At 39.1% G+C, this 144,179-nt stretch overlaps 1 protein-coding gene and 1 pseudogene across 1 annotated transcript; one reads left to right on the top strand and one right to left on the bottom strand.

The window, feature by feature from the left end:
* The first annotated feature begins 36,461 nt into the window (after window positions 1-36,461).
* On the top strand, window positions 36,462-36,974 carry LOC149257516 (protein EXECUTER 2, chloroplastic-like). Its single transcript, XM_089378254.1, has one exon. It carries the CDS (start codon window positions 36,462-36,464, stop codon window positions 36,972-36,974), a length of 513 nt encoding a protein of 170 aa, XP_089234380.1.
* A 169-nt stretch (window positions 36,975-37,143) lies between these two features.
* Window positions 37,144-116,569, bottom strand: LOC149257515 (uncharacterized; annotated as a pseudogene).
* Between the last annotated feature and the right edge of the window lie 27,610 nt (window positions 116,570-144,179).

Below are 144,179 nucleotides of genomic sequence, written 5' to 3'. Positions count from 1 at the left end.
ATCAGAAGCATCGAAATCCATCGGAAATTCATCAGAAGCCATCAGGAAGCCATCAGAAGCCATCAGAAGCCATCCAATCCATTAAAGAAAAGCTATCAGAAGTCACAGGAGTGAGAAGCCATAGGAGCGACAAGCCAAGGAGGAGTAGATCCATGAAAAGACCGCATATTCCCAAGAGAAGGAGCTAAATGGAAGGACAACGATATCGGAGGAGAAAAGAGAAACATATCAGCAGAGAAATCATATAGGCGAAATCATATCGATGCCTTTTATGTGTTACCACTCAGAAACCCCAATCTCTGATCTTCAACTCCGACTCCTATCTTCGATTTGAATGGGACCTCTGATATCTGAATTGCTGATATGCAGACCCAATCAGTTTATCATAACATCTTTAATGTAAAATTGCATCTGCCCTTTGTTGACGTTTTTGAAATGAGACCTCCGAATAGATTCGTCGATCTTTGATTGCGATTAGTCTTTCGGACCCGATTGAGTTTATTGTAACGACTTCAATCATCAATGTAATATCGCATCTGTTGTATCGCAAGTTTTAAAGCCATTGCCACATTGAAATCTCCGAGTGCAATATGCATTGCGGACGCGATTGCTCCTTTACAACACACCTTAGTGTAATATCGCATCCACCATATCGCAAGTTTAAAGCCGTGTCACGTTGAAACCTCCAATTGAGATATATGTTGTGGACCCAATAGGACTATCAAAACAATATAATATAATATTGCATCCTTCAATGGTCAAAGCATGATGCAGACCCAATTGGAAGTATCAAAACGAGTTTAGTGGAATATCGCATTCGCTACGTCGGAAGTAGGGGCGATATGTGTTATAGGAATATCGATGATGTTGATATCGGAACTTAGAGCATGTGCACAACTTGAAAAACTTCGATATTCATGAAGTTGCGATATGCAGGATTAAAGCAATGATGTGGCATGTGGGACGTCCCGACATCCATTGTAATGTGGCTATAGCCTCTCCTATGTTGCTATGTGGTTTCCGCAAATAACAAGAGTGTGTTATATTTGGTTGAATATTAACAAAAGACCCATTCCGATATATTTTTAATGTGCCATCTCATGCACAACTCGGCCTCTCCTCCAATGTATGTATCTTTGTGTTATTTGTGAAACCTATATCTATACAACTCAAATACTAACTTCAAAGATTTATATCGGTGATCCATTACAGAGAAGTAGATATAGTTCACAACTCGTGAACTTGAAAGAACAAAGGAAAGGAAGCCAAAGGCCAAGCAGGAAAATAAATTTTTGATTGGGTTAATCTTTGGAAGGCTTGGACCTGTGATGAATTAATCTATAGAAGAAGTGCAGACCGCAACCTGAAGGACAAACCTGTGGAGGTCATCTAGTAGCTCAGTTCAGTTCTATACCACTGTCTCAGATTTGTGGAAAGATTAATTCTCGAATCGATATGACCTCAGATTTGTATGACCTCGGACCAGCAAAGTAAGGTTACATCTGTCATCATTTGAAGGGAGAAGAAGACAACACAACATTGAAGTGTTTGTGAGTTTTTCCTTGGAAGTAAGATATCGCAAACCTCTAAAGCAGTCACTCCTGAAGCAGTTACCGCGACATTGTGAACAAAGGCTCGAAACAAAGAATTGTTTGGTGCAGACATTGAGGCTTAGTGCAGCCTATTGAAGATATCTTGTTGAAAAGCTTTAGCAGATCTTGGAGACATCATTGGAGACCATGATGCATTATTGAAATCATCATGAGGTAACTTTGCAGATCTTGTTTGGGTAACATGAAGAGTTGTGGAGACTCCTTCATGTGAAGACAAGGTTGTCATTGATGAAGTGACGTGGAGATTAAGTGGAGGCAAAATACAGGTTGGAGCCTGGGAGATTGAAGATTGGTGTCTTCATCTAGGTTTGGAACCCTACACATTATAGTATTGAATTTGTTGTAAAGAAGATTGGATTCTTCATCATTGATTAATAAAAGTATTTATTCTTTTTGTTCATTCTTTATGTTCTAATTATAAGTGATCTAATTGGTAAATATAAACAATTGAAAATAAATACTGATTCACCCACTCTAAGTATTTCCATTAAATAATACATGAAAAAGCCTCTCAAGAGGGCCAACTGATCAATAAAGTGAGTCGTTGGGCCTTTGAGGAGGCCTAATGAAGTATAAGGGGTGCCATGATGTAGAAATGGACTCCCAACATAGTGGCAAGGGGTTGGCCCCTTGTTTTCCAAGCAAGAACTTGTGATGCCCTCAAGTGGATATGGGGGCACAAGAACATCCTCATGGGTCTCCAAGTTGATTGAAAATGCCTGTAGACCATCTGTAAGGTCTGGGATGGTGATGTAATCCCCCCCTCTGTAGCGGGAGACATCTTGTCAACCTTGGAACATCTGCCAAGTGTATGGTGCAAGTGTGGAGTCGGCTGAGCATGGTGAACCAGGTGCATCATCCTCATCCAAAATGGTGGAACAAGAACAATCAATGATCGGCGTTGGAGATCCATGAAGTAATATTTGCTATGGTGGAGGACCATGGCTCTCAACGATCACTCTATAGGTGTCAATGTATCCCTCTGGAGGACTAGGACCCCGTATAGGGAGACCAAGCCCCAAATGAAGACCCAACTACAATCCTACATAAGATTCAATGTGTACCCTTGCCCTCCAATACAACAATTCATTAGAATACTCAAGTAATAAAGCTTATAAGTCATGGGATCAATGGGGCACTTCATGGTGGCATGCCCTTCCATAGTGGGCTTTGGCATGTACAAGTGTCTCCAAGTTCAATAGGGGGTTAACCAAGGACCCTATTAGGTGGTTTCAACCTCTAAAGGGGGTGACATGTTCATGGTACATCCTTCAAGTGGTAGGTGGAAAATGATATAATAATGGAATGGAGTGGGGATTAGGGGAATCATCCAGATCACATGTCAAGGTTCATGGGTAGCTATAATAAGGGAAGCCCACACCTGGGTATGTGAGTGTAGGAGGGAGAAAATCATGGTACATGAGTTTCTTGACATTTTTTTTTCCACCCTTCATGTCTTTTTCTTTTATTGATTTTTCTTCATAATTGCTTGGGGCTCTAGGGGATGAGAGCATGATGTGTAATATGTAGTAGTGGGTACCCCCTTAAGGTGGGATAGTTCATCGCCCACCAGGGATTTGGACAATCATGGGTTCCTTAATGATAGAGAGGGGGCATATAGGCCCATAGGAACCAGGGTGATGTCCATGGATAAGGGGTAGGCTCATGTCTGGCTTTTTCCCATGTGCTAAAGTTGTATGTCCTAACATATTTTTCATTTTTTGTGATACATTTCCTATTGAGAGTAGCCAAATTATGCTTTTTCTTTTCTTTTAAGTTGCATCAACCTCTAGGGCATCGTTCCAAGTTCAACCCAAGGTGTGGACAAGGGGAGGGGGAGGCTATCGCTATGTGGACCCAGTGGACACATGTGGACCCGGAGGGGAAAATAGATGAATAGGCTAAGATGAGTGGAACGGGAGCGATGTATGTGGTATTGGGAAGCGGACCACATAACAAAAAATCAGGATTTCCCATGTAGTGCCAGCACTAAATCCAATGGTCAATAAAGGAGATTGCACTAGACTAGGATACAAGGGTAACCACGAAATCGGGCAGTGGAGACAAGAATACAAACCTAACCCACTCTTTTATCCAATCCCCCCACCAATCCATGCCCAAAAGTGTCCATGACAAGTAAGGAAAATTACTCAATTATACCAATGAAAAGTCATACCTTTGGGGTCGAGAGGCCCACCTTCAAACATACATTCATGACAAGTGGTCGAGGGACCACATGGCTAGCTCAGGTGGTGGAGATGATGGCACATTGAGCTATCTGGTGGTTGCAAGGGGTTGTTGGTTGTTGGCTGAGGACCATCTAGGAGAAAAAAATTCTCCTATATACACTACCCACAGGTGGTGGGTAACAAGCATGTTCTAAGATTGAGCATATTAAAGTAAATGGATAGAGTTTGAACATAATGGTGAATGCATGCCAAGCACCATTGAAATCGTTGAAGAGTTTATGTTGCTTGTACTATCGGTAACTCATTGATTATGGTTTGTTGTATTTCACCTCTAAGCTTATGATTATTTCAAGACTTGGTTATAGATCTAATTGCCCCATGGACTTGGTTGATGCATGAAAATGGATATAGTATGAGGCGTACATAATATTGGTGCTTAATTGAGAAGGTTGGATACTACAAAGTTGTTGAGTTGGTGCTAAGCTAGGAGATTGGAGTCTCCTGTGGGTTGGTGTCTACTAATTTAGTGAGATGGTGCTCAAGTGGGGATTGGTGAGAAGGTTGGATACTACAAATTTCTTGAGTTGGTGCTAAGCTAGGAGATTGGAGTCTCCTATGGGTTGGTGTCTACTAATTCAATGAGTTGGTGCTCAAGTGGGGATTGGTGTCCCTCATAGGTCGAGCCTACGAAAGTTTCGGTTGGAATTGATAAACTTGTTTGTACTCTTTATATTAAGAAAAGTTTTCTTTCAATTGTGAATCTTTTATGTTCATATGTTCTATTTCGAATGATTTATGTACTGTTTTGTTGATTAAAAATTGGTTAATAAATGAAACACTGATTCACCCCTCTCCCCTTCCCCTCTCAGTATTTCGAACAAATTGCAAATATATCATGTAAAGGGACTTTGTGTTTCTTAATGATGTGTCAATGTTGAAGTTTTAGATCCAATTGAGTTGAAAAGTGTCACTATAGTTGATCTATTGAAACTTTATGCTAATGGTTTTTATTAGGATTAATATAGTTGCTAAGATGCTTTTAGTTTGCTATTTGTAGGGTCAGAAATGTCACTTCCCTTACAAATGTTAATGTATAATGTTTAGCAATAAATATAGTATTAAACTACTACCTAAATTTTCGAAGTTCAAACTCTAAATATTGTAGTCAAATTGGCACATTTTGGCACATTATTCTTCATGCTACTTTCAAATTTTCTTTTTGAGCTATGAAAATTCTTATTATGTATGCTAGTGCATAGAGTATCTGCCAATAACATCTTCCAATATCTATGCAATGATTTCTCAACAGTTTGCAAAGATTATGGCATGCACTTGTCAGCACAAATACTCTTGCTAACCTGAGGAAACACACGACATCATGGACCACATCCAAAATGTTTAATGGATATTTATTTTTTAAAGAGACGGGTATTGGATATTATATTAATAAAGTTGGCATACGGCCCAAAACTGTTACAATTCTTCTTAGAATAAGAGCTACAAAAATTCCTTTAAGATTTGGGATTGAGCATGCAGGATCAACCCAAATCCTTACTTGAAAACTCCACAATACATAAAATTTGTTCCCATTCCAACTAAAAACTTTCCAAAAGACCCCTAAAATCCAAATGTATTTGCATCCCATCCTCAACTTAGTTTCATTTTAGCTTTGATTAACTTCACGTTATCCTTGGAGAGTTTCTTTTCATCTTTCTCCCAACTTGGAACTAACCCAATTTTTTTGGCGAATCTATATTGTCACTATTGTTTGATTGGTCTCTATTGGTAGTTTAATTCTTTCGATCCAATGAAGGCTCATCCACTTCTAATTGATCAACCCATGGAGGAGGTTTTTCGAAATTATTTTCTAGAGGAACAACCTCACAGGATATGGGCAAAGAGGCAATATTCTTTCCCTTTTCCATAATTGGATGCTCAACTACATAATTCTTTTTTCTAAGAAAATTCTTCAGAGAAGCACTTGGCGTACCAGATTTCGCTAAGTTGTTAGAAACCTCCACACCACTACCCTTCTTCACTTGATTTGCTGTTGAAAATCCCTTTTCTTTAGAAGAATCTATCATGATCTCTGAAGGTTTTTTATCCTTTTGCAGATTGACATCATTACAAGAAATTGGGGGAACAACCTCCTTATAAATTGTGTAGTGATCTGATTTGGCACCATCCCACCATCTTGGTTTTCGACTATTTTTCTTTGCTTTGTTTTGCCCAGCTTTGGGACAATTTTGAAGAGAATGCATGGTTTCATAACAAAATCTGTAGCGAAAATAAATATTTTCATAATCCAAATTTGCACCCATAAATAGTCAGGGCTTGTTAACTTGATTTCAACAGGAAATCCTTTGTTAAAATCCATTTCCACACAAATGTGGGCATATGTAGGCTTCAAGTAGTATTTAGTGTCATTACACTGATAATAGAATCTGCCTAAGGCATTACCAATTGTTGTCAAAGAAGAGAGATTCCACATATGCAATGGGAGGTTGGGGAGCCTTACCCAAACCAGAGCAGTAGAGATTGAAGCCGAAAGAGGGTGAAGGAGGGTAAGTAGGGTTGCAAATAAAGCCCTACAGTACCCTAGAACCACGGATCAGATTCAGAAATCTGCACCATGTCTTCAACTTTCTCAAAAACAACAACAAAGAATCCTCTTGCCAGAGGGTAGACATTCAAATCATTGGAGGTTAAGGGCTTCCAATGCTTAGAAATTCAAGAGTGGATATCAACAAGCCACGACCACAGGCCATTGAACCTACAAATCATGCTAGCTTTTGAGAAAAATTTTGATTCACTGAGAGCATCAACCCCTAATGGGACCTCAATCGAGGGAGCTTCATGAACAGTCAACCCAGAGAAAGAGGGACCAAAAGCAACTTTTGTAGATTTTTCCACGACACTCAAGGATCTGGTTTGTGTCTAAAATATCGAACACAAACACACTCAAATGCCACAACACTTCCACTTTGCACAATGGAATAACAACCGTCAGTGAATCAACTAGTGCACATGACAATTTTTAACTTTTTAAACCCTCTACTTGTTATATTACAATCTATAATACAACAGTCTTAGGGCTCCCGTACCAAGGATCATGGCCCTTACATACAACCTTGATATAAGGACACAACTAGGGCTTGGTGTCAACTGCTATGACCACCAATCTACCCTAAACAAAGTACACTTGACCTACTTGCTGATGTGGTGCCCCACAACCTTTCAATCCATGTACCTTGAACACATATGGTGGGTCCTCTTGCCTCCCAATCTATTGATCACTACACTTGCATCTTCAACTACCACTATCAATGATCACAACTCCTTTTGTGTCATTGAACTTTGGCTCACGGATCTGCCCACTAGCAGCCTTCTAGCTCCATTAAGAAGTCTACTCATTGGGTCTTCTAGATCTGCCCTCTTATCAACCATATGGCTCTTTCATCAGCTGAACTAGGGCTCCCATAAGTCTGCCTCCTAACAATCCATGGTTCCTTTCATGAACACTGTACTTGAGGTCTTCTAGCCACTGCATACTACATACAAGAATCACTGTTCACAACTTCGTTTGTGAACAAAACTCAACTGCCTTCACACAGTGTCTTAGCTGCTCCAAGATCACTGTCATAAGGCCTTCCAGATCTGCCCACTTGTTAACCTTCTTGCCACTTCAGAAAGCTGATCCTAGAGCATCCAAATCTGCCCTACCTCTGTGACACATCAATTGCTTTTGTCACTCTTCTTAGGGCATACAAATCTGCCCACACAAAGTCACTCCTTGACTAATCTAGGGCACATATAACTATTGTTCAACACTCTAGAACAAACCTCCAATAACCCTTCTTACCTTCACTATATGAGCCCTCACTTTCTGCCCATATGCTCACTTCATTGTTCATATACTGAGGCTAAATACAACCCACTAGAAGATCAAATCTAGTGCACATGTCCTTCTCTTCACATAGGGTCTTGGCATCTCCTTTTATGGATAGATTTATAGATCTCAGAGAAGATCCTTTGATGGCAATGCACCTTAGAAGTAGCCCTAAACTAGGCATCCAAATCAGTCCTCTAACAATTAAAACAACCTCCCTCTCACTGTACTTAGGTACCAAATTTTATTGTTGTTTCAAACCCTTGAACAACCTCTCCACTTAGCAAACTATCTCCATGACTTAACCCTTCTTCTAGAAACCCTTGTGCATACATAATTGTTCAACTTCCTCGTCTAAACACACTAGAAATCTTGGACAGTCATGCGGCCTCACCTTATAGGCCCGTCACATCTTGAACTAGGCCACACAAGCCTCTAACCTTCCTCCTTGTGTTCTCATGGATTTTGGCCCTCTTGACCGCATTTAGTATTAGCATCTAGGCCTCTTCCCTTGCAAACTAAGGCTTGTGGTTCCCTCTTGCAAATTTACAATTAACTAGGGCATTTGGCCCCTTCTCTTATAGGCAACAAGAGATCTGAGGTGCATCCTTACTCTCGCAAGTTTTTTAGGCCTTCCAACCCTCCTTTTCTCCATCAAATAAGCTTGTGACTCCCTCTCCATAGAACACTGAGGTGACTTGGTTGCTAGGGTTGAAGAATATCTCCATAAGAGTGAGCAATCTTGGATAGAAACCCTCCTCCTTTGTTGTCACTCTTCCTTGCGACTCCTTCATTGCCTTCTTGAGATATTGTGGCTCTTGGATCAAATCACAACCCTCTCTAGCAGCCCTACTTAGCCTTTTAACTCGACCTCCTCTTAGGGCTACATTTTTTTAGCCTCCACAATCAAATTATTTATCCCACTTGATTATCTCAGCTTGATGCTTAGGTCTCTTTAAATAACCTTTCCTTTGGTCCGTTAGGAACCCTCTAGATCTTAGGGTTTTAGTCATCTTGACCTTAGGAATAATAATAATGATTTCTTTTAGATCTTAAACCCCTTCTTGGGTTCAAGACCCCACCACTTGGGTACTTTGCCCACAAAACCTTTTGTGATCAAATTTCTCATAAAACCCAACTTCTAGGGTTGTGGAGTACCTCCCAAGCTACACAAATCAGAAAATTTAACTATATCACTAAAGGAAGGTGGAATCGTAGACTTGTTAACTCCCACAGAAGTGTTACCAGGACTAAATATTGTGAAAGTTTCAACTATTGCAGCAACTGGAAATTATTCTTCTAACTGAATATTATTATGTGCATTTTATTTGCTATTACGACAAACAATGAATAAAATCACAATTGTTATTTTCACCAAAAAAATAAAATGCACTGCAGAAATTGGAACTCAGAAAATAGAGCAAACACAATAAAGTGACATTGTTATTTTTGGAGAAAAGTCCCTAGAAAAACCGAATGTGGGAAAATCGATGCAGTAGATGAGGGTTTTATTATTATATGCAACAATGAAATTTGAGTACAATATCTGGATGCCAAACTGACAATCCTTAACAAAATAATCTGCCAAAAAATTAGTGAGACAATTTTTATCTCACCTGACACTCATCTCAACTCCGAAACTAGCTCAAACTAGTTGCTTGAACACCCTTGCGCCAGCCGCTGCTGCAGGCCAATTATTACTGTCTCTGGAACTGCTCTAATGTTGTCATTCTTCCCAAATCAGCCTTCAGAAATGATTCACTTGGCCTCTTGATGAAAATCCCAACCTCCAACAACTAAATCGATTTCCTCCCTGACTAAATCAAACTATCTCCTTGAGCCTTTGCACAACCTCCTGTGGAATAATCCGGCCTCCTCTGGCTGACTCTTCTGACACTGGAAAACTCCTTTAGAATCTCTTTTGTTGCTCCCTCTCATTTCTTCCTTCCTTCTGGTTCGATCTCTTCTTCCTTGCTTCAATTCTGCAGCTCGATAGCTCGATCAGCCAAGGAATTCATTCTCGTGATATGTCTTCCTCTCTACCCATATAGTTTCTCTTATAATCTCTAGTTGGTGAACCAACAACCATGATTAGATCTCCATCAATGGCTAAGGTCATCTCAAACTCAATCTGTGTTAGTTTCTAGAGCATTCTCACCTTTCCTTAATTAATTGCTATTAATTAACCAGCTTTCCTAAGTTAGACTTTGGAAAAATTTAAATGATGGTTAATTTATTTAATTAAGGAGTTTCACAAGCTTATCTCGCGAAACCTTTTATGGGTTCTAAATATCTCATGTTCTCAGCCTCTCTAACACAAGACTAGAACAACTATCCGATGCTACAAAAGCTAACATATACTGGTACCAAGTCAACCTTCGGGGAAGCTGAGGGTGAAATTCGAGAGGATGCAACACACTTGGAAGCAAGAGATATGGAAGTCAAATATGAACCCACCGCCAAGGGAGACAAGTACAACATGAATTCCAAGGACATACACCTGAAACTAGCCACTAAGGAAGCCATGGCTATAGGAGAGATAACCAAATAGGCCGGAATAGGGTAGGACGATTTATCTGCCACAGAGGACGCAAAAACTAGAATTGCAATTGAGAAAGAGTGGGGATTCAAAGTTACATTGAAGGAGACAACCATCTTAAAGCTCGGGAGCAGAGGCGGCCAGCTAGGGTTGAACCCTAGCCGTTGCAACAAAGAAGCCGCGTGTAGAGAACATCCTCCACCGAAGTTCCCAAAATAAGTGTTTTGATGTTTAACGGATATTATTACCACGAAAAGAATAATTTATTTTTTCCTTTTCTTCTTTTCTCCACATAATATGTTTTCCTAACAAAAACCACCAAGCACTTTCCTTCAGTATGAGGATGGTAGCCAGGGTAAATCGGATTTTGTAGAAGCTCAAAGCTTTGTCAACAATATACTCATTAAGAGCTCAAGATTTCCATTGCAGGAATTCAATGTGGGTAGAAGGGATAATGCTCCTCCTCTTAACTGCCTGGGCTAGACCCAATTGACTACCATAGAGAGAGTGCTAGTATGTCATCGGTCATCGAACACACTTTTGCCCCAAACTCTACTTGTGGAATAAGCTAAGGTAGTCTATCTTAGAAATATATTTGAATATTTTAAGCAAATAATGGAGTCTCTAAGATTTAATGATATGATTGCAAACATAGAGAAGAAGCATATAAATTGAGCAAACAAGCATGCTATCTATGCATAAAACAATTGTTGTTAACACTAATAGTAGTCATTGACCAAAGAATGGGAAAAACCTTAAAAATCATATTTAGGTTCGAGCTGAAATGTTTTTAAATGAAATATGCAATCTAGTTCATGTAGACTCACTGTTGTTGATTTCTCTTGTTAACTCGATTTCAAAGATATTCATTGTAAGCCTTCTCCTTGCTTTACTAAGTTGCAGAAAATCCCCACTGCTTATCTGCTTTCCATATATTTTTTAACCTGTGGTTTGGCCCAAGAGGATCTAGCCAAAGAGATGCTGTGTTGCTACTAGATTTGTTTGTAATTTTACTTTTTTGCTTTATCATCCTTTTTGTTTTGAGCAACATTTGCGGATATTGTTAGTTGCATTGAGTCAAGATATATCTATTCGCATGCTTACTAGATTTGTTATATGAATTCTATTTAAATTCACTTCATGACCAATGGCTTTGTGATATTGCAGGTGAATTGCCAACAATTTCATCCTCCTATATTGACAACTCAAACAAACAGCCACTGATGGACAAAAGTCTTGTAAATCCATCCAAGCTAGATGGATCTCCCCATGTAGCTGGAAATCATGTGATTTCTGCTAAACATCACTCTCATTTTCTTCGTGTCATGCAATATGTAAGTTGTAAATAATGTATTTTGTCTTTGAAAATAAAATTTTATCTTTATACATTATCACAAGTTATATATCCAGACCATAAAGAAGCATAGGATTAGAAACACTTTGTCACTAGCTAAAAAATTATTCCTTGTGAAATATGAAGTCGGAAGATAAATAAACACTTAATTTAAATGGTTGTTATTGCTAGTCTATGGAAATCGTCTTCTTTTCCATCTGTTAACTTCTCATTTAGTTTGCCTTCTATAGGATAAGGTTACTTTGATATCCTTGGCAAGTTGCTCTAATTCAGCTTCAATTTGTTTCTGAATTGCAGACAGAAGATGTCATTGCTGGTGTGGAAGCTTTTACAAAGTCAGAAATTGCATTTTCAGCTGCCATAGTCAATACGCCTGATGGAAATAAAGGTACAGACAAAATGTCTGAAGTTAAAAGAGTTATCGATTTCGGCTTTCAAGATATAGATAGATTGCTCCGACTTGTTCGAATTGCCAAGGAAGCAATAAATGATTAGATCGATATTGTAACACCAGCCCATGTGAATAAGGCTTTGGTTCTTTCAGTTGCTCAAGCAAGCTGGCCATAAGAATGACCAAATGGTAGCTATAGCCATCACCTCGGCCCAAATTATGACCATTTATTTCTCATGGAATGAATTATTCCAAATTGTAAAATATGTGCAATAATTAATGATCTGTAGGAAGCATTTCTTCTTATGTATTTCTTGAACAGTATAAATAGTGAAATCCAAGTTGACATAAATAAATCAGTTTAGGGTCGTGATTTCTTGACCTAGGAAATCTCAATGGAAATTCTCTTCAAGACAACAGGATATTCAAATATAAATTAGAATATAATGGCTAATGATGAGTTGCAATATTTTCATTAGGCATCTAGTGTATTCAATATAATTTAGAGGTAGTAGCTGGCAATACGTTATGGCTCCAATATGAAGGAAAGTGAATTGTAGCATTCTTGATAGGACTCAAGGATGCTCAAATATAAATTATGTGTTCAAATCTAACAATGAGTTACAACTTAAACATGAAGGTAGGTGAATTGAACTATAGCCATAAGTACAAATCCAGATTTCTAAACATATCTTTTTGTTTCAAAAGAAATTGAGAACAAGCTTGAAGCATGATTCTTTTTGGTTCATGAAAGATGTTGTTTTTGAAGTTTATGATAGTAATGACTATTACTCACCAAAAGTGGGTGACCCCATAGGATAAATTTTCTCCTAGATTTGTGTTTCGCTGGTAGCCAATAGTGTTTGACAACAACCAGTGTAGCCAACATATTGTGCCATTTGATCTCCACTCCCTCTGCTAGTCATATGTCCCTCCGCTTATCTATTGAGAGCATATGTTTGAAGGTGGGCCATCCAATCCTAATGTTATGTTTTTCAATGTGCAATCGCGTGCTTATGCTTGTTTTTCCTCAGGCACTTTGGGCATGGATTATTGGGTTGACTTGGAAGGAGGAAGGGTTTTCAACGTAGTTTTGTTCTCTCATTATAAATGGGGGATTACTCCACAATCCTAGTCCCATGGGATCTCCCCTATTGGCTTATATCTCTAGGAAAAGAACTACTTGGGAAACCCTGATTTTGGCAACACAGTCTCGTTTTCCTATTTTACATCTGGTGACCTCCTCTATTTGCGTTGTGATGTGGGTGCTCCCACATTCTCTCTAGCATCATGCATCAATCTGTCAGTCTCTTTGGTGTGCTTCCTTCCATCTCTGGAAGTATTTGCATGAGCGGGTTCTCCACTCTCTACTCGTTTGCATGTGGTTGCTCCACATCATCATGAGGTTCCTCCTTTGGAGATAAAAGCTTCTCATCTGCATGTAACTGAAGCTCCCTCTCAAGGGAACATCTCATGGCCTTCTCTTCATCGAACTTCACATTTCTACGAACCACTATCATCCTGTTGGATGGAAAATACACCCGATAATTGTGAGGCATATCAGTTTACCCCACAAATATGCCCAACTCAGCCATTGGCTCTAGATTTTTACGTGCATCCTTAGTAACATGATAGTACGCTGATGAACCAAAGATCCTGCCACATCTGGTTTCTTACCTGAAAAATCTTCTTCTGGTGTACTCATCCTGAGAATTTGATGAGGGCTTCTATTCTGCAAATAGACAATTGTGTTGCATGCTTCAACGCATAAGTGCAACAGTAGGTCCTGATCATGTAACATCGCCTATGAAACTCCCACAATACTTTTGTTCTTCCTTTCAACCACCCCATTCTGTTATGGGTTATGAGGTGCTATTAACTCCCGTCGAATGCCTTTTGATGCACAAAAGTTCTTGAATTCATTTGACACATATTCTCCATTGTTATCACTTCTGAGAGCTTTAACTTTCCTGCCAGTATCTTTCTCGACAAGTGCTTTAAATTCACAAAATTTAGCGAACATCTGATATTTCTTTTGCATGAAGAAAATCCAACACTTACGAGAAAAATCATCAACAAATATTACATAATACCTGTGCTTAGTTGTGGATGTTGTCGAGAACAGTCCACACACATCTTAGTGAACTCTATCAAGGATTGCTTGCGCTCGATTGTCTTTATCATGAAAGGAATATTTGGTGTACTTCCCCAATGTACACCCTTTGCATGTGTCTCTCTTCTCTAGTGTACCCTTGGGAAGTCCTATAGAAATTCACCATATGATATTCAAATATCGATGGTGCAAGTGACCCAATCTTCTATGCCACAACTCATTGATGTCTTGGCTTTGCACCTTCTTCTTTTTTGTGCTCAAAGAAGCGCAATATTCTACATCCAATTTGTAGAGCTTCTTCACCTGAACCCCAATCCACTTCACCTATCCTGAGGCTATATGACAAAGGAAATCCTTTCCCTTGCTAAATTTCGCATCGTAGCCACGATCCTCTAACATGGAAAATAAAACCAAATTATTCTTCCAACACAGAACATACATGACATCTTTTAATGTGAGAGGAGAACCAAACTCCCTCTGAAAGGTAACAGTATAGATATCGGTCGCACTATACCTCCCATCATTTCCGGTGTCGATGTGCATATGGATGTCCTTCTCCTCCAAGTCATTGAATAACTCTTTGTTGTCAGTCATATGAAATGAGGCTCTACTATCCTGGTACCACACACTACCCATCACCGATGTCACCATGCAAGCGATGAGGTTGAAATCCAGCTCGAATTGTGAAGAAAGAGCTTCACCTTCCACTCCTCCTGAGGGCTTCTTACTGGCCTTCTTGTGCGGACACTTTGTGGCATAGTGTCCCAGCTCGTGATAGTGAAAACATTTAATCTTCAACATGTCCTTCTTCTTGCCACCTTAACTAGAATTTGATTTGGAATGGGATGACTTCCCCTTTCCTTTCTTCGCCTTTCCAGCTAAGGCACAATTCTCCATCTGTGGTGTTCCGCCAAATCTCTTCTTGTACCAAGTTAGACCACATTCTCTCCCACTCTGGTAGCTTCTCCCTCCCATTAATTGAGTCCTAGTAGCTATGCTAGCTTTTGGGAAGGCCTAGAAGTGCTAGGCTCACCAGATCGTCTTCAACAATTATAACACCGACACTTCCAAGATCATCCTAACATTGGGTGAAATTTTCAAGTACTTCGGTATTGTGTCACCCTTCTCAATCTTGATATTTTTGAGCTTGTCCTTCAATGCCAACTTCCTATGGTCATTTTTGTTTTGAAATAGGTATGTCAAGGCCTTCCACATTGCAAATGGATTTTCCTTACCATGGAGGTTTGAGAAAATATGATATCAAACTCCTTCTAGGATAATCCTTCTCTCTTTTGCCACACACTTTCTCCACTCTTTTAGATCCTAAACATCAGTTGGCTTAGGAATATCTTTGTCTATGAATTCCTTAAGCATGTTGTCTTCTAACACTGCCTCCATCCTTTCCTTCCAAGCAATATAGTTCAAACTATCCTAAAGGACATATTTGAGCCTCAATCCATAGAATGACATCCTGCTGGCTCTAAAGTATGATACTACAAATTCAATTTTTCCTGCAAAATACAAACTCGTATTATCCTCTTCCATAGTGATTTCAACTCTCATATCATTTAGAAATTCCTTGTAGATTCAAATTGCAGATAGTAATATGCTAAAACAATTGACTTGAATCTACTCTACTCATCATTAGAAACAATAAACGATGGATGAAATCACGAAGCATAAAAGGAAAGAATTCAATCACACATAATACAATAATTTTATGGGGAAAGCCAAAGATAATAACCCTTGCTATTTGTATATTACATTAATAAGAAAATATGAGAATATTACAATGCTTTGCTCAAGCCTGAGCAACCTCTGCACTATCTCTATCTATCTCACTGCTTCCCAGACAAACTCAAGCTAATACTTAGCCAATTTTGTTGCCTGCCAAGCTCCTATTTCTTTGCGCACTTTCTTAGGGAATTAGGCCATATTTGATTGGGAAATTCCATAAATATGAATTACACAATCATCATAGGCCTTCCTCTTATTGCATGCACCACCTGTACAATTCAGATGATTATACAACTGATAATACATTGTCCTTGAACTCTAATCTCAACTGGGTCTTTCTCTGATCTGACATGCATGAGTTAATTATGAGTGAATCTTCAGTTTACTGGTTGATCACTGCAGGTTACACCCCACTACTGGATCTCCCACTAATTTCTCCATCAGTTGGAACTAGTTTAACTGAATTTAACTCAGTTAAATTGAATTAAATAATTACAACTCAAAATAAACTCAACCATGGCTCCTAAAAAGTAGGAGACACTCAAAATGAATCTAGTTAGACCCTCAACTTGAATTAACTGAGCCAACTAAGTCAAATTAACTTAGTTAGCTATTTCAAGCTATCATGAAATATGGAATTACAATTTATTTCCTAATTTTATTCAAGGACATAATAAATTAGGATTTTCTTGTTGCATTTTCAACACTTGATGGTGAGGACGTGCATTGGATCTTATATGAAATTGGAAGGTGGTCTCCTCATGGGTTGGGAAACTTAACCAAAGCCCAAGCCCACCAGAGTATCATATTGACATTTGTAAGGGATGCATTGAGAGCCATGAGACTCCATCATGTGTGTTAGCATCATTTCATGCCATGGGCACCCTCAACACCTTCAACAGTTTGTTCATTGCCCCACATTATTCGCAAGATCATGCACTTAGATCAGCATGACCCAACGGAATTAGCATGATTATTGAAGTTGATCCAAGGCCCAAAGGAGGTTTGTCTCACCCTTGAGAAATGGGAGGGCAGGCACCATCATCAGAGCCCTCACTTGGAGCATTGTACAAGCTATTCTTTCATTTAGAGACCCATAAGACCAGCGAATGTGCCCCAAACCCACTTTGGGACCCCACATGATGACTTACACGGAAAATTAGGGGTCATCCCCTAATTCATCTTTATTTGATTCCTCTCTCTCATCATGGTGTTAGAAAACTAGAAAGGAAGAATATTTTTTTATGTTGATAACTACTTGTGATATTATTATGTTCTTATTAAATTTCTTATGTTCTTCTTATATATTTGTTTCATCCCTATAACATGGTCAGACTTCAGAGACTTACTAGCAGAGGATGACATCAAAACCCTCACCTATGATGTTAGTCCTTTTGTCAGTGAGGAGGAGGCAAAAACAAGAAAAAGAAGATACAGAGCTAGATGGGGATGAGATGGATGAAGAAGAAACTAATACAGAGGAACATGATGAAAGAGAACACAAGGAGGATGATGTTGAAACAAAGGAAGAAACTGATGGAGATGAGAAGGAATAGCAAAAGGAAGAAGATAAGAAAAACAGAGAGGAAAACTGCAGGAAAAGGAAAACCAACTAGCATATATGGCCAACCTCTCCTTGGAGGACATCCAGTGTAGGATGCCAGCTAAATCCTATGCTCTTTACCTCATAGAACAATGGCTGCAATTTCAGATTAAAATACTAGCGCAAAGGGGCACCATGCTGTTTAGTCAATTTAGTGTTCCTAAATTGATGTCATTAATTGTCAACCCGGGCTCGTAAGATGATGAAGTGAAGGTGTACTATATGTACTTAAGCAACCTCTTAGAGCTTTTTGTCGTTTGGGTGTTGTTTGTGGTTAATTTATCTTCCTAAGATGGAGTGGTGATTTTATAAACAGATGAGTGGTAGTGTGTGTAAGGTGAATTCTAGATGAGTGAGGGTGTGTGATCAATGGTTTCTAACTACTTGCTGAAAAGGAAAAGCTTGAAAGAAATAAATAAATTGAAATGAGCTGAAAGCAAAGAACCACTTTCTAATGGCATTAGACACCATTCATGCTGCTGCAAATAAAAGGTAAGAAAATCACTTTAAAAACCAATGATAATGTTTATCTCTTCCTAACTCTCTGCTTCTAACACATAGTACTGTGTAAAACACGATTAGGAAGTAGCTAGAGATGAGTTTAAAAAGTGATCAAAAATGAGAAAAATCTACTTTAAAGACTAGTTATAATGTTCAGCTCTTTCTAACTCTCTGCTTCTATCATATGGTACTATGTAAAGCACGATTAGAAAGTAGTTAAAGATTAGTCTAAAAAGTACTCAAAGCCAACTGTAATTTATCAGTATTCTGATCTCTAAAAGATAAACAATTTGTGATAAAGAGACCATTCATATGTTAGCAGACAACTTTGAGAAATTAAACTAAAAATCAGCTATGAAAATAAAGTAAAGGCAGCAACTTTGAATCTGTCAACTGAAAATACCATCAGTTATAAAGCAAATACATAAACACAAAAACAATCCCGGGTTAAAAACCTGCAAAAGAACAATACTGATCAGCTTAAAATAAAGGCTGGAAATGAAATAACATGAAAGTGAATCAAGCTATACATGTTTCAAAAAAAAGGAAATGCTGAATGGAAAATAAGGAAATGCTGAACATAAAATACTATACAAGGGCAGTCATGAACAGGGGCCCTCCATTCATACAACCCAAAGAAGACTCAAGGAATTGAAAACGTCAGAACAGCACTGCTTTTATTACTCCATGTGCAGAAAACTACAATCAAGAGTGCTAGAACAGTACTATCAAAACAGAGTCTTGAAGTGCACTAAAATTATAACAGGTTCATAAAATACAGCAACTAAAAGTAACATTAAGCGTATGCAAATGCTAGTTTTTATAGGCATCTAAACGATTGCCTAATGCGTAAAGCTAGAAACTGAAAATTAACTAATCTGTCATGCGTAATAAAGGTTCAGCAACACGTCATAAGCCTCGTGGATGAGCTGGAGGTTCTGGTCGTTATGGGAATTGAATCCAGAGTTGGATTATGTCTTCCACAACCTGCGTAACACGGACAAATCACCAGTTGCATTGACGTGACCCAACAGCTTACGCAACACCGTTTAAGCTGCCTTTGTTGACCGTGGCTTGACCCTCGTTGACCGGAGGTGTAGATGATGTGGCTGACCGAACTAACAGCACAGGAACCTCGAGCACCTTTATCCCTACATGCCCATGTGGCTCGTTTTGCAAAATGACACGTGGAACCTTGAGATTAACAAAAAGGCTGCAGAATCATCAGATGGCTGCGGAATCGCTGAATGGCTGCGGAATTGCCAGACAGCTGCGGAATCTCTGAAAATATGTCAAAATCTAAACAAAACAATCACACATTAGCAAAGTTCACTTAATCATGCTTAAAGACATTAAATGTAATGATCTGGGTTGGTTTGCAAGGAAAATGAGGCAAAAGAGAGAGATGAGTGAGGGAAAATTGTAGGTAATGATGGGTAATCAAGTGCAAAGTAGAGGCTCTACATACCCCCACTACGAGGGCATTGCATGTCCTCATGCAATCAAAAACATTGTTCAGTCCATCCGCTGAGATGCCTCTGCTAAGACATCCAACCTTCTCTTCTTTCTCTGTGTGGCCACATTGACTCTTGGTCTTTTCATCAAACATCTGAATTTTAGATTGATCAAAGCTCTGTTTAACTTCCTGCATCTCTTCTTGAGCTTTTTGTTTTCCTTTTGCCACAGGCCCATATGAAGCATGGTGTTATCTTGGACCATCTTGCCCACATTGCTCTGTACCTTCAGTTTTTCATTTTCTTGTTTGATGTGGCGATTTAGTACCTCCAGCTCAAATATTTCTTGCTTCAGTGATTGCACTTGCTGTTCCAAAGGTTGAACAGTGCTTGGACCAGCAGCTGCTTGTTCTAACGTCTCCAGGTAATTATAAACTTTTTGCTGATCTGGGTCAACCTCTGGTGACTTCTTTGGAGTAGGCTCATATTCAAATTCGGATCCATGTTCATATTCAGGTTCATGCTCAAAAGGACTTTCCTCATGTGGAGGACTGGTCTCAACATACTCAGCGTGTGGAGAGCTTTTCTCAAAGTCAGATTTTGTAGCAACCTTTTCAGGTGTGCTCAAATCAATGATGGGTGACTTTTTACCCTTTGTGGCCCCCACTTTGTCTTGTATCCTTCTGCTCCTTCTCACGGTGGTGATGCTCTGTTTTTCTTTTTGTGCTTTTTGCTTTTGTTTTTCCACCTTCTTGGAAAGGGCAGTTTCATGGAGTTGGGCCAACCTTTGTGCTAAGGGCTGAGTGTCTTCCTCACTAGAATTCTCAGGAGTGAGGTAGGATTCTTGAGCTATGGATTTTCCTTTATATTTCTTTTGTTTCTTCCTACTCTCTTTTCTCTTTTGAGCAACTTCTTGGGCAAGTTCTGAAAGGGTTTCTGTGATGATTCCTTGGGCTGTTTGACCAATGTCCACAGCAGGCTCAGGGTCAATTTCATGTTCAGAATGATGTACATCAGTTTCTTCTTCAATCTGTTCTTGGACAGTTTCCTCTTGGACAACAGTTTCAGGGGTAGCCTCTTTTCTTTTTCTTCTACTTTTTCTAGGCACAGAGGTTTCTCCTGCTTCTTCAAAATGGTTTCTCACAAGAAATCTCTCCCAAGTATCTCTTTTTGCTTTCAACTGTTCTTCAACTAGCATCTTAACAAGACCATGATGATACAGATGTGATTCAATGTTTCTTGGGTTCCTTTGGACAATTGAACACATTTTTCTAAGACTTGAGAGTAGAAAATATGGAAGGTTAATATCTTCTCTTAAGAAATGCATCATGAATTTGGCATGGTAAACATATAAAACTCCAAACCTTCCCTCACAAGTAAAGAATTTTTGCACTAATAAAAGTAAATTTGTCCATTCTTCCTTGACATAAGTAACAAGAATCCCTTTTGTAAAAATGCTGGTATCCATACCTGGATTCTTTAAGATTTGCTTCCACTGTTGGTCTTGTACTGATCTGTTTTTAAACCATCTTTCTCCAGTTTGTGGGAGTGAAGTGGCCTGTGCTATACTGCTCTCAGTGACTGTAAACTTTAGGTCCCCTATCTCCACTTGATTGTCTGTCTCTGAAGGAACGTGCAAAGACCTTCGTAACCTCTTTGTGGTAACCTCTGAATTTCTGGATGCATTGGAGCCAGTTTGCTTTCTGCAAAGCCTCTTTAACTTGAGGATATCCCTCCAGAAATTTTGAACCCTCGGGTTCTACTCTTAAGAGTTTACCCATTGGCTCTACGGCTCTGTTCTAAGACTTTTGGAAAAAAAGGTTACACGGCTTCAACAGTGGCCTTAACACAGTGAATTTACGGCTCTAATGTAACAGCCGTAACATACGTTCACTGATAATCAGAATTAGCAGAGAGGAAGAAGTAAAACAGAGTATGGCTAAGGTAGCAGCGTAGTGAGCACAACGGAATAAGGGAACTGTGGAAATGAAACAGCGTGAATGGAATGATACGAGCGTAGGAGGGTTATGAAATGATGGGTAGAAACGGTTAGGTCCTTAGGCTTCGGTCATAGGTTTACACTTGGCTGCGGGATTATGACTTAGAGAGACGTAGTACAGTAGTCTACGTCACTCAGGTACGAAAACCTTAATGGAAGAGCAGCCGCAATTGAGTTTCAAAATCGTGATGAACATGACCGATAAGTGTGGGGGATACGTGGATTTTTGGTCGCATGATGGGAAAGACTGGTAATCATTACATTAAATGGCAAAAACATAACCCCGGAAACTTTGCAAAATGAGATAACCGTAAGTTTAGGATTTAGATCATACCTCAGATCCGCGCTTGGATTGCCTTTGATCATTTTCCACTAACCCTTCATTGTTTTATTGTTGTTGCATGACTCTTTTCCACTTATTGTTGATGACTTCTGAACTGTAAATTTCTTTTCAAACAGACTGTGTTTTTTTATGCAGGTGCAGAGAGCTGCGGAATGGCTAAATGACTGCAGAATTGCCAGACAGCTGCGGAAACTGCAGTGGTACTCTCCGGCTGCACAAAACAACTTTAGTTCTCTAAAAAAATAACTTTATTGATGGAATGAAATGTAATGAATGGATGGATGGATGGAAAGAAATGAGGTGGAGTGAAAGTGATTAAATGAATGATATGGTGGATGAAATGGTTGTAATGATGAAATGGGATGGAAGAGAGAGATATTTTTTTTTTTTTTGGAAAACATAAGGTGTCAGGTGACCCTGATTTTCACCTCAGGTTTTCTGTATAAGACTGTCAATCAGAGATTGGTTTTCAGGCTTATACATTTAAAAAAAAAAAAAAAAAAAAAAAAAAAAAAAAAAAAAAAAAAACCAAAGATTAGGCTGATGGAGGAGAAGAATCCTTCTCCACCAACCTGATTGCAGAATCTTCTTTAAACAACTTGACAAACTCTTCTTTTGAGAATGGTTTTTGGTATATTTTCAAGCGATGGCCATTCACAATAAGAGGAGTATGAAATTCATCAATAGTTTTCACTCGAACTGCTCCATTGCTAAAGACTTCATCAATCTCATATGGCCCAAGCCAATGAGTTTGAAACTTTCCTTTGAAGTCTTTGAACTTTGAATCAAACAATAGAGCCCAATCTCCTTTCTGAAACTTTCTTTCTTTGATATGACGATCATTCCATTTAGATCTTTGGTGCTGAACTAGATCGGTCCTTAGAATTGCATCTTATCTTATTTCATCTAGCTCATTTAGCTGGTCCATTCTGTGTCTTTGGGCTTCTGAGAGGCTCATTCCCAATTGGACTGCCATCTTGAAGGTCTTGATTTGGAACTCAATGGGGAGCAGGACTTCCTTCCCATAAACAATTTCATAGGGAGAATGTCCTGTTGTGTTCTTCCATGTAGTTCTATAGGCCCATAAGGCTTCAGGGAGCCTTTCCGCCCAATCTCTTCTATGAAGATGAACAGTCTTGGTGATAATGCCTTCAAGAACTTTATTGGTAGATTCCACTTGGCCATTGGATTGCGGATGGTAGGGAGTGGATGTTCTGTGCTTGATCTTATATTCCTCCATCAGCTTCTCCATCAATTTAGATGTAAACTGGCTGCCCTGATCTGTTACAATTTCCCTTGGGACACCAAAACGAGTGAAAATATCCTCAAAAAGAAATTGAACAACTGAATTTTCAGTGGCAGAAGGCAATGCTTTCGCTTCTACCCACTTAGTAACATAATCAGTACAAACTAGTATATACTTCTTTTGCTTTGATGGAAGATTAATTGGTCCAATGAAATCTAGAGCCCATTTCTCAAAGGGTTCGATGCATACCTGAGGCTGTAGTGGCATTTCATTTGAAGGAGTTGGTTTCCCAACTCTTTGGCAGCTGTCACACCTTCTAACATACTGCTTTGCATCTTTAAAGAGAGAAGGCCAATAATATCCTAGAGAAAGGATTTTATAGGCTGTTCTCTTGTCAGCAAAGTGCCCGCTGCATGGTTCATCATGACATGCCTTAAGGATGTTAGGCATTTCATCTTCCCGAACACACCTTCTGATTATACAATTTGGCCCTGTTTTGAACAATTCATTAGAAATCCAAGAAAAATGTGAACTCTCCTGAATGATTTTCCTTTTCTCATTAGGAAATAAGTGTAGAGGAAGCTTCCCTGTAACTAGATAATTAGCCATATCTGCATACCAAGGAGTCTTGGTAGTCACTGCAAACAAGTATTCATCTGGAAACTTATCTTCTACTGGAGAACCTTCATTAGTGTTTTGGATTCTAGACAAGAAATCAGCTACTGCGTTTTGTTTTCCAGGTCTATCTAACACAGTAATGTTGAATTCTTGTAAGAGTAAAAGCCATCTTGTAACTCTACCATTAGTGACAGGTTTGTTCATTAAATATCTTATGGCAGAGTGATCAGTATGGACAAAGGTTTCATAGCCGGTTATGTAGTGTCTAAACTTGTTGATTGCATGTACCACAGCTAAGAACTCTTTTTCTGTAACAGTATAATTTAACTCAGTGGGAGTCAAATTCTTACTTGTGTAATAAATGGCATAAGAGATCAAATCCTTTTGTCCCAAAACAGCTCCTAGAGCTGTATCTGAAGCATCAGTAGAAATGTGGAAAGGGAGTTTCCAATTTGGCCCCCTTAAGATGGGTGCTTCAGATATTCTAGTCTTTAAAGCTTCAAAGGCAGATTGACACTCGGGATCCCATTTGAACTCACAGTCCTTGGTAAGAAATTTGAAAAGAGGGGATGCTATCTTAGTGAAGTTTTCAATAAATCTTCTGTAATACCCAGTAAACCCAAGAAAACTTCTAACATCCTTCTGGCAATTTGGAATAGGTAACTTAGAGATGACTTCAACTTTGGATCTATCAACCTTAATCCCATCTCCTGAAATATGATGTCCTAAAACAATCCCTTCAGTAAACATCATAAAACACTTTTCATGACTTAAAGAAAGATTTGTTTCCTTACATCTTACCAGTACTTTTTCCAAATTTTCCAAAGCTTCTTCAAATGTATTACCATAAACTGTGAAATCGTCCATGTATACCTCTACACAATCATGAATCAGATCTGAAAAGATTCCTAGTACAGCCCTTTGAAATGTAGCAGGTGCATTGCACAATCCAAAAGGGAGTACTCGGTAGGCAAAAGTTCCCCAAGGACAAGTGAATGTGGTTTTGTCTTGATCTTCAGGTGCTACCTGAATTTGATTATACCCACTAAAACCATCCAAGAATGAGAAGTACTTTTTACCTACTAAAGTGTCTAGTACCTGATCAATAAAAGGTAGAGGGAAATGATCCTTTAAGGTTGCCTTGTTCAATTCTCGATAATCAATGCAAACTCTCCATTTACCATTCTTTTTGGGTACTATAACCAAGGGAGAAACCCATTGGCTATCTGAAATGGGGTAAATGAAGTTTACCTTGAGCAATTTCTGGAGTTCTTCTTTCACGATTTCCCTAAGGTTTGGATTCATCCTTCTTTGTGGTTGCCTAATAGGTCTGTTGTTTTCTTCAATATAAATGTGATGAATACAAGTCTTAGGATCGATTCCTTTCATGTCAGTGTATTCCCATGCAAAGGCAGTGGAATGTTTTTGCAACAGTTTGGTTAATTCTTCTTGTTGTGGTCTTCCCAAGTTTTTGTTAATGTTCAATGTTTTTCCTGGAAGGATTTCAACTGTAGAACTACCAAACTCTTCCATTGAGAAGAGAGACATCTGTCTAGAGGAGAGATATTCAATGTCTGCATCTAACTAAAACTGTGTAGAGTCATATTCTAAAGGTATTTCAAAATTTTCTAATGTATTTAGAATTTGACTATCCTCACTGATTTCAGAGATGGTTAGAACAGGTTGAATAGTATCCTCATCATCAACCCACTCATCTTCTCCTATTTCTGTTATTGCCTTTGCTGGAGGATACAAGTTGAATTTCTTGGTGGAATTACCATCTGATATATACATGTCCCCAGACCTACAACTTATGAAAGCATCAGCTGTGGCCAGCCAAGGTCTTCCTAAAATAAGAGGATGTCCTCCTAGATTGTTCTTGGGAGTTAAAATCATAAAATCAACTGGATATTCCCAAGAATCTAGGGAGACTGGAATATCTTCCAATACACCATCAGGTTTAATGATTGATCTATCTGCAAGTTGCAGTAAAGTAGGTGTAAAGAGAAGGTTAGGAAGCTTTAACTGATCCATGGTCTGTCTACTCATGATGTTGATCGCGGCTCCTAAGTCAATCAAAGTATTTGGGATTTCAACCCCATTAATATGAGTTTTGACAATAGGGCTACCGGGATCCACATATTTTTGCATGGTAATCTTACCCATCATAATGTCTGCAATTTTTCCAACTAGATGTATCCTTTTTGTATCTCTGGTTCTCTTTCCTGTTTTCTTCAAACTCAACTCCTTTATTGTCTTCGCTAGAATGGGAATTTATTTAATGGCTTGTAACAAGGGGATCTTGATACAGACATTCTTCAATTCATCTAGGAAACTATAGTCAGGCACCCATATTTGCTTTTCCACTCCTTTGTCAATTTGTAATCTTTCAGGAAAAGGAGGTGTAGCTAAAGGTGTAGGTTGCTCAACTATGGGAGTTGTAGAGGTTGATTCTTTTTCTTTTTCTTTTTGGATATTTTGGTTTTGAAGTGATACTTCAGAACCCTTATTGACTTTGAGAGATTCTTCCTCAGAAATGCTTGGTTGTTGAACACTTGTAGAAGGTTGATCTAAGATTCTACCTGATCTGAGTTGTACTTCATTGAGAGGAACAACCATATAGGTAGGGAATGGTTGACCTTCCATCATGTAAGCATTTTGAGGGTTCGTATTATTTGGATTTGGTAATGGCTGAGAGGGAAGTTGATTTGATTTCTGCTGGGATTGAAGCGATAATTGAGAATTTTGATTTTGTGGAGGAGGTTGTTGTTGTTGAGGGTATGGCAATGATAGTTGTTGACCTTGATTTGGAAGTTGTGGAGCTTGCTGATTCTGAAATGATGGAGGATATTGATAGAATTGAGCAAATCTCCCATAAGGATTTTGCATGCTTTGCATCCATGCTTGAAAAGCATTTTGAGGTTGAGGCCAAGGTTGTTGCCAAGGATTCCAATTTGGTTGGGATTGAGAATTCATAGAGTTGTTAAACCCTTGATTCTGTTGTCCCTGCCAAGGTCTCCTTGCAATAAAATAGAGAGATTCAAGTGTATCTGGATCCTCTTGAAAGACTGCTTTGAGGCCAGGAATTGAAGGACAATCCTTGGTCTCATGAGTTTCTGAGCAAATTACACATGTTTCTACAACGTGTGCATCTAAGGGACATTCCCTTAAAGCATGTTTCTTTCTGCATTTCGGGCAAAAGATAGCCAAAGCCTCAGCTTCTGCTTTTTGTTTATTGTGAATCTTAAGGGTATCAAGTTGTTCACTAAGACTCCCTAAGATGTCAGTTTTAAATTCATCAAGCATACTGCCGATTTCAGCCCTACTCACTGATCCTGTTGCAGATTTATTTGCCCTAAGGAGAGAAGGATCTCTAGGCCCTTTTTGAGTTTTTGATTTGCCCCTTGAGAGATGGATACAGAGTTCTGCTATATCATTGAGTGAAAGTTGAGAAATATCCCCTTTCCCCATCATGTTTAAGATGTCTATCCATTCATCCCTAATGGCTTTTAATAAGAGGGCTTTTAAGGTCTCTTCATCCAAGGTACTCATTTTTGCTCTTTTCAAGTTATATTGAAATCTTTCAAGTAAATCTTCTAAGCTCTCATCTTCTCTTTGTATCATTTTAAAAACCTCGTCCTTATGATTAGTAGGCATACAATAGTCCAAATACCTATCCAAAAATGTCTGTTTCATTTCATCCCAAGTCCTAATGGATTGAGTGAGTAGCCCCATGAACCATTTCAAGGCTTGATCCTTCAGTGTTGAAGGGAACAATTTGAGTTTCTGGGAGTCATCCAGGTAGTCATAAGTTCGACACACCACTTCAAACTCAAATAAGAATGTTTCAAGGTCCTCAGTCCTTAACCCATGGAAGTTAGGGAGGACAGATGGTGATATGTTTTTCATAGTGGCTCGGGAATCCTCATTAACAATGGGAAACCCAAATGAATTATCCCCATCTCTATTTCCTCCTCCAAGGGGACCTCTTCCTCCATTATTGTTATTGTTGTTTCCTCCTCCTCCTCTACCTCTACCTCTACCCCTACCACCTCCTTCTTCCTCTGCCATGATGATTCTCCTAGGGATTTCAAAATCTTCTGGTTCCTCTACAAAAGGTGAATGAGAAGAGATTTCTCCTTCTTCTTCAGATGATTCCACTTCCTCAATTACAATTGGTCTTTCTGTAGGAGAAAGAGAAGAGTCTCTTCCTGGTTCAAATTCAATAGAAGGTGTAGGAGAGTCAACTCTTGGCTCTTGAATTCCAGGAATTCTAGGACTAGGAGTGTTGGTTGGAGATAAGGGAGGTGTCTCTTGTCTATCCCTTGAAGCAGATGGACTTGTAAAAATTGAACTTCGAGCTCTAGCTAAAAACCTTCCTCTAGAATCTCTAGCTCTATGCATGTCATTTTTTATTATTTTTCTTCAAGTCAAGTTAATAGTTCTTTTTCTGATCTTCCAGTTCACTCTAGGTGCAAGAAGAGAGCATACTCAAGAAACTACCAAATCAATAACTTTCTCTTTTCTGATCCTCCAGATCACCTTACAGTGCAAGAGGAGAGCATACTTTGATAGGTTATCAACTTCTTTCCTTGAAATTTTTATGGTTTTTTTTTCTAAGAATATGGCTACTTAATTTCACTTCCCCGGCAACGGCACCAAAATGTTTAGTCAATTTAGTGTTCCTAAATTGATGTCATTAATTGTCAACCCGGGGCTCGTAAGCTGATGAAGTGAAGGTGTACTATATGTACTTAAGCAACCTCTTAGAGCTTTTTGTCGTTTGGGGTGTTGTTTGTGGTTAATTTATCTTCCTAAGATGGAGTGGTGATTTTATAAACAGATGAGTGGTAGTATGTGTAAGGTGAATTCTAGATGAGTGAGGGTGTGTGATCAGTGGTTTCTAACTACTTGCTGAAAAGGAAAAGCTTGAAAGAAATAAATAAATTGAAATGAGCTGAAAGCAAAGAACCACTTTCTAATGGCATTAGACACCATTCATGCTACTGCAAATAAAAGGTAAGAAAATCACTTTAAAAACCAATGAGAATGTTTATCTCTTCCTAACTCTCTGCTTCTAACACATAGTACTGTGTAAAACACGATTAGGAAGTAGCTAGAGATGAGTTTAAAAAGTGATCAAAAATGAGAAAAATCTACTTTAAAGACTAGTTATAATGTTCAGCTCTTTCTAACTCTCTGCTTCTATCATATGGTACTATGTAAAGCACGATTAGAAAGTAGTTAAAGATTAGTCTAAAAAGTACTCAAAGCCAGCTGTAATTTATCAGTATTCTGATCTCTAAAAGATAAACAATTTGTGATAAAGAGACCATTCATATGTTAGCAGACAACTTTGAGAAATTAAACTAAAAATCAGCTATGAAAATAAAGTAAAGGCAGCAACTTTGAATCTGTCAACTGAAAATACCATCAGTTATAAAGCAAATACATAAACACAAAAACAATCCCGGGTTAAAAACCTGCAAAAGAACAATACTGATCAGCTTAAAATAAAGGCTGGAAATGAAATAACATGAAAGTGAATCAAGCTGTACATGTTTCAAAAAAAAGGAAATGCTGAATGGAAAATAAGGAAATGCTGAACATAAAATACTATACAAGGGCAGTCATGAACAGGGGCCCTCCATTCATACAACCCAAAGAAGACTCAAGGAATTGAAAACGTCAGAACAACACTGCTTCTATTACTCCATGTGCAGAAAATTACAGTCAAGAGTGCTAGAACAGTACTATCAAAACAGAGTCTTGAAATGCACTAAAATTATAACAGGTTCATAAAATACAACAACTAAAAGTAACATTAAGCGTATGCAAACGCTAGTTTTTATAGGCATCTAAACGATTGCCTAATGCATAAAGCTAGAAACTGAAAATTAACTAATCTGTCATGCGTAATAAAGGTTCAGCAACACGTCATAAGCCTCGTGGATGAGCTGGAGGTTCTGGTCGTTATGGGAATTGAATCCAGAGTTGGATTATGTCTTCCACAACCTGCGTAACACGGAAAAATCACCAGTTGCATTGACGTGACCCAACAGCTTACGCAACACCGTTTAAGCTGCCTTTGTTGACCGTGGCTTGACCCTCGTTGACCGGAGGTGTAGATGATGTGGCTGACCGAACTAACAGCAAAGGAACCTCGAGCACCTTTATCCCTACATGCCCATGTGGCTCGTTTTGCAAAATGACACGTGGTACCTTGAGATTAACAAAAAGGCTGCGGAATCATCAGATGGCTGCGGAATCGCTGAATGGCCGCGGAATTGCCAGACAGCTGCGGAATCTCTGAAAATATGTCAAAATCTAAACAAAACAGTCACACATTAGCAAATTTCACTTAATCATGCTTAAAGACATTAAATGTAATGATCTGGGTTGGTTTGCAAGGAAAATGAGGCAAAAGAGAGAGATGAGTGAGGGAAAACTGTAGGTAATGATGGATAATCAAGTGCAAAGTAGAGGCTCTACACATGCCATTTTAGGACTACAGGCAGTTTATTGATCTTTGTGATCAAAGTGCACTAGAGGATAGGGCCAAAATGGCTGAGTTTTACTTGCACAACATGGCCCTCACATACATGAATATTTGGGATCCTAATGCAGAGCTAGGAGATCTGCAATTAATGGCTTTGGCATCATCGATGAACCATGAGAAGTCAAGGGTTGCAGAGATGAAAATAATATTGGCCAGAGAGAAAAATGAACCTCTTTTCATCAGGGTTGAACAATCAAATCCCATGGCCCTAATGAACACCCATAATCTAATTGCAAACGACCCTCAGCTGGAACCTAGATATCTTGCTGCCCAAGAGCAAGCAATTTCACATTTTGAGGATATGTTTAGGCTGCTAAGAGATGATAATATACATGCCTACTAAAGGAGATGGAAAACATTGCCACACAGCTTGAAGATTAGAGAATATCACTCCCCTCAAAGGTTGAGAGAGGCACTCAACATGACACCTATGTATAAGAAATCAATGCAAAGGTTGAAGGACAATGGGATAGGCCTAAAACTCAGTCCACCACTACTCCTAGGGATGCTAGAAGGGATAAAAGAAGAAGAGGAAAAGGGGCAGTGGGAAGAAGTAGAAAGGAAAGAAGACTTCTATAAACAAGAAGAAGAGACGACAGCATAAGCATGGGATGTGAGAGAGGCTACCAGAGCCATGAATAACATTGACATTGACTAAGTTGCTCAGAGGATGAGCAACACTTTCAGTAGGGGGTGATGATGAGCCTCATCATTGGGTGATTATATGGGCCTTAATTGGCCTTAATTCACCTCCTAGCTTAGTCAAACCAACTATTCTCACAACGTATTACATACTTTTGATTATATTTTGTTTATGAGATGAGTTAGAGTTGGATATGTTGCTTTGTGGTCTAATGTGCATGTAGTGCAGGACTAAAAGATAAAAGCAAGGAAAAATGTAGGTATAAAGGATAAAAGCAAGGAACTATGGCAAAGACCTTGGTAAAACTCAAATGGGACAAGGGAGGTAATTATAGGAGGTAAATCCTCCTCATTTACTACCCCTACAATCGAATATTCCTCCATCATCTTGGAGTGCAAACAACCATCACTTTGAGGACTAGGAGACAACCGAGCAAGTGAAAGGGACCTAAACCAGTTTTTCTTGAGTTGGAGGCCAAGCCTCCCTAATGGGAAGGAAGTCATTAGAGATTTCGGATGTATAAGTAGAGAGGCTTAGGACCTCAGTGGGATTTAGACTTTCATTGTAAAACTACTTTAATTTTGAGTTGCAAGAGACTTGTGACAGTTGTTCTGTAATCCATGGTTTTCATAATGAGAATGAGTTATGTTTTAAGCCAACACTAAGTTAACTCAGAGGGCTGAAGTGCTTGGGTTAGGGCCCGACCCGAGCAACCAAAGCTCCTCTTTACTGTACATATATGCTAGCATAGATTTATGGTTTTGTTCACTTGCTTAAGTAGTTTCATGGTTTTCTGTTTATTTGCTTAAGTAGATTCATGGTTTTTTGTTTTATTTTCTTAAGTAGCTTCATTTTCATTACAAAAGTATAGCGTAGATTATTCATGGTTTTTCTGTTCATTTGCTTCAGTAGCTGCATTTACTATAGTTTACTTCCATTTGTGCCTTCTTTCAGTTTACAGGTTAGCTAGGAGAAAATATCACCATAAGGTTGTGCGCAGGTGTCTCGGCCTCATCTCCTCCCTCTGGGACCATGACTTGAGGAAGAGACCCTTCAACAACCCCAAAAACACAGGTTTCTGGTTCTCGCATGAGCTATGGAGTTTGTTGTTTGATGCAGTTATTTGTTCACCCTCACTGGTTTTTCTGTCATTTTCCTTTGAAACCTCCTTCAACACGTTCTTCATGCATCGCTTCCTCGTTGTACGATCCACAACAAACCTTCACAATCACCGTCCGATTCATTATTTTCTCCAACTGCTACCTCGCATGAAGTCTTCCACTTACTTTATGCGCTTTAATCTCCACTGTCAATAAGTCTCTTGATCTGATAGCTATCGCGTCACCTCAACACTTTATGCGCTTTAAACCCCCACCGCCGATCTGCCTTGCCTAATTTGACGACTATCGAGTCACCTGATTGGCAACTAGTTTGGCCGATCTCCACCATTGATCAGCCATGCCTGATCCAACAGTTATCGCGCAATATCGCGCAAATTATTGCATGACCGTTATCTACCCGAGAGCACGCAAGAAAAGTGGTTTTCTCGTGCTACGTGTCGTGTAGTAAGGCTAATCGCGTGAAATTTCAGAATTCCGCTTATGACCTTGAGGGCACGCGAGAAACTACTTACCACCTTAGAAACCCACTCCATCATTTCCGCATGTTTCTTTTTCCTACGATATGATCTTCGTCGTCCATCCTCTGGTTAATCTTGTCCGTCCATCTCTTGACTTAATCTGCATGATAAGATCTCAATCATTCATCGCTTCGTTACCCTGTTCGTCCATCTCTTGACTTAACCTCCGCGATAAGACCTCAGCCGTTCATCCTATGTGTTCACCCTATTCATCCATCTAGTCACTTAAGCCTTCGCGATAAGATCTCCGTCGTTCATCTGCTTCATTACCCTGTCCGCCCATCTCTTCACTTAATCCCTCGCGATATGATCTCCGCCGTTCATCTACTTCATTAACCTTGTTCATCCATTTATTCTCTTAAGCCCCCATGATAAGATCTCCACTTTCCATCTTTTTCTCGTTGATCGATCTAATGGTCCCTACGCGCTACTGCATCCTTACGTCCTCCTTTCATTAATTTCGACCTCCGATTGCTCTTTCGCTTGAAAATCGATTTGGCTTAGGTTTCTTTGCTTACACCTTAGTATAGTTTAATGCTCTTTACCTATACAACTTAGGTAGCAGCATTAGGTTAGTGATTGTTTTAGAAATTCTGCTTAGCATAGCTGTTTAAATTGGTTAATTAGACTATGGTATGGTTTAGAATTACATGTTGTTCTCTTCATTATTGCAGTAGAGTAACTCTCTCTTAGAATAGGTTTGCTCTTCTTCCATCAAAGAATTAAGCTTCTTCTGAACCTATAGAAGTCTGGCTCATGGGGGCTTCACTCACTGAACCTCTAACGTAGCACATGCGTTCGTGGCATACTAAACAATACCCTTAATTTGACTACATATTGGAAAATACCTCTAAAAATCACATTATTTAACCCCCTACCAATATAAATCCAATACACCTTCCCAATTTAAAAAACCCCTATTTTCACTAAATATTGTATGTATCCATTTTTTTGTTCACATTTTTTATACCCTTTTATTTTTATATCCTTTGTATAGTGACATGATTCCTCTCTTATGACCCCACATGCATTCTACAATGCACCTTTCTTCTTTTGATATACATTGTAAATGCATATTAGTTCTCCCACAATGCAATTACTTAACCCACACTCAAGCACATCTAATTATGATTTGCGGCATTTAATGGTCTAAGACACACAAAGATCAACTATGTTTTAGGAAGATTGATTATGTGCATGTATATAAAATAACATATAAATTGATCTATATGATGATGAAAAACCAATTGATGAATCTTCATGAATAGGTTTGTACCAAATAAGGTGCTCAAGCACAAGTCTAGACCCTCTAGATGCAAGAAAACTATATACAACGAAGGTTGGGGCCCAAGATCTCAAAACAAGGGTGCAATCCCAACCTAGACATGCTTAGAGGAAGAAGATGGACAAGTCCCAACACATGCGCTCTTAAGGGAATAACACGAAAGCAAGAAATCACCTTTTGATTCACCGTCATCTCACCAATGAGATTTGGGCTATCACTCATAGACTATATAAAATGCAACAATGGATTGGAGATAACACATAGGAATTAAATGAATGGACTACAACTAGAACATAAGACAATATTTTGGTTCTAGAGGTGATCTGCTCCATTTGGATAGCTCAAAACAATGATGTATTCCAAATTAAACCTCCAAACGCCTACAAAATTTTCTACATGTTGAAGGCAAGCATTACCTTATCATGCACCTCACTAAAGACAAGGCTTCATTGCACTCTCATACCTTTGAAATACAATTCTAAAATTTCTAGAGGATATTTTAATTAACCAATTTTAAGGTCACAACCAAGCTAGAGACGACATTGGTGTATGAGACCCCCTTACTTGTGCGACAAGGGACCCACCTCTGCACAGTGATTTGACCGCTAAGTCAATGAAGGTATACATACTCTACCCCCTCTGGTTTTGAACCTCTGACCTCTTACGAGGAAACACATGCTTTTAACCATTAGGCACACTCAGGCTAGATATAATGGATTTCTCCTTAAGGTTTATTTTAAATAAGGAGTGATTACATTGGAACTAACATCATATAGGAAATAGAAATGACCCTAGAAACAATATTAAGAACTAATATCACTTCCTTGAAATAGAAATGACCCTGGAATTTCTATAATCAGAGAATCACTTGAAAATTTAAGCTAAACAATATTAAAGTAGTGTCTTGAACACCAAGAACCAAGATCCTTATCACCTTATAATGAAGCAACCTATGCAAGATCAAATTTACAAAAATGACCCGCCAGAGAACATCCATGTAGACAATTATGCTAGAGAAAACATCTATAATTCCAAAATTAGTTGAAAAGCATGATATGGGACTTTCGAATTCAAAAACCAGTTGAGAAGCATGGGATTAAACTTCCAAGATTTTATATAACAATTACATGAATAGAGGTGCTCACAAGACGGGCTTAAATATCCAAGGAGGAAATGATAGGAGAAAAGCTTTGCCAAAAATTGAAAATGATCCTTTCACTATTCTTTCCCAAGGGATTAAGCCAGTTGTTTATATAAACACTTCAATTAATATTAGTGTATAACACTTTGATTAATATTGTCTTCTCAGTGTCAAGATTAGAATAAAGAACAACCATTTTTTCTATATACAACCATGATTACAAATATCCCAAAGCTTCTATGGAAAACTTGCAGACCAGAGGTTATAAAAGGCCAACAAGGTTTGAGGACTTCTAAAAGCACAAGTGTAGGAATTTGCTTATTACCTTGGAAGCTCAAGTTGGGTAGGACCAGTAGGACTCACATCACCTTCCATGACATATATTATAGAATCTTCAAAGCTAAACCAGTTGTCCCTGATTTTGCTACATGAAATTGTTAAACTACTGACATGTCCAAAGATAATTTTGCAGCAGCGATCGATTCTAAAAACACAAATTATTTATCAGAATAATGATCATTTTACCAATATGTCACAATAAGTTTCAATAAATAGCTATGGCAGAATCAATTGAAGAGAAGGCACACAATTTTCTTTCGAACCTCTGAAATTACTCTGAGACAACATAAATATGCAGCATTTGATCAAACTTTGTTGTATCTAATACAAACAGAAGTTTGAAAAAAAATTCCATGCTAAAACGGTTTTGATCAACTCTAGTCTAACTTAGTTGCCTATAAAATGCAAGATTTAGTCCAACTTAGTTGCCTCTAATTCAAGCAGAAGTTGAAAACATAATTCTGAGCTAATAGATTCTGACAACTCTAATTTATTTCGTTGTAGTTGTAAAATAGACCCCTATAGCCTTCCCACTCATTGTTTTAGTCTTTGGAAACCTACACAAGGCACCCTACAACCCACGGTTTTGCTACAGCAAGAGCTCCAAACTTTGTTCAAGGGTTAACACCCTTTTCTCCACCTGCGCTAGTCTCTGTGCACCTGCAACTTGAAGAGAAGGCCCTACAATAGGCCTCTCGTCCTTCAAATAGTCCTCCATGCAATGTTGCACCTGTGGCCCTGAAACCTTACCTCAGACCTGTTATCACATATAGATTTTTGTTAAAAATTATTTATATGGGAAAAAAAAATTGGTGTTTAAGGTTGCACTTGCTCTCAAGATTTTATACAGGATTATTATTATGATGGTTTGCAAATCTCCAATTATCTCCCAAGTCTACTAGTTCTCGGCCACACTCCAAATCACAACATAGATCATCAAAGAAACCACTGCTTCTTTCTACCTCTCATGGTTTAGTTTATCCTGTTAACTGCAACCCAATCAAACTCTTACGTTGGGTGGGATCTGTTGTTTCCACAATTCTTGGCTTCTAAACCAGATTCGAGGTGTTGCAAATAAATTATATGGTGAAAGGAAGATTTCATCCGTATTCAGAGGAAATAGGAGGCTAAATCCACTCATTACACATTATTGAGAAATATTCCACTTCTTCAAATTGGGCTAATTCCGTTTCAGGGAACTATTCATGCACTTCAGATCCTATATTGGTGCCATCACATGATCATTGTACTCTAGGTTTACAAGGAATGATTAAACATGACATTGGATGGTGGGTTGGTTTGGCAGAGGGTGCAAATGATCCATATGGCAGAACCGTCCATATTGATTCTCAACATGAGAGATTTGTTGCCAAGGGTTACAATGCAAGGCATCTGGCTGCAGGAGCTCCAGGCATTCCTTTGTTTGAAATTTTCGTAACAAAAGATAGTGATCAGAAATACAAGGAGCAGATGGTCTACTTCACATCTACTTGTAGCGGAATGGACAATCTACAGATGCTTCCTTTTCAGTATCACCTAAAGCTACTGAAGACTCAGATACTGACACAAAAAAATTATGATGCAGATGTGGGAGATGAGGGATTGAGATGGGTTCTTAAATATCTTAAGGCTGGGATGCCTAGCCTAAAATTCAAGGTGTTGAAAGTTGTGACTCTAGAACAGAAAAACACAAATATAACCTCAGGGGTTTTTGAGCAGTTAATCCAGGATGTCAATAAAGAGAAGGATGATGAAACTTTGAATGAGATGACTTGGTAAAGAGAAGGGTTTTCAAATTAGTGAGAGTGGTTTGGGAAACCATTTATTTTTCAATTATATAGAATTGAGACAGATTCTAAGAGATTTTAGTTCGAATGGTTTGGTTAACAATTTGTTTTCTAATTATATAAAATTAAAGTTTCAATTTTTTGTAACTGTCCATTACTGATATTTATTTTAACTGTATGTTAATGATATTTATGGAATAATTGTTCCTAATGTAATAGTTGCAGCTGATAACGATTCTCCATCAATCTACATCACTATTAAAAAAGGGAAAAAGACTAGCTGTTTTACCTCCCGAGTAGCCAAGAAAGACTGATACAAAACACCTGTATTTCCAATGCATTCGAAGCTATAATCCACACCTCCTTGTGTCTTCTCTGCTATTACCTGACATAAATATAACTTTCTCCTTATCGTGAACCAAAGATAAATCTGTGAACATTTTATTAAGCAAAAAAGCATTTAACTTACCTCTTGAATGGGCTTTTCATGGTCTTTTGGATTAATGCATTCAGTCACACCCAAGTATTTCACTGCATTAGAAATGAAGTTAATAAATGAGTTTATACTTAATTCCCTCGTCTCAGTTATGATGATATTCATTTTAGTTGGTTCTACATAATTAGGACTCAGAAAATATATGGTTGTTTGATCTTCATAGGAGAATCCATTTTACCTTTGATGAACTTGCTTGAATTTGTGTCAATACCGATTATCTTGGAGGCACCTCTCATTCTTGCACCCGCTGTGACCTATAGAGTTCCCATGAAAACATGATGAGTACACTTTAGAGAATATCATGAAATCTGAAATTGTTTGTAGAGAATATCACATAAAATTGAACTAGTGTCAAGACAATATTACTAACAGCAAGGCCAATGGTACCGAGGCCAAAATTGCCACAGTTGATCCACTTTGGAAGTTAGCTGTGTTGAAAACAGCTCCAACACCTGAAAAGTCAAAAGAGATATCGCTCATTCTAATTGTAAGTTGAATATTGTAGCTCCAATATTGAGGCTTAGATGCATAAAAAAAGTCACAACAAATATACCAGTGGCTATTCCACAACCAAACAAGCATGCTTTTTCTAGTGAAGCCTCTGGATTGATTTCGGCAATGCAAGCATAGTCAACAACTGTGTATTCGCTAAACCTAGAAGTGGACATGAAATGGTAAATGGGCAATCCCTTGATTGAGAAACACGTCTTTCCATCGTTTCTCATCACTTTTCTTGTGAGATCGATTTTGAATTTATCACACAGATTAGTCTTCTTAGATTTACATAACACACAATCTCCACACTCCCCTGTGAACAAGGGAATTACATGGTCTCCAACCTTAATATCTATCACGCCTTCTCCCACACTCTCTACTATCCTGCAATCATAAATTGTATGCTCTTATTTCGTAATTTGTTCGAAAAACATATAATCAGACTCATATTAACTATAACTAACAAAGGTTTACCCAGCACCCTCGTGTCCAAGTATGCGAGGAAAAGTTTGCATGTTTTCATCCTGCAGACATACATAAGCCATTTGAAGTAAAACAATTATGGCCAGCAATGAGTACCACTAAAAAGCATAATGGTGGCCAGAGTGCAGGCATTAAAGACAAACGCTCAAAACCTGATACAATCTCCTCTAATTTTGGCAGAATCCCTTCTTCTTTCTCGGGTGGAGTATCAGTAATGTATTACTAGACTGAATGTTTTATAAATTTCCCCTTGGCAGCTGCTATAATCAAATCCTTTACATTAATAGCCCAAACCTTCGTTATCGGGCACAATTTCATAACAGAGGGGCTCTATACACTATCGACATTGTCTTTACAATAGAAATGGAACAATACACATAAAACCACTATTGGCGCTGTTTAAAATGGCAAACATGCGAAAGCGCATAAAATACACTATCGGAGCATCACTTCCCGGTAGTCACAACAGACCGGGCTTAACACCTCCATGGCATTTTCCCCAATGCGATAATATATAATGATGTGATATAGTTCTGCGATCCAATGGTTGCGGTTAATCGCGATCCGACAGTCAACTATTCGTCTGATCAATAAATTTGCTCGGAGGTTCCCCGTTGTAGATCTAACCCCCAACTGATTCGACGACCAAAAGTGATTTCGGGCACACAAACTGCACGACCCTTAACCAAATTTCGGACCCGATGGTAATTATAAATTGCCAATATAATAAAGTTTGGGTCCGACCTCTCACTTAACACGTTCACTTTTTCAACCCGAAATCCACCAGATGACAAGGCCAAGAGATCTACGGCTTGTGGGATTCAATTAGCGCACAAGTTAGTTAATGAAATCAACAGTGTAGGATGACTGTGGTATGTCGCTTGATTTCAGAATTTAATGCTTTCAACCATCCGTAGCTATAAATATAGCGACAAAGACTTAAACAATCACAGTGAAAATAATTTACCAAACCGAACATGAATTTAAAGTACCTTTAACAATTCAAACCAAGCCAAGAATCGATGAAAAGCAAAGGATTACAGAGAATCTCACACCTCCGGGATTGACCAATTTACAATGGGAATACATAAAGCTTAAGTTTTTGCAATATTTATTCATATAAGGCCAGACAAGCCAAATCAATTCCAATTAGTCCAAAGATCCAGTCGGTCCAAATCCGTTTTACATCCTTCGAAACTTACATAAATACAACTCCACTCTAACTATAAGATCCTTAAACAATGGATCAAATCTGAGAAATATTCTCCTCTAGAATCTCAACTAAATCAAACTATTCTAATTAATTACAAAATCATTCAATTGCTAATTTCTAGCTCACAATCCTATCTAGAAAGCTGTAAATTGATGGCTAAAGGATCCCACTCCTTTGCTTGTAGATTTTTTTGTATTTTTGGAATAAGTTTGAATATTTTTTCCTCCAAACCTCATGCTCCTGCATCACATAACAAGCTCCACAACCTTCATGGAAAATATATAGCATAACAAGATTGAAACCACGTCACTGATTACTCCACCATTCCAGAATGTAATGTCAGTATGACAGAGGGATGTGCGAGTGATTCTGATACAGACTTCCATAGCCTGTGGAAGATCTACTTGAATTTCTTCAATAACGAGTGGTTTCTTAGCTTCCCATGCTACTACAGCTGCTTATTAGGTCACAATGCATCTCTTAATCTTGCTAATTCTGAACTGAAACCTCTAGAAATAGAATCGAACTACATAATTTTTGCACATGCAAAACCATACCTAGGCAAGTGATAACTTTGCCATGAGTACTTTTCTGAGGCAAGAGACAATCTTTGCCATTGCAACTTGTATCTAGTTTTTGAATCTGTTGGCTTAGATGGCTAACACTTTCTTCAGGCATAAGAGCATTGGAAGTACACTCCCAAAATGAAAATTAATTTCCTGGTCTGGATGATGCCCAATTTTTACCAAAATAAAATCCCACGAAAAGCCTTTGAAACCATCACAGAATAGTCTCTATTAGATACTCTGACGAGGAGAAAGAGGTCTAGTGTGACTCTTATTCCTTTTTGAGTGAGAAGTTCCATGATATGATGGCCTATTTAGCTATGTAAGTACATGTGTAGCCAACCTGTAGCAAGACCACAGTAAGACCAAAGAAATACTTACAAGCCCTCAAGCCTGTGTACAAATTTGTCATTTCATCCATGAAGTTCTTGGTGCTAACACCCATTACATTATCGTTGTAATAGGATGCTCTCCCTTGTTGTAATGGGATGCTCTGCCTTATCTTAAGGATACATACATAATTATGCTTGCAAGCCTTGGATGAGGACACATCCAATATTCCATGACTAACCTGCACTCCAACTCATGGCCCATCAACTACAATTTTCTAGGCTGCATGTGTTTGTATTTTGTCAGAGAAAAATACCTATATATACATGAGAGGTGAACATACATGTTGTCCTAAAATGGATTGGACTTGGATTTTCATCCCAATTTGAATACATACATAAATACACACATATGCATAGCTGATTTCATATTTTCAAGCTAACCCAAATATGGCCTATGGATGTCAATTCAGATTTCCAAGGTCTATTTTACTGAAGATAATTCATAATAATAATTCCTCATCCAAGCAAGTATAAACATTGAGGAGTTGGCCCATAAGCATATAAATGGTCATATATAAATTCTGCACTCCAAGACTCCAAATTAGAACAAAAACCTTCAAGATTCTCGTTAGATAGGGTATGAGGATTCCATAAGGTAGAGATCAAAGATTTCACTATTCCAGCCAATCCACAATACATTTCCATAGCTCTTTTGCCCAGATCTATGCTTAAATCAAGAATGAAGTCTAAGGAAGATTGATAGAATTCTTGGGTGAGCTTAAGGAGTAATGTAGCACTCCTGTAATGCTCAAGAGTCAAGTTTGACCCCTAGACCAAACTTACAGGAACATGAGTGCATTGGTGAACATTTTAGATTTCATTTTCAGATTTTCTATGAAGACTACTTATTTAGCCTTCTTATAAAACTCGAGGATTCCACATATGAAGCTTGTCATAAAGGTTGGGTCTCTAAACTCAAAGTGGCATCATCAAAAACATCTCCCATCAACCAATACACTCAACCATGACGCTAAAATCAATACTATAGAGTCATACCCAAGAGGTGGCATTCATTCAATGACCAAATATCAGGCAATTACAACTAATGTTCCACCTAGTTCCCAAGATTCAAGGGATAGGGGGATGTTAGGATATGTGTGTGTTATAAACATGATTCAAATTTAAATTCAATAACAAAATATATTAATTCACACATCATAAATGATTCAATAGTAGATACTAAAGTCTAAATATTAGACTAGTAAATTGAAATTACTCAAACTCAGAAATAGTAAAAGGTGATTAGTATAGGCTTGGTCTAAGGTCATTAGTATAAAAAATCAAGACTCAAAAGTTAAAAATGAAAATGATCAATGGAAAATGAACCAATGTTATCAGAATTGGACCAGTCATCAAACCAGTTGACCCCAAAACTAATAATCAGAGAAAAACCAAACCAAAATACCAGTGAACCAAAAATTACATAAATATTCATTTAAAAAAAAATGTAAATATTCATGTACATCAATATGAATCTAAACTGTTATACACAAATATTCAAAGTTTCTCATATATATAACAAGTAAAGGTGCATATAACCAAAATAACACTGACTGCAATCCATCATTGAACTAGAAATGCATCAACAAAGAGGTTGTAGATGGCCCCTATAGTCCAAAAGAAACCATGCTACAACAAACGCCCACATATCATCATGCTAGAATAAATTGAATCTATGAAACAACTCCATAGACCTAGAGCCAAGTCAGCTTGTTAAGCACTGGTCAGAAAAAGCTTTGTAAAAGCACTAGAGAAAACCTATGACTATTGTGAAAAACCTAATACCACTGTTAAGACACATTACAAAGCCTGGTGTTAGAATATTCATCTGTTATAGTTGAAAAGTACATATCATACAATTCAGAATCTACCATGCCCTCCTAAATTGAATCGAGCTTTTTCTTATCAATGTGCACTCTGGTAGAAGCTAGATCCTTCTTCTTGTGAAATGTTGATGCACCAACTCCTATAGCTTCTGTTGAAGTGACATTTATGCTTGGATCTTGAATATTATTCTCATATTTGTTTGGAATGGTAGAAGTGGAGTAGGAGAGGTCACGAGGGTATTTCTTTGGCCTTCATTTAAAGCAATAGACTCTGAAATTGCCACTTTACTCTTCAATTTGGGCTTCAAAGCATGAATGTTTGTATAGAGCCTGCAAAATAAACCCATATAAATATATTTTGTTTATAACATAAGAAAACTGTATCTCTTGTAACATAATCACATCGTATCCATAAATAAGATAAATTGATAAGTGGTTGAACACATACAAGAAGAATGTGTTACAGTCTAAGGGTTAGATTCCAATCCTTTTAGACAACAAAATACTGTAAAATACCTTTGCTAGCCATGGGCTTGTTGGGCTTTGCCACCCTATTTTCGATTCCAATTTTGGTTTGCTGAAAATACAAACACAAAGTATTCAGTAACTATTGAACAATCAAACCCCTCCAAAATTGATAAGGAAGCCATAACTGAGTGTGATCCTAACCTTAAACATAAATTCAAGAATTCTAAAATCTTACCAGCCATCTTGGAGATTCTGGGATAATGGAGAGACCAATAAGCAACAGAAAACTGGGAACTAGCTCTACATCACCTCCCATTGACAACCCGCCTCACTCAACAACGCATATTTTTTTCTTCTAGTTATGTTCCCGGGAGAGATCATAGGTATATTCTGTATAAAAATTTGTGAAAAGTGGCCACCAAGTGGCCTTATTTTCCTTTTTGGAGGTAATATGTCATGCTATAAATACTTTGCTATGTAATTTCCTTTTCCAAAACATGAAATAGAAACGTATGCATTCTTTCTTTGGAAAAATAAAATCAATTAAAATTTGCATACCATTCACCCTATCAAATTCTTGTCAATCCAAAAGTTGCAAAAAATCAGATACCATTCACCTTAAAATAGCCCTTGGATCATACGAACACATTGCAAGGCCCATCAAACACATGTATATCAATGTAGGTAAAAATAAGAAAGCAAAGTGCCATCACCCAAACAATCTACCAGAAGCACATATCTCAATAAAGTTGCAAATAATTTAAAAACAAACTACCATCACATGTCCAAAAGCCTTTACGGATAGTAATTAATGTTAATGTCGTTTAGTGAAAGCACTGAAAGGAAATGCCAAAAATATGATTGAGGACTCAATTGACAGTAATAACCAAATGTAATTTAACTGTTGTAGACCCCATGCAGATGGCCAAAACATAAATACTTCCAAAAAGACTCTGATGGCACATTTGAACTACAGACTTTGATTTATATGTCCAATTTAAAAAATAGGAAAGCCAACTACCACATAAACATACAAAATAAAATGCACTTCATGTGATAGACATTGATATGGTGTAAATTTGTTGACTTGAGTGAGCAAAAACCATCATGACTGAAGCTCGTGCCATCAGATCCTTGATATCCTTTCTAGCAAAAGAACGATTAATCTAAAAATTCAAGGAAAATGTTAACATTAGTGAGAAAAACCACATACTTATCCACAAAACATATTCATGAAAAAGGAACCACCTCTTCTTGTTTTTTATGATTAAATGGACCAACTTCAGAGGGACCAAGTTAATATTTGAATGAAACACAACTACAAAAGGATGACTGACTAGTGAAATAAACTTATAGAAAATTGCAGGTAGCAAAAAAGGTTTAGTTATCCCGAACCACGTCCCAAACATTCACCATTTGAACTATTCACTAGACCTAAAACCAAAAAGTACAAAATTAACATCAGATTCATACAAACAAATCAACAAAAATACAACCAATAATTATTTATAGATGATCCAACATATGGAAATACATAAGGAAAGAGAAAGTAGAATGTTTTGAAAATTTACCTTGTTCAAATTTTTCACAAAATCTGAAAAAACTTTGTAATGACATTTTTCTAATTTGTATGTATCATTCCTAGCATTGTATGATAAGTTTGCGATTGCTATAATAGATTCAAGTTGTACAAATGCATGATCTGTCAAATCATACTTATACATGCGTTTCCCCTTTATTATACTATAGCAACATAATTGAAGCTCGATGCCTTCTAATCTATCCAAAAGGTCAATTTAATTATGGTAATCAAACACCCTATTACCATCTTTCTTCCTTATTCTTTGAACCCTTCCAATGTACCACGTTCCACAAGAAACACCTTGTTTTGTACTTCGAGGAACACCTTTTCTTGTAGTATGTTCAGTGGGGGGAATTGAGTTGCTTTCAAACAACACCCCACAATCTGATCCAATTCCAAAGCCAATTGAAACACCCTTTTGTGGAGCCTTCCCATCTTGCTTAAAGTAGACCCCATTTCTCACTTTTTTCAACCTAACTTTTAATAATGTTGGATTTCCATTCAACTGACTAACCAAACATGCTTTAAAAATATCTTTACCATCAAGATCCACGATTGGCTTTATCGTTTTGCTTCCATTTTCATCAATGGAATCTAAAATTTCATCCAACTCGTGTTTCCACTCACTTTCCATTATTTTCAATTCACTTTCATTCTGTACCAATGATGATGAAGATTGGAATATAGAGTTGGAACAACTTAGTGGAGAAGCATCAACTACTTCATCCACAATTTGGAATGTTGGATAATTTTGTTCCTCTGTCCATGGTTTAACCCACAAATAAGATTGAGTGTAATTTTCTGGTTGCATTCCAAGAGTTGATAAAATGTCTTGTGCATCCTTCAATCCAATCTTAAGGGCTTCTACAATTTTAGCGTCTGTGGATATTGAATCATATTGCGACAATATATCAATGTTTTTTATTGTTTCTTGGTGCAATCTATTCCAAATTATTTCTTGCTTCTTATGAGATTTATTAAAATGAAGCCCTTGGGGATTTGATTCTTCTTCAACAACTCTATTAAGGGTTCCAACAACATGAAGCAAGTCAGTGAAATCATAGGCCCTCTCCACTCCAACCATCCCACCAACTTTACTAAAGAAGTTCTCACATACATCTGACCCAGTCAAGTGCAAAACACATGGAAAGTTAGAGTAATGATCTCAAAACAATCTCATCAACAAAACTGCAAAATGGCAAGAAATTTTCACATCTTGATATGCTTCTCTGCTGATGAAATTTATGTTGACATTAGTATGAGATTGTTTCTATACCCAACATAACCATAATGTGAAGAAATGATGAACTCGTGAAGCATTTCGCACCCTTTCCCAAAGGCTCAAACTATGAGACATAAAGATGTCAATGTAGTCAGCAACAATCATTAGATAAGTCTCTGTAGCTAGTGTCCTCTCTAACTTTCCACTTGGTGTACTTCTCAACTCTTTCAAACACCTCTGAACATGCCTTGAAGCAATGCATTGTGCGGATCCCCAATTTTGTCGATCCATCCTCCCTATATCTTCACCCTTAAGCTTGTGGTCATCCACTTTAAAACTGTGATAAACCATTCTGACATGACCAAAACTTATGTAATCATTTCCTAAAACCAATTCTTGTCAACCACTAAACAAATTATTCACTAGCTTTTTGTCGTTGTGGATGTAATCCTGGTCATGCAATCCTGTTACATTGCAACCATTATACAACCCGATTAGCCTCCACCCTTCCCAAGGAATTTGATATCGAAGAGCTGATGTTGAAGAATAATCCTTCAACATAAGTTTTCTTCTTTTGCTATCCCAATCTGAGGAATGACTAACAATAGGTCCCAAATTATTTTCGACCTTTTTCTTCCACATAGATTCTACCTTTTCCCATTGGTGATAAAAAAAATTGCATTGAACCTATTGCATGTTGGATGAACAACCACAACCAAACAAGGAAGCCTTTCATGTAAAGGGTTTGCAATAATAACACGTGCGTAATGGCCAATAACATTGTTCTTAAAAGAATCTATTATAATCTCATAGCCTACAACTTTGTCACCAACTCTCACCAAGAAATGTGAATGGCATTTATGTTCTTCTTTTGTACCACAAAACCCCACTAGTGTATCACTTTTTGCTACCCACCTAACATATTTTTTCACAATTGTTTCATCTTCAGTGAGCAACACAGGAATTGGGCCATCTATGCTATGCTTGGCTTTATAAGAAGCATAAACTTTTCCGACCGTCTCAAAAATATGCTCGTGCTCCCTTGGGATATATGCTAACTAGCCTTAAAGTCGTAGATATTGAAGGACCATCTAGATTCAAGCTAATAAAATATGTAATCGAGGGCCACCTCATAACTTGATCATCTCATAAAGGGATTTTGTGGATGTACTATACATTCTCCCTTCTTTTGCATGCATCAAGTTATGAAAAATATCCTTGACAAATTCCCAAACTGCATCTTTACCTTATAATTTTCCTTGCTTATGTGCCTCGCACACATCCTTGCAAATCCTAAAGACATCCTTCCTTTCTATTGATTTAAACAACATTTCCTTTAGGGATCTCATTCTAATAGAGAGTGTAGCAACCTTTGTCCTCTGCCACCAAAGAGATCGCATTGTTGATCTATGGTTAGCATTTGTAACCCTTGCAACATTCTTCAATTCATTGTGAGTTAAATAGTCGAGTCTTCTACCTTTTCCTGTATCTCATTCACTTATTTTATTGGTGCACATTGATTCACGATATAATCGCATCCTGAAGTCATCACATTCTGGAGCCAACTTACAAAATTTGCATGTTAATGAATAAAATGGTATCCCTATTTCAGAAGCCCTCTGGCAATGAATATGCCTATATGTACCATCAATACGACATTCAATACCCTCATAACATAACATGATCTTGGTATGCTTCTCTATGGCCCATAATTTTCCACCACTTTGATCATCCATTAGGACCTTTGTTTCCAACCATTCCCCATTTCTATCAATATAAGGATACAAATACCCCCAACATTGTAGTAACAAGGGAGATAATTGAGTTGTAATAAGATGACAACAAACAAATAAATTTTAAGTAAGATAAATAAAATAATATACAAATTCATATTCAAGTTTAGTCTAAGTTGTTAATTAACATACCTGAAGTAGAAGGATCTGCACTTGTAGAACCCCTATGAATTACTGATGGTAATAATGGGACCAAGAACCTAGTTAAAATTTGTTGGGACTTATCATTGGTAGGCTTTTTGGGTCTCCCAACTGTTCCACTCCTCAACCCAATATCCTCATATGAACCCTCATTTGTAGTAGTAACATTGTGCTTCTTTGATTTCATGTGTTCATTTAGAGAACTGATAATATTAGCACTTGTCGGCACTAAACAAAACCATTTATTGTATCGTGTACATTCCATTCTCACTTTTTTCATGTCCTTATAGTCTGTAAGTGTTGCTTCCACCACCTTGAACAAATTAGGCTCTTGTGTCTTGTTGATTGCTTGATCAATATGAAATTGATCTCCAACCATCATTGTCTATTGTACTTCGTTACATGAAGGAATTTCACTACCACTTGGCATTGATAGGTGTTGTTGATGGGCCCCTGTTTTCATATGATGGTTTTTGAAGTTGCATGTTGTTCATGCTGCCAAGGATACATCACCTATTCCATAATCAATGCCACAAATTTCACAATGGATCTTTATTTTAGATTCTCCCTTTTCTGAATATACTTTGAGAGTAATTTTCTCATTGACAAACTCTTCCATTAAACTTTTAAATTTTTTTCCCCAAGATTCCAATACACTAGGATCAACAAATATGGCTTGTTCCACTGACAAAGACATATTTTCAACTCTTGGTTGTTTATGCATAGGTCCCTCCACATTCACTTCAATGTTTTCAAAGATTGGTATTGTTTTCACTACATTTGAACATTGTTCTTCCACATCAAATGTGCCTAGTTTCCTCTTGATGCCTACAAGTGTTGTACAAACTTTCCATTTTTTCTCTTGCTTTGGATTTAAACCTGTTCCATCCCGGATAAAATCAAAAGGGTATCCAACGATTTCATCATCCACAGTTTCATCACGAATTTCAGCAAATGTACAACCTTTTCGACACTTGACCATGCTAATGATAGAATTTTCTTCACCGTAGCAATTTTATAAAACAACTCCATATTTTTTTGCACATAAATAAATGAAAAAGTAAGTAAAATTCCACAAGCATATTGGTTATTATAAAAAAAAGAGCAAAGAAGCAAAGTATGAAATTTCAATTCAAAGCTCCAAAAAACATGAAGAAATATTACTATTTGGATGAAACACTTTGATTCAAAATGTACTATCGGTGGATTCCTCAAATGGAACTGAAGCCATAAATAAAACCTATTACTAAAATAAATTTGCGAGTTGATTTATTGTTGCACTAGAACTCAGAAAAACATTGTACAACTATTTTTAATTCATAATATTAACATGATTTGTAACTAGAATTTCAAATGCTTTTCTAAAAATGCCTATTATTAAGTTAGATAGGCCAAACATTTGTGCATCTTGAAATTGTTTCAACCATGTAAATACTTGTTAAAATTGACAACTAGGGCCAAATTCCACTTTGGACAGCTCCTATGGGGAAATTATTGTAGCATTATTGCAGATCCTATGGAAACCAAGTCTTAGCCAGCCATGATGTTCAGAGAACTATTTGGAGGAATTTTAACTCCTATAGTGTACTGAACATTTTCGACATATTTCAGAATTTGTATCAAGAAAAAAGAATTTTTGAAAATTTGATGATATACTTTGGATTTATAAAATATTTCAAAATCAAAATTTGAAAAAGAGAATTTTTGAAAATTTGATGGTGTAATTGAAAGTTCTCAAATATTTTAGAATATGCACTTGCTAAGATAAATGCCTTCTCCAAAATTTAAAACTATATTTGGAGCGGTTGAAATTTCTTTGAAACAAGAAAAACCTGTGGTTAATTCCAGGTAACTAAAGGGAGCAGGAATTTGCTTTGCATCTTCTTGATAAAATTTCATGAAGGGAAGGGATAGAGGGGTGCTCTGCCATTTTCCTGAGTGGGTGGAGTATGTCCAACAATCCTGATTGTTGTCCACATCACCTGCGATCAACCATGGAATTTTGTTCCATTCCTCGTGGAGGGTGCCCAAATTCTAAATATATTCTACTGGTACACATGTCAACATCTATTCAATCAAATAGTCTGGAAACTCAAAAACTTGTGAGAGAGCCTCCACCATTTTCAAAGTTCAAAAGTTAAGGTGTATGAGATAAATGTGCTTGAAATTTTGTATTAAAGACATTCAATTGCTGCTTTGTTCTTGGACTCTACAAAACGTTTAATTTTTATAGAGTCCTTGAGATCATGCTGGATAAGAAAAGTGTCGGGCAGGCATAAATGGAAGGATAAGTCTTAAACGAATACAAAGATTCAAATATAATATGATATTATGTGACTTTTATTTTTTGAGTTTTATTTTTTAAGAGGCCTTTGGGATTCACAAAGACTATTCGAGTTCATTTATCACTTTTCATATTCCTTGCAGATGAATAATGCAAATTTTCCATAATGTTTAAATATTAGGTTTCATACCTTTTTTCTTTTAAGGTGTCTGAGAGTGAAAAACAGAGCTGAAACATGTAAGTAGATAGTATCCAATAGTTAAATACACTCTTGGAATAAGTATAAGTATATGACATATCAGAGTATTTAAAAACGATGTCACAATAAAATTTTAAACATAATTCAAGTCTAAATATTGAACTAAATATAATTAAATTGTGCTAGGAATTTCACCCTATAGCTAGAAACAGAGAACGAGGAATTAGAGGTTAACTCTGACCTATTGAAGGAATCAGAGTGGCGCAACGAAAGTGAGGATTAAAGACATATAATTGATCAGACTTCCTATAAATCTAAAGTATCAAAGAAATATTTAAAGAGCCAAGAGATAGGATTTATTAAATTCCAACAAATTATTTCTAGCAGTCATTACAGGTACCAGAATTCTAGCAAGGACAGAGACTTATCTTAGAAGTAAAGGCTTGGAGAGAGTTGTCAAGGGTTGAAAAGAGCCCTCATTTGACATCATATACTTAGGGTTTGAAATCAATGAATAATGAATGGGTTCTAAACTAATCATCATACATACGTTAAAAGTGCTCAGCGAGGCAAAATTTTTTACATTGATAAAATTATCTAAAAATAAAATAGATCACCCCAAAATTGCATTGTTGAAACACTTTCATTAGATCTTTTTATCACATAAATCCTCATTGTTTGTCATAAAGTCCTAAAGATCAAGAAAACTTTTCATGTAACTAAGAGGGAGACCACTATCACCTAACCCTCTCTCCTTTACACTTTAAGTTGCCTCTCCCCTGCTCAAGGGAGGCTTCCTTGGGATAAAATTGTTGAGATTTTAGGAAATGAGAGGAAAAGTGATATGAAGAGTAAATTCCAACCAAAGAGTTTTCAAAGAATTAAGAAAATAAAATAGGTGGAAGAATCAAAAGCTAATGTCTTTCTATTGGGTAGTGAAGTTTGCTACAATACCTTTCCTAGACAGTGCTAATGGTAATGGCTCATGCAAAGAGATCCCATAGATCTCCCAACATAGTCACCAACAAGAGATTGATTATATGCAATAGCTTCCCTTGAGATAGAGGAGGATGAAGTTGAATCATAAAGAGAGCCCGGTATATTCCTCTGCGGAAAAATAGACCTAATTAGGGGCAATATCCTAGACCCAGACAATGGTAGAGAAGGATGATGCAACTGTTGCTAAAAATGATGATTGTGACTAGAACTGAAGCTCAAAAAAACTTCTGCAGGAAAATAAAAAGAAACCCATTGTGATGTTCCTCCAGCCCAGGGTTCATAATGTTGGTGTTCAACAAAATGGCTACTACTCTCTCTCTCTCTGGGTGAGCATATTTCTCTTGGATGTTGAGTGTTGTTGTTTCAACTATTGGGACAATGTTATCTCCTTGGACCTATGTTGTGTAAATTCTCTGGCAACTGTGATTTTCTCTTGCTTATCTTTACATTCTCCCTTTGCTGGTGTCTGTGAGCAAAACCCAAGTTGGTGTGCCACTACCATCCCACAAAAACCAATAAAATTAGCATATATAAATCATACATACTAAACTATTTAGTAGCAAGGCAGAGAAACAAATGGAATACATAGAACCATACATGTCAAAGAAAAGATTTCCATTGTCGCCCAGGTCCCATACTCTTTCAACTTTATATTGACAATTTAGAAGATCTCATTTCAAAGTGATATAGGTGGTTTCCTTCTCTATGGGATTTCCAACTGGGATGTAAGATCACCTCACTTCTCTAGGTGCAATTATGGTTGAAGTTTCCATCCACAATTTATTAAAGGAATATCTTATACATCGCTCAAGGTAGTTGTAGGTTACACTATAAATATTTCACCTTTGTAATGAAATTTTCATGGAAGTATGAGAGATTATAGAATAGGAGTTTCATGTGATGAGTTTATACACATCTTAAGTTTCTGGGCATATTTTATTTCCGTGTATCATAGAATAATAGGTTGTCACACAAAAAACTTGTCCTCCTAGCTATAGCAAGGAGCTTCCACAGTTTGAGGGGAACTCTTTTTCTACTGCCCCACATGTCCTAGAATTTATGAAGCATATATGAGAATTGATGGAAAGACATGAAGATTCCATGATAAGGTTATTTATGCTTTCTTTAGGACAAAGGCATCCTGGCTAGTTGAAGCATTGTTGTAGCCCAAACAACATACATTCTCTCAAATATCTAGTTGAAATCTTCCTCAAGCATTGCCACCCAAGGTTCAGAAATTTTATGGTACATATCAAGAGTGTTATAGCTCCAAATCTCACTCTTGATGTTTGTGATGCTGCACTCATGGCCTAGGGCAACCCCTCCTTCCAGACCTAGTCCAAATACTTAAAAAACAGTGTCTTACTCCCTATACGCGACATTGCCCTGAGCTAAACACGTGTGTACGTGGGTCTGTGTATACCCAACTCGCGTATATGTCTTAAAACACTTAAAAAATTAAATCTCCTTAATTTTGGGCGGAGATCATGGGTTTTACCTGTTGATTACCTATTAGTACCCGTGGCCCAACTGTTCCCAATGAATTCCCAACTAAAAAACTACTTTGGGAGAAGTATAAAAAAGCTTCAATGCGAAGGCCTAAGGGAGGAGAGAGGAGAGAGAAAGATCACTCTGCTGAGATTATCCTTGACCAGGTCTGAAGATCCTTGTGCTTCCAACACTTCCCCCATTACAGGAAACCCTTGTTTCCTTGTGTTATGATGTCTTTCTACTGCTCGAGATATCTTGGAGTAAGTCATGGAAGGAGTTTGTTGAAGGCTTGAAACTGGACGAATCCAAAGGACGATTCCGCTTGGAGCCCGTGAAAGGAAGACTCAGGTGAAATCATTCCTTTTTGTACTTTAGTTATCTATAATAATAGAAACACTTGTCTTGTTTCTGATAAAAATCTTCTTCATGTTTATGATATCAAAGTTATGATTCACATATGAATGGTTGTTTTAATTGTATAACTAATTACCTTTCAATATGCTATGAAGATGATTTCTTTATGATGTTTGGTCAATATACTGCTGTGCTTTCTAGAATTGATTTTTTTGTAGGTTGAAGGACTAAAAGGAACTCCAAGAGGGTTTTGACCCTGCCTGGATCTTCCCAAAAAAAGGACCCCCAGGTGCACCTCTCTTCGTATAGTTTGTTTATATTAGCATCATGGCTGTGTGGAATGTGTGTTTTTCGTTGTAGATAACTTCCGATCTGCTAGGGTATCAACCCAAGACCCTAGGGGAATTTATCCCTTTACAGAATTGTTGACTCCACTAGGGATCTACATAGGTGGCTGCGGAGGGGAATCCTGTGGCACCTAAGGTCGACGTTGTATCACTCTCAACGGTACTACTGGAGGGCATCCTTGCAAAGCTTGGGGGCTTGCACCGGTGCAGGCTAGGAGGTCAGCGTAACTTCCTTTGTTACCTTCACCGGTAGGACTGGGTCGTCATTATCCCAGACTATCTTTGGAAGGCCCCTTACTTCACTTTCTTGTATTTTGGTGTCCGGTCCTCATCACCCGAAGCGGAAATAATTGAATGTTGTTTGACTAGCTGACATCTTTTAGGGACATTTTAGTGTGTGCTATGTGCTCTTAGTTGGCCTAGCTTTCATTTTTTCTTGAGTCTTTAATTAGATATTAATAAAAAATTCAAAGTGGCTGACCAAACACCTAGACGGTCTCGAAGACTTCGTGGTCTTTCACCACCAAGTTTAGAACCTTCTCCTGGAAGGTGCAGAGGTAATACTGCCAGCGGGTTTCATCCCATGGTAGCTGACACATCAGGGATTGATCCTCCTCTCGAGGACATTATTGTTCAGCATAGGCCCGGTACTTTCGCAGAACTAAAGAGGAACACGATAGTTCTCTTTCAATCAGAAGATAGCATAGAGGTAGAAGAACTCCCAGAGTCGTTAGCGGCTCCGAATTCTCCTATACCATCTAACTATCCATACGTGTTACAATACGTTGGGACTCTGACGCATAGACCGTCAAGTCCAGGTCATAGTACGCACTTACCATCGATGGCCACTACTGGAAGCATGGCTTCTACCACAAGTGCTACAACTATGCAGACTCCAACATCAGTACAAGGGGGAGGAACTATTTCCATCCCCTCTACATCTTTATTTGGGTATTTTGTTAGCACATCCTTAGTTGGGTCTACCTCCATTCCTTCCACGAGTGGAAATTCCCAAGCCAATGCTTTTAGTTCTGGATTCTTCTTGTTTGGCACCCATTCATAGGGTATTCCGTCAGTTCCATTTACTGCCTCCACATCCATGATGGGTGGGTCGGCTTCCTTTTAGGGTTTTCCTTTTGGAAGTGGTCATACACCACATTTGAACCCAACAATAGGATCTATGCCTTTTTCTTCTACAGGACAAAGCAGTAATCCTTTTCAAGGTTGGACTAACCCTGCGGTTAGTGGCATGGGAACTGGGAATCCATTTTTTTGCCAATAAGGGAATAGGCCGTACTCCACCATTAGTTCATTTCAAAGTATTCCTCCCTTAGCTTCTGCTTAGAATCCTTATCAAGGGTTATCGACTCCTTATAATTCTTTAGGGGGAGCTTCGCTGGTTATGGGGGTTTTTCGGCTGGAGTTGGTCAAACTCCGAGTTTTGCTGGATCAGAAGGTCTGCATTTTGGTTTAGCTGGTTCTACTGGTTACTTCGGGTAGTCTGGTGCCTTCCAAAATCTAGGCCAATCTTTTCAAAACTTTGGGAGCTCCGCCCAATCTGGGTGGAATTCCCAAGGTCCTCATAAGCTTCCTTTTCTGGCAACATATATTAGAAATATTTATTTATTCAAATATTTAATTAATTCATTTACTTATTTTAATGGAATAAATTATGAGAATAGGTTAAAATTAATATATATTTCTATTTTATTTTAAATTTATTTATATGGTAAAGGTAGGACTTAGTAAATAGGAATATTAATATTCATAAAATTTTTGATAAGGAAATAGTAAAAATTAAAACGGGCGTCAAAATTTATTTTAATTATTATACTAAGTTACCTAATTCTAGTTTATTTAGTCAATCGAATTGTTTTATATATTAGAAAATTTTTATTTATCCAATTATTTACTAATTTATTAATTCATTTACTTATTTTAATGGAATAAATTATGAGAATAGGTTAAAATTAATATATATTTCTATTTTCATTTTAAATTTATTAATATGGTAAAGGTAGAACATAGTAAATAGGAATATTAATATTCATAAATTTTTTGATAAGGAAATTAAAACGAGCATCAAATTTTATTATTATTATTATTATTATTATTATTATTATTATCTATCTATATATATATATATATATTAACAAGGAGGACAAGAACAGGACAATAGTAAAAAATTTTACCAAAACGGAGAACCCTAGGAGGAAGGAAAAGACAGCTATAAGGAGAAGGAACAGGGGAATAAGGGGACAAAACGACAAGACTAAGAAGAAAGGGCAGGGATCCAGCAAGATCTTCTAGCCATCATCTCTATTGAGATTGATAGGCCTTTTTTCAATTTCAATCACTTCCCTGAATTTACGGTGATGGAATTGGGAAACCTTGGTAATAACCTTGGCCTCCTCAATACAAACATGATGCTTGGTCTTTTCCACATGCTCTAATAACTCTAAAGACTTGGTTCTCCCATGTATTAGGTCAGTGGCATGTTCATTTAACCTTTGATGGATGGAGCGCCCAGTTTCCCCGATATAGGTGGTCCCACAAGAACAGGGGATCAAGTAGACACCCTTCATGTCCTTAGGGTCAATGGGATCTTTCACCGATCGGAGGGATTTATGAATGGCGTTGAGGGGCCTAAAGGTTGAGGGAATATTATACTTCTTAAGGATCTAAGCAATCTTGTCTATGGTTCCCTGGGCATAGGGAAGATGGACACCTAGTAGGCGTTCTCTAGGTTCTTTTCTAATAATAGAATTTTTAGAGGCCTTAAGGAAAGCCTTCTGACCTAGGCGATTACTATAGCCATTCTCCACGAAGACATTAAGGAGATAGGATTTTTCCTTATCGAATATTTTATTATCAGAAATCCTAAGTGCACGAGTAGCAAGGGTGTTAAGAACCCCCAATTTTTGAGCGGGGAAATGATGGGAATCAACATGAAGATATTGCTCAGTATGCATTTTCTTTTGGAACACTGAGTGGGAGAGGGAACCGTCATTATTCTTAGAACTCAGAATATCCAAGAAGGGGAGGTAGCCATTGACCTCTTTTTCCATGGTGAATTTAATGGCGGGGGATTGACAATTGAGGTGATGGAAGAAGAGATCCAACTCCTCTTGGCCATGGGACCAAATGACATTAGTGTCATCAACATAACTTTTCCAAAGCTTGGGTAGGAGACGGGCCGAGGCTAAAGCTTTGGCTTCGAAATCCTCCATAAAAAGATTGGAAACAATAGGGGAAAGGGGTGAGCCTATGGCAACACCACAGGTCTGTTCAAAGAACTGACCCTCAAAATAGAAGAAAGTGGAAGTGAGACAAATCTCAACCAAATGAGCGGTATCAAGTTCTGTAAGGCGATAGATTACTTCTAAGGCCTCCTTTATCGGGATACAAGTGTAAAGGGAGACCACATCGAATCTGACGAGGATATCTTTAGGGTTAAGCTTAATGTCTTTAAGCTCATTAATGAATGATGCAGAGTCTTTCACGAAGGACTCTGTATGGCCCACAAGGGGATTTAGCTTAAGGGCAAGGAACTTAGCTAGAAGGTAGGTTGGACCACCAATGGTGTTGACAATAGGTCTCAGGGGGCCCCTTCTTTGTGAATCTTTGGCAACCCATAGATTCTAGGAGTGATTGGACTACTCTCCATGAGTTTATGGTAAAGGGAATTCACAGAGCTACTGGATTTAATGGCAAGAGCTACTGCCTTAGAAATTTTCTTAAGAGGGCTCTTGGGAAACTTTTTATAACTACCACTGTTGTGAAGATGATCTAACATCTTCTTGTAGTAGTCATCCCTGTTAAGGATGACCGAAACTCCTCCTTTGTTAGCCTTCAGGACAACGATATCTTTGCTCTGGTTTATGGTTTTAAGGGAAAGGAATTCCTCATTACTGAAGTTTCTCCGGGGGGGCTTAGCATTTCTAAGGACGATAGCACAATCCTGTCTAATAGTGTCCTTGATATTATCAGGAAGATCTTTAATCCCATATTCCACGTCACAAATAATATCAGCCACTGGGATTTTTCTAGGGGCTAGGGAAAAATTTAAACCTTTGCTTAAAAGCCTAAAAACAGAGGGGGGAAAAGAGAAACTGGATAAGTTAACAACTTTATTGATAAAGTTATCAATAAAGTTGTTAACTTATCTAGTTTCTCTTTTTCCCCCTCTGTTTTTAGGCTTTTAAGCAAAGGTTTAGATTTTTCCCTAGCCCCTAGAAAAATCCCGGTGGATGGTATTATTTGTGACGTGGAATACGGGATTAAAGATCTTCCTGATAATATCAAGGACACTATTAGACAGGATTGTGCTATTATCAATAAAGTTGTTAACTTATCCAGTTTCTCTTTTCCCCCCTCTGTTTTTAGGCTTTTAAGCAAAGGTTTAGATTTTGCCCTAGCCCCTAGAAAAATCCCGGTGGATGATATTATTTGTGACGTGGAATACGGGATTAAAGATCTTCCTGATAATACTAAGGACACTATTAGACAGGATTATGCTGTCGTCCTTAGAAAGGCTAAGCCCCCCTGAAGGAACCTCAGTAATGAGGAATTCCTTGCCCTTAAAACCTTAAACCAGAACAGAGATATTGTTGTTCTGAAGGCTGACAAAGGAGGTGATCCGGATTTAAGCAGGAACGCAATAGATTACAGAGACAACCATAAATACAGAGATGCGATAACCATAAAAACAGAGATAACCATAAACATAGATATGCAACGGGAATAACACTTTACTTCATTAATGTAGAATACTGAAATATGCTTACAAACAGTAATGGAAACAACCCAGCTAGGGCGATGGTAGCTTATCTCTGAGAAGAGATGTGGTGGCTACATGCCTCTGAACTATCTTACAATGAGGCTCGAAGGCCTATTTATTGTTGAGAAACAGTGGAAAAACTCTTAACATTCCAAAACCTAACCCTAGAAGATGAAACGCCAAACTATGGGCCCCGTTTGGGGTAAGTTGGTACATCAACTTCTCGGGGTCGTAACTTGGGCATACGATCTCTGTTTGACACATACAATAACTCGTTAGAAAGATCTATCCGAGCACTACCATTGTTGGAACGGGCAACATTAGTCCATTCTATGGACCCATGTTGCCCCGGATTCCCCAAAAAACGTCGTTTAGGGCCTCAAAACGGCTCCGGAAGTTCAGGACCCGAAAAACTGCTAAAAATAGTAAGTTGTGCTACAATTAAGGAAACTGAAAATGCCGAGAAGAACAATGGTGGGGGTCCAGGTGGGCTTGGCAGGTGGCCTCCAAGATCCACCTGGATCATTCCTCCCCTTAGGAAGCAATGGTCCCCATTGCGTTGAGTTCCTCCATGAGATGAGGAAACTTTTGCAGAACTTGGTTCCTGGTGAACCACTTGCCCTGGTGAAGGAATTGGCCTGCTTTGACAACTCGATATAGTTGGATATTCTGTTGGCGAGTGTTCTTGATCTGTGTGTCCATGATCCGATCAGTTGCAGGCTGTTCCATGCAATCTGGGTTTAATTCTGTGGGTGTGAGCTGCTCTGCAATGTCGGATGTGTCTAGCAATGGTGGAAAGTATGGCCGAAGGCGATCCACATTGAACACTGGGTGTAGGCCAAGGAATGGGGGAATGCTGAGCTCAAATGAATTTTCCCCCACAGCCTTAGTAATGGTGTAAGGACCATATCAAAGTGGTCTCAGTTTCCGATAGGCTCCAGTAAGGCGTTCCTTTTGCAGATGCAACCAGACTTTGTCGCCCACCTGAAACTTGTGTGGCACCCGGTGTTGGTCATGTCGCTGCTTGTACTTGGCATTTGATTTCTCCAGAATTTCATGGACCTGCTGGTGAATATGTTGGATGTGCTCAATGAAGCTAGTTTCCTTATCTGTTTCGGACTGGACATGAGCTGAAGCTGTGTGAGTAGCTGCAAGTAGCAGGGCCACATCAATGGGGCATAGTGGTTGGAATCCCAAGCCCACCTGAAAAGGGCTGTGGCTAGTCGAGCTGTGAAGAGCTCGGTTGTAGCTGTGTTGAACATAGGGGAGGATCTCATCCAATGTGAGTGGATGCTTTGAGTTGTACATGCGCAGAATGTGTACAATCATTCGATTGACAACCTCGGTCTGGCCATCAGTTTGAGGATGGAAGGCTGTGGAGTTAGTGAGTTTGGTGTCCAACATTGACCAGAGACTGGACCAAAATGTACTGAGGAACCGACTGTCCCGATCTGAGATGATAGACTGTAGGATCCCAAATTGCACCCACACTCATTCAAAGAAGAGTTTAGCAGTGGCTTCTGCTGTGATATTCTTCTTGCAGGCCGCCATAATGGCCATCTTCGAGAACCTATCGACGACCACAAAAACACAATCATTTCCATGCTTGGTGGAAGGAAGCCCTGACATGTAATCCATGGAGATGGATTCCCAAGGTCGACTAGGGGTAGGTAACGGGGTATAGAGGCCTTGCTTCTTAATGGTTGGTTTGGCAATGGCACAGGCAGTACATGATCTGATGTAATTCCCGACATCCTGTCGAAGATTTGGCCAATAGAAATACTTTTGTAGTACTGCCACTGTTTTCTCAACCCCAAAATGTCCAACAACCCGACTGTAGGGTGCTTCCCAAATCATCTTAGCACGCTCACTTGAAGGAACACAAAGATGACCCAGGTGGCATAATAATGTACCTTGGAGGTGAAAATCTGGAACATGCTGACCCCCCAAGAGTGTCTGGTATGTGTGGCCAAATTCTCGGTCACTTTTGTAAAGAAGTGGCCAATCAGAAGTCTCGTGCCCACAAGAGTTGAGCACAGTGGTTAACGCCATGATTGGTGGTCGACTGAGGCAATCTGCAACATGATTGGTGCTGCCCTTCTTGTACTTGATGTTCAGATCGAACTGTTGCAGATATGTAGACCACTTCTGATGGTGATCATTCTGCAATTTCCTTTGTGTCTGTATGAACTGTAGGGGTCGGTGGTCTGTGTGGATGACTGTTTCCTTCCCCAAAATGTAATGCTTCCATTGTCGGCAGGCCTGCACAATGGAGTACATCTCTTTATCATAGGTTGGATACTTCCGGACTGTGCCTGAAAGTGTTTCACTGTGATATGCCACTGGATGCCCGTGTTGAGTAAGGACTGCCCCAATAGCATAGTCAGAGGCATCCGTCTCGACCTCAAATGGTTGTTGTAAATCTGGTAACGTGAGCACTGGTGCTGTGCAGAGGCGATCTTTCAATTCTATGAATGCCTTCTGTTGAGATTCAGACCAAAATAATTTCGCTTTCGCTCCTCCCTTGGTGACTTGACTCAAGGGCCAAGCGATATGAGAAAACCCCAACATGAACCTGCGATAGAAGTTGGCAAGGCCTAGAAAGCTGCGCAGCTCTGTCAGAGTGGTCGGGGCTGGCCAATCCCGAATGACTTGGATCTTGGCTGGATCCACATGCATCCCCTGTTCATCAATAATGTATCCAAGATACTGAACCTGGGTCATGCCAAAAGTGCATTTCTCCAAATTGGCACACAACTTGTGTTGTCGCAGTGTTTGAATAACCTGTCGAATGTGGTGGAGGTGCTCTTCCCAACTTTGGCTGAAGATCAGAATGTCATCCAAGTATACCACTACAAATGAGTTGGTGAATGGCCGCAAGATGTCATCCATTAGCCTCATGAAGGTTGCAAGAGCATTCGTCAATCCGAAAGGCATGACCAACCATTCGAAGAGGCCCTCCTTGGCTTTGAAGGCAGTCTTCCACACATCAGAGGGTTCGATCGGTACCTGGTGATATCCTGACTTCAGATCGATCTTGCTGAAGTACTTTGCCCCCTTTAGTTGGTCCAAGAGGTCATCAATCCGTGGGATCGGGTACCTATTACGAACAATGATCTTGTTCAATGCTCGATAGTCAATACAGAGTCTCCAAGTCCCATCCTTCTTCTGTACCAACACGATCGGGCTCCCACAAGGCGATGAGCTCGGACGGATTTGACCTTTCTGCAGCAACTCCTGAATCTGCCTCTTGATTTCATTGTTCTCTAGAACCGAACGCCGATAAATTGGTCCATTGGGTAGCGGTGCACCTGGGGTTAGATCGATGGAGTGCTTGACCTGACAGTGCAGAGGAACCCCTGCGGGGGAGGTGAAGATGTCCTCGTATTCCTTCACGACCTTATCCATCTGTAGTTGCCGTGCGGAGGGGTCCTGTCTGGAGGTCGTGGCCACCAGCTTCTTCTTTCCTTGAGGGCATATCATCAGGAAAACAAACTTCCCAGTCTTGGAAATGAGCTTACTACATTGTTTTGCAGTAATCAAGGAGATGGCGGTAGGCGGTGCTACCTCTGGTATCCTGTACAACTTATTCCCCAATGTAACAATAACAGCCCGGGGCCTTGATTCATACACAGCATGTCGCTTCCACAAGTATGGTTGTCCTATTAATACATCACAAAATTCAAGGGGAGCGATGTCACACAATACCTCATCCGTGAAGGGCTTGATGTTGTACGGAAGGCGACATTGTTGGCTCACGCGGAGATCCCGTCCTTGGTGAAGCCACCCGATGGTGTATGGTTGTGGGTGTGCTGTGGTCGGTAAGCCCAACCGCTTCACGACCTCCTCCGAAATGAGGTTCTTTTGGCTCCCTCTATCGACAATGAACTGTAGCGGGGAGCCCTTTACCCACATCTGGGAGTGGAAGAGACGCTCCTCCTCCTCTGGATCTTCGGGTTCACTTTTCTGGATCTTGGCGGTAGCAACAGTGGCATTGGGATCCGCGTCAATGATCTGCTTCCCTTTTTCATTCCCCTTGTCGAGTTCTGACTTAGAGTCAGAATAGGTATCTGATTCTGGACCCTTTAGCTCGGCCACCAGTGACTGCTTGGCCCGACACTCACTGGTGTTGTGAGTGGAGCTCTTATGGAACTCACACCATTTTCCCGTGTCCTTTTTCACCTTCGCGGTGCCGTTCTTTGTCTGCAGCTTTGGTGGGTTGTCTTGGGCTACCCCGCCTTGGCTTTGCCCTTTGTTCTGCGTTTTAGGGGCACCTTTCCCTTGCTTCAGAGTCACAGATCCAAAGTCTCGCTTCTTTTGTTTAAACTTCTGCTCGACCTTGACGGCATATCGGTATGCTGTGCCGAGCGAGGGGATGTTCAGGAATTGTATTTCTTCCTGAATGTACTTGTGCAGGCAGCCGCGGTATTTGAGTATCAAATGCTGCTCCGTATCCTTGATACCTAACTTTGTGCGAAGGTTATGGAAGAGATTGGTGAAATCCGGCACGCCTTGGTCCCTTCCCTGCCGCAGCGTGGTCCATTTTATGTATTCATCCTCATAGCTTCCGACAGGGTAGTACTGCTCCTTGATGGCATCACGGAATGAATCCCAAGTGGGTGCGGCTGAAAATAGTGAGCTGGTAGTTTCATCCTTCTGCTCGCAGTAGGTTTCCCACCAGTCCTTGACGTGGGGGGCTGCTTTGAGAAGAGCGAAAACAATCTTTTCTCGACTTGAAAATTCATGAACATAAAAATACCCTTCTAGCAGATTTAACGATTTATCTACCGCATCTGCGTCTATTTTACCCTCGAAGATGGGGATTTCAAAATTAACTTGTACCTTAAAGGGCGTGGGATTTCCAGAGTAGCTGCTAGAAGCTGAAGCGTCGCTTCTGGGTAGCCGTTGAAGGATCTGGGTGAAATTGTCCATCATCGCGTTCCGTTGTCGCTCGAGGGCTTCTTCAAGCAAGATTTTGATAGGATCTCCTGCCCCCTCGTCTTTCTTCTCGTCTGCCATGGGAGGCCGTCAGGATTTTCGAGGCTGGTCTTGTAGAGGTTCGACCAGTTCAAGCCCTAACTCCTTATATCCCGACCTCGTTGGGGACATGCAAAGAAAAACAGAGAAAAAGCAGACCGCTCTGATACCACTGATCCAGATTTAAGCAGGAACGCAATAGATTACAGAGACAACCATAAATACAGAGATGCGATAACCATAAAAACAAAGATAACCATAAACATAGATATGCAGCGGGAATAACACTTTACTTCATTAATGTAGAATACTGAAATATGCTTACAAACAGTAATGGAAACAACCCAGCTAGGGCGATGGTAGCTTATCTCTGAGAAGAGATGTGGTGGCTACATGCCTCTGAACTATCTTACAATGAGGCTCGAAGGCCTATTTATTGTTGAGAAATAGTGGAAAAACCCTTAACATTCCAAAACCTAACCCTAGAAGATGAAACGCCAAACTATGGGCCCCGTTTGGGGTAAGTTGGTACATCAACTTCCCGGGGTCGTAACTTTGGCATACGATCTCCGTTTGACGCATACAATACCTCGTTAGAAAGATCTATCCGAGCACTACCATTGTTGGAATGAGTAACATCGGTCCATTCCATGGACCCATGTTGCCCTCGGATTCCCCAAAAAACGTCGTTTAGGGCCTCAAAACGACTCCGAAAGTTCAGGACCTGAAAAACTGCTAAAAATAGTAAGTTGTGATACAATTAAGGAAACTGAAAATGCTGAGAAGAACAATGGTGGGGGTCCATGTGGGCTTGGCAGGTAGCCACCAAGATCCACCTGGATCAGGAGGAGATACAGTCATCCTTAACAGGGATGACTACTGCAAGAAGATGTTAGATCATCTTCACAACAGTGGCAGTTATAAAAAGTCGCCCAAGAACCCTCTTAAGAAAATTTCTAAGGTGGTAGCTCTTGCCATTAAATCCAGTAGCTCTGTGAATTCCCTTTACCATAAACTCGTGGAGAGTAGTCCAATCACTCCTAGAATCTATGGGTTGCCAAAGATTCACAAAGAAGGGGCCCCCCTGAGACCTATTGTCAACACCATTGTTGATCTAACCTACCTTCTATCTAAGTTCCTTTCCCTTAAGCTAAAGCCCCTTGTGGGCCGTACAGAGTCCTTCGTGAAAGACTCTGCATCATTCATTAATGAGCTTAAGGACATTAAGTTTGACCCTAAAGATATCCTCGTCAACTTCGATGTGGTCTCCCTTTACACTTGTATCCCGATAAAGGAGGCCTTAGAAGTAATCTATCGCCTTACAGATCTTGATACCGCTCATTTGGTTGAGATTTGTCTCAGTTCCACTTTCTTCTGTTTTGAGGGTGAGTTCTTTGAATAGACCTTTGGTGTTGCCATGGGCTCACCCCTTTCCCCTATTGTTGCCAATCTTTTTATGGAAGATTTCGAAGCCAAAGTTTTAGCCTCGGCTGGTCTCCTACCCAAGCTTTGGAAAACGTATGTTGAAGACACTAATGTCATTTGGTCCCATGGCCAAGAGGAGTTGGATCTCTTCTTCAATCACCTCAATTGTCAATCCTCGGCCATTAAATTCACCATGGAAAAAGAGGTAAATGGCTACCTCCCCTTCTTGGATATTCTGATTTCTAAGAATAATGACGGTTCCCTCTCCCACTCAGTGATATGAAAGAAAACACATATTGAGCAGTATCTTCTTGCTGATTTCCATCATTTCCCTGCTCAAAAATTGGGGGTTCTTAACACCCTTGCTACTCGTGACCTTAGGATTTCTGATAATAAAAGCTTCGATAAGGAAAAATCCCATCTCCTTAATGTCTTCGTGGAGAATGGCTATAGTAGGCGCCTAGGTCAGAAGGCTTTCCTTAAGGCCTCTAAAAATTCTGTTATTAGAAAAGAACCTAGAGAACGCCTACTAGGTGTCCACCTTCCCTATGTCCAGGGAACCATGGACAAGATTGCTTGGATCCTTAAGAAGTATAATATTCCCTCAACCTTTAGGCCCCTCAACACCATTCATAAATCCCTCCGATCGGTGAAAGATCCCATTGACCCTAAGGACATGAAGCATGTCTACTTGATCCCCTGTTCTTGTGGGACCCCCTATATTAGGGAAACTGGGCACTCCATCCATCAAAGGTTGAATGAACATGCAGTTGACCTAAGACATGGGAGAACCAAGTCTTCAGCATTAGCAGAGCATGCAGAAAAGACCAAGCATCATGTTTGTATTGAGGAGGCCAAGGTTATTACCAAGGTTGCCCAATTCCATCACCGTAAATTCAGGGAAGCGATTGAAATTGAAAATAGGCCTATCAATCTCAATAGAGATGATGGCTGGAAGATCAGTTGTTGTTGGATCCTTGCCCTTTCTTCTTAGTCTTGTCGTTTTGTCCCCTTATTCCCCTATTCCTTCTCCTTATATATGTCTTTTCCTTCCTCCTAGGGTTCTCCTTTTTGGTAAAATTTTTACTATTGTCCTATTCTTGTCCTCCTTGTTAATATATATATATATATATATATATATATATAATAATAATAATAATAATAATAATAATAATAAAATTTGATGCCCGTTTTAATTTCCTTATCAAAAATTTTATGAATATTAATATTCCTATTTACTATGTTCTACCTTTACCATATTAATAAATTTAAAATGAAAATAGCAATATATATTAATTTTAACCTATTCTCATAATTTATTCCATTAAAATAAGTAAATGAATTAATAAATTAGTAAATAATTGAATAAATAAAAATTTTCTAATATATAAAACAATTCCATTGACTAAATAAATTAGAATTAGGTAACTTAGTATAATAATTAAAATAAAATTTGACGCCGGTTTTAATTTTACTATTTCCTTATCAAAAAATTTATGAATATTAATATTCCTATTTACTAAGTCCTACCTTTACCATATAAATAAATTTAAAATAAAATAGAAATATATATTAATTTTAACCTATTCTCATAATTTATTCCATTAAAATAAGTAAATGAATTAATAAATGAATAAATATTTGAATAAATAAATATTTCTAATATATAAAGAAATTCCATTGACTAAATAAATTAGAATTAGGTAACTTATTATAATAATTAAAATAAAATAACTTAGCATCCTATGATATAAAAAACCCCCTTTTTCGTATATGAATGAGTTAAATTAATAATTTGTTAACCTAAGAGAAATATATTAATATGATAAATTACAAGTAGTTATTTATTCTATTATTTTTGACTTATTAATTTTCATCAATCTAGCCGTTTTGGATAGTCGTTGATGGTCAACCCTGTCAACCTATCCATTTGGATGATCTGCTCTCCCTATAGAATTGGAAGCTATGGTCTGACTCCTCAACTTGTCCTGACGATGAACCACACTAGTTGCCTTGAAACGCGTCGACAAAGGTTCTCTATATGTGATTTACTCGAAAATTCTTCTTAATAATTGTTATGGATCACAGAAGCCTCAATTCAACTAAAGGGAAGAGTTATCATTACTGCACCCTTGACTGATGAAGTGTTGTAGTTTCTTAAATGAATGATTTATTTATAAGCATTTCAACTTCTTGTCATTACATTTAGAGTTTGTTTCCAGCATGTAGTTACTTTTGCAAAAACACTATACTACTAGCATTACTCTTGACAAGGGACTGCCTCAGACTGAGTACACTCTCTGAGATAACAAATCGTACCTGGATTAATAATTAATGTAGGGTAAATAGAGGTGAAAAAGACCCTTTTTACTGCTCGACATTTTGGCGCCATTGCCGGGAAAGAGTGTATCCATTTGTTTTTTTCATAGTAGTGTAAGTACCTGCTAGGAAAGAATTGGGTTTTAAAAACAAAAGGTAAGAACCTGCGTACGAAGCATGTAACAACCCTGCTCCCCTGCCCACTTTCCTACAGATTTGTTGTTGTTTTGGGTAGAAATCAACATTTGATCTGTGTGCATGAATAAGTAGAAAAAGCCTGAAAAGAATCCTAAACCACTACCCAAGCCTGATAAAGCTAAGGGACCGTTGAGCCTTGGTCGATCGACCTTTATAGATGAAATCCTCAAAAAAAGTAGAATCTCAGCCTTCAGTAGGACCTAGAAAAGTTGCTTCTAGACAACCTACTAATTCCCTTCAGGCCACAGGATCACCATCTGTAGCCTTTGCTGAGGTGCATAGCCAAACTGAGGAGCAAGATTTTCAAGAAATTGAGAATTCTAGCCCAAAATCATTGCAAGAAGGGAAGTTTAGTAATCTCTGCGAAGGGAGAGGTGAAATAGGGGAAACAGAATAACCAATATCTCCTCTTGGAGTAATTCAGCCATTAAGCGGCCCAGATAAGGGAAGTGTTGCAAGAATCATTCAGAATGAAGTTGAAGAACCTCAAGAGCTAAAATCCCCCCAGACATTAGGAACTCTCATCATCCTAGACAAAGGAAGTGTTGTTAAGACCATTCCTGTTAAGGCCATCCCTGCTCCATCTACCCAACCTCGGAATACCCTCCTAGAAATCATGGAAGGTTATTGGCACATATTTGACCAAATGGTCCAGGACCAGCCAAACACCCAAACCTCCACAATGCAATATCCCATTGTAGATATTGCAGTTAATGCACCTATGAAGGAAATTCCTCTCCAGCATATCCCTACATTTCATGGCCTAACATCGGAAGACCCAGATGCATTTTTGTTTGAATTTGATGTGTTGTGCAGAGGATATGGCTATACCACCGACCCCCAAAAGCTGAAACGATTTCCCTCTACATTAAAAGGAGTTGCTTTACAATGGTTTATCGGGTTGGGTGGAGGTGTTATAAATGACTGGGATCAGATGAAAGGTGCTTTCCTAAAGACATATCAAGATTATTGTAGATCCAGAGAGTTAAAAGATGAAATATTTCAGATGGCAGCTAGACCTAATGAAACACTAGAAGAATATGTTGAACGTTTTCAATATAATCTTCAAAGATATCCTTATGCATCATTGCCCTTACCTGACAGTGTATTAAAAAAAACGTTAATTAAAGGTATGAAGGAACAATGGATTGAAACACTGAATATTATGGGAAAGGGAGACATCTATCCTGTCAAGAAGATTTTGCTAACATCATTGATTTATGTATTAGGAGCTCACGAGGAAGCACAAGGCTGAAACTGGTGGAACATGACAGGTTTACAAGGGACAAAAAGATTTCTGGAGAAGTAGTAACTTGCGTGGAAATTAGAAACTTATTAGAAAATTTCAAAATCGATATATTGGGGACTCTGATAACGTAGCTTGATATTATGCAAGCCAAACAGAAACAAGCAGAGGCAGAGCATAATCTAGCAATATTCTGTCCCAGATGTAGAAAAAAACACAGTCACAAAGAGTGCCCATTAGATGCGGTTCAATTTTGTGCCATTTGTGCAAAAGACCACTCTATAGAGAGCTATCCCTCACTTCCTGGTTTGAAAGTAGTATACAAAGAAGCGGAAGAAGAACCAAAACCAGCGTACCTACTTAACCAGTGTCGTCAATGGCAGCCATGACAATCAGGTATGTTCCCCGATCCAGCTTCTTCTTTCCAGCCTCCACAATATCATGCTCAAAAATATAATACAATGTGGCAAAATCAACCTCCCTTCTCAAATTGGTCACAACAACCATTTCCTTCATCATCACCATGGCCGAATCAAGCAAGCCAATATAATTGGCCAAATTTTCCCTACACCCCACCATATTGGCAAAATAATGCGTATCCAACACAATGGTCTCCTCCCACTTTGCAGAGTCAAGCCTGGAAGACAAACTGGCAAAGACCAATGAATTAGCCAGTAGGAACCATTCCACTCCCTCAACCTACACTACCAGCACTACAACAAAATCCCCAGTCCAATTTAAGACCGCAACTCCTAGCCCAACCCAACCCAAACCCAAATAACAGACCGGTACAATCTGTTCAAATAATTGAAACACTAGAGCTAGAAACCGATCTAAGGGAGTGCAATGACCTTCAATTAAGGTCTGGGCGCATTATAGAGACCGAGGGAGATAAAAATGTTCAAGTTGAAAATCAGTTACCCACAGAACAACCATTACAAGAAAAATATGTGGTCATAAAATAGACTCATGACCAAGCAACCACATCTCCTTCCCCATTCCCAGAATGATTAATTATACCGCATCCTATAGAACATCCTGACTTTGATATTTTGGGAGAACTTAAGAATTTGTACATAAAAATCCCACTCATCCAAGCCATCCAAGATATCCCAATATATGCAAAGACCATCAAAGAGCTATGTATAAAAAAACTGAGGAGAATAACAAATAACCCAATAGTCCAAGTAGTTGGCACCTTATCTGACCTGTTATCAGGAAGAGAAGCACCTGTCAAATATGAAGACCCAGGAAATCCAATAGTAACAGTGCAAATCAATGGGCAAAACTTTTTAAATGCCTTAGTAGATTTACAGGCTGCAATTAATATCTTAACAACCACTGGGCATTACATCAGTAGAACCAACTTCCACTTTATTAAAACTGGCTGACTGATTATTGGTTAGCCCGAAAGGCACACTACATGATATCATGGTATCCGTTGATTCCTGGGAATATCCTGCCGACTTTCTGATAATAAACACCAAAAACCAACTTGATGGACATCCGTTAATTTTAGACAGACCTTGGCTTGCAACCGTTGATGCTCACATTGGCTGCCGACAAGGCAGTATGACCATAACTAGAGGCAGTAATATCAAGAATCTAGCCCTATACCCTCCAGCCCAGCCAAGTGTAACAATAATGAAAACTAACGAACATCTTGTATCATACCTTCCTAAAAATATTAGATCCCCATTAACTATAGAAGATGCCCTCAATTTCAAAGATCAAACAGAGGATGATGTTATTAACAACTTTATTAACCAAGCTGAATCCAGATCCCACATACAATGTCACATGATAGAGGCAGAATTTGATAATGAACTAGAAGAAGATCCTCTTAAAGACACTCATGATCAAACAATACCTACTACCTATGTTTCAAATAGCAAAACTGTAGAGATTGAGCCAGGAAAAAATTTAAACATCAATAATAACCTAACTCCTGAACAAGAAGAGAAGCTAATCCAACTACTGAAAAAATACAAGGAAGCATTTGCATGGGATTATCCAGACATGAAGGGAATCGATCCCTAGTTATGTACACACCACATTTATACAGAAAAGGATGCAAGACCTGTTCGCCAACCCCAAAGAAGACTTAACCCTCATTTAAAAGACATTGTGAAAGCTGAACTACAAAAACTTTTAGATGTAAACTTTATTTATCCTATCTCCGATAGCAAATGGGTCTCTCCACTTGTAGTGGTGCCAAAGAAGAATGGAAAGTGGAGGATTTGTGTAGATTACAAAGAATTAAATAAAGCAACCCAGAAAGACCACTTTCCCCTTCCATTCATTGACCAGGTATTAGATACATTAGCAGGAAAGAAATTCTTTTCTTTCTTGGATGGCTTCAGTGGATACAATTAGATTCAGATTGCCCCTGAAGACCAAGACAAAACTACTTTTACCTATCCTTGGGGAACTTTTGCCTACAGAGTTTTACCCTTTGGCCTACGTAATGCCCCTGCCACATTTCAAAGGGCTATCCTTATCATCTTTTTAGATTTAATAAATGAAGGGCTCGAAGTATACATGGATGATTTCACACCATACAGAGATGATTTCGACCCAGCACTAGACACATTGGAAAAGGTGCTGCAACGATGCATTGCCACCAAGCTCTACCTGAGCCATGAAAAATGTTATATGATGATGACTGAAGGATTCATCCTAGGTCATTATATCTCAGCAGCTGGAATACAGGTAGATCCGACCAAAATTCAAATAATTTTGTTAATACCTACTCCTACCACACAGACAATGGTATGCAGTTTTCTTGGATTTTTTGGTTATTATAGGAGATTTATAGAACATTTTTCTCAAATAGCTATGCCTCTCTATGCACTGATAGGGAATGTTGATTTTGTTTGGACAGATAAATGTGACCATGCTTTTGAGGATCTGAAAAAGCTTGTGTCAATATCCCCAATGCTCAGAGGTCCAAACTGGGACCTGCCATTTCAAATTTCATCAGATGCTTCAAACACAGCTATTGGAGCAGTCCTTTGGCAGGAAGAAGAAAAAAAACCATATGCAATTTACAAAGAATTTTTAGTTGTAATACATGCTATAAATAAATTTAGGTATTATATCACTGGATATTCTATTGTTTTATATACAGATCACTCTGCCATAAAATATTTAGCAAATAAACCAATTACAAATGGTAGAGTAACGAGATGGTTGATTTTATTGCAGGAATTTGACATCACAATAAAAGATCGACTTGGGAAAGAAAATCCTGTAGCTGACTTTCTCTCACGAATGCCAAAGCCAGTGGACACAACAACAGTCGAAGATCAATTTCTAGATGAACATTTGTTCGCTGTTACTGTCAAAACACCCTGGTATGCTAATGTTGTGAATTATTTAGCAGTAGGAAAATTACCAAAACATCTAACCCCCAATGAATGAAAGCAGATTGTGCAGTGTAGTACCCGCTTTTCTTGGATTGTGGGCTACCTATTTCATACAGGGGCATATATGCACATCAGAAGATGCATCCGTGAAGATGAAATATTTGACATTCTAAAAGCCTATCACGACAGACCGTGTGTTGGATATTTCACAAATCAAAGAACTTGTCACAAAGTTCGACAAACAAGGTATTACTGGCCCACAATCTTCAAATATGCAAAGAAATTTGTTTAAGCTTGTGACAGTTTCCAAAGAGAAGGACGCCTTGGATAGTCAGATGAAATGCCCTTGAACCCACAACTATTCCTTGAACCATTCGAGCGTTGGGCACTCGATTTTGTTGGTCCAATCAACCCATCATCAAACCAAAAAACATATATTTTGGTAGCAATGGAATATGTGACCAAATGGGTTGAAGCAGAGGCACTTCCAAGAGCTACAAAGAATTTCGTAATTCATTTCCTATTCCAGATATTTGTGCGATATGGCCTCCTATGAGACATAATCATGGATGGGGGACCGCAATTTGCTGGTAATAAAATTGCTGCAACACTAAAAAACTATCATATTCATCATAAAATTACCACTCCATACCACCCACAGGAAAATGGCCAAGTAGAGAGCACGAATAAAGTAATAGAAGCAATACTAACAAAAACCATTATGTCACACGGATGCGATTGGGCTACAATATTGTCGGAAGCCTTGTGGGCATACAGAACAACATGGAGAAACACTACCGGTTATTCACCATATCAGTTAGTATTTGGAAAGGAACCCATCTTTCCAATAGAATTTGAAATACAAACCTTGAGAAAAACACAAGAATTCGATCTAGATTTAAACGAGGCCTAGATTAATAAACTACAACAAATCAACAAGCTAGATGAAATCAGACTCTCTGCTCTTCAACATACCACATTAATCCAACAACAAAGAGAAAAATGGCACGACGACCTCATCAAAAAGAAATTATTCCGCGAAGGAGATTGGGCACTCCTATACGATTCCAGGTTTCAGGATTTTCCGAGGAAATTTTAGACTCACTGGCTGGGACCATATGAAATCCAGAAGGTGCATGATAATGGCACCATTACTTTAACCACCATTGATATATCTGGACACACCTTTAAAGAAAATGGCCACCAAGTTCGATTGTACCGCAAACCACTTACTCGGGAATCCTTCTACCAGCAACTCCGGGAAGACTCTGACATGCAGATTCTAGCTGAGGAAAAGAACCCTTCCTCACCTTTGGTTCACTAAGTGATTTTATTGCTTTTAAATTTTTTACATAATTCTTTTGTTTTTCTTGTGTAAATTACTTTCTATACAGATTTCTACATTTCTGCAATTTTTGCATTTTGTTGTTCCTTTCGAAAGGAACAACATTTTCACCATTCCACTGTTCCTTTTCGAAGGAACATAGCTTCTACATTTTGTTGTTCCTTTCAGAAGGAACAACATTTTCACCACTTTGTTGTTCCTTTTCGAAGGAACAAGACTTTTGCATTTTGCTGTTCCTTTTGGAAGGAACAACATTTTCACCATGCTTCTGCATTTTGTTGTTCCTTTTGAAAGGAACAACATTTTCATTGCTTTGCTGTTCCTTTCCGAAGGAACAACACTTTTGCATTTTGTTGTTCCTCTCCGAAGGAACATCATTTCCACTATTTTGTTGTTCCTTTCCAAAGGAACAACACTTTTGAATTCTATTGTTCCTTTCCGAAGGAACACCATTTTTGCCTTTTTGTTGTTCCTTTCCGAAGGAACACTTTTACGTTTTCTTGTTCCTTTCCGAAGGAACAACACTTCTGCATTTTTGTTGTTCCTTTCTAAAGGAATAGCATATCCACATTTTTTATGCTCATTTTTGAAGGAACAACACTTTCATTTTTCTGTTGTTCCTTTCCGAAGGAACAACACTTTCGTTTTCTGCTATTCCTTTCCAAAGGAACAAAACTTTCGTTTTTATATTGTTCTTTCCCGAAGGAATAGCACTTTCGTTTTCTACTGTTCCTTCAGAAGAAACAACGCTTTCATTTTCTGCTGATCCTTTCCGAAGGAACAACACTTTCATTTTCTATTGTCCCTTTCCGAAGGAACAACACTTTCATTTTTTGTTGTTCCTTTCCGAAGGAACAACATTTTCACATTTTTTTGTTTGCACTTGCTTTCTTTATTGTTTTGATTAGGGAACAACTGTTGTTCCTCTCAAGGAACAACAGTTTCAAGCATGTTTTTTTCCTTTTTGCTTGCGGTTTTTGTGTGCAAATATTCTTTTTCTCTAACAACAGCTGTTCCATCTTGAGAACAACATTTTTGGAATGCATTTTTCTTCTTTTTTGTGTATATGTGTTTTACCATTTAGAGGATTTTTTGTGAGTAATGGTCATTTAAGGCAACAGCTATACATGTATGCAAGAACACAAAAACTAGAGGATACTGAAATCAACAAATCACATCAAAATCATCATCTTTAAAAGAAATTGCTTTGAATTGATAAGAGAAAAGAGGGGAGGACACAACTATTTATCACCTTGTTGTCATTATTTTACTAATACCAATATGATTGATTATTTTTATCATGATGGTTCTTTCTAAATCCCCATAATTCTCTTTGATCATTATTATTGAATAAGAATAAGGGCATATTTTTCTCTATTGAGATGTTTAGACTTCTTCCACCATCCCTACTCTTAAGGAGTGTTGAACCACCCTCTGTATATAAATAGGAAAAGTGCTATATAAAACAAAAGAAGGAAAAGAAAAAATGTTTATCTATATGATTACTAACATGATTTGCCAAATGAAGGATAGGGGTTCTCATGAAGAGCCAGCCTACCATGATCATAAGGAAGAAAAGTGAAGTGGCATTCCCACTATGGCCACCACACCAGGGATATATTCCAAGAGGCACATCAGAAAGATAAAAAGTCCTTGGAACAAGAGGTCTCATCATGAGCCGGCTTGCCCACCTTTCACTCTTTCCTGGTGAATGGCATTTTGATTCATATCGTTACCAAGCCAACACAATGGCCTCCATTTTGACATTGCATGGATCTTTCCTAGGCATACACAAAGGATTATGGTTCCAACGGTGAAATAAACAACTTTGTCAAGGTTATGGACACTTATGGGCAACAGAGCTTTGTTGATGGTATTGAATTCATATTTCTTATACACCAATAGTAACTATAAAACCCTTCTTCTTATATCTTTATAAGTGGTTCAAATGAGATTATGTATATAACCCTTTCGAACCTTTGATACATGAAAATCATTTACAAATCAATTATGACGGTAAAAGTTGATAATGACCACATAAGAACTTTTATTCACGTCAGCTGTCCTATCCTCCATTTCTCGCATCATATCATGACATTTCCATATTTATTAACGATTCTATCATACGCCTCGATTTCGGTAATCCGCTCATTTTTGTAAGCATGGCATATCTATATACGCTGTTCCTTTATTACTCTTTACTATGGCAGTTCAACATGCTGCTCCTTTATTTGATAGCTGAGGACGGCCTATCGCATTGCAAGGGGGCACAGGTGATCTCCATAATTCACTGGCATATGTGTCAGCTCATCATTCAGAAGAATTATGACTCGAGAATAGCAAGACTTAACAGTATTTTATTTCCCAATATGCATGGTTTGTTGTTCCGAAGCCATTTCCATGTTTTTCTCTGCAAAAATTAGCAGTAAGTTAGAAATTTGAACAACTTGTTGTTCCATCATCTTCTCTATGTTTTCTTAACAGTGAGCTAAAAATTTGAACAACCTGTTGTTCCATTGTCGTCTCTATGTTTTTAACAGTGTGCTAAGCATGAAAAAGATGGGAGGAAGATCAATTCGCAGTGATCCACATGTGTTGATTGTCTTTGATGTTGCACGAGAAATCCTAGCAAGGGCGGGATGGATAACTTATCTTAACCATCTACAACAATCCAATGAGACAGTGGCAATTGAGTTTCTGCAGAACTTGTAAGAACATCATTCCATGGTGAGAGGGAGATAGATAGCAGTCACTAATGACATAATTGCAGAAGTTTCGGGACTACCAACCACTACACCTGTGTGGACTCTGAAAAAGGTGAGACTGCGAGACGCCATGACCATCTTTCAGGATGAAGGGAAAAACCTTACTGTAAAAGGGAAAGGAGTTCTACCGACAACTTTGGGAGAGCCATGGGAAGAATTGGCGAGAATTATCCAAAGCTACATCACTTGTGATGGCAGGAAAGACGTGGTAAGACCACGCCATCTCAAACTTTTAGCCATGTTAAAGAAAAAATTTGTTGTGAATTTGCCTGCGTTTTTAAAATTTTTTATTACACGATGTTGCCCGAAGCATGAAGAAATCTTTCCATGTAGAGTCAGTAGTAACCCACCATGGGTTAATACGACTGATAGTTAGCTACAATCTTGCCCAACAGTAGAGCAGTTGGGAAGAACTGATTTTCACGATAGGCGGGGGACTGGCTTTTCCAACCCCAAAACGAAAACATATTGCCAGTACATCGAGCAGACCACTGAAACGAAGAAAATTTGTTAGATTGGAAAGGATCAGAGGAATGTTGGGAAATTCCCAGGAAAACATTAGTCAACCGGTGGAAATACATGATTCAGGAGATGAGAAACCCCCACAATTGGAAGGTGGGGAGAGCGAAAAAGAATTGGAGGAAAATGATGAAGGAGAACCAGAGGAGGAGACTGAGCAATCCGGTCAGGAAGAAGGAGAGGAAACAGAGCAACACAGCAGAATTCCACTACAAAACCCACTGCAAGAAGATGAACTGGCCCAAATTTTTGCCAATATGGGTGAATATGTCTAACCTCGTAGCCCACTCAACCCCCATACCAAAGAAGGACCGCAGGAGCACTTTGCTCACGATACAAGTGCATCTGAGGAACTATGTGATGAGGAGGAGGAAGAATAGGATCACTTTGTTCATGATGAGGGTGTATCTGGGGAGAAGGGTGACGAGGATGAGGGAGAGGAACAATTTGTTCCTAGTCAAAATACACCCGAAGAATTCCATGATGAAAAGGAGGTAGAAGAAGAAGCTGCCCAGGAGACAGCAAAACAAACTAGGGTTTCTACCCCTGAAAAACCTGACCAGCAAAACACTGAAGAAGCACCCCAAGAAGAAAATAAGTAAATTGGCCAAGACAAAGGTACAATACTTGAGGTACAAAGCCTAGGCTTGAGTAAATGAACGACTATTCCTCCCAAGAAAACAGAGGAAATTAAAAGATTGTGAAAGGAATAGTAGAGATTGCTTAACATAATTAAGCAACTTTGACAACAGATAAGATTCTTGAAAATGGGGAAGAAATCAAAAGAAACCTCTATGGTAAAGCGTGCAACCACCCAGGAAAAACCCCATAAGAAAAAGACCAAGAGGACTCAAGTCCAACCTATCATTTAGAATCGAAAGGAATAGCATCTGGCTATTGCACATGTAGAAGTACAAACAGATAATGTATCGGCTTGTGATAAGGAAATCCAGACAGAGGCACTATCCTCTAGCGAGAAGGAAACTCAGAACATAAAGACAAGATGTCGTAATAAGGAGATCCAAGTAGATCTCTAGCCCAAGATTATCATGTTGGATAATGACCCGAGGATAGTAAATCTGCAAAAATATTTGCAACAAGCCCAACAAACAATAGAGAAACTTACAAAGCAGACTGTTCCTCAAGAAAAATACGAGAAATTACAAAAGCAGCTGAAGAACATTAACGCATCAGAAAGCCAGGCCTTGGAATGATGTCGAAAGGCAAAAGAAAGAGTCAAAAAGGTAACCCATAGACTAGACATAGTCATCAAACAAATGGATACCTTATGTTCTCTATATACTGACGTTCTAGTGTGTAGGGCACTTGCCAGAAACTATGCTTTGTTGTTAATGGAAAGATATTTACAATTGAAAATTAAAGCTGTCAAGGTAGGAGTACCTATAGAGATAAAAACCATTGATGACTTCATAAATTGTTGTAAGCATTACGGGGTGAAAGTTCAATGATTGTTATGTGAATTTTATTTGCACAATCTTGTATTAGATGGAGAAACAAAGTAGACCCCTAGCCCTTTTGTGGGTGATGTCCAACTTCATGCATTTATTTCTTTTGGTGTTAATCAAATAAAGTGGCTTAAAGCCTACAATGTCTTTCAAAGACAGGAGAATGGATTAGATCTATGGGTGAGGGGTGAACCTAGAGACCCACTGCAACTATGGAAGAAACATAGGAGCCTAATGAGAACTCAAGGAGTGATCAAGGCATTGGGACCTATTCACACAGTAGTCATCTGGAAAGGGGTAGAATACTTCTTTACCATCAAAGACCTTGCCATAGCAGCAACCAAATTCCGATACCAGACTTCTAATCGGAATATCCAAAATAGAGAACTGTTCACTTATGAGAATTTTAAGCTAGCTGCTGACCGCTTGGGTATCTATGGTGACCTCATTTTGAGAGAAGGCCCTTCTTGTCTAGGCTGTAGGTTCCAAAGTCCAGTGATTTGGCATCATGCGCCAAGATATAGAGCCTTATATGAAATGCTTGAAGGTCAGACAGGGCATATTTTTGAATTCTTAGCTAGGCATCATGGTTGTTGACCACCTACTAAAAACCCTTCTCCAGCCTATTCCCTAACTGCCTTGCATGTCAATTACAATGTTTTCATGAGGGCATGAAAAAGGGTAAGCAGGGGGGTGTGTTGAGCATTAGAGAAGGTATGTAATTGCCACTTATTTCGTTATCTTTTCCTTTAATTCATAACTTATTTACATTATGAAATGGGCATATAGTGAAAGATTATGATAAAGTTTAGAAGAATTTGTGAGTAACATAATATGACTAATTACTACTTTTTCCTATGCAGAAAAGGAAGAAAGTGGAAGATCGCCATTCCAAAGGAAAAGACAAGACGAAATCAACTGTTGTCCCTTTGACAAGGAACCACATCCAAACGAGGCAATCCAGATCGGAGCACATAAGCCAGGAAAAGGTAGAGGAGATACCAAATCAGCGCAAGAGAACGAAGAGATAACTGAGAAATAACAATATGGAAAATCCCTCAAGATCCTTTGATCCTGAGGGATCGCTACCTTAAAGAATATTTGTACCTTTGGTATTTCCGCCCGGCTGCTATAAAGAGGGACAACGTTGCTAGCCCAAGGCAGTGGTTTATTGTTGTTTTATGAAATTCACTATTGTAACTTAAACTTTGATCGCCGACTATCTTTAAAGAGTGATTATTGTAACTCTGTTTTGATGATTAATACATAAACTCTGTTGGCGTTCCATCTTTGATTCTGGAGTAATCACAACAGTGCGTCCTTAGAGGCTAAGGGCCCGACCCTAGTGGATCACTTGCTTCCTATACCATTATTTTCCAATTCCAAGTCGTGTGTGGTTTGATTTCTCTTATTTACTTTGTTCAGTAATCTGTTGTTCCTTATTATTTCATGTATTGGCTATGTTATATTTCACACATATTTGAATAGTAAGGCTATCCTCTGCAACTGGAACGTTATGATGTTCATTCTGAATTTATATCACATTGTTGTTCCTTTATAGATTGATATTATTGTATAACATTGTTGTTCCTTACAGATTACCATTACTATTCGTTTATAGAGTAACAATGCTGTGTATTTATAAATCGGTACTATTGTCTATTTATCTACAGTTTACCTCCAAGTGTGATTGCTGTTCATTGGGATTGCTATTCCATGGTAACCGCAATTGATGTTTCTTCAGAACCGTGGTTAATATTTGTTATGCCGAAACTCAGATTACTGCTTCCTTCAGTATAGATGCACTGTGTGTAATATTCGATTTAGTTTGTTGTGCGTTTACATTTGATTCAGGTTGTTGTTCTATATTTCATAACTCACTTTAATTTGCTGTTCCATTTTCGGTTTGTTGTTCAAATCATTTCTGAGATAAAGATTGTTGCTTAATTCCTGTAGATTACAATTACTATAGGTTAAATCTTCGTTGTTCAATCTTTTTAAGTAGATTAGTTGTTGTTCCCTTTCCTGTTATTTGAATTATCATTTCAAGTAATTGCTTTGGTGTGAACAGAACGATCTGAAACTGTAGTGAACATTGACTATTGTTGTCCAGTTCCCAGATTGATGATCTTCTCCTTGATTGCTTTTCAATTGCATCAGTTTACAAAGGGAAGAGTTATCATTACTACACCCTTGACTGATGAAGTGTTGTAGTTTCTTAAATGAATGATTTAGTTACAAGCATTTCAACTTCTTGTCATTACATTTAGAGTTTGTTTCCAACATTTAGTTACTTTTGCAAAAGCACTATACTACTAGCATTACTCTTGACAAGTGACCGCCTTAGACTGAGTACACTCTTTGAGATAACAAATCGTACCTGGATTGATAATTAATGTAGGGTAAATAGAGGTGAAAAAGACCCTTTTTACTGCTCGAAAATGTGGACCATGGTTTTTGTAGCAATGTAATGTATTTAAGTACATGTAATGCTTTGTTGAAAATCATTAGTTCACATCATAGAGAGAACACAATTGATCGAGTCTTTTGTTTTGGGTCTTAAGGAAAGGATTTGCAGCTGAGTAAGTAGAGGCCTTGGAAGAGTCTACAGCTAAGTGCGCAGACCACCTACAGCTGGGTGCACAGGTCGAGAAGTTGTAAGTACTAAAAGATCTATCTTAATAAGAAGAAGAATTTTGGGTGAATTCTCTTGAAACTGTATCTGTTATTTGTGTTATATCTGTTTATGCGAAGTAATTGCAAATAATTGGTATGTTAGCGCAACTCTTATTGTTCGGTAATGTGTTTATATTAAAATGAATGTGACAAAGTCTGTAGTTAGAATACACTGTGTAGTAATGTTATGAATGTTAGAAGGGTGATTAAAGTATAGAAAATAAAAGTTAAGAGCCACTCTGCGCAGTCCCTCAAGGTTGCAGAAACCTAGTTCTGCAATCACCCATAGCCACCTCGGGTGATACTTCGACCATCTTGTGGGTCATTGCCGAAAGGGCCAGTGTCTGAGGGTTTTGTTGGTGCAAAGTATAAGCTGAACCTGGGTCAAGCCCAATCGAGCCAACAAATGGTTTTGTTGTTGGGACTTGGATCTATTTGAGGGATCTGGACGTCACATCCATCAAAGAAGTAAATATAATATTGGGTAGATCAGAAAGAATGAGAATTCACAATCAGGAAAACAAAAATCTGCAATTGTCAACTACATCCTGGTTGCAGAAGTATCTGTTTATATAACAGCACAAGATCTTCTTTGTGACATTTCTAATGAACTATATGAATGGGTATTAAAGTTGACCAAGCATAAGACTTGTTTAAAAAATAAGGAGCCTACCGCGTGGAGCCCTGAATTGATATAGCGACTCAATAATATTATCAACAGTATCTCAAGAGTAGTTGATTTTTGGATTTCTAGTATCTTGGGAGGATTTATTACTAGGTTTGCAATAGACATGACTATATATTACAGTGAGATGAGTGAATATTTTTCAAGGGTTCGTGAGGTAAGTACCTAAATTCATTGAAAATATGGATAAAAATTAATTTGTGTGAAAAGGGCGTACTACGAATGCAGTTAGATTAATGTTTGTACAAAGAGGGAATAAGTTTGAACTAGGACTGGGGTCTACATGAAGTCGAAAGAGATATAGAGTAGAGCACAAACCAAAGAAATTTATTAAGACTGTCTATAGTCTCTTGTTAGGTGGGTCTGAGAGTGAAGAAGAATGAAGTAACCCCGCAACCCCACGATATTCTCCCTCCCATCCTGAAGGTGCGTCGAAGTTAGGAGTTGAGAAAAATCAGGGCATCTTTGGGATTCCCCATCCATATACTCCCTTTGCCCCCATCCCCATCCCCATAATTCCCCTACGCCCCCTCCCACCAAGAAGAAAAATGTATGATGACATTAAGCTTCCTATCTTTAGAGGACTTGGATCAGATGATCCTGAGCAGTTCTGGCTTGTAGCTGATGTAGTATGGAAGGCAAGACAGATCATTGATGAAGATGTAAATAATACACAACTCATCAAGATGTGCATGAAGTAGTTTGTGACTATTCAGGACGCTTCATTGGATGATATTAAGAAATCACTAGTATCAAAATTCAAGAAGCCGAAATCAGAATAAAAGTGCATTACCGAGCTAAAGGAAATCAAGGTGGGAGTTGAATCAATGATTCAAGGTGTTAATGGGAAAGTAAGCTTTAACATATCCCCAAAACAACATAAATAATGGTTTATACTTGCATTTTTTCCACATATCAGGTTACCATTGATGTAGCAGAAGATAGTGACTCAAGCCAAAGCATTGGAGATTAATGCAATGAAGTTGGAAGCCTCGCTGATCAAATATACTCATGCAGGAGTACAAAAAATTCATAGTCAGCTAGAAAATTTGACCTTGGAACTACAAGATATAAAGAAAAGTAAATAAACCAGATCAAAAGCGTGGTGTACAAAATGCAAAGCAGAGGGCCATTATAAGGATCAATGCCCTGTGTTCAGAGATTACTTGGAAAGTGGAGCACCTAATCCAATAAACCTAGGATCAAGTTTATGGTGCAATATTCGTAGAATGAGAGGCCAACATCTCTTTGAAGATTTTTATTTATTACAGAAGTACGTGAAAACCCCAAAGTAGTTGTTTTGCAAATTTTGTAAATCAATAGGCCATGATGAGAGAAACTTTTGAGTTTATGACTTGATGTTAGAGAACATTGTTGATGCTTATAGACTGCAAGTTGAAGGAAATACAAACGAGGAGCTAGGCTAGAATGTTGGTCAAGGAGGCTTCCAAGGACAAGGAGGAGGAGGAGGAGTTGGTCGAGGATGCGGTTAGATTATATGTTATAATTGTGGATAGGAAAGACATTTCACAAGAGACTATCACAACCCTACTACAACCTGTAGCTACTATAAATCTTCTGATCATGTGATAGAAGAATGTTTCATCCTTATCGTAAATATGCAGGAGAAAAGGAACTAGAAGCCCATAGCAAATATTCAAATGATGACCGTTGAGCCAAGGGAGGATAAACCGCACCTCAAAATCATAATAAGCAGTGGAGTTGTGACGAGAGCCGATAAAGGTAAGAATAAATTACAAGAGACATGGTTAAGAAAGACTGCAAAAAAGACCCTTGGGTTCAGTATCCAAAAGGAAAAAGAAACGTTCATGGGAGTGAAGCAAAGCTTCATGGATTCTACGGCTTCAACGTCTAATGCACAACTGAAGTTAATGCCTAAAAAGGACTGCAACAAAGTGTCTACTTCGACGAAAGAATTAGATCCAAGTATTTTTAAGTTGTTTTTATAGACTTGCATGAAATTGTTGAGGAATCAAAGGGTTGTCGAAGGAATCTAGGAGTTGATAGACTCCTGCGCTGATAAATAGGTACCGAGAAGTGATCTATGTGCATTGAACAATTTACATCGACACAAGAATAGAATGGGGAAGGAAATGAGATAACTGCCCATAATAGGAAATATGATATGGATCAAGTAATCCTAGATTAAGGATCTAATGCCAATGTGTTACCTAAGGAAACTTGGGAGTTAATTGGAAGACTGAAGTTGCAATGGTCGTCGATATAGTTGATGATGTCTAAACAACATAATATCGTCCCTATGGGAAGGCTACCTAGCATCATATTAGACATTGGAGGAGTTTGAACTATTGCATACTTTGAAGTGATTGAAATTGTAGATGATAGCAACCCCTATCCAGCGTTGCTTGGATTGGATTGGGCATTTGATAATTTGGCGATAATCAATTGAAGAAGAGACAAATGATGTTCGAAAAAGACAATATGAGGGTCATTGTCCCTCTAGATGCCTCAGAAGGAGTGTGTTAGATAGAGCATGTCCGGAATGAGTATTGCGATAGAGATGTCGAAAAAATTTATCATATAAAAGCTGAGGAAGATTGGATTAATCCCACCACATATGGCAAGTTGGGCTGGGAACATGACATTTCTTGTACTTCAGATTCTGAGGAAGAACTGGAAAATTGGCAGAACAAGTTATATGAAGTCTCTACCACAAAATCACTTTGATGCATAACTTTCAAGGTATGTGATTTTCCTTATTATGATGGGATCGGAAATGTAATCTGTTTCTTGATGAATATGAAAGAGAAATATCAAAATAATAGAGGTTGCAAGATTTGGATGTATTCCTGAGGGCTACACCTGCCAGATTGTGTGGTACTCATAAAATAATTATAGCAGATTGGCAGCAATGTCAAATATTAATGTGGATTAGGTTTGGCTCAATCAACACAAAAATAGGAGTAATGTATGATGGTAAGGTTGATCCCTGGGAGCATATTCATCACTGCACTTCTGTTATGCAACCAACTCACAAAATAGAAGAAAAGATAGATCAAAAACTTCAAAATCAGCCTCCTCATAGGGGGCAACCTCCTTTACATTACACAAATGATAAATTCTTGGATGATACAAATGATAAAACCTCTTTTCTATATATAGGAGTCTAAGGGGTCACAATATAATCAAAGCCAACATAACAAAAATAATATAAAGGCACTACAATAACAATAATGGGCTTCTATGGGGCACAATAATAATAATATGGGGACAATATGGGCACAACAATAACAATAAGGGATACAATGATAATTGTAATCAAGGAATCACTAGTATCATAGGGACATAACATGCCCCTCTCCTTCAAAAAATTGTTTTCCTCAATGCTTGAGTAGTTATGGATACTTCTGTATAAAATTCTCATCCTCCCATGTGGAATCTTCAATGGGTAAGTTCTTCCACTTGATGAGATACTCCAAAATTGATCGATTTCGTAGCTGTCGAGTTCTTGTTTCTGTGACTACTTCCAATATGATTTTTCCTTCCTCATCAAATTTTGGAAATATTGTTTGAATTGGGAGCTTATCACCTATAACCTTATTTAAGCATGAAACACGGAAAATTGGGTGTACTTGGAAAGCTACACGAAGCTCCAATTTGTATGCCACAATACCAATATTTTGCAACACCTTGTACAGGCCATAATAATTTGGTGATAATTTATTATCCTTCTTAGCTATCTTGAGGGACAATTTTTTATATGGTTGTATCTGTTGGAAATAATATTGGGGGGGGGGGGTGAATCAGTATTATCAAATTCTTTTCAATATTCCCTCTAGATTTATAATTTAATTTGTTCTTCAGATGTTGAACATTAATTTGAATGTCAGTACCATATAATAATGAAAAGGAACAAGAAAAACAGACAGTCACACCAAAGAACACCAGATATAAAGTGGAAACCCAATGTGGGTGAAAACCACCTACTGCAACGTGTCTCTATCTTCTTTCAATTAGAAACTTCTTTTACAATGATTCTGTACTGGTGTAGTCCTTTACCAGTATGCAGGCTGCAACTTGCAGAGAGCTACAACCCTCTCTCGTTTTCTAGACTCTCTTGGAAGGGAGCTACAACCCCCTTAGCTCTTGTACTAGCTGAGCTACTAGTACGTAGGTTCTGACCTACTTCTTTTCTTCCAGGGACCACGTTTCATCAATTTTCAGACTGGATCCATGAACATCAAATAATCATCAAGTACATCTGAATCAATTAATCTCCTTTTACAATCAATTAATGAATCAACCAATAGCCTCTCAGAATGCAGTAATCAGACAAGCAATACCAGTAATCTAAACCCAGAACTCTGCAACAATAGACAAAAGGCAACCAACAAACATTTCAAGAAAATTCCGCAACTTCACCAATAGAAACCTGCGAGATATCCGCACTTCTGTTGAGTCTAGCCTGTGTAGCTCCGTACTTGCTCTGTCTGCTCGACAACGCACCTAATCTGTCTACTGGACTGCACACCTCCGCACCTGCGCCGTCTACCGGACTGCACACCTCCGCACCTACGCCGTCTACTGCACTGCGGACCTCCGCACCTATGCCGTCTACTGGATTGCGTACCTCCGTACCTGTGCCGTCTACTGCACTGCGGACCTCCGCACATGCGCCGTCTACTGGACTGCATACCTCTGCACCTAAGCCGTATCTCACCTGCGGATCTCTGGATATAAACACTTTATCATTCGTCAATTGTACCCCAGGCTATTAGATCCACAGATCTGATCATGCGCCAAAGAGATCACGACCCCTCAATTGATCAATCTTCTCATGCTCAGGTTTAATTTTATCTCATTAATCGATTACAAGTATTTCAGATCTTGTTCCACTTAAGATATTCAACACATGAGTACCTAGCTAAATGATCTCCTTTCCTTTTTACAGGCAAGACCTTACACAAACCATGGATCAAGACCATAGAAAGCCAATACAAGGGACCCAAAACCGGGGTTCAATATTTTAGAAGATATACCAGGGACCAAAACCATAGGATCAAACACGTCGAACTAAATACCATGGATCAATCATAAAAATTCCCACGTGCGTGCACTTCTCTGCATTGAAGTGAGTGAATTTAACGCCCGCACCTTTTGTTCGGAGAACCTGCGGGTATGCCCGCACTTCTTGTTCGGGGCACCTGCGGGTCCGCAGATTTTGTTAGGCTCACCTGCGGGTATGCCCGCACTTCTTGTTCGGGGCACCTGCGGGTCCGCAGATTTTGTTAGGCTCACCTGCGGGTATCTCATTTTCTATGATTTTGAGAGCCTGAACAGTGATTTGCCACTTGAATGAGTTGCCATCAAGGACAACACCTATGCCATAACGCCAATCATGAGTCATAATGCAAACAATCTCCCCCTTTGGACTTTATGGCAACCCCAAGATCCTCAAAGTCATTCTCCCCCTTTTTCATCAAGGGCAAAGTGTTATGCTCCCCCTGAGAACATGTTGAAAACTCCACTCTGCTAAACTGATTGTGCTCCCCCTGACTGTAGGCCAGATCTGCAAAAGAAATTTTCTTCAAGAAGAACCATAATCCACCATGCATCATAAATGACCTTCCTATCACCAGAAGACTCTATACATACATTCATCACCCAACCAAGTGGGGATCATCCTCCCAACCTAGTGGGGTTACATCAGAAATTTACATATGACAACCAAGTACATTATATCATTCATCCCAGAAATAGGCCGTTACATGACCTTGACAAAAGAAATATAAGACATAGAGACAAAATATTAGCAGCAATATTTAGATCAGATTCCATGTTCTCCTTCTGTACTTGCTCCTCCAAGATCTTCTACAATAATGCCAACAATGCATTATTAGAAGAATATATGCTCCCCCTGAACCTGCGCCATTTTGTCTTTGACCAATCCATAAACCAGCGAATGTACGCGTATACCCCATATGAAACTCGCGTACAACCAACAATCTCTGAAACAGACAAGATTCAACAACAGGATGATGCATCAACTACCCCCAGCTTTTGCCTGAGGTATTCAAAGGTCTCCCTGGGCAGCGGTTTGGTGAGTATATCAGCAACTTGTTCCTTAGAGGGAACATACTCCAATTTGACCTTTTGTTTTAACACTTGTTCCTGAAGAAAATGATATTTGATAGGTATATGCTTGGTCTTTGAGTGCATGACTGGTTTATTTGAAATACTGATTGCACTTGTATTATCACAGAAGATGGAGATAGGTGGAGTACAAGTGATTTGCATGTCTTGCAATGTTTGCATCATCCAAAGGAGTTGTGTGCAGTAAGATGCAGCAGCTACATATTCTGCTTCAGCTGTAGATAATGCAATAGAGCTTTGTTTCTTGTTGAACCAAGATACTAATCTAGGACCCATGAAGAATGCACCACCACTAGTGCTTTTCCTGTCATCCACGCTCCCTGCCCAATCCGCATCTGTGTATGCATGAAGTGTGAGGTCTGTACCATTAGGATACCATAAGCCATAGTTTTGAGTTCCTTGAAGATACTTGAAGATTCTCTTAACTGCCTGAAGATGAGTTTCCTTTGGATTTGCCTGAAACCTTCCAACTATTCCCACTGCATGCATAATGTATGGTCGGGTACCTGTCAGATAGAGCAAACTACCAATCATGGATCTATAGGTTGGTTGATGTACTGTTGCCGACTCATCATTTGCGCTGAGGCTGCATCCTGTCACCATAGGGGTACATACTGGTTTCGAATCCTCCATCCCATATTTCTTCAAGATCTGCTTGAGATGCTTGGTTTGTGATAGAAAAATACCATATTTGTTTTGTTGGACTTGCAAACCAAGGAAATATGTGAGCTCACCAAGCATGGACATTTCAAACTCCTTTTGCATCACCAAGGCAAACTTTTGACTCATGTCTTCTTCATTGCTGCCAAAGATGATATCATCTACATACACATCAAGTATTAGAAATTTTTCATTATCAACCTTTATATATAGATTGATGTCAGTTGATCCTTTTATAAAATCTTGTTGATGAAGATATTTATCCAACCGATAATACCACGCCCTAGGAGCCTATTTAAGACCATAGAGAGCCTTTTTGAGCTTGCATACAAGATTTGGATCATTTCCAAGGATGAACCCATCTAGTTGTTCAATGTACACTTCTTCATTCAAGTCTCCATTCAGAAAGGCAGATTTTACGTCCATCTGAAATACTTTGAACTTCTGAAAGCTAGAGAGAGCAAGGAGCATTCTTATAGCCTCAAGTCTAGCAACTGGTGCAAGGGTTTCTTCAAAGTCTATGCCCTCTTGTTGCGCATTTCCTTACAAACAAGTCTTGCCTTGTTTCTAACCACATCTCCATTTTCATTTAGTTTATTTTTGAAAATCCACTTTGTCCCTATGACATTCTTATCTTTTGGTCTAGGAACCAATTCCCAAGTGTTATTCCTTTCAATTTGTTCAATTTCTTCATCCATTTCCTTGACCCAGCATTCATATTTGCATGCCTCTCTTACATTTTGTGGTTCAGTGGAAGAAAGTAATGCCAAATAGCTTGAAGCTTCTGCAATTGTTCTTCTTGTTTGTATGCCTGCCTCCTTTTGCCCCAAAATTTGAGATTCTGGATGATTCTTTTGAACATACTTGGATGGAGTCTTTTATTCTATCCTTATCTATTCCTCTGGTGCCTCACGGGTTTCCTCTTCATCATGAATCTGATTTGATGTTGATGGATAGCCCTCATCATCTTCGAAGTCTTCAGATCTTACCTGTCTGGGAGTGTCTTTTTCATCCACCACTACATCAATGTTGTCGACAATTCTTCCAAGCCTTTTATTGTAACATTTGTATGCTTTTCTGTGAGGAGAATAACCAAGGAGAATGCCTTCATCTGCTCTAGGTTCAAACTTGCCAAGATTTTCATCATTAATTTTAATATAGCATTTGCTTCCAAAAATTTTGAAATTTTTTACCGAAGGAGTCTCACCATACCAGAGCTCATGAGGAGTTTGAGTGATGTTCACCTGAATATTTGTCTTGTTGAGAATAACAACTATAGCAAATGCGGCTTCACCCCAGAAGGTTGCGGGAGTTCCAAACTCATCAAGCATAGCACGAGCCATTTGTTGAACCGTTCTGTTCATCCTTTCCACTACTCCATTTTGCTGAGGAGTCCTAGTTGTAGAGAATTCCCTTCTTATTCCATGTTCTTCACAAAAGTCGAAAAATTCATTCGAGGTAAACTCCCCACCTCTATCAGACCTGAGGCATTTGATTTTGTGATCTGATTCATTCTCCACCAAGGCTTTGAATGATTTGAACTTTTCAAAGGCTTCGTCTTTGTGCTTCATAAGTCCTATCCAACACATCCTAGAAAATTCGTCAATGAATAATATGAAATATTCTTCTCCTCGAGGTGACCTTTTCCTAGATGGGCCACATACATCAGTATGGACAAGTTCAAGTGGCCTTCTAGCTGATCCTTCCTTCTCAGGGAAGTTAGTTTTGGTTTGCTTACCAAACTGACACGATTTGCAAATTGTATTGTCTGGAATTCTGATGTCTGGAAGACCACGAACTGCCTGGTATTTACATGCTTTCCTTATCTGTGAGAAGCTAAGATGCCCCAATCTTCTGTGCCATAACTAGTGTTCATCGTTCTTGCTTAGATAGCATTGATGTTGTCCTTCTTTGAATATGTATAAATTATTTGGAGTCCTTATGCCTTTGATCACTGTTTTTCCTGTATCAAGATCACGAACACTACATCCATTTGATCGAAATATTACCTCCATTCCTTGATCACACATCTGACTGACACTCAATAAATTATGCTTTAACCCATCAACATACATAACATTTCTAGCTTTTACCTTTTCTTTCAACTGAACAGAACCTTTACCTTTTATGAGCGCAAGGGTGTCATTTCCAAAAGAGACCTTCTTCTCCTTCTCTAAGGCACTATATGACTGGAGTTTTTCCTTATCACACGTCATGTGTTTCGAACAACCACTGTCAATGTACCATTGATTTTCTCTCCCTTCTACATATAAAGCTATACCACATCTCTCTGGTTGTGGTTCCTTCATTCTCCATGTTTTGACACTTGAGGCTTGCTCCTTCTGAGTTGTTTGCTGAAACCTGCTCCTGCATTCAGAATATTCATGACCGAAGTTGTTACAAATAGATCATTCTATTTCATTTTCAAGAGCAGAAAAGTTATTGTAGGTTCCTTTCATGATCCCAGTCATGTTCCTTTTCTTTTGAGCTTCTCTAGTCATGATTGTCTTATAGGCAACACATTGAGCTACTTTGTGGCCAAAGTTATGACAAGAGAAACATTGGCCATTGAAGAAACTCTTGTGATTATCAAATCTACCAGCCAAATGATTGTAGTTTCTATTGACATCCATTCTTGAGGCAAATTAAGAAGGTTTTACCTGAGGCTAGTTGTAGCTTCTATTTGTCCTTAAAGTAGATTGCCCCCGATTTACCTGATAGTCTTTGTTCATTCTTGAGGTAAACTGTCCCTGATTTACCTGATGATTTCTATTAGGCCTTTGCTCGATCCTCCTTGCTGCATCAAGATAACTTTTGGAGGTGGATGCTTGAGATGCTTCTTCCTTATATCCCAGACCTGTCTTGATTAGTGGAGAACGCTGCACATTGATAATCTCATCCAGAGTTTCAGATCCTTTAACAAAATTAAGATTAAGAGCTTTTGTTTTCTCAATCTCTTTTCTAAGACCAACAATTTCACATTCTAACGTTTCATGAAGTTTTTCTTTTTTCAGCCAGTTGGAATTGCAGAGTATCAATAATCATATTTTTCTCTTCTAAACAAATTTTGAGTTTAGAAATCTCTTCATACAGGCCTTCTTCATCTATAGCATCCATGAAATCATCATCTTCAAAAGCCATTAAGAGTCTATAATTGTTACCTTGTTCATCTTCGTCACTATTTGAAAGTCCATCATTGTCTTCATGAGTGTAATAAATTTTCTTATTTACATTCTGTTTCTTGTTCGATCTGACAGGTTCCTTACCTTTATCAAGCTTATCTTTATGAGGACACTTTGCAGCATAGTGACCGACTCTTCCACAAGCAAAGCATTTGAAGGGTAACTTACCTCTGAATCTTCTAGCACCTCGTTGAAGGTTCTTGACAAAATTTGATTCTTCTTCTTCTTTTGATAGATGTCCTGACTCATAGTAATCTCCTTTGCCTGAAGCCTTGAATGCAACTTCTCTCCTGTCTGATGGTCCTCCTTTCCTCATTTCGTAAGCAGATAGAATTCTGTGCAGCTGTGACATGGTAAGATTCCATAGATTCTCCTTTTCTTCTATTGCAGAAACTTTTGATTCAAACTTAGGGGATAAAGATCTTAGAACTTTTTCAACCACAACAACCTCTTTTATTTCTTCACCCAAGTTTTTCATACAATTAACAATCTCATCTACATGAAGGAAATAGTTAGCCACACTTTCATCATTGTGCATTTTGATATTTTCATACTGAATTCTGCTGGTTTGAAGTTTTGCTTGTTTTACCTGTTCATCTCCTTCATAGCTCAGAACAATCTTGTCCCATATTTATTTTGCGGATTTATACTGCATAACCTTGACGAATTCTGATTGAGATAGACATCCTAATATAGTATTGACAACCTTTGCATTTGTTTCATATTTCTTCTTACCAGCCGGATCTGTAGGTGTTGCTGAGGGAAAAGTGTACCCTGTATCTATGATATCCCAGACTTCTGTACCAAGAGATTGAAGATAGGCAGTGACTCTTACCTTCCAATATATGAAGTTTGTTCCATCAAAAATTGGTGGCCTGATCGATGCTTCTCTCTCGTAGTTGCTCATGATGATAGATCTTCCTTCAAGCGATCAAGCTTCTTCTGAAGGACCTACTCCGATACCAATTGTTAGAAATAATACTGAGAGGGGGGGGGGTGAAGTAGTATTATCAAATTCTTTTCAATATTCCCTCTAGATTTATAATTTAATTTATTCTTCAGATGTTGACCATTAATTTAAATTTCAGTACCATATAATAATGAACAGGAACAAGAAAAACATATAGTCACACCAAAGAACACCAGATATAAGGTGGAAACCCAATGTGGGTGAAAATCACCTGCTGCAATGTGTCTCTATCTTCTTTCAATTAGAAACTTCTTTTACAATGATTCTGTACTGGTGCAGTCCTTTACCAGTACGCAAGCTGCAACCTACAGAGAGCTACAACCCTCTCTCGTTTTCCAGACTCTCTTGGAAGCGAGCTACAACCCCCTTAGCTCTTGTACTAGCTAAGCTACTAGTACGTAGGTGCTGACCTACTTATTTTCTTCCAGGGACCATGTTTCATCAATTTTCAGACTGTATCCATGAACATCAAATAATCATCAAGTACATGTGAATCAACTAATCTCCTTTTACAATCAATTAATGAATCAACCAATAGCCTCTCAGAATGCAGTAACCAGACAAGCAATACCAGTAATCTAAACCTAGAACTCTGCAATAATAGACAAAAGGCAGCCAACAAATATTTCAAGAAAAGTCCGCAACTTCACCAATAGAAACCTGCGAGATATCCGCACTTCTGCTGAGTCTAGCCTGCGTAGCTCCGCACCTGCTTTGTCTGCTCGACAGCGCACCTCCGCACCTGTGCCGTCTACCAGACTACGCACCTCTGCACCTGCGTCGTCTACCGCACTGTGGACCTCTACACCTGCGCTATCTACTGGACTGCATACCTTCGCACATGCGCTGTCTACTGCACTGCGGACCTCCACACCTACGCCGTCTACTGGACTGCGTACCTCCACACCTGAGCCGTATCTCGCCTGCGGATCTCTGGATATAAACACTTTATCAGTCCTCAATTGTACCCCAGACTGTCATATCCACAGATATGATCATGCACCAAAGAGATCATGACCCCTTAATTGATCAGTCCTCTCATGCTCAGGTTTAATTTTATCTCATTAACCAATTACAAGTATTTCAGATTTTGTTCCACTTAAGATATTCAACACATGAGTACCTAGCCAAATGATCTCCTTTCCTTTTTATAGGCAAGCCCTTACACAAACCATGGATCAAAACCATAGAAAGCCAATACAAGGGACCCAAAACCGGGGTTCAATATTTTAGATGCTATACCACGGACCAAAACCATAGGATCAAACACGTTAGACTAAATACCATGGATCAATCATAAAAATTCCCACGTGCGCGTGCTTCTCTGCATTGAAGTGAGTGAATTTGACGCCCGCACCTTTTGTTCAGAGAACCTGCGGGTATGCCCGCACTTCTTGTTCGGGGAACCTGCGGGTCCGCAGCTTTTGTTAGGCTCACCTGCGGGTATCTCATTTTCTATGATTTTGAGAGCCTGAACAGTGATTTTCCACTTGAGTGAGTTGCCATCAAGGACAACACCTGTGCCATAACGCCAAACCTGAGTCATAATGCCAACAGTATCCATAGAAATACCCAGTCACCTTCATCAAAATGTCTTTCGCTGCGATGTTGATATGCCTGTTGTTACATTCTATTCTGCACCAAAGTGAGGTTATACTTTAAGATTTGGAGAACTTGTTGTTGATGCTTGATGTGATCTTCCACTGCTTGAACCTTAGAATTTCCTCTTAAATATGATTTGATGGATGTTGGACGATATCGATAAATTTCCATAAATGGGGTCATTTTTGCTGCAATATGGAAGGAAGTATTATACCACCATTCAGCTAGAGGCAAGAATTTGACCCATTGTGTCTATTTTTCAAATACAAATCAACGAATATATCCTTCTAAACATTTGTTTACTATCTCATTTTTCCCATCAGATTGAGGATGATAAGATGAGTTATGAGCTAACTAAGTACCCATAAAAGAAAATAATTATGTCCAGAAATTTCTAGTGAAAATGGTATCTCGGTCGCTTACAATAATCTTTGGGTTTCCGTGTAGCTTTTGAATTGTTTCCACAAATGTAGTAGAAAGTGTATTGGCTTTAAATGAATGAGATAATGCGCAAAAGCATGCATACTTGGTAATTATGTCAACTACCACCATGATGACACTCTTTCCTTCAGACTTGGGTAAACCTGTGATAAAATCCATTGAAACCTCCTCCCAATGCTATCTTGGAATGGATAAAGGTTGTAATAGCCTTGGGGTCTTAATTGTTTCAACTTTATTTTGTTGGCAACCAAACATTCTGCCACAAACTTTTGAATATCAGATTTAAGGCCATCCCAAAAAAATTCCTTCTTAACCCTGTGGTAAGTTTTTAAAAATCCCAAGTTCCCTCCTAATGGAGAGGTGTGAAATTCCATAAGAATATTTTGTTTGAGTTGGGAATTCTTACATTGGTATAAGCGATATTTGTACCATAACGAATCATTTTTCCAACTAAATGTATCAGATGTGCTCGGTTCTTGTTGTAAATTTTGAATGAGTGCCGATACTTCTTCATCATTCTTCAATTCATCCCTTGCTTCGTTTATCCAATCTAGTTGGATAATAGAAACGGCGCAAAGTAATGCTTCAACATCCTCATCCTTTCTTGAGAGTGCATCGGCCACAACATTTTGCTTCCCTTTTTTTTAGATGATTTCAAAGTCAAAACCCAACATCTTTGTGACCCATTTTTGTTGTTCTTCTGAAGATAATCTTTGTTCTAAAAATTATTTAATACTATCATGATCCTTTTTTACCTTGAAGTGTCTTCCCAATAGGTAGGGTCACCATTTCTTATGTGCATGTAGTATTTCCAACATTTCCTTCTCAGAATTAGCTTTGTGTAAATACTTTCCTTCGATTGGATGACTTTCGAAAGAAAAGGTCTTTCTTCTTGCATTAAAACATCACCAATTCCATTTCTTGAGGCATCACATTCCACAATAAAGGTTTTTGTGAAGTCCGACGTATCTAAGACCGGTGCTTGGCACATTTCCTCTTTAATATTTTCAAATTCCTTTGTTGCTTTTGGAGTCCATGAAAATTAATCTTTCTTCAATAATGTTGTTATAGGTGTTGCTATTCTCCCATAATTCTTAACAAATTTGTGATGATAACCTATCAACCCGAGAAGTCCCGCAGATGCTTTATGGATGTGGGGATTTTCCATTCCTTAATGGCTTTAATTTTGCTAGGGTCTACCTTAACACCTTCATGAGATACAATATGACCCAGATATTCCACCTCTTGTACTCCAAATAAACATTTGGAGCTTTTTGCATATAATTGTTTCTCCTCCAATAGTTTGAGCACCTAGTCAACATGTTGAACACAATCCTTCCAAGACTTATTGTATATTAGTATATCATCAAAAAACACTAACACAAATTTTCTAAGGAAGGGTTTGAAAATGGAATTCATCAAACCTTGTAATGTAGAAGGTGCATTGGTAAGGCCAAAAGGCATGACCAAAAATTCATAATGACCCTCATGTGTTCTAAATGATGTTTTTAGAATGTCTTCAGTCTTCATTCTGATTTGATGATATCTTGAATGAAGATCCAACTTGGTGAAGTTAACTGATCCATGTAATTCATCCAATAATTCATCAATTATAGGAATGGAAATTTATCTTTTATAGTGAGCGTTTTGAGCTCCCTATATTCCAGACAGATGCGCCATGATCCATCCTTCTTGTGCACCAATACTACTGGAGAAGAGAAAGAACTTTGACTAGGTTTAATTATACCAGCCTCTAGCATTTCTGCAACCATACATTCAATTTCACTCTTTTGGGCATAGGGATATCTGTAAGGCTTGATGTTTGGAGGAACACTTCCTGGAATCAAATGAATATCATGATCAGATCACGCATAGGTGGGAGGCCTTTGGGAGTCTCAAATACCTTGGAATTATTTTCCAAGCCTTTTTAGAGATCTAGAAAAATTGATGATTTCGATGTGGGAACCTCTAGTGAACATAATTGTGAAATTACACCTCTTTGTTCTTCCTTTAGAAGATTTTTCATGATGTTAGAGTTGGTTATATTTCCCAATTTCCCTATGATACCCCTTAATTCAACTTCCTTTCCTTCTGAAAAAAGTCATGAAAAATTCTTGAAACTTAAAAGCTATCGTACCAAAAGATTGTATCCATTGGACTCCTAGTACAACATCAGTACCACCCATTGGAATGGAAAGCATTGGGCTATTCAATACATATTCTCCCATGGATAGCTCGATATTATGGCACTTTCCAGAGAAATTTATGGTTCCTCCACTTTCAACCATCACTTGACACTCTGGTACTAGATATAAGAAGCAATTCAATTCCTTGGCTATCTTATAATGAATAAAATTATGGGTACTACTCGAATCAATCAACACTATCACCTTTTTCTTCTTGATATGTCCTTCTGTCTTGATAGTTTGAAGAGTGGTAATTCTGACCAATGCATTACAAGATATGGTCGGATTCATTTATTCTTTCTCTAGGGTGTGTTCCTGGTGTATATCCTCTTCTTTTGACATTTCTTGTTCCTTTTCTTCCTCCTCTTCACATTCTATGTAAAATAATTTCTTCTCAGAACACTTATGATTTTTAGTGTATTTGCTATCACAACTGTAACAAAGCCCTTTTTTTCTCTTTTTTCTTCCAGTTTTTACGGTGTCAACCTTATAGGTTGTGGAAGGCTAGGGGCAACAAAACTTCCATATTTATAGTTGTGAGAGGTAGGCTTCCTTACTGCCATAATTTTTCTTTCCATTTTTCTTTCTAACTTGAATGCCTTCTCCAATGAATCAGGTTCCAAAAGGCAAACCTCATGTTGGATGTCATCAGTTAAATTCCCTATGAACACATCAATCCTATGATCCTCTGGAATATCTTTTACCCTTATATTCAATTTTTGGAGGTCCTCAATGTGCTCCATAATTGAACACTTTTGTTTGAGATATTTATCAATTGACTAAAAAAGGTGTTGCTTTTTGTATCCTCATAATGTGCTATCATTTCTTCTGTAAAAATTTCCCAAGTGACAATTTGTTTACGAGAGAAAAGCCATTGATACCATACAAACTAATTGGGTTCCAAATATAAAGTTGCAATGTGTACCTTTTGTGTGTTTTGCACATTATGGAGATCGAAATATTGCTCCATCTGTAGTATCCATGTTATAGGATGCTTGCCATCAAAATTCCTCATATCGATATTTGGAACATGGTGGGTCTTCTATCCAATTTTAGAGTCTATGAAGTCATGAGTAACCTTTCTTTTTTTCTCATTATGAATTTCCTCTACTACCTTTTCGCCATAAGGAAGCATTTCTTATAACAAATTTTCCGAACCTCATTTCAAACCTTCCATGTATTTTTTTAAATCTTAAATGTTTACTTCTGAACCATCCATCTTATCTTCCATGTCATCCATCTTAGCTTCCATGCCTTTCTTTAAACCATCCATCTTAGCTTCTGTTAATTTTTGTGAGATTGAATTTTGATGCACTTGGTCTCCTAATTTTGATATATCATGTTGCATTTCTTCCTCTAGTCATGCTAGAGCTTTCAAGTTGCTTACTAGGTGTTTCCATTTTCTTTCTATGGGGCATCAATTAATGATAATTATGCTTCACTATGCCTTTTGAGTTCCTTCAAACTAATTTTTCCAACCAAACTTATGCAAACTTTTAAAAAAACTACACACCTTTTCGATTTGCAGGAGCTCTATATTAAATATGTTATATCGCTATAATTTCGGATCTTCAAGGTCTGAAATTTCATCCTGTAGTAGCCCTCTAAGTCCTCTTTCCAACACCAGAAGTCTGATCAAGATTGGATTCTCCAAGGAAGAGTTATGTCAAATATCCCACGATGATCTGATTATAGAATAGTTCAGTAGAGCGCAATTGTACAAAGTTCCACGTGTCATTGTTTCAACCTTCGAACCTGGAAACGATGCCTAGAAAACTAAATCTGTCTGTTTTATGGACCTTTTTACGAAATTCCAATCTGATGCACAGAGAGAATGTTATGATGATTTTCCTCGAGTCACTTGTTTGGGATATAATTCAGGAGCCTTCAAAAACCATAAGTTCCTTGGATCATATCACCAAAAATATAGCGAGACAAGCTCTGAAATTTGGATCTGAGGGTCATCAAGATTTCGGCTCAAATTGGGTTTTTTTTCTGCTTCTGAAACATCATATAAAAAATGTTACAGAGAAAATTCCACGATGACCTGTTTGGAGTAGCGAAACCCTAGAATCAAAAGCTTTGATACCAAATGTTATGCAACCAGCTCACAAAATAGAAGAAAAGATAGATCAACGGCTTCAAAATCAGCCTCTTCAAGGGGGAAACCTCCTTTACATTAAACAAATGAGAAATTCTTGGATGATACAAATGAAAAAACCTCCTTTCTATATATAGGAGTCTAAAGGGGCACAATATAATCAAATCTGACATAACAATAATAATATAAGGGTACAACAATAACAATAGTGGACTTCTATGGGGCACAATAATATCAATATGGGGACAATAGGTTCACAACAATAAAAATAAGGGCTACAATTATAATAGTAATGGAGGAATCACTAGTATTATAGGGACCTAACAACTTCAGTTTGGAAATAAATTCCAGAACAAAAGTGGGTACCTAGGTTTATCCACACACTAGAAACGATTCATATGAATTGGTATCTTGAAACAAAACTACGACATGGAACTAAAAACTGGAAATATTTGATTGAAGGGTTCACACTAACATTCATTTTTGACGATGATTGCCCATCTATAGACTTGTCTCTTCAGGTAATCAGAGCATTGATTTTTGAGAATAAATCTCCATTAACATGGTAGCATGATTGGATTGCACATTTACAAAATGCATTGGAATCTTATAATATCACCATCGAAGAAGATGAAGATCCACGAAATATTGATATACAAGAATCAAAAAGACATCGCGAAGTTGTTGGAATAGAACCAGAAATACTGAATATAATGTGGCCAGTAAAAACAAAAAAATTGAATATTAGGACAGAGGAAGGCTCGAAGTTCGTGACGATTGGAGACTATTAGGACACATATAGAGTTCGTAAAATCACAGAGCTACTACATGAATACCAAGAGATATTCCCTAAAAAATTTTCAGAAATGAAGGGCATATTAGGGGACCTAGGAGTTATGAGGATCCCTCTAAAACCTGGCGTGAAGCCTATGAAGAAAAAACCCTATAGGTTGAATCTGAAATACAAGGAAAAGGTGAAGGAAGAATTAGACAAAATGCTAGCAGCATGTATCATCAAGCCTGTCGAAGAGTCTGAATGGGTAAGTCCCATGATATTTCAAGAAAAGAAGATTAATGGAGAGATCATAATTTGTGTTGACTTGAGGAAACTAAATGATGCGTATGTCCATGAATCCTCCCCTACACCATTTACAGATGAAGTATTGGACAATATAGGAGGTCACGAGGCCTATTCTTTCACAGATGGCTTTTTGAGTTACCATCAGATTAGAATTGCACCAGAAGATAGACATGAGACAACTTTTGCAACATATTGGGGCTCATTTCAGTACACGGTGATGCCTTTTAGCTTGAATAATACACCTATCATATTTTTTAGAGTTGTAGTCGCAAAATTTAAGGAGTACATACACAAATTCTTGGAAGTTTACTTTGATAGATAATATTTGGGCTATTAAAGAATCATATTATGAGCTTAAGGCTTATGTTGGATACATGTAGGAAGCAACAGATTTCACTAAACTTGAAGAAATGTATATTTTGTGTGCCTTGTAGCATACAATTAGGGAATATTGAGTGTAAATAGGGTTTGCTAGTGGATCCCACAAAGATAGCAGTCATTGTGAACTTGCCAGCACTGAAGACAGTGAGACAACTACGCATGACACTTGGACACACTGGCTATTATAGAAAGTTTATAAAGGGGTACGCGCAAATATCTATGCCAACGAAAAGTTATTGAAGAAAGATGTCACTTTTAAATGGGACAAAGAATGTCAAAAGAGTCTGGATATACTGAAGGAGAATAGGGTAACTACGTCGATCTTAGTTTTTCGAAATTGGAATAAGGAATTTCATGTACATGTTGATGCATCTTGCATAGCACTGGGTATAGTGCTGGCACAACCAAGAGCAGATGAAGTTGATTGCCCCATAGCTTTTGCAAGGAGAAATTTCCCAAGGCAGAAAATAAATATACTACAATAGAAAGAGAAGGTTTAGTTATGGTTTATTGTTGGGCATGGAATCCCCCTACAACAGGTTTTGGGGCTCAAAGCCCAAGTTTTGGTCAATGGTTTTGTAAGACTCCGCAATTTGTGGACGCGGAGCATGAAGTAGAGGTTAAGTCATAGGGCTATCCGCCCTAAAGTAATGTAATGTGATGTAAAGTCATGTCAGCCTACCCATGGTCCGCGGACCATGGGATTGTATAAATAGAGTGAGGCTCTAAGTTAAAAAGATAGTAGAAGAGACAGCAGTGAAGGAACGGTTCGAGCTTAGAGTAGGATTCTAAGTGTATTGGGTCATAGTAGTAGGAAGAGGCTCTGTAGCTTTGCGCAGAGGCCTAGTAGAGTTCGCAGCTGAGTGCGCAGGGCAGTGTCGACTCTGTAAGTAGGATTGAAGAATAATAAAGAGAAGTTGATTCTTATTTCTGTGTATTTGTTGTGCATTATCTTCTTTATTTTTGTATTAGTTTATGTATCACGCGCACTGATATGATTTTTGAATATGTTGTATATAACCATAAAACTTACACGCACAAGCTAAGTAATTAGTTAATTAGCAAGGAACTTGGGTATTATACGGGTCGCACCCCGAGTAGGGCTGCGTGGAAACAACAGCATGGGTTGCGAAGGACTAACAAGTGCACGTAGCGATGGGTCAAACCGCGAACTTCCAGAAGCCCATCAGACATCCCCAGGGTTCGGAAACTTGGTTCTAGCACCCTCCCATACTACTTTCGGTGAGACCTCAATCCGCGCTCCGCGAAATATTGCCGAAAGGGCTAGTAGTACTAGGATTTGCTTGGATAATTCAACTTTGAACCTGGGTTGGGCCCATACAAGCCATTAAATGGTTCTGTTGCCTGGACTGGGATCTACATAAAGGATGTCTGATGTCATCTCACTGGAGTCCTATGAAGAAAGAAATTGAAGAGTCGTTGGACAAGAATATTCACGAGTTCGCGGCGCAGGAAAACAAAAATCCATGAGTATCTAAGGAATAGTGGTTGGAGCACTACTTATACATAAAAATCCACGAAATTTTCTTTGCATCCTTCCCTTCTGAGATGTATGAGTGGATCGCGAAGTTAGAAGATAGTCAGGGAAGGTGTAGGATCGACAAACCAATAGTGTGGACTTCGGAATTAGTGCGTAGACTAGAAGCATCAGAAGATAATATAGCGCGAGCTACAGACCAGTAACTCGACCGAATAATAGAAGGATTTATCACTGAGTTCGAGGTAGACACGATTATCAGCTACAGTGAGGCAGAGCGACATTTTCTCAAGGGACCACGAGCTAAGTATATTAAATCTTTGAACACTTGGATTAAGATTCTATTGTGTGAAAAGCGAGTTATGCGAATAAATTAATGTTTGGGACTACACGAAGTGGGAAGATCTACAGAAGTGAAAGTAGTAAGGAGTTGGAAAATAGTCCTTTAATTTCACCCTCGCGGGAAAGCAAGGAGGAGCTCGTGAAAGTTTCTCCGAGAAAAGCGTGGTCAATTTGATAAGACAAAGAATTTCGCGCTTACCACCTCCACCCACACCGCCACCATTTTCACCCCCCTCACCTCCATCTCCACCCACTCCACCTCCACCACCACCACATTTCAGTATGGCAAGTACGATCAAATTGTCGGTGTTCAGAGGAGTAGGAAATGAAGATCCGGACCAATTCTGGTTCGTGGTAAGAGCAATATGGGAAGCACAGGACATCGTGGATGATAATATTAAAAAGTCTATGTTGTTGAGTGTGCTACAGGATTGCACATTAACATGGTATATAAATCATTCTAATGACCACCCGAATGCAGGAATTGCAGAGATCCAGACCACACTGAACAGGGAATTTAGCAGGCCAAAATCAGAGACACAATCAATCATCAGGTTTAAGGAGATCGCGATGCTCTTGGGCGAGACCCCCTAGGATTTGGACCAAAGGTTGAAGAGTATGATCCGCGAAGCCAATATGACGTTAACAGATGCACAACATCGCGCATGGTTTGTGGCCTCACTTACGCCACACTTAAGGATGGTGTTGTCACAGCAAAAACTTTCCACCCAGGCTGAAGCATTGGAGATGGCAATGAGATTGCATGATACCCCTATACAAGACCCTGTGTTGGGAGTCCAACAAATCCATGTGCAACTGTAGAATCTGTGTTTGGAGATGCAAAGTTTGAAACAAGACAGGACAAATCAGTCGAGTTGCGCGAGGAAGTATGGTGCATAAAATGCAAAGGCCAAGGGCACGATAAGGACCATTGTCTAGTGTTCATGAACTACTTGGCCGGGGAAAGACCAATGCTGTTAAGACTGAAGGCACAGGCAGGGCCGAGCGTGGTGTCTGTATTATGGTTCGCGATCTACCAGATAGGAGGAAAACACACCACAGATAATTTTCATCTGCTACAGAAGTATATGTAGACGTCCCAACAATTGTTTTGTGATCTCTGCAGGTCAGTAGGCCATGGCGAACGCACCTGTCGAATCTATGAACTAATGATGGGTCGGACTCCTACCTACAAGGTGTAGGCCAAAACATGAGCCCTTGGCCAAAATGCAGGGATGGTGCGTGCTGGGTTTTAGGGGCGCAGTCGAGGTCGAGGTGGAATGGGACCAGGAAGGGGTCACAACCAGATAATTTGTTATAATTGCGGAGGGCCAGGGCATTACCCACGATTGTACGAACCCGAACATGATATTATGTTGGTACTATAATCAATTTGATCGTGAGGTAGAAGATTGCCCTTCCCTAACAACAAAGATGCACGAAAAGGGGGTACTCCAGCCCCCTCCAACCCAGAATTTATAAATGATGAGATCTGAACCACACGAAGAAGACCCAAATGTAAACATGATGGTCAGGAGCGGTATGGCCATGAGAGATAATAAAGGGAAGCAGCCAAAAGACAACACATGGGTTCTAAAGGATCCCACAAAGGAACCCAAGTTTGACTTAGAATGCGCAAAGGAGACATTCATGGAACCTAAGAAGAGCTTCATGGGGGCCTCCACTTCAACTTGTAGTAAGGATCAACTAGAACCAGGGATGGATCCTTCAATTCTCACTACCTTTCTGGAGACATGCATGAAACTGTTGTGCGACAAAAAGGTAGTCAAAGGACTACAAGAAATTATCACTAGGTGTGCGGGGTTAGGAGAACCGCGCGTGGTTCAGGAACTTGGAAAGCATGAATTGTGCACAAGAAGGGAGACGAGGTTGATTGCGCAATTAGGCAAGTACGAAATGGATGAGGTAATCCTGGATCTGGGTTCGAACGTGAATGTACTACCAAAGAAAACATGGGAATGCATGGGCAGACCTGCGTTACAATGGTCCCCTATTCAGTTATGAATGGTGAACCAACAAAATATTTTACCCATGGGAAGATTGCAAGGGGTGACATTCGATATTGAAGGCGCGAGCGCGCAGGCAGATTTTGATGTGATAGAGATTTTCGATCACAGTAATTCCTATCCCATGCTACTAGGAATAGACTGGGCTACTGATATGAACGGAGTCATAAATCTAAAGAAGCGCAAAATGACCTTTGAGAAAAAGTCACTACATTTAGCTATACCGCTAGATCCAGCTGAAGGAGTGTGATACACTGGACCGGTGCACGACAACGATAGTGATGATGATCTCGACTGTATCTACAAGACAACTGCACAAGGAGAGGATTGGGTGAATCCGACTGTAGATGGAAGGATTTTGTGGGAGCAAGAAATCTCCTGCACTTTGGCTTCAGACGAAGAGATAGAGCGATTGCAGAATCAGTTGCACGAAGTAACAACACTAAAATCTAATATGATGATCAGGTCATTGTGTTGCATGAAAACAGACACAAGGGAGCTGCTGACATATGATGGATTAACATTGGTGGATGAATTTTTGAGCAAATTTGAAAGCACAGTCCTAGAACAGCAGCGGCTCGGTGCGCTGAGCGGGCACTACGCGCAACACCTGCACGATGGTGGGGCTCGGATCAAGGAACTTTTGAGGACTGATGTGGATGCAGAAGGATGATGTGCCTACATTTTTGAAAACCCAGCTCCGAATGAAAGCCAATCAGCAGGGGTAGAACAACTCAAGCACCCACCTTTTGCAATGGGTACAGACATATGTTGTACAGTCCGCACAAGCGCACACCACCCCCATCCTAGAGAATCATAACAAACCACAACGGCAAGAAAGGTGATGCACACTACCAATTCTCCATGACAAGGCATTCGATAGAGTGTGTAGAGCACTAAACAAGGTTCACTAGGTGAGACGAACTGATTGGGACCTATGCGTGCTGGCGATTCGATGGGCTTATAGGACCATGTGCAAAAACCTGAGTGTGGAAATGATTCCAAAGGTGCGAAACAGAGTAGGAACCGAAATTTCTGAAGGGAATACCAAAAGGAATCCACACATAATAACTCCCACAGTTATGGCAGTGCACGAAGACCAGGACGAAGGAATCACACATCTACGCAAGGATGACCATATAAAGATTAAGGAAGCCATTCAACAATGGAACCTTAGACTTCGCGAACTCGAAGAAGACCAAGTACAATTGAGGAAGAAAAGCATTTTGATGGACACTAAGATCAGAGGCTGGAAAACGAGATCATGCAAGCATGTCTCGCTGATAAACCAAGGATGACAAGGCAAGATACAGGTGATCGTACCACTACATTAGAATAATGTCTCCACGAATTTATGACTCTGTTGCCATGGCTACAAGCACACCTCACCAAATGTAGTAACCAAGAGAGCACACTACATACGGTAGAACACACAGCGTCGGCGGTCGCGCAAAAAATTAAGAAGTCTTCGTGGGCTATGCTGGAAGGCAATTTGAAGTCTTGCATAGGTGGTGTGACCACCTGACTAGCCGTAAAGAGCACAGTCTCAGCACTCTAGATAGTTGAAAGAGAGCGTGGGACTCTAAAAAAGTCCATTTTGGGGTTGCGTGGTGAGGGAGGTGCACACAGAAACAACATGACACAAGGATTGCGCCCACGCATGGGGGGATGTGCTCCTGCATGGGTAGACTGGGAAGTAACTACTGGCATCACTATTCATGATGAGCTGTCCAATTTAAGTCAAAAGGGAGTGGGTGGCGGGCAACTAAGACACGAATTAAAAGCTAGATTTGGGACGATCTGCCGCCAAGAATGCATTAATGACTCAGAAGTGGAGGAATGGTTGAATTAGAATTCAAAAGATGCTATAAAACTCCAAGGGTTAGCCACGATACAACACTTGTTCAATTGAGATTTGAGCTATTACGAAGAGCAGAGAGTGTTGAGAGCCAAGCGATATTTGAGCCCCCAAGTTCGTGAACAACCACAAACAGTTCAAACAAGATGACAACTACCAGGAGAGGTGTGGGTTTTGCAGAGAGTACCATCGAGGAAGCCGCACAAAATCCTATGGTGTAGGTTGGGGATGCACTGGAAATTCAAAAATCGCCTTAGACGCTGAGGCCTAAGAAGGATAAACAGGTAGTGGGGCCAGTCCACATGTCCCTGTGAAATTTGTGGTTTGGTAAACTTTCCATGGAAGAAAAGGGCAAGGTTGTCACCATTGAGATAGATGATGAGGAGGAGGACCTACAGGCTCTCGTAGATGAGATAGAGGCGGATGAAGAAATGGAAGAAGACATCTAGCCAGTGTGCACTACAGCAAAATTGCCCAAGTACGTTCCTCTGCGGAAAGGGAAAGCTAAGGTACCCAAGGATTTGGATGCCACTAAGAGCACACTCCAAACCCCACTCCTCCCAGATGGAATTTTGTTTGAGGGCTCGGCCCTGGGCCGCGTGCCCACAATGAAATTTGAATACTGGGACCTCGTGGACAGTGAGAAGTTCCCACATTTAGAGACTGAGAACCTCATGAAACAAAGCAAGGAGGGGTCAGTTACAATGCTAGAGTCGCAAAAATGGCTGCACAATGTGCAGAAGGCTAGACTAGTCCACCTACTATGGATTCCACACTTTCACCGCGCACCTATCACGATCTTCGTCATCAGGCAGCTACTTTTCCTGGTGCACAATGGGTACTTATGGCTGGAGGAGCCTATTCCCATCACGGAAGAGCTTATACACAGGATTTCCTAGCTTCCCTGTTGTTAGAACCCTACATTGTACCTTTTTTCTCACATATTTTGCTATCATTCCACCCTTTTTCAATCCATATTTAAAGTCTATGTTATTAATTTAATCCATTTTCCAAAGGTATATAACATTTCTTCTCATTACTATATGTTTAATTTGTTTTACATATAATTTTACATTACTTTCATAATTAACCACTGATCGGAAATATATAGTTGCTGAAACAATCTAAAGACCGTGGATTTATCATTGTGGTCTATGTTGCTGAAATAGTTAGAACAGTGCGCAAATCTCATTGCTGAAACATCCTATGATTTGCATTTCAGATTTGGTAGCAACAAGAAGAGATCATCGAAGGAGTTGTTACACTAGCTGTAACAACTACATTCAAAGTCAGCATTGTCACAACCATTGTAACAACATTTTGCTAATGGAAGAACCAATTATCATATTTTAGCATATCGGGTTAAGAATAGGATTTATAATGTAATCAAATGTATAAGATGTCTCCTATTTAAATAGAGGAGACATCAGCATTAGCGGGAGACTACGGGAAGGTCTAGTTGAAAGTAAAGGAACTTGAATATTTTTATAATATGATACATTGACAGATGAATAAAATACTGTTTTGAGCACTCCTCCTTAGTTCCTTTTTCTCGGGAATCTTGTGAGAAGGAAAGGGCCCACCTCCCTCACAAGATTCACCCATTAATTTATGTGGTGTGTTAAGTGTTATTTCTTCATTCATGCCTTGTTAAACTCTATTTGCTGAAATTACTTATGCGTTATTGGAACTCTGTATTCATTGGTAAGACTCTGTTTCTATTTGATTATTGCATTGCTTTCATAAATCCATTCATAGGTAATCAATGATTATTCTAATTGGTAATCTGGTTTACAGAGTGAGTTTGTGAAGCATGGTAACCAGAAATAGGTGCTGAAGATTCCTGCTTGGGGAATAGGGTCTTGTTCTCTGTTATATCACAATTAGTCTTTTCTTTTGCAGATTGATTTCTTTTCCTAGATTTTTCTTTCTAATGTAATCCAGGATTCTTTTGACAATTGTTTGAAATAGAGAGATTTTTCCTGCTGTAACTCAGAGTACAACTTCAGTTTGTTTAAAGCAAGGTGTGATTATTATAATTGTTACTACAACTTTTCATTGCTTTTGGGATTGAGCATAAACAATGTGTGATTGCCTTTGAAACAAACAGATTTCCCTGGGTTGACAATTTATGTAGCACTTGGTTGTTTAAATTAATAAGCAATTAAAGTGACCAACATTTTGGAGCCATTGCCGAGGAAGGGAATTGTAGATTTCAAAAGCATTGATGTTTTCCTTTAAGATGTGCAGAATGCATGAAAGGATGCAGATCCCCAAGAAAACTATCCCTACAGGTGGCAAGGGCAAAGGAAAAGGAGGAAGAAAGACCTTTATTTACAAGATCATATCAAAAGTTGAAACTTCTCAGAGGCTAAGCTCTCGAAAGCCAAAGCCTCAGCTCTCCCTTCAAACAAACTATGAAACAGAGGAAGCTGTAAGCCCTGAAATAGTTTAGGAGCCAGTAGAAGACATTGAGGAACCAGTCGAAGACATTGAGGAACTAGTGGAAGACATTGAGGAGCCAACGGAAAACATTGAAGACAGAGCAAGTGCAGTAGGAGAACAAGAAATGGAAGGGAACAATGAAGGATTTTTTGGTGGAGGACAGGTAGATCCTTTAGGAGAAGGAAAAGATGAGAATTCTCTCTCTACCTTGGGATTCCCTATTGGTAATCTTCCCAGAGGAGAAACTCCCATGAAGAATATTCCACTTTCGGCCTTACCTAACTTCCATGGATTATCTTCTGAAGATCCTGATGAGTTTCTTTTTGAGTTTGATATATTATGCAGAAGCTATGATTACATTACTAATGCTTAAAAACTAAATCTATTTCCAGCAACACTAAAAGGAAATGCACTAAGATGGTTCATGAGTCTGGGAGGCCATGCAATCGCAACATGGGAACAGATGAAACAGAATTTTCTACTCAAATATCAAGACTACTATTGGACGAGAGAAAAAAGAGAGGAACTATTTCAGATGGTACAAAAGGAGGATGAAAATATGGAGGACTTTGTGGAAAGGCTACAATATAATTTGCAGAGATCCAATCATCCCGATGTAAGTAAAGATATTCTTAAAACAATATTATTGAAAAGGGTGAGGGATGATTGTCTAGACATGCTAAATATGCTTGGTAAGGGGGACATATCTAAAGAATCATATGATGAAATTGTTAACCTCTGTTAAATATGTTCAAGAGAAGTTGCAAGGAATAGATCAAATAGCAGGGATAATACATATTCAAGAGTTCAAAAATCAGCCAGCGAAGGAGCAACAAGAGCTGAAATAGGTATTTTACTTGAGGAATTTAAAACTAAAATGTTAAGTTATTTTGCTTCACAGGTTGACACCTTGCAGGTTAACAAGAAACAAGTAGAAGCAGAAGCTGCTTTGGCTGTCTTTTGTCCCAAATGCAAAGATAAACACCCACTAAGGGAATGCCCATTGGACAAAGTGCCAATTTGCACCCTTTGTGAGAAGGATCATGAAACACAAAAATGCCCTTATTTACCAGGAATAAAAGAAGCATTGCAACCAACCGAAGAGGAAGCTAAAGCAGTCTATCTGTTGACACAGAGAAGGCAATGGCAACCACGAGGACAAGGTATGAACTCTAATATGCCATTTATGTCTTCTAATCGTTGGAACAATTATCCTTCTTTTAATCAAGAAAACTACCCTCCCTTTAACCAGTTGCAATACCCGCCCTTCAATCAAATGAATTACCCACTCATGCAACAAAAAAACCCTACCACCAAACAATGTGGACTCCTTGGCCTCCATAACAACAATCTTACTTTAACCAATGGAATCCAAACTAGAGGGGTCAACAACTCCCGTTTCCAAATCAATTTCCTCAGTTTCAGCAACCACTCCCTCTACCATCAAGTGCTCCACCAAATAATCAAATGATGAGACCCCAACTACCAGTAAAACCAAACCCTAACCCCAATAATAAAGTTGTGCAAGTTATTGATATTCAAAACCAGCCTATACTTCTTGTTTTCCCTGTGTAATGTAATGATATTCATTTACGATCTGGGAAAATAGTCGAACCCATTATTGATGATGTTACCTCTTCTTATTCTGATAAAAAAGAGAGAGAAAAATGATTCACGTAAGGAGGTACAACCACCCTCTAATAAGGGTGCTGAAACAACAGAACCACCATTCCCTGAGCATTTAACATTGACTAAAACACCTGAGCCACCTGCTTTCAATTTTTTATGGGAATTACAGAATCTTTATGTTAAAATTCCACTTTTACAAGCAATAAGAGATGTACCAATTTATGCCAGAAGTATGAGAGATATTTGTATTAAAAAACCCGGTAGGAAAGCTAAAGATCCCCTTACAGTTCCTGTTATGGGTGATATATCTGCCTTAATGTCCGGTAAAGCCCCTCCTATTAAATATGGTGATCCCGACCATCCTACTGTTACAATACAAATTGGAAAAACAATCATTCCACGAGTTCTGGTAGATTTAGGTGCTGTTATAAATATTATGACTCTTGAAACTTCACAACTATTACAGCTAAAGAATGTAATCAGAGAGACACCAACCATTCTAGAGTTAGCTGACCATTCTACAATCAAACTGGAAGGAGTCATTGAAGACCTAATCATCTCAATTCAATCTTGGAATTACTCAGCTGACTTTGTGGTATTACAGGCTAAAACAAAGTTGGGGGGACATCCTCTAATTCTGGGAAGGCCTTGTTTGGCCACAGCCGATGCCTTTATTAGCGGTAGATCTGGTTCAATGACAATTTCTAATGGATATGAAAACAAGCAGCTTACTCTCTACCCTCATGCCACACCCATGATTAATAATGATAATTCGGTATTGTTGGACTATGATGATAATGCTACTCAACCTATTTTGACTATCAAACAAGCTCTAAGCCTTAAATATACCACTAAGGATGAAGTAATTAATAATTTTATTTGTTAACACTCCTTGGTGACTTCTGAAACACATAATCAGTTGTCTGCGATTTTGAAATCTGATACCTAGGAAAAGCTTAAATATGAAGATCTACCTCAAACATCAACTACCATCTCCTCTAAAAGCATAACAGTAGAAATTGAACCTGGCAAGACATTGAACATAAACCCCAACTTGACAGATGCTGAAACACAACAACTAATGAAGTTACTTCTTGAAAATAAGGAAGCATTCGCATGGGACTATACAGATATGAAGGGAATCTCTCCTGAATTATGTACTCATCGCATCTATATCAAGGAGGGTTTTCGACCAATCTGTCAACCCCAACGACGAATGAATCCTAATTTAAGGGAAATTGTCAAAGAGGAACTTCAAAAATTGCTTAATGCAGGGTTTATATATCCCATATATGACAGTGAATGGGTTTCTCCATTGGTAATAGTCCCTAAGAAAAACGGGAAATGGAGAGTGTGTGTAGATTATAGAGCCTTAAATAAAGCCACTCAAAAGGATCACTTTCCCTTGCCATTCATTGATCAGGTGTTAGATAGTTTTTCAAGGAAGAAATTATTCTCCTTTTTAGATGGGTTTAGTGGGTATAATCAAATCAAAATTGCACCCCAAGACCAAGATAAGACCACTTTTACTAGTCCCTGGGGAACTTTTGCCTATAGATTTCTCACATTTGGACTATGTAATGCACCAGCAACCTTTCAAAGAGCAGTTATAGGAATCTCCTCTGATATGCTTAATGAATCTATGGAAATATATATGGATGACTTTACCCCTTATGGTGTGTCTTTTTAGGATGCAATACAAAACCTGGAGAAAGTACTTAAACATTGTGTACAAGCTCACCTTTACTTAAGTCCTAAAAAATGTCATATGATGATGAATGAAGGAATTGTACTTGGACACTTTATTTCATTTCAAGGAATTCAGGTAGATCCATCCAAAATATAAGTAATTCAGAACCTTCCTATTCCTAGAACACAAACTGATGTGAGAATTTTTTTAGGACATGCAGGATACTACAGAAGATTTATCAAAAAAAATTCCAAAATAGCTTCTCCTTTGTTTGTGTTACTTATGAAAAATGTTGAATTCAAGTGGACTAATCTTTGCCAGGAAGCATTTGTTGAACTCAAGCATCAGTTATCTACAGCTCCTATTTTAAGGGGACCTGATTGGGCACTTCCCTTCCATATATCCTCTGATGCTTTGGATACTGCAATTGGAGCTATCTTGGGACAAGAGGAAAACCATCTTCCTTATGCTATCTACTTCATTAGTAAGAATATGACTCCTGTTGAGCTTAATTACACAGTTACTAAAAAGGAATTTTTAGCAGTCATTTATGCCATTAATAAATTTTGACATTACATTATTAGTTACTCTACTTTTTTCCATACTGACCACTTGGCTATTAAGTATTTAATGAACAAATTTGTCACAAATTCTCGAGTCACCAGGTGGTTATTTTTATTACAAGAGTTTGATATTATAATTGTAGATCGACCAAGTAAAGAAAATGTAGTTGTTGATTTCCTTTCTCGGTTAAAAGCTGATGATAATTTCCAGTAGATGATTCCTTTCCTAATGAATACTTAGTTGCAGTATCTACTCACTCACCTTGGTATGCAGACCTTGCCAATTATCTGGTTGCAGGGAAGTTACCATCACACCTATCACATCAAGAGAAAAGAAAGATCATTCAACAAAGTGCTAGGTATAGTTGGATAAGTGGGTGTCTTTTCTACACAAGACTTGATCATGAAATCCGAAGATGCATTAGAGAAGATGAGATTTATGATATACTGAAAGTTTGTCATGATGGCCCTTGTGGGGGGCATTTTGCTGATAAGAGAACGACACAAAAAATTCTCAGGATGGGTTATTATTGGCCCTCACTCTTCAAGGATACAAAGAAATATGTTCGGGTTTGAGATAGCTGTCAGAGAATGGGTCAACCTAATCATAGAGATGAAATGCCATTGAATCCCTAGGTAATACTTAAACCATTTGAAAGATGGGCCTTAGACTTTGTCGGGCCCATTAATCCTCCATCCAATCAAAGAGTTTACATATTGGTTTGCACAGATTATGAGTAAATGGGTGGAAGCTAAAGCACTCCTAAGAGCTAATGAAGAAGCCATTTTAGCTTTCCTATTTGAAGAAATCTTTGTTAGATTTGGAGTGCCTAGAGAGCTAGTTACAGATGGAGGACCTCCTTTCAATTCTCATGGTTTTAAAACCACCCTTCAAAAATGTCATATTCATCATAGAATGACTACACCATGCCACCCCCAAGCCAATGGATAGGTGGAGAGTAAAAACAAAGTTATAGAAGAATTCTAGCAAAAAAAGTGAAGGAAAACATGAAGGATTGGTTTCAAAGGCTCCCTGAAGCATTATGGGCTTACAGATATACCTGAAGAAATACTACAAGATTTTCTCCCTATGAATTGGTTTATGGTAAAAGTGTTGTTTTTCCTGTGGAATTTGAAGTTAAAACCTTAAGAACTGGTTTAGCTGTTAATCTTGATTTGACTAATGCTTAGACAGCCAGGTTGCAGCAGCTTCGGGAATTGGATGAAAAGAGGTTATATGCCATTTATCAAACAACTATGATCAAACAACAAAGAACAAAATGGCATGATAAAATCATCAAGCATAAGTAGTTCCAAAAAAGTAATTGGACTTTATTGTATGATTCTTGGTTTGAAAATTTTCAAGGGAAACTATGTACAAGATGGTTGGGACCTTATGAAATAGATATTGTTTTTCCCAATGGAACAGTAAGGCTCCTAACAATTGATGACTCTAGAAAACTGTTATTAGTAAATGGTCATTGGCTCCATCTGTACCAGTGACCCATTTCCAAAGAGAATTTTAAGGCCACTTGCATGGTAGATTCACATTATCTCTTTTTGGGGGAGCCTTCTACCCCTCATTGCATTTAATTTTTCAGCATTGTATTGTTAGCCTTAGATTAGATTTATTAACTAATAATCCCTATCAAGGGCTGGCATGTTACAATTGATTATTTTGGAGATTCTAGAAAAGGCTTATTGGAAAGGACAATCCTACTACAAGAAAATCCAAGCTTCATCTTGTGATGCATTGTTCATCTCATCTCAATCCATCCATAGTTCATTCCCCATTCTCCAGTAACATTTCCATCATTAATTCCCCTCATTTATTTTCCTCGTTTTTCCCATCACTCTTCAGCAACATTTTCCCTATTTTTCCCATTGCTGAAACAATGCTCTTTAGCAACATTTTCCCTATTTTTCCCATTGTTGAAACATCACTCTTCAGCAACATTTTCCCCTATTTTCTCATTGCTGAAATAGCACTCTTCAGCAAAATTTTTCCCTATTTTTCCCATTCCTAGAACAGTACTCTTCAGCAACATTTTTCCTATCTTTCACGTTGCTGAAACACCACCCTTTACCCACTTTCCCATTGTTGAAACACCATTTCTTTTCAAAGGCATCACCATATAGCACTTTCCATCATATAAATCACTTTCCTCCATTATTATGCTAATTATGTCCTTTCACTGCCTTCTCCTATGATTATACAGACCTCTAATATAATCTCCCTCATGTTTCAAAAGCTTCTTCCATGACTATTGTTGATCTATTATGAATGAGCACTATATTTTTCGAAATATGAATTAAAGGTAAACATGAGGTATGTAAATATTATGTGTAAATACAATTAAACTATGGTTAAATGAGAAGATTACGTTCATCATTACCACAATCCCCGTACATTTAAAGTCATTATTTCAGCCATAGTTGGGGGGAATACCAAAACTATACGCCATCATTTCATAGCAAGCCAATTACCATCATTTTTCTTACCCATTATCCCGTCTTATTACCTCGCCTCTTCGTTGTTACTCCATGTTCTCATTCGCAAAATTTACTCTGTTCGAAGTGCGGTAACTTGGTTTTTGACTGTGCATTTTACCAAAGCTGGTTAACTATGGGAGGACCTGCTATTCGACACGAGCCCGACTCGATAGCTCTACTTGAATTATATCCAGAGGAATATCATATTTTTTAGCAGGTAGGATGGATAGGATATTTTCAGAGGCTTCAGGAATTTGATCCACAATAGGTCCTTGAATTTGCACGAAATCTATAGGAAGATCATTCTACTGTCCAGGGAGTTCGAATTCCAGTCTCAGAGGGTGACATAGCACAGGTTTCAGGTCTGCCGATCACTGGCACTCGATGGTTTAGTCACAAGCATATTATTTTGAATGCACAACAGGATTTTCTTCTGCTAGGAGAACAAGTCAAGCCCAAAGGTCGGGGTGTCCGACTTCATAGCAGCACCCCACAGAGATAGTCGGCAAAAGCATAGATTGGCATTGTCAAAGGCCATGAAGAAGAAGTACCAATTGGAAAAGAAGAAGAGGGGCTACACAATCATTAGCATTAAAGATAAAGGGGTGCACATAGCCACCCAACTCCTAGCTAGGAAGGTGATGAGAAAATGTCGCGGAGACGAGGTACCAACACTGGTAATTGCACTGGCAGAATAATGCGCGGAGGGGGTCCAATTCAACTGGGCCAAGTTCCTCTATGAAAATTCCTAATTAACTACAAGGAAGCTCAATAGTATGGCAAGAACTTCCACTACGCATGGTTGCTATTGTCTATTTTATTGGTTACAGGGGAACTGCCTGAGGACAGTCAGTTCCCTCATATTGAACAGGACTTACCAGAGGATGCAAAATATGCATCGCTCTGGGCTACGAAGGACGCCACGTGGATATGTGAGACTAATATCTTCTGGGTGCTCATGGAGGAGAGCATCCAGATGTGAATTAATAGGAGGTCGTGCCTACCCCCCATAGTGTACAACAGTCTGCGGAGCTTTGCAGACTTCAAGGCGGATATGCACAATGTGTATATCAAGGCGCATAAAGATCCAGTGCAGAACTGAACCAAGCTTCCTTTCATCGCAATTCATGATGCCATCTTCTTCGTGCTCAAATCATGGCCTCCCGAGTGGCATGCCCCGAATATGGCAGAGCATGATAGAACAACAACACAAAAGAAAAAGGATTCCACCAAGCTGTGTATCAACAAGTTGGCCGAGCATAAGCGCAACAAATAGTTGGCCGCAAAGGTAAGGGCTTCCTATGAGGCATCGAAGGCAGCCGTAGAGCAGGCAAAGGCCACGACACAAGCAGTAGGGGCCACCAAGACACAGGAGGAAGGGGGCCCGAAATTATCCACAGGACAAGGAGCAGAGGACACAACAAAAGGTGCAGACCTAAGCACAACATCTACACAGCTGAAATGGCCACACATTATGGAAAGATCAAGCCCACGAAAGAAGGCCAAGGCTTCCAAACTGGACATCAAACCAATTACATTGATAGAGGGTGACCTCTACAACATCGGCGACACAGTTCGCGAGGTCACCAGGGAAGTGCTCCAAGAAGCTATGACGGAGCAATACAATGTGTTGGGGGCCGTAAGGGCGTAGCTGTAGGAACTTTAGGTGTGGCCCCCACAGGAAGGAACAATAGTTGACTACGGTGTCACAGGTACATCAGCAGCAAAGCAGCTGATGCGCACAAAAATGGCCAACACCAAAGTGCTGCCGGAAGGAGCGCTAACAGCGGAGAGCGAGGAGGACAGAGCCGCGGTGGGTCGGATCAAGGGACTTGGCCTAAATTTGGCTACCCTTCTGCAAGACACATTGTACTAGTTGCAGGATGGCATAACAACAGAGTTATGCGCCCGAGAAGGCCGCATGATCCAAGTATTGAGTGAGCAAAAGATCAACATTGAACAACTCATCCTACAGCCTGACGAGCTAGTGTTGCAGAATCAACAAATCGAGAAAATAGTAGATGAAGCATGCCGGCATGTTCCAGAATTATCCATTGCCACAGGCCTACCAACTGAGATGTGGATCCACTATCAGGCAAGTGGAATCCAAAGCGCACGGGAGGAAACAACATGAGTGCAGCTAGAGCTGAACCTTCAAATTTCTGACTTACAGATGAAGGCATAGCCTTCCACTCCTCCAGAAGTTAAAGAACAATGTGTTAACATGATTCAGACAGGATATGCAGAAATTGGAAGGGCGGTGTAGGAGTGCACCGGTATATTGAACCAAGCATTCGATGTCCTCACATCCTTCCAAGAGGACCCCAATATACAATGCCTAGAAACAGAGGCATGCGAACTGTAGTAGCAGTATGAAAGTGTCAGGGGAATAGAGCAGACAATCGTCCTCACCCAACGGCTAGCTAAGATGCAGCAGGCACGGGTACTGAAGGAGCAGGTGGATGTTGCAAGGCAGAAAGAGGCCCTTCTCAAAGAATACTTCCAGCCATGGATTGATGAGGCCTTCACCATTACGGCCGAGATTGAGGGCAAGCTCGCACAGATGCGGGGACTATATGCGTTAAGACAGATAGCGGAGCCTCACAAAGAAGCAATAGAAGAGCGCATGCAGCAGGTCCAGCAAACAGCAGATGATCCAGGTGGATCTTGGTGGCCACCTGCCAAGCCCACTTGGACCCCCACCATTGTTCTTCTCAGCATTTTCAGTTTCCTTAATTGTAGCACAACTTACTATTTTTAGCAGTTTTTCGGGTCCTGAACTTCCGGAGCCGTTTTGAGGCCCTAAATGATGTTTTTTTGGGAATCCGGAGGCAACATGGGTCCATGGAATGGACCGATGTTGCCTGTTCCAACAATGGTAGTGCTCGGATAGATCTTTCTAACGAGCTATTGTATGCGTCAAACGGAGATCGTATGCCAAAGTTATGACCCCGGGAAGTTGATGTACCAACTTACCCCAAACAGGGCCCATAGTTTGGCGTTTCATCTTCTAGGGTTAGGTTTTGGAATGTTAAGGGTTTTTCCACTGTTTCTCAACAATAAATAGGCCTTCGAGCCTCATTGTAAGACAGTTCAGAGGCATGTAGCCACCACATCTCTTCTCAGAGATAAGCTACCATCGCCCTAGCTGGGTTGTTTCCATTACTGTTTGTAAGCATATTTCAGTATTCTACATTAATGAAGTAAAGTGTTATTCCCGCTGCATATCTATGTTTATGGTTATCTCTGTTTTTATGGTTATTGCATCTCTGTATTTATGGTTGTCTCTGTAATCTATTGTGTTCCTGCTTAAATCCGGATCAGTGGTATTAGAGCGGTCTGCTTTTTCTCTGTTTTTCTTTGCATGTCCCCAACGAGGTCGGGATATAAGGAGTTAGGGCTTGAACTGGTCGAACCTTTACAAGACCAGCCTCGCAAATCCCAACGGCCTCCCATGGCAGACGAGAAGAAAGACGAGGGGGCAGGAGATCCTATCAAAATCTTGCTCGAAGAAGCCCTCGAGCGACAACGGAACACGATGATGGACAGTTTCGCCCAGATCCTTCAGCGGCTACCCAGAAGCGACGCTTCAGCTTCTAGCAGCTACTCTGGAAATGCCACGCCCTTTAAGGTACAAGTTAATTTTGAAATCCCCATCTTCGAGGGTAAAATAGACGCAGATGTGGTATATAAATGGTTAAATCTGCTAGAAGGGTATTTTTCTGTTCATGAATTTTCAAGTCAAGAAAAGATTGTTTTCGCTCTTCTCAAAGCAGCCCCCCACGTCAAGGACTGGTGGGAAACCTACTGCGAGCAGAAGGATGAAACTACCGACTCGCTATTTTCAGCCGCACCCACTTGGGATTCATTTCGCAATGCCATCAAGGAGCAGTACTACCCTGTCGGAAGCTATGAGGATGAATACATAAAATAGACCACGCTGCGGCAGGGAAGGGACCAAGACGTTCCGGAGTTCACCAATCTCTTCCATAACCTTCGCACAAAGTTAGGTATCAAGGATACTGAGCAACATTTGATACTCAAATACCGCGGCTGCCTGCACAAGTACATTCAGGAAGAAATACAATTCCTGAACATCCCCTCGCTCGGCACAGCATACCGATATGCTGTCAAGGTCGAGCAGAAGTTTAAACAAAAGAAGCAAGACTTTGGATCTGCGACTCTGAAGCAAGGGAAAGGTGCCCCTAAAACGCAGAACAAAGGGCAAAGCCAAGGCGGGGCAGCCCAAGACAACCCGCCAAAGCTGCAAACAAAGAACGGCACCGCGAAGACGAAAAAGGACACGGGAAAATGGTGTGAGTTCGATAAGAGCTCCACTCACAACACCAGTGAGTGTCGGGCCAAGCAGTCACTGGTGGCCTAGCTAAAGGGTCCAGAATCAGATACCTATTCCGACTCTGAGTCAGAACTCGACAAGGGGAATGAAAAAGGGAAGCAAATCATTGACGCAGATCCCAATGCCACTGTTTCTACCGCCAAGATCCAGAAAAGTGAACCCGAAGATCTAGAGGAGGAGGAGCGTCTCTTCCACTCCTAGATGTGGGTAAAGGGCTCCCCGCTACAGTTCATTGTCGATAGTGGGAGCCAAAAGAACCTCATTTCGGCTGAGGTCGTGAAACGGTTGGGCTTACCGACCACAACACACCCACAACCGTACACCATCGGGTGGCTTCACCAAGGACGGGATCTTCGCGTGAGCCAACAATGTCGCCTTCCGTACAACATCAAGCCCTTCACGGATGAGGTATTATGTGACATCGCTCCCCTTGAAGTTTGTGATGTATTATTAGGACAACCATACTTGTGGAAGTGACATGCTGTGTATGAATCAAGGCCCCGGGCTGTTATTGTTACATTGGGGAATAAGTTGTACAGGATACCAGAGGTAGCACTGCCTACCGCCATCTCCTTGATTACTGCAAAACAATATAGTAAGCTCATTTCCAAGACTGGGAAGTTTGTTTTCCTGATGATACACCCTCAAGGAAAGAAGAAGCTGGTGGCCACGACCTCCAGATAGGACCCCTCCACATGGCAACTACAGATGGATAAGGTCGTGAAGGAGTACGAGGACATCTTCACCTCCCCGCAGGGGTTCCTCTGCACTGTCAGGTCAAGCACTCCATCGATCTAACCCCAGGTGCGCTGCTACCCAATGGACCAATTTATCGACGTTCGGTTCTAGAGAACGATGAAATCAAGAGGCAGATTCAGGAGTTGCTGCAGAAAGGTCACATCCGTCCGAGCTCATCGCCTTGTGGGAGCCCGATCGTGTTGGTACAGAAGAAGGATGGGACTTGGAGACTCTGTATTGACTATCGGGCGTTGAACAAGATCATTGTTCGTAATAGGTACCCGATCCCACGGATTGATGACCTCTTGGACCAACTAAAGGGGGCAAAGTACTTCAGCAAGATCGATCTGAAGTCAGGATATCACCAGGTACCGATCGAACCCTCTGATGTGTGGAAGACGGCCTTCAAAGCCAAGGAGGGCCTCTTCGAATGGTTGGTCATGCCTTTCAGATTGACGAATGCTCCTGCAACCTTCATGAGGCTAATGGATGACATCTTGCAGCCATTCACCAACTCATTTGTAGTGGTATACTTGGATGACATTCTGATCTTCAGCCAGAGTTGGGAAGAGCACCTCCACCACATCCGATAGGTTCTTCAAACACTGCGACAACACAAGTTGTGTGCCAATTTGGAGAAATGCACTTTTGGCATGACCCAGGTTCAGTATCTGGGATACATTATTGATGAACAGGGGGTGCATGTGGATCCAGCCAAGATCCAAGTCATTCGGGATTGGCCAGCCCCGACCACTCTGACAGAGCTCCGCAGCTTTCTAGGCCTTGCCAACTTCTATCGCAGGTTCGTGTTGGGGTTTTCTCATATCGCTTGGCCCTTGAGTCAAGTCACCAAGGGAGGAGCGAAAGCGAAATTATTTTGGTCTGAATCTCAACAGAAGGCATTCATAGAATTGAAAGATCGCCTCTGCACAGAACCAGTGCTCACGTTACCAGATCTACAACAACCATTTGAGGTCGAGACGGATGCCTCTGACTATGCTATTGGGGCAGTCCTTACTCAACTCGGGCATCCAGTGGCATATCATAGTGAAACACTTTCAGACATAGTCCGGAAGTATCCAACCTATGATAAAGAGATGTGCTCCATTGTGTAGGCTTGCCGACAATGGAAGCATTACATTTTGGGGAAGGAAACAGTCATCCACACAGACCACCGACCCCTGCAGTTCATACAGACCCAAGGGAAATTGCAGAATGATCGCCATCAGAAGTGGTCTACATATCTGCAACAGTTCCATATGAACATCAAGTACAAGAAGGGCAGCACCAATCATGTTGCAGATTGCCTCAGTCGACCACCAATCATGGCGTTGACCACTGTGCTCAACTCTTGTGGGCACAAGACTTCTGATTGGCCACTTCTCTACAAAAGTGACCGAGAATTTGGCCACACATACCAGACACTCTTGGGGGGTTAGCATGTTCCAGATTTTCACCTCCAAGGTACACTATTATGCCACCTGGGTCATCTTTGTGTTCCTTCAAGCGAGCATGCTAAGATGATTTGGGAAGCACACTACAGTCGGGCTGCTGGACATTTCGGGGTTGAGAAAACAGTGGCAGTACTACAAAAGTATATTTATTGGCCAAATCTTCGACAGGATGTCAGGAAGTACATCAGATCATGTACTGCCTGTGCCATTGCCAAACCAACCATCAAGAAGCAAGGCCTCTATACCACGTTTCCTACCCCTAGTCGACCTTGGGAATCCATCTCCATGGATTACATGTCAGGGCTTCCTTCCACCAAGCATGGAAATGATTGTGTTTTTGTGGTCGTCGATAGGTTCTCGAAGATGGCCATTATGGCAGCCTGCAAGAAGAATATCACAGCAGAAGCCACTGCTAAACTCTTCTTTGAACGAGTGTGGGTGCACTTTGGGATCCAACAGTCTATCATCTCAGATCGGGACAGTCGGTTCCTCAGTACATTTTGGTCCAGTCTCTAGTCAATGCTGGACACCAAACTCACTAAGTCCACAACCTTCCATCCTCAAACTGATGGCCAGACCGAGGTTGTCAATCGAATGATTGTACACATTTTGCGCATGTACAACTCAAAGCATCCATGCACATGGGATGAGAGCCTCCCCTATGTTCAGCACAACTACAACCGAGCTCTTCATAGCTCGACTGGCCACAGCCCTTTTCAGGTGGGCTTGGGATTCCAGCCACTATGCCCCATTGATGTGGCCCTGCCACTTGCAGCTACTCACACAGCTTCAGCTCATGTTCAGTCCGAAACAGATAAGGCAACCAGCTTCAATGAGCACATCCAACATATTCGCCAGCATGTCCATGACATTCTGGAGAAATCAAATGCCAAGTACAAGCAGCGACATGACCAACACCGGGTGCCACACAAGTTTCAGGTGGGCGAGAAAGTCTGGTTGCATCTGCAAAAGGAACGCCTTACTGGAGCCTATCGGAAACTGAGACCACTCTGATATGGTCCTTACACCATTACTAAGGCTGTGGGGGACAATTCATTTGAGCTCAGCATTCCCCCATTCCTTGGCCTACACCCAGTGTTCAATGTGGATCGCCTTCGGCCATACTTTCCACCATTGCTAGACACATCCGACATTGCAGAGCAGCTCACACCCACAGAATTAAACCCAGATTGCATGGAACATGCTGCAACTGATCGGATCATGGAAACACAGATCAAGAACACTCGCCAACAGAATATCCAACTATATCGAGTTGTCAAAGCAGGCCAATTCCTTCACCAGGGCAAGTGGTTCACCAGGAACCAAGTTCAGCAAAAGTTTCCTCATCTCATGGAGGAACTCAATGCAATGGGGACCATTGCTTCCTAAGGGGGGAGGAATGATCCGGGTGAATCTTGGTGGCCACCTACCAAGCCCACCTGGACCCCCACCATTGTTCTTCTCAGCATTTTCAGTTTCCTTAATTGTAGCACAACTTACTATTTTTAGCAGTTTTTCGGGTCCTGAACTTCCGGAGCCGTTTTGAGGCCCTAAACGACGTTTTTTGGGGAATCCGGGGGCAACATGGGTCCATGGAATGGACTGATGTTGCCCATTCCAACAATGGTATTGCTCAGATAGATCTTTCTAACGAGCTATTGTATGCGTCAAACGGAGATCGTATGCCAAAGTTACGACCCCGGGAAGTTGATGTACCAACATACCCCAAACGGGGCCCATAGTTTGGCGTTTCATCTTCTAGGGTTAGGTTTTGGAATGTTAAGGGTTTTTCCACTATTTCTCAATAATAAATAAGCCTTCGAGCCTCATTGTAAGACAGTTCAGAGGCATGTAGCCACCACATCTCTTCTCAGAGATAAGCTACCATCGCCCTAGCTGGGTTGTTTCCATTACTGTTTGTAAGCATATTTCAGTATTCTACATTAATGAAGTAAAGCGTTATTCCCGCTGCATATCTATGTTTATGGTTATCTCTGTTTTTATGGTTATCGCGTCTCTGTATTTATGGTTGTCTCTGTAATCTATTGCGTTCCTACTTAAATCTGGATCAGCAGAACAGTGCCCCGTGGACCTCCGGGCAGTACGGGAACAGTGGAGGGGTTCCGTGCCAAGATTGTCGCACTAGCAGAGTGACTCAGGACGAGTCACGATGATTGTGTTGGGGGCCTGTTGGGCATGGAATCCCCCTACAACAGGTTTTGGGGCTCAAAGCCCAAGTTTTGGTCAAACATTTTGTAAGACTCCACGAATTATGGGTGCAGAGCGCGAAGTAGAGGTTAAGTCATAGGATTGTCCACCCTAAAGTAATGTAAAGTCATGTCAGCCTACCCATGGTCCAAAAACCATGGGATTGTATAAATAAAGTGAGGCTCTAAGTTAAAAAGATAGTAGAAGAGAGAGTAGCGAAGGAATGGTTTGAGCTTAGAGTAGGATTATAAGTGTATTGGGTCATAGCAGTAGGAAGAGGCTCTGCAGCTAAGTGTGCAGAGGCCTAGTAGAGTCCACAACTAAGTGCCCAGAACCCTGTAGCTAAGTGCGCAGGGCGGTGTCAAGTCTGTAAGCAGTATTGAAGATTAATAAAGAGAATTTGATTCTTGTTTATGTGTATTTGTTGTGCATTACCTTCTTTATGTTTGTATTAGTTTATGTATCGCGCGCATTGATATGATTGCTGAATATGTTGTAATAACCATAAATCTTAAACACACAAGCTAAGTAATTGGTTAATTAGCAAGGAACTTGGGTATTATACGGGTCGTGCCTCGAGTAGGGTTGTGCGGAAACAACAGCACGGGCTACAAAGGACTAACAAGTGCGCGTAGCGACAAGTCGGACCGCGAACCTCCAGAAGCCCATTAGACATCCCCAGGGTGCGAAAACCTGGTTTTAGCACCCTCCCATACTACTTCGGGTGGAACCTCAGTCCATACTCTGCGGACTATTTCCAAAAGGGGCAGTAGTACTAGGATTTGCTTGGCTAATTCACCTCTAAACTTGGGTCAGGCCCATACAAGCCAACATTTATGCATTACAAAAGTTCAAGCACTACTTCTTGGGAGAAAATCTCAATATGTTCACTGATGAGTCCACACTGAAAAATTTGGTGAATAAGGTTGTTTTAGGAGGAAAAATATGTTGATGGTTGGTGTTGTTCCAGGAGTATGCTTTTGAGGTTATCTTCGAGCTAGGAAGATTGAATACCAGGCTTGATCATTTGTTGAGATTGGATACGAGAGAAGAACCCACGAATATCGAAGATAACCAGCCCAACGCGCAGTTGTTCACAATTAGGGTTGCAGATGATCACTTCACGAATATTATTCAGTTTATGGCCACAAGAATTGTGGCCACGGAGTACACTAAACAATAAAAGGAGGATCTGGTGGTAAAAGCAATTGCTTTCACATTGATTGCAGGTAACTTGTACAAAATGGGACCGAATAAAATACTATGAAGATACGTCCTAGAACATGAAAGGCAGAGTATTCTAGGATAATCTCATGGAGGAGTCACAAGTGGACATTATGTAGGAGAGACCACTACGCAGAAAATCTTGAAAGCTAGGTTATGGTGTCCCATAGTACATAAGGACGCAAAAGAGTTTTGTTGAGTGTGTGATATATGTCAAAGAACAAGAAGGCCCTCTAGAAGATATGGAATGACGTTAAATCCACAGGTGACGTTGCAAGCATTTGAAAAATGGGCTATTGACTTTGTTGGACCTATTAACCCACCAGTACAGAAGACTGGTGCAAGACACGTAATCGCTATAATAGATTATTTGACGAGGTGGGCTAAGTCACAACTAATGAAAGATTGCAGCGCAGATACCACAGTGAATTTCATTTTTGAATTTTGTCAATATTTGGGTGTCTGAAGATATTAATGATTGACCGAGGCTCACATTTCCTGAATCAGACTATTGTGTTGGCATTATGATGCATGTGTTGTACTTGATGGCAAACCACTTGTAGCAGAACAACTCACTTGTATATGGTAACTAGATGAATTTACATAACTAGATGAATCTACAAGAGAGATATCAGATATGACAGAATGCATGGTATTTCAAAGGAATCATTTCAGAAGTAATATGGCAATTACAGTGTAACAAGTCTATTCAGAGGTAACAGGGCATTGGTACAGAAGAACAAGAAGATGGAACTAAGGTCTACTGATCAGAATAAAGAAGGTAAAGGGAAAGGTTTATGTAAAGAAGTTTAAGAAGTATACGCAGGTTCACTTAGTGAAAACAACGTATACATGCTGGTCCATAGAACAAAAAGAGCATATACGTATACACGCACTCCCACAGGAGGAAAAGCGTGTACATGTTAGAAAACCAAGGTCTTGGTCCGAGGTATTTTTGTCTAAGGTATTGGTCCAAGGTATTTGGTACATGTTGGAAAACCAAGCTTTTGGTCCGAGGTATTTGGTCTGAGGTATTGACCCTAGGTATTTGGTCCAAGGTATTGGTCCTAAGTGGTTTTAGTCTGAGGTATTGACAAAGGATCTAAGTATATAAGGAGGAGAAGATCAAAGAGCTAAGTGCATAAGTAATGAATATCTTATGAAGTATTAGATCAAAAGAAAATATGCATGTTATGGGTTTCTGATGCTTTAATTTATCTAGACTAAATATGCCCTAAGTGTTTGATGATGGATGAGATCTAATGATGGATAAGGATCATAATGACCTATCATTATGTGATCTGATAATGGATGGGCTAGATATGATTGCTAACACATGCTTTATCCTTTATATATGATGATATAGGTATGCCTGAAGTCGGGAATTGCAACGAAGTTATAAGTAAGTATTTATAGATCTATACATTGGTTCGCTTTGGTGAAGGTGCGTATACACACTGGTTCAACTCTTCCAAGCAGCTTATGCAAAAGAAAAGCTTGATGTTCAAGGATGACTGATCTATCAAATCAGTGTTGTTCTTTTACTGTTGTTTGTCGATGAAGTATTCCTAGATCTAAAAGTAAAACTAAATGCATAAAGAGTTTGTGTCTCGTTTATTAATTGATTCAGAAAGAAGGGTGATCCTTGTTGCTATCTATTTAGAACTCTGTAATATGATAGTAGATCTTCAGAATGTCACTGATTGGTATAGTTTGTGGTTTAGAGGTTTTATGATTTAGTATCTTTAGAGGTATACGCAGGTTGGGCAATAGGAAGTAGCGTATACACGCATGTTTGCTTCATTAAAGAAGTGTATACATTCTGACACATGCCTTTTGAGGTTACAGTTAGTTCTAGTTGTTGATGCAGTGTTGGGTTCAGATCTGTGTACTAGTTACAATGATATGTCTATTCCAATTGATTGGTTGAATTTTATTATGTTTGAATGAATGGTTGATTTAGTTGTGTCAGAGGTTTAGTGATTGTTTTATTCAGTTGTGTCAGAGGTTCAAAGGTTTCAGTGATTGATTGTTTCAGTTATATTAGAGATTGATGAATGTGTTTTAGTTATATCAGAGATTGATGATTGGGTTTTAGTTATATCATATATTGATTGGGTTTTAGTGACTGGTTGATGCAGATGTATTTTATGGTTGTATTGCAGTGGTGATTAATTTTGAGATTCAATTTTACTAATGGGTCCAGTAAGAAAATTTAATGAAATGAGGCCTTCATGTGTATTGTTGTGTGCTAGGAGCATCCAGTCTGAAAATTTATGAAACGTGGTCCTTGGAGGATATTGAGGTTTGGGGCCTTCAGTGGGGAAGTCGAAGCTTCCTGCCAGTAGTGGCTGGTGATTTGATCAGGGGGTTGGAGCTCCCTTCTAGTAGCAGTTAGAGAACGAGTGAAGGTTGTAGCCTTCTATAGGTTGAAGCCTACATACTAGTAAATATATCAGCTAATACAAGAACTAGGGGGTTGTAGCTCCTTTCCAAAAGAAGTTGGAGAACGAGAGAAGGATGTAGCCTTCTGCAGGTGGGTGCCTATGTACTAGTATGAGTCTGCACCAGTACAAGATTGTAAATAGATTTTCTTATTATTAAAAGAAACCAAAGATGACAGCAGTAGGTGATTTCCACCTTAAATCTTGGTGTTGATGTGTTTTTCTTATGTGTGATGGTTTATTTTATTATTACTACAGATGGTTACTATTTAATGTTTAATAAAGTATTGATGCACTGATTAAATATCAACATATGATGAATTAACTGAATCATAAAATCACTGGATATACGTTGGTTGCCTTAAAAACAGTTGCATGCACACGTGAGTTCCCTTCACTGAAGTAGCGTATATAAATATGATTATGGAAATGAAAAAGTTATTGATTTGTAAATATTGATTCAGCCCCCCTCTCAGTATTATTTCCAACAATTGGTATCAAAGAAGATCCTTTGGCAGAAGCTTGATCGCTTGAAGGAGTTCCATATTAACAATGGGAAAGAAGCAAAAGAAGAAAGCACCTCAAAAGAAGAAGACATATCAAAGGAACTGTGACAGTGGGAGAGATGATTGGCCACAATGTGGAAGCAACTCTTCAAATTCAGAATCACCTCAAAATGAAGATGAACAAGAAAAAGAATTATCAGGTATGAATTTATTGTCCTCTGGTGATACATTTCTCTATTCATTTGAAGATAATGAATGTGATAGTGAAACAACTAAATTTTCTCTTATGGGTGAAAGAGAAAGAAATCTAACGAGAAAGAAATCAAATAGAGGCAGAATTCAAATCTAACGAGAAAGAAATCAAATAGAGGCAGAATTTAAAAAGCTCATAGACACAATTAGAGATCAAAAAGATCTAATTGATAAAAGGGAATGTGCCTACAAAGAAGAAGTTACCAGGTTAAAAGCCCAGTTGGAGGAAGGAAACAAAATAAAGAAGCAGTGCAAATAAAATGAAGATCAAAGTCAAAGGCTACAGGATGAAGTGACATCATTGAGAAATGAAGTGAATGAAAAGGACACAACAACCAAGGAACTTATAGAAAGAACTAGCTATTGTGAAGGTCTTGAAGCTATGGTAGTTTCTCTAAAAGAAGATCTCAAAAATTCAAATAAGCAAAATGAAGAACTACTCCAAGCATTTGAAGAACAAGAAAATGAAGTTCTCAAATTAAGGAAACAAGTGGAAGAAGGAATCAAAGATGAAGAAATCATGAAGAAGTAGTATCTTAAAAAGGAAGAACAATATCAGGTTGAGGTAAATATCCTAAAAGGTAAATTAGAAGAAAAGGATAAAATTTTACGATTTCAAGATAGTACTAAGATTTTGGATGATATTCTTAGTAGTCAAAGGTGTCCTGCCATTAAATATGGTCGTGGTTTTCATGAAACCATTAAGGGTGAATCTAGCTCACAAATTGAAGCAAGGAACTCTAGTGAAAAATCTGAAATGCTCAATAAGGAGAAAAGAGGTCAACCCCATCAACAACCAAGGAAAGAAATTCTTGAAAGAAAATCATTTACTCCTAACTATGGAAGTGTTAATCGATTCTTTCCTTTGATGAATAATGTAGAATGTTTTATATGTCATAATTTTGGACATGTTGCAGCCAGATGCAGAAATAGAATGGTTCAAGCTAATAATAGTCATACAGAAAGATCAAATTTCGGCCAACATACCAAAAGAAACAAACATCATCACACTCCAAGGTATGGAAGAAAAAGGAAGTATAGCTAGAAATATGTGGCATAGCTCAGTATCCAAAAAGAACAGACTCAGGAGGAACTATGAAATTTAAGTGTTTTAATTCTGATACGTAGTTATCATGAAGACAAGTCGCTTGTATACACGAGTTAGAAGTTGCACAATCCCGTATATGTTGGTTTGATGAAGAAGCATTGGGACAGACTCATAAAAATGATCTGATGACTATAGTTTGTGGATGTTACTTAGAAGTGATTTTGATCCTCATATTTTGTTGATGACTTGATGTATATCTTATTGATGATGATGCCTTGATATTTCTTACTGATATATGCAATGATTAGATATGACAGTAAATAGGTGGCACAGGTTCAAGGGTAGAATATGCTATGGCTCTAATAATGCATTGTTGGCATTATGTTTAGAATTATTTGGTACCTAATGATTCTTATCAATGGTGATGATGCTTATGTGCCTAAATTTTTTAAAAGATACATCATGCTATGTTGTGGTTATGAGTTTCCTACGATGAAGTCTCAGATGATACTTATATTGCTTGGGGTTACATAGTTGTTATTCAAATCAGATTTATGGATGATTGTGGATGACGTTTTGATAATGCATACAATACATATATGTTGCTTACATGGTGATCTTCATAAGGACAAGGAAAAGTACAAAGCTTGAGTAAACAACTTCATTATTTGATGATGAGCCACTCATTTCTTTTATGTTGTTGTCATCATGCCTTCAAAGATGCATAAAGTCCATATGGTGTAGTTATGATACAGGATTCCTATATTTCTTGGCTCTCACATGGTTGAGGATTGTTGTTGTTGATGATATCAAGAAATATTGACAAATGACTATGAGCTCATGGTTTTCTAGATACATATTGTTGGATACACATTATGATTGGATACATGGATGATTACTTAAGTTGCATATTGATAGATATTGTTGGTTAGCCAAGAGAATGGTGTTGTTACAGGTTCCATATCCGTTTGGAGACATGGCTTACTTAGTCACATAATGACGATGACTTCTCACTTTATGATGATAGGCTTGATACTCACATATGTTGATTATCGTGGTTGATTCTTATCATATGTGGGTTGTTTCCATGTGATATTACATGGCTGATATATTGAGGGTTCTTATGGAAAGATCATGCAGTTCTTAATGATGATGCTATGATCATAGATGATGAATATGGTGTTTTCACATACATATGATATGAATGTGAATGATTTTGTGTTGCTACTTGGACATATGAAATATAAGGTTATGATAAGGCTCTTTCTACTAAGGAAACAAAGCAAGTTGATCTTGATGAGATCAAGAGGATGAGTTGATATCTATATGCATCATACTTTTTCATTGGTTGATTATAATTACATGGTCATATCTTGGGAACTAATGATGGACATATATAGCTTGTTGGTCAGGATGTTGCCGACAGATGCTTCTGGTGTAGATCATACATGGTGTAAGATAGTTGACAATGACTATCATGGTCTTGTTTAGATATTTGGTCTCTGTTATAAATATCATTCGATGTAAAGGTTATATAAAGAACCAAGATGTAATATTTCTTTGTCTGTCGTAGTCTTTTAATGAGTCCCTCTTGGTTATATGATGCAATTTGTACCCCCACTATGCATGAGAGGGATGATGTAATAATTACTATATTTCAATCATGTATAAACAATTGGTATATCCCCACTTGGTTGGGTAGATGAGTGAAATTTTGTATATCCCAACGTGGTTGGGAGATTGATGTATGTATGAGTCATTGGTGATAGGAAGGTCATACTCACATAGTTGAGTTATAGAGTCATGCTATTCTTTTGGAAAATATTTTTGCAGACTCTGCATGTGCTCAGGGGGAGCATGGACGGTATAGTGCATCTCAGCATGTACAAAGGGGGAGTTTAATCAGAAAATTCAGCATGTGCCTAGGGGGAGCATGATCAATGTTCATATTCAGCTATTCAAATATGAAATTATTCATTTTGGTCAGCGCTTTACCCTTGATATCAAAGGTGGAGAATAACTTGGTCTACTCTTTGCCCTTGATGTCAAAGGGGGAGAGTATTTTGGTGTTTCTTGTCATCTCTAACAGTTTCTACAGCTTGAAGTAGTCAACACCAACATGGTTTCCATCAAGTCCAAAGGGGGATATTGTTGGAATTATGATGCATTTGTTGTACTTGATGGAAACCCACTTGTAGCAAAACAACTCAGTTGTATATGGTAACTAGATGAATCTACAGGAGAGATATAAGATGTGATAGAATGTGTGGCAGTTCAAAGGAATCATTTCATAAGTAATATGGCAAATTACAGTGTAACAAGTCTATTCAAAGGTAACAGGGCATTGGTACTGAAGAATAGGAAGATGGAACTAAGGTCTACTGATCAGAATAAAGAAGGTAAAGGAAAAGGTTGATGTAAAGTAGTTTAAGAAGTTGTTGATGCCTCAAAAATCGCTGCAACAACATTGGGGATAACCACCCAGTTCGGACCTTAGTACAACTCCTTTTCCGTTTGGAATAGTGGCTCCGACTGGGGATAATGGGACTAGTTTCCCAAAAGTGGATAAACGGGATGAATGGATGATTTATTAACTAAGCTAGTGATGGGCGAATAACTAAATCTATTAACAAGAATACAATAACTATGACCTATCCCGGGAACTTATTGAACTTTAAAGTGCAGCGCTTGATGGTCTATGTCTATAAACAGGCATATAGATGACTCCATTTAACAGACATGGACATTATTTCATTCATGATTACTATGCTTAAATAGTTAAGCAAAGCGATTAAAGCGATATTACCACACTTATCATTTATATCATTGACATATACATGATTAAAAGAAATGCACATCATAAAACATCCAATAGTGGAAGGAATGTAGATCTGCTATTACAGCACATGCATATAATCAATAATAGCAAGGATAATCACATAGCAATTCATATGAAAGGAATGAATTCAGACATAGATAGAAATACCATATGAGCTGCTTGACACTCCCAATATCAATCGCTACTTCTAATTCTTCCTTCAACGCAGAAACATTCTCAACAAAGACAATAGTGCACAATTGCATAAAAAGCTTCCTTGTCGAATTAAGAACAACTGGTCCAGTTTCATAAAAGAATATTGACTGAAGCACAACAGTGCAAAATTCAGTCTTTAAGTCTGGTACAAAACTTTACGACCCTTTCCAAAACAATGAAAGGGTCTGTAAATACTTAATTAATCTACCTATCTATAAAACAGAAATCCTATTTAATTGGTATCAATCAATCTTGATCTGATTTTTTTCAGCGATCTGGCAGTCGGCGGCATGATTCATCAAGTAGGCTGCTTGCCTTTATATCTGAGCTGACTTATCGCAAGCATTGGCTCTACTTCAGGTGGTTTGTTGAGGCGTGAGCTGAGCTGGGCGGCATAGGTGGCATCCTGAATATCGGGAATAATATACCCGATTGCATCTGTTAGACACTTAAGGGTGGCTCTCTGTGAATGCAGCTTTACCAGGAAGAACCAATATGTATCCCAGGTTAAACTGTTAATCCCAGCGATTAATCTTCCTTTTTCTTCTAGATCTGGATAACATGATTGCTCCAATGTTTTCAAAGTTGTCAACTTTCCTGGTGTACATTGGGAAATCATATTTGATAAGTAGAGAGTATTATTAACTAGTTCAACTTGATTGTTGGAAGTTGATTTACATCTTGAAGCCGCCCTCTCTGCTTTCATTAACTGGGACTTCCATTCTGTGAAGAGTATATCTTTATGTGGTTCTAGGATCCTGGGCAAATTCGCCGCTTGTCCTTGATCAGAATCTTGCCAGTCAAGAAATGCAGCTATGGTTTCTTCGGCTTGATCCAATTCAGTTCTGGCCTTCTCTACTTGCTTATTTATGGATGCCGTTAATTCACACAGTGGCTCTGCCTGGGCGATTTGTTGACATAGAAGCTTAATTTGGGATATTAATGCAGTGTTTATTTGCAATGCTTCTGCTCTAAATTCAGCCACTTGTGGAATGCCCTTTATTTTTTCGAGCTGTGATGACAATTGAGCAATTTGCTCATCTTTTGTTTTCATCATTTTCTCATTTTCTGCCTTTAATTGTGCCAATGCCTCTGATAATTCTTTCTGTTTCTGGATCGCGCTTTGGTCGATCCTTTGCTTTTCTGCCTACAATTTTTGAGTTAGTTGACTGTTTAATTGCTGTTGCGTCAACAATTGCTGCTCTGCCTGCTCTTCCTTCTCCTTTGTCTCAGCTAACTGCGCCTGTAATGAGAAAATCTCTTGATCCTTGGTTTTCAGGAGAAGACTTACCTCTGATGCCTTATCAATTGTCGCTGCCGAATAGGCTCCCGCATACTGTGACAGTTTTGTCAGGTCATCGGAGGGGTCAAATTCCTCCTTCCAAACCACATTGCCCGTAACAGTTTGCTATGGAAAAAGGGAAGGTTGATCAGTCCTTCTTCTTTTCCTTTGTCGTTTAACCACTGCTTTATGCCTTGGGCTGTAGAAGACATCCATGGGAGGAATATTTTCTACCTGCAAAATGATTTGGTCGGAGGGGTCCTTTGGTATTATCTCAACCTCTTTAGAAATGGGTGGGCAGCTGGTTCCACTTAGAACCTGTGGTGAAGTGATATCCTGTGTATCCGTTGTCTTGGAAGTGTCTGTGTCCTTTGAACATTCCAACCCACTGATGATGGAATCAAATTGCTTCCATTCCTGGAGCAATTTAGGGTCAATATGAGTATCTATATTGACATCAATGGTGGTTTGTTTTTTCTTTTCAGCTTGGGACTCCTTCCGTACTTTTTCTTGCTCTGTCTTCTGCTTTTCCTCTTGCTCTTTCTTTTGCCTTTCCTCCTGCTCTCTCTTTTGCTTTTCCTCCTGAGCTCTCTTCTGCTTCTCTTCTTTTTCTTTTCTCTGCTTTTCTTCCTGCTCTCTCTTCTACTTTTCCTCCTGTTCCTTCTTCTGATCCTTTGTTATAACCGGAGGTTCCTTTGACTGTTGCCGATCAGGCTTGCTTGATGATGTCGCTGGGGTTGTCGCTAGTAAATCTAGAGGCAGAGTTTGCAACCTCTGTTCTCTAAGTTTATTAAATTCAGTCAACCCTTCATCATTATATTTCACTTTGGCGAATGCTTTAACCTGATTTATTGTCTCAGCTGAAGAGAACAGGTCGTCAAACATATCTTCTTTATGATCAAATTTTGTCAATTTGGCCTCTTCTAGTGCAGTATAGGCAACTTTTTTTGGATCAAACTGCCTATTTGGGAGAGTCGCCAGAGTCAATGATTTAATCTTCGTGGCTTCCTTTTCTGCATGTTTGAGATCATGCAGAGTATAGACACCACATCTCAAGGGAAAAGAGGGCCAGCCCTGCTTCTTATTCTTCTTGAGAGTCTGTGTAACACTCTCAGCCATAATATGGTAAGAGATTTCTCTTGCCAACAGTTTATCTGGTATGTATAAAGGGAGAACATGAGGATCGGCTTGGCTACCGAAAACTCTTACATAAGTGAAGTTCTCCTCCCCGAACCATCTTCCTATTGAGGTTAAGTCAATTCCGGCTTGATAAGAAATCTTGGGAGCAGGTTTATCAAAAATAGAATAATGAACAGGTAACATAAAACCATTGCAAACTTGGTACAAATGGTGCTTATAGGAGGACTTCCATAATTTCTGATGGTATATGTGAATAGGCATGGGGTCTTGTGGCTTCCACCTCCAGCCGAGCACAGGAAATTCAGAATTAAAACACAAAGTATCTAAGATATAGGCACTGTAATAGAATGGGGGAATTATCCTTTCAGAAACGCAGGTCTTACTCCTAAATTCAAGAAGAGCTGAGGCTAGTTTATCTGAGAGAATAGTGGCCCAATCCATAATTACACTGTTGCATGCTGCTTCCATTAGGGGAACCATTTCTATGGTAAAATTAGTAGAGTCATGCAATCCCCACAATCTACACATCATTATTCCAGCATAGCAATAAGGAGAAGCCAGGGAATCAACTGAGTACTTACCAGACGACTCATGTTTGTGCTTTGCCGGATTTTATCTCCAATCCCGGATGGGTTCAGATTCAACTTCATTTTCGTTTGCAAATTTCTCCAGGAACGCCTTATTATATATCTTCTCTGGCTCAGGCAAATGATACATTTGCCTTAGATCATCCGCCCTGAATGACCCAAAAATTCTCCCGTCTCTGGTGCTGAAGGTTCTATCCAGGATTGGGATTTCTTCAATTGCCCACCGCACTACGTCTGTGTATGGGAGAATTTGTTCCCTAGTTGCTATCTGGTGAAGGAAGGAGTCAGCTAAGTCCTTAAGAGTACCCTCGGATTTCCGAGTTAAATCCACAGTGGCTTGTACTGTTGTTGCTTCTGGTTCTTCGGCTTCAATCAGGTTGTAGGTGCCTTGCCAAGTAGTTCTGACGAGACCCAAACATGTAGTATCAGATATCAATCCCTTCTTTTTGTCAGTGGCAGCTTGTCTTGTAGCTGGCGCAACGGAAGTGCTTGTGGTCTTCTTGGATTTCTTCCCCATTTTGCCTGAGCTTTCTCCTTTGGATGAATTCTGCACAGAGGTGAAAATACACGTAACACAGAGAGATGACAATGAAAATCCAATATGGGAAAGATATATCGATCAAAGCGTGCTAAGAGATTAACTCTAAAAAATGGCCGCGGATATGATCCATGGGAAGATCTTACAATTATATTAAATGGCCGTTTAAAACCTGCCAATCCTTAAATGCCCATTATACCATTAACTGGCTGAATGATTCCTTTAAGCGTGCTTAGAGATGTTTTGGCGGTTGTGTGCAGGTGAATCATTGTTCGACAGATCAAGCTTTAAATATGAATTGATCAATATATCCCTCCCCTTTAATGGCTTTTTTTGAAATCTGCGCTATATCATAATCGGGCGTCAGGAACACTTAAACCTTATGCTGACAATTTTGAAACCCTGATCACCGATAGCGATATCACATCGCATCGAGAGAATTGGGATTATATAAACATATGGATAGCATACCCCCGATCGTCGATAGCGAAATCGCATCGCATCGGGGTGAATGGGCATTACAATGGGCATAGATAGTGTATCGCCGATTGCCAATTGCGATATCGCATCGCATCAGGGGTATGACCTGGGGGCGCTCTTTCAAATGTGCATAGAGTATTTCCGATCGCCGATAGCGATATCGCATCGGCGGAAACCAATGTGTTATTTACATATGCTCCTTATGTCATTGCGATATGCAATCTTGCGATCGCTTTATCGCAATGATTAAGAATTGATCAAAATGGGTTTTTCAAAAAGGTTTTATATAATATTTTTCTTTGGTTTTCGGACCTTTTTAAATAATACAATATTGATACCAATCAAACTATAAAGGGACCCATTTCATATGATAATTTTGTGAATAAAATGATAAGAAATGGGGGGTTGTTGTAGAGCACAACAGAAGTATACACATGTCCACTTAGTCAAAACAATGTATACACACTGGTCCACAAAAAAAAATAGCGTATATGTATACATGCACTCGCACAAGAGGAAAAACACATACATGTTGGAAACCGAAGGTCTTGGCCTGAGGTATTTGGTCCAAGGTATTTTGGTCCATGGTATTTGGTGCATGTTGGAAAACCAAGGTTTTGGTCCGAGGTATTTGGTCCAAGGTATTTTGGTCCAAGGGATTTGGTACATGTTGGAAATCCAAGCTTTTGGTCCAAGGTATTGACAAAGGATTTAAGTATATAAGGAGGAGAAGATCAAAGGGCTAAGTGCATAAGTAATGAATACCTTATGAAGTGTTAGATCAAAAGAAAATATGCATGTTATGGGTTTCTGATGCTTTACTTGATCTAGACTAAATATGCAGTTGAGCATTTAATGATGGATGAGATCTAATGATGGATAAGGATCATAATGACTTATCATTATGCGATCTAATAATGCATGGGCTAGATCTAATTGCTAACACATGTTTTATCCTAGGGGGTTGTAGCCCCCTTCCAGAAGAAGTTGGAGAATAAGAGAAGGTCGTAGCCTTCTCCAGGTGGGTGCCTGTGTACTGGTATGAGTCTGCACTAGTACAAGATTGTAAACATATTTTCTTATTATTAAAAGAAGAGAGAGATGACAGCAGTAGGTGGTTTTTACCCACATTGGGTTTCCACCTTAAATCTTGGTGTTGATGTGTGTTGCTTATGTGTGATGGTTTCTTCTATTATTACTGCACATAGTTACTATTTAATGTTTAATAAAGTATTGATGCACTGATTAAAGATCAACATATGATGAATTAACTAAAGCATAAGTTCATTGGATATGTGTTGGTTTCCTTAAGAACAGTTGCATGCACATGCAAGTTCCCTTCACTGAATTAGTGTATATAAATCTGATTATGGAAATGAAAAGGTTATTGATTTGTAAATACTAATTCACCCTTCCCTCTCAGTATTATTTCCAACAATTGGTATGAGAGCAGGTCCTTTGGCAGAAGCTTGATCGCTTGAAGGAGATCCGTAGTGACAATGGGAAAGAAGCAAAAGAAGAAAGCACCTCAAAAGAAGAAGACATCTCAAAGGAACTGTGACAATGGGAGAGATGATTGGCCACAATGTGGAAGCAACTCCTCAAATTCAGAATCACCTCAGAATGAAAATGAACAAGCAAAATAATTATCAAGTAGGAATTTATTGTCCTCTGGTGATATATTTCTCTTTTCATTTGAAGATAATGAATGTGACAGCAAAATAACTGAATTTTCTCTTATGGGTGAAATAGAAAGAAATCAAATAGAGGCAAAATTTAAAAAGCTCACAGACACAATTAGAGATCAAAAAGATCTAATTGATAAAAGGGAATGTGCCTACAAAGAAGAAGTTACCAGGTTAAAATCCCAGTTGGAGGAAGGAAACAAAATAAAGAAGCAATACAAAGAAAAGGAAGATCAAAGTCAAAGGCTGCAGGATGAAGTGACATCATTGAGAAATGAAGTGAATGAAAAGGACACAACAACCAAGGAACTTATAGAAAGAACTAGCTACTGTGAAAGTCTTAAAGCTATGGTCATTTCTCTAAAAGAAGATCTCAAAAATTCAAATAAGCAGAATAAAGAACTACTCTAAGCATTTGAATAACAAGAAAATAAAGTTCTCGAATTAAGGCAACAAGTGGAAGAAGGAAGAAAAGATGAAGAAATCATGAAGAAAAAGTATCTTGAAAAGGAAGAATAATATCAGGTTGAGTTAAATATCCTAAAAGGTAAATTAGAAGAAAAGGATAAACTTTTACGATTTCAAGATAGTACTAAGATTTTGGGTTATTTTCTTAGTAGTCAAAGGTCTCCTGCCATCAAATCTAGTCTTGGTTTTCATGAAACTGTTAAAGGTGAATCTAGCTCACAAACTGAAGCAAGGAACTCTAGTGCAAAATATGAAATGCTCAACAAGGAGATAAGAGGTCAACCCCATCAACAATCAAGGAAGGAAAGTCTTCAAAGAAAATCATTTACTCCTAACTATGGAAGTCTTAATCAATTCTTTCCTCTAATGAATAATGTAGAATGTTTTATATGTCATAATTTTGGACATGTTGCAACCAGATGCAGAAGTAGAATGGTTAAAGCTAATAACAGTCACACAAAAAGATCATTAGCTTCCAGGTACTTTAAGGGATATTATTTTTCTTATAATATGTTTGGTCACAAAGCCATTGATTGCTATAGAAGGAATATGAAACATATAAGATGTTATTCTTGTAACAAGTTTGGACATATAGCAAAAGAATGCAAGAGAAAATTTCAGCCAACATACCGAAAGAAACAAACATCATCACACTCCAAGGTATGGAAGAAGAAGGAATTACAACTATAAATGTGTGGCATAGCTCAGTATCCAGATAGAATAGACTCAGGAGTAACTGTGAATTTTCAGTGTTCTAATTCTCATAAGCAGTTATCATGGAGACAAGTCATGAATATACGTGAGTTAGAAGTTGTGCAGTCGCATATATGTTGGTTTGAGGAAGAAGCAGTGGGACAGACTCAGAAAAATGAACTGATATGGTTCAAACAATTATCAATTATCTATTATGACTTGATGATTGATGACTACAGTCTATGGATGTTACTTAGAAGGGATTTTGATGCTCATATTTTGTTGATGACTTGATGTATATCTAATTGATGATGAATCATGATGCCTTGATATTTCTTACTAATATATGCAATGATCAGATCTGACAGTAAACAGGTGGCATAGGTTCAGGGGGAGAATATGCTATGCTTCTAATAATGCATTGTTGGCATTATGTTTAGAAATATTTGGTCCAAAATGATTCATATCAATGGTGATGATGCTTATGTGGCTAAATTTTTTAAAAGATACATCATGCTATGTTGTGGTTATGAGTTTCCTACGATAAAGTCTCAGATGATACTTATATTGCTGGCGGTTACATAGTTGTTGGTCAAATCAAATTTATGGATGATTGTGGATGACGTTTTGATAATGCATACAGTACATATATGTTGCTTACATGGTGATCTTCATAAGCATAAGTAAATGTACAAAGATTGAGTAAACAACTTCATTATTTGATGATGAGCCACTCATTTCTTTTATGTTGCAGTCATCATGCCTTCAAAGATGCATAAAGTCCATATGGTGTAGTTATGATACATGATTCCTATAGTTCTTGGCTCTCACATGGTTGAGGATTGTTGTTGTTGATGATATCAATAAATATTGACAAATGAATATGAGCTCATGGTTTTCTAGATACATATTGTTGGATATAAATTATGATTGGATACATGGATGATTACTTAAGTTGCATATTGATAAATATTGTTGGTTAGCCAAGAGAATGGTGTTGTTACAAATTCCATATCCATTTGGAGACTGTTGTGGTCACCAACAACCCCCCTCTTTGTTTAATATTAGTAATAACATCAAGCAAAGGGGGACCCTTAACCAAAAATCCAAAAAATATTTTTGTTTGAAAAATCTGTTGTATTAACTCCCTAAGAGCTATATCGCGTCGCAAAAAAAAAAAAAAGCGCTCTCCCAAAGCGCATAAATACACTAAAAGGGAGCGACGCGAGAACTCATCGCACCACATGCATTAAAAGCGCTAAAAAAGGGAAAACCTAAAGAACCGCCGACGGCCGATATGCGACGTCGCACGTCACAATGTCGCATAAGCAGCACAAAGTGACAAAGCGAAAACCTCGCAAACCTTGCGATCTTGCGATATGCGATTTGCGACCATGCAAAGCTGCGACCTGCGATCTATGGTTTGCGACGAATGAGACCATCAATTGCTGCGATACCACTTATTTACATCACAATCTTCAATGCTGCGATACCACTTATTTACATCACAATCTTCGATGCTGCGATGCAAATCGGAGAAGCCATTCGTCGCAGGCATTCCTCGGCATGATCTGTGAGCCCAAAATTAGGCGCGCACCTTACGGGAAATTAATGATTGTACGCCTGTGTATCCAAAGATGATTATGTTGCGTTTTTCGAAGAGTCAAGTCATAATGGGTGACATGGTTACACATTCATTGGAACTTAATTGCTTTCATGTCAATCTTTTCTTCTGTCTCTTTTCATTGATGTGAACTATAAGTCAGAACCTGATATAAATCTATATGCAGGAAACATCTAAGGAAAAGCGCTAGAGCTAGAAGAACAGAGAGGAGATGACTTCGTAGATGGATACCGCATACAGCAGGGCCGCGGATTCCAGAGTATCACTCAACAAATGCTGATGGAAATAGGTTATCCAGGACTCAGAGTCAAAGGCGCACAAAAGCAAAGCGTTTATGAAAGATCCTGAGTCCCAAATTGGGTAAAGCAAAAAGAAAAACGCTTAAGGGGAAAGACGTCTCAGAAAAGCCTGGAACAAAGAATGGAAACAAGTTTCAATTGAGAAAATCGTTCAGGCAAAAAAATCCCCAACTCATTGAGTCATTCACACGTCCGGAAACCGAAATAGCAACAGCACAATCAGTTTGAAAGAAATCTGAGTTGTACTAAGTATACACGCCGTGAAGACACTCCTCCAGAAGAACACTTTCAAAAATATCTTCTAGTTTGTCAGAAAGAGGTGCCAGCTCTTGTTATTTCTAATTTTCAAGCTCGAACAAAAGGAAAGGACAAGCAGCCGACTCTTTCACGGCGAACAGCGTATCGCTTACAACACTAAGGTGCAGATACAGAAATGGTTAGAAATTAGATTCAATTTTTAGAAATAAATTTGTTTTAGTAAAAGGACGGTCATTTGAAGACGTTCCCTAAATTTGTGTAATTAAAATTAGCCGGTTAGTAGTATTTAACCCTTCTCGTTGCATTGGAGAAGGGTCCGGAAATTTGGCAAAAAACTTGTCCTCAGAACATGCACTTTTGCACCCTCGGAGGGGGTTTTTGATGAATGGACGGATCGAGATTTATTTATGTTTGCATTTTAATACTTGCTACTGATGTTGCACTTCTGTACTCTTAGTAGGCATTAGAATTAAGTAGCAATAGATCGTTATTGCTTAAGGTCTGTGAGTATAAAATCAGTCATAAATGGTACTTTTATCTCTTGACGAATTTCTGCTTGCATTCTTAGAGTAATATACAGGTCATGTTGTTTATATGTTAATGTATGAATGAGTGGACTACCATTTGACACTTTTGTACGGTGGAGTCATTGATTTGTGCTTAATACATGAATAACTGATTATGTGATATGCTGTTCACAACCGTTTTGCTTAACTTTTTATGCAGGATGGTTCATCTTAATTGATTTATATTCTCATAATAGCTGAATAATCTTCATTACCAGTTATTGTGTGAAATCTTTCTAGATCGCATAATGGAAAAAGTTCTATCTCGGGTTAGCGTAGATTAGATGTGTTGTTCTTGATAGATTAAAGTAGTATAAAATTCAGTCTCAGAGTTTAGAATTAAATTAGCTCAGAAATAATTCCAGATTTTCATTATCATATTCTACACACACACATCACCAAACTCTACACACACACACCCCTTAGATCGGGAAGCTGGTCCCGTTATCCCCAGTCGGACCCGCTACACCAAACGGGCACGGAGCCGCCAACCAGGTTCCCGACTGGGTGAGTATCCCCCTTGTTGTTGACCCGATTTCAGGGCCCTCAACATATTTGGCGCTAGAAGGAGGGCACGAACTATGAATGGCACCTAAAGCAATATCTAAATACCATTCTGAGAGTAATACACCCTCATCAACTCCCTCGACTTCTCCAACACGGTTAAATCCGGAATTTGAAGTCGCTCGAGTATCTACCACTGCTACATATTCAAATATATCAAACCAATCTATCATTGAACCCCCTGAAATTCAAACTTTGATTCGTAAACTCCAGGGATTCGCTATTTTTAACTAGAAGTCTGATAAATCTAAAAGCAGTGTGACTTCGCAGTACAACCCTGCTCATCCCCTTACCAGATTAAAGAGTGAAAAATTTGGCATACAACTAAGTGAACTCCCTCTTCCTACCAGGAAAAGAGCAAGAAAAAAACCACCAGAGTCTGACAGTAAGAATCCTTCATCCACTTCGTCCATATCAACTCCCTCACCGCGAAGTCAACCACCCACTCTTTCATTCCAACTCACTCACCCATCTTCTACAAACCTTCTTCTTCAAACATCAAAGATCTTAATATCTTCATCTTCTCAGCATCAGGGATCATCTTCTGCACTTCCATCAACTAGCAGCTCAACGATGGCCCAGTTTCCATGGAACAATCCTGGGGCGGTTTTAATGCCTCCACCCCTGAGCCCTATACCGGCCCATCCTGAGAAATGGCTGCCTAAATTCAATCCGGAAGCAGGCATGCTAGCCGAGGAACATATCAATAATTTCATGCTTTCTGTTAATCTCAATGGAGTCACTAACGAAGACGCTGTTGTCCGGATTTTCCCTTATACAATGCAAGGAACAGCCGGGTCGTGGTATTTTTCGTTACCTTCTGGATCCATCACAAGCTGGGATATTTTTCAAAGTCAGTTCCTCACCAAGTTTGGTGATGACAGATCCATGGCGACATTGATCAATGACCTATCTAATCTTAAGGCTGACGCTAGAGAACCCATTAAAGATTTAACTTACGGTTCAATAATATCCTCAACAAAATCCCCGCTGCTTCACAACCCAGCGAGGAAGTAAGATGTGAATGGTACATCACGGCTTTACCTCCAAACTTGGCTATCTTCGTAGATAGGGCAAACAAGACCACCTTAGTTGACAACTTGACAGAAGCGTTAGCAGTGGAAAAACGCGTGGTAGCCCTAGAAAAGAGATCTGCTATAGAAGAACGCAAATCTAAGAAGATCTCTTTCAAAGAAGACACCAAGAAGAAGCAAACAAAAGACCCTTTCGATTTGGAAGGATTACAAAAGGTGTTGAAAGCCATGTCCAATGAGATGATTGATATTAAGAAACAAGTATCAGAGACTTCTTCGAAAAAGCCCTTTAGGACTTTTAAAAGAAATCCTCCCATGGAGGTAAAACCACCTAGTGTTGTCTCAAACGTTGAATCTGAAGAAGACGAAGAAGAAGAGAATACCACTGAAGGGCAGACCGACGAGGAAGAGGTCGTATAACTACAAGGAATGTGGGACTTCATCCTCCCACAAGAAGAGGATCAAGAAGCATTTCCTGTTAACACGAGAAGCAAAAATCAACTCGATCCTCCCCAAACTACCCCAAAACAAAAGGGCGCAAACCCTGCAACAAAAGAAAAGGTCGCAACAAAAAAGACAACTGCTAAAGCGACCCAGCTTAGCCCAGTCCAATCTGATCAAACGCCTCCATCAAGAACACTAATAGTGTCGGATGAAATGGAATATAATATCATTGATGACATGAAGAAGACTAGAGCTAATATCACTCTGTATGAATTGAGTAAATTGAAACACCAGCAGAAAATAATGATGAAAGAATTACATGTTGTGCCTACTACATCTTTACCTACAGCTGTAGCTTCCCACAATCTGGGAAGACCTCCAACCAACACGATCAATAAAATTGATCCAAATGACATCGCCTTGATTGGAGGAAGATCGAGATCTCATACTCCTCCTTTTCTTCTCACATATGAAATCTTCAATAAAAACGTGCACAATTGCTTGGTCGATTCTGGTGCTTCAACGAATATTTTACCCAGGTCAATATGTGCCAAATTGAATGTGCAACCTCAAAAATCCGCAGTACGTATAGTTCAACTTGATCGATCCCAAGTCGAAGTGATTGGTGAACTTAATCAGGTGACCATAAGATTGTCGTCTAACCCAAAAGTGTGTCAGGTTATCGACATTCTAGTAGCTGATATCCCTGAGTTCTATGGTTTGATTCTTAGCAGGGATTGGTCGGAGAAACTCCACGGATATTTCTCAACCGACTGGTCGCACATGTGGTTACCATACAATGGTAAACCAAATCAGATAAAGGTTGAACGAGAGTTGCACCAAAAATACATAGTGACAGAACTGGA

This window comes from Pinus tabuliformis, chromosome 6 (assembly GCF_031772625.1).
Source record: "Pinus tabuliformis cultivar Carrire ecotype Pingquan chromosome 6, CPIR1, whole genome shotgun sequence".
Taxonomy (NCBI): Eukaryota; Viridiplantae; Streptophyta; class Pinopsida; order Pinales; family Pinaceae; genus Pinus; species Pinus tabuliformis.
This window is presented reverse-complemented; position numbering and strand designations above follow the sequence as displayed.

Coding starts and splice junctions, on each gene's coding strand:
- LOC149257516 (XM_089378254.1), top strand. CDS start 36,462: ATGATTAAACATGACATTGGATGGTGGGTTGGTTTGGCAGAGGGTGCA.